General features: G+C 36.6%; 1 protein-coding gene across 1 annotated transcript; it reads right to left on the bottom strand.

The window, feature by feature from the left end:
* Positions 1–30,461: 30,461 nt before the first annotated feature.
* LOC134680093 (lachesin-like) lies at positions 30,462–140,895 on the bottom strand. Its single transcript, XM_063539133.1, has 9 exons — positions 140,379–140,895; positions 112,014–112,211; positions 75,429–75,562; positions 71,229–71,414; positions 70,854–71,046; positions 61,397–61,525; positions 51,101–51,220; positions 34,382–34,552; positions 30,462–31,940 (listed from the first exon to the last, which is right to left on the bottom strand). Exons 2-9 carry the CDS (start codon positions 112,090–112,092, stop codon positions 31,720–31,722), a joined length of 1,233 nt encoding a protein of 410 aa, XP_063395203.1. The 5' UTR covers positions 112,093–112,211; positions 140,379–140,895; the 3' UTR covers positions 30,462–31,719.
* Between the last annotated feature and the right edge of the window lie 3,284 nt (positions 140,896–144,179).

Below are 144,179 nucleotides of genomic sequence, written 5' to 3'. Positions count from 1 at the left end.
TACTCATATTAAGTCATAGCAATTACATTTGAACTTTAAATTCTTTTTATTACCTAATACAACTTGCAGCGCATCCTGCTCATACCAAAATATAAAATGGAGCGAGATGCACAGGCGAATTATTAAAATGAGATGAATTGGTCATCAGCTAGCCTTCGTTCAATCGTTCTCGTAAGTTCGAATTGACCTTCTACAATCTTATATGAGTCCTAATTTGATAAACTCAACTTAAATTTAAGGGCCTAACTGTCCAAGTCTTACTTTTAAGTATTCAACTAATTAAAATTGTCTGAAGCTTCAATTAGAATAAATAATCAGTCATCTATTACCGAGTCATTCTTTTTAAATTTTCGTAAATATAACTTTATAAATGAAAACTTAAAATTCCCGATTTCCCACCACCAGCAACGGGAGCCGAATGGAACAATTAAAAGGATATTTCGCGCCCTCTCGGCGTCAGCGTTGAACACGGCGTGATGTCTCTCATTCCCCGTGTAAGTGCGCCGCTCGTCACAGTCTCACGATTTATACCCGCCGTATTACACGCCATTCGACACGTTGCCACATCTCACGCGTTGAACAAAGAAGCAAATGTTGACTGTTGGATGGGACAGAAAACTTCATCATCATCATCATCATTTCAGCCTTTATACGTCCCACTGCTGAGCACAGGCCTCCTCTCATGCGCGAGAGGGCTTGGGCTATAGTCCCCACGCTGGCCACGCTAGCCCAATGCGGATTGGGGACTTCACATACACCTTTGAATTTCTTCGCAGATGTATGCAGGTTTCCTCACGATGTTTTTCCTTCACCGAAAAGCTAGTGGTAAATATCAAATGATATTTCGTACATAAGTTCCGAAAAACTCATTGGTACGAGCCAGGATTTGACCCGCAACCTCCGGATTGAAAGTCAGACGTTATATCCACTCGGCCACCACTGCGCCCGAAAACTTACCTAATGAAGACTAATACACTTCGGACCTGATTTTAATGTCAAGTCCTGAAACTGTTATGGCTCCTCTGCACTATCACCGATAGACGATGACTGACGTGGATGCTGACGTAGAGGGCATGCTCGGCAGTCTCCGCCAGTCATCGTCTATCATCGCTTGCGACCCGTGAGTTGTCGGTTTTGGCACACATCAAAGGGAATCGCCGGCCGGTTGCTACTACAGACGATAATGTGGATGCTTGTACGTTGAGCTTGCCGATGATAGATGATGATACTATCAACGATTATCGCTGATCGTGTAGAGGAGACATTATGAAATTGATCTGTCAGCTGTCAACAGTGATGTTTCTGATTTAAACTACGACACTGTCACGGTAAGTTTTTCGTATACCAATAAAAGTCTGCAGCGGATTTGATAGCCCACGCAGTGGGAGTGTTATTTATACGTCATAATTTCATAGAAGATTGACGTTTAAAATGACACTTGCACTGCGTGGGCTATCAAGATCGCTGCAGACTTTTTACGGTCTAACTCTAGCAGTGTTGTGTTGTGTGTAGGTATTCTTTACATCGGTAACTTACTGCTACGCGCTACGACTTTAGACCGATCGAGGTGTATTATGAATGGTCATGAATTTGATTCTGAATTTGGTATGGATATGATCTGTCAGTGTCAAAAGTAACGTTTCTTCAAGCAATATCCATAACAAATCTAGTCCAAATAACCAGAATACGCCTCCCGAATAGGCCAATGGTTCAATTCCTGGCAGAACTGGCGAAAACTACATTTTTAATTGTTATTAAAATTTCTAACAAATATCATTCAAAATTTATTTCTCAAATTCACTCGTAGAACGTTTGCATAAATATTTGTTTTTCCCTATTCAAGGGAAGTTTTGACCCAGGTGAACCCGTTTAAATGTTCTACGCTCAACTAAATGATAAATATGAAAACATAATCACCAATCAGAATCACATTTCTGGACCATATATATCACTTTGGCCACCTGACAGTTCTACTCCATAACAGTCTCGCAAGAAGAAATTAAAATCAGAATCGGGCTCAAGAAATATTCGGCAAGTAAAAACAAACAACGCAAGCAATAATATGATTTGTGAAGAGCATCTTATAAGTATCAAATAAGCATAAGCACAATACCGCATCCATCAAAATTAAAGCTCTTCTCAGCTCCGCCAAGATGATTGTACCCCAGTCTAATTGTTTCTTGCAGCGCGGCTATATTAAGCAGTGAGACGGCTTAAACTTTATGACTTCTTGAATGAGTCGTTAAGCTGTCGAATCAATTCCTCCCCAGCCTCAGAATTATTCAAATGGAATCGTGATACGGGAACAGTAAATAATTTGACAACAGACTCTTGCTGTTAAGTATTAAATTTCTGAACACTAATGAGACTGTTTTGGGCGACTTGGATAAAGCTTTAATGGATATTTTTTGACCAATGAAGTTTAATGCGGAAATAATTCTTTACAATGTTTTTGTTTTTAAGAAATCTGTGAAAATGATTAAGTATGTGAGGGTGTACCTACTTTTAAATTAAATTAACCTTTGTGCGGATAATTACAGTACGAGTAAATAAACTTTTGTCAATCACCCATAAATTTGTGACACTACATATATTAAACTAGTATTTTATACAATCGTGATATAATAGAGAGCTTTTCAGTCGAGTACCGTGTTTAGGCAACGAAGCTTGCTGAGTTGCCTAAGTTAGGTACGAGATTGAAAAGCTTGATTATATCACTATTGTATACAATACTTTATCTACGAGCCAAAAAAAATAATACTTTAAACTAGTAGAATCATACAAACAAATCAAACCAAAAGTATTCACAGCTAAGATACGCAAGCAGCCGCGATACCTTAATACTGGTACGCGCCCCCGGCGCTGCGCCCGGCGCGTTGGTCAACGACACCTTCTCGTAACTCATGAGGCCCTGGTACTTGCTCCGCGCTAAATTCAATTTTTAGACAGTTGTTTTCTCGATTTTGGCCACCGTAGCCTATGGAGACTAACAAGCAACACTAAGTGGTTTTCGTAGTCTATGGATGTTGCTATTTTAAGGGTGTCACATGCTCGTTTCTGACTTATGAACCAATTGTTTCTACTATACAACCTAAAATAAATAATTAATTTGAGCTATGCTTTTGTTTCGTCCTGTTGATCGCGGAGAGCTGTGATTGGTCAATTTTATTATAGTTGACTAAACTGTATCGTAATGAATATTATAGTTGAGTTGGGAGCCCACACATTAAAAATACCCAATTGAAGTTTGGTATATGAAATCTTAATTCAAGAATTATAGTCGACGAGTAGATAAATATATTTTCAGTATATCACGTTAGTGTACATTTAAAACAAAAGGCAAAAACGCATCGCAATAACCGTACATCGAACACCAATTTCAGTCCAATTTAAAAAAAAAACGGCCATGCACTTAAAATTTCAGACAGGATTATATGCATTTCGTTGAGGCGTCATCGCATAGAAAATATTGCAAATGGCTAATTGGATACAAGTTTGCCAATTTATTTGTATTTTCTTGTAGCTTTTATAGTACTGCCACAAGGTATATTACTGCTTAATTTATGTTTCAATTAAACTAGTACTTGAATAGTAGTGGTTCAATGATGACGGGCAACGAATAATGTGTCGTGTAATGAATGTGTGTATGCCTTTAATTTGAGTGCATATTCAAAATTTCAGTTTTATCACTTTCGATTTAGCATTACGCTGAAAAAGACTACGCTGTGTTTCTACGTCACCTCTTTATATATAGTGATGGCCACTCTGTCGTTTCATCTCAATCGGTGGTACTATTTACACACGAAAGAGGTCTTCCAACGTATAAAGGAAACTTTATTATACGCGCGAATCAGATTTTTCATAATCATAACACACCTACCAAGCTACCTACTTAGTGTTTTCATTGGTACGGTTTTCATCTGCCTCCTTCGTTAGTAATAAACACGAGCACCATAATGATAAGATTTCGAAACATTTAGCCGAGAGAATCTCGTAAACATGAACGCCCGGTCCACGTCGGGGGATCATTCGTCACCCGCACAATCCGTCTGCGCGGGACGTGAGTTCGTACTTTCGCTAAAAATGCAAATACGCGTCGAACTGACACCACGCCCCCCGCTATCGGATCAGTTGCTGAGTCGGCGAAGAATCCGAATTTGAAGTCCGTCGTTGGCTTAAACATGACTGAAAATACTAGAGAACTCAAATGTAAGCTAAGACTGACTTTATTTATAATATTCAGTTTTAATGTTATTAACGTTTTATATACGAGGCAAAACCTTCCTATACACAAAAATTAGCATATTAAGCAATTATTTAACTTTAAATAAAAGTGAGAAAATCACAAGATGTCGACAATATCCCCACCAAACCCACAAGAGCTTAACTTTTTGAATTCTCTTTCTTGAAATTTTTGAATCTCCTATGGTTACACTATAACACTTACAGCATGTAGGTCGCGGGGTTATCTGGTGTCGCCTCATCGTGGCTCGAGCCTTAGGGACCTCCACAGAAAAGGGCGGGAGACAGACAGCCAACAATTTTTCACTAAACGAAAATGAGCAAGACACACCCCTAGGACTCGTTGAGTTTGTTGCTCGTACTCTGCCAGTATTTCATTATACGCCGTGATTTTGGGACGGCCTTTGTTTGAAGATTTTGAGGGAACACAAACGGCGGTTAGGTTTTGGGAAAATTAAGTATTCTTTTGCGGCCGATTTGATTATATCAAAGTAGATTGACAGAGAAAACCCGTGGATTACGCTCATTGCCTGTAATCCTCTTGTGTTTATCACAGGGATTTTCGGTGAAATGCTAACATGTTCCAGAAATGCAAATAGGTATTTAGAGTATCTGCCTATTTTATGCCTCACAGGGAGGATGGTGACGCCCGATATAATTGGATCATTTTGTTTTTATAAATAAAAATCAATACTTCTTAGTTCCTGTCGCCGTGTTAGTACATATTAGGTACATCTATAGGTATAGGTAAGCATTTCTAACACAAAGAAACATTTGGGATTATTTTAATAATATATGTATTATTCAATCTCAGTGTATTTTTATGTTGTCTCAGACAAAAACATACATTTTATCGACATATCAGGGATTCAAGTGCATAAAACTTACCATTAATATAATAAGAGAAATATATCAATAAAGTTGTATGAAATTCGCAGAAGCAGATCCACCACAGTCGATTATTTACTCGTAAGCTCTTAATAGACGTTTGTGAATATGGGACCTTTATGGATTTATACTGTTTAGTAGTAGCATAAGTAGGTTTCTTTGCGACAAAATTGCGTTTACATTTCTATAGTCTCAAAGCGGTAATATTCTAAGCTATTAACACATTAGGAGTGTACAACGAACGCTATCGTAAATCAGAAGTGCAAACACTGTATTAATTACAAATGCAAACAGCGAGTGTGGTTCTCCGCCGCCGTCTCTATCCTGCTAATGATTTGCAGTGCGGCGGGACTGTACAGTATACATTACTTATCCTACTGAAGGAAATCATACCAGAAATGTTAAGAGCCAACAGGAGTGGTCATTTCTCCATACAAACGTACTCCTCGTTTTCCTCCGTGGTTTTTGAAGCTAGAGCAATGATTTTTTCAACACAGATTAATATTGTCAATATCTGTGTCGAACCGTTTTGCTTTTTTTGATATTTTTGTTTTTTAAGGCGCTAGAGCCCTTCGAAATGGCCAAAATGGCCTAATTGACTATGCCGCAATGAGAGGCGTGGCATTAAAAACTGATATCAATTAGCCAAAAAAGCAAAACGGTCCGACACAGATAATTTCATAATCATTTAGATTTCCAAATTTGGTTACGATTGGTTAAGTTTTGGAGGAGGAAACAGAGGAGCACGAAACCTCGATTTTTGAGATTTTTACGCAGGATTTTTCGCCTTGTCCTTATCGCACTACTTTCAGGTGCCGCTTCCGTTAGCGAGACGGGTATATTTACCTAAAATATTTAAAACTCAGCTCCTGTTTCGTCTTAAGATGAATCAGTACAATTACTAATACGATAATCCGCTTTGCGGCTGGAAGGTTGTAACATCGATTGAAGAAAATAATCATAAAGACGGTGAACATATTAACAATTTTTTTGGTCATAAACTGAACAAGACGTTACAGTTTAGATTCTGTTATGCTTTGTATTCATTGTTACATACACTTTAAAGGTGATGTTCGGATTGCGCCAGCAGCAGCATTACTGTTGTAACGTTACAGCTGCAACGTTTAAGGTGACTTGTGGATGGAAACTGTAGCTGCATTACTATAGCGACATTACTTGTTTAATTAATGTTCAGTCCGTCACAAATTTAACCAAGGAAAGCAGTATCGCAGCAATGGTAAAGCTGTTGGAGTCGCCATCCGAACATCGCCTGGAACTGCTACCTACCCGCAAGTGATTGGATAACTTTCGTCCAATATGAAGAATGGTAACCAAATTAGTCTTTAATATTCAACGAGTAAGCACAATATAACTTATTTCAATAGGATATTTTGGGAAATGTCCAATTCCAACAAACTATAAAAAATCAAAGTAATCTAGATAAGAGCAGACTTTACATATATTTAGGTACTAACTTTAATACAGACAATACGTAGAATTCAATGCGGTTTCTAATTTCATCAACGCAACTCAAGCGCGCGGCTCAAAAGATATGATTTTGCATGAAACCTGAAATAAAAAAGAGTACTCCGTCGTCAAAACAATATTGTACGATTGTAGTTCCCTGTACAATAGGAGTCGGAGGCGAGACATGCGGGCGGGGACGCCAGTCGACGTAAAGTGAAATCGGTCCTTTCAAAACATTTTACTGCGAGCTTGAAAAATAAAACTGAGCACCATTGAGCTACCCAGCGTCTGCCAGCGTATACCTGGGTTGCTCGCCGCAATGTGTTTCCGCCACTAAACGCTCTACAATGTTGCCTAGAAGCTGTACTAGATCGGTGACAACGGGATAATTGCCACAAGTGTTATGTAACCATAACGAGTATAAATTATAATTACCTTTGTCATGACAATGGGTATTATGGGTAATCCAAATTATATTACTTGATATTACTTGATGAAATATACGTCAATACGTTTGATTCTCAATTATCGAACAATAATCCAAAAAATACCAGCATTAGCTCATTACTCTAAAAATACAAGAGCGATTTGTAGTAATGGCACATTTTCGCCAGTCATAAATGGTATAAATATTATTAAATAAGTGGCTCTAGTTCTAAACTCACTTCTTGTATTTTTAGGGTAGGTACCTACTTAGTTACATTTATTCCATAGCTGCAATTGCCCTGGCTGCTGGCTGACCCTATGGTTATAATTGGTGCCATTTCCTTAAGGAAGTTATTATTTATTATATGACAAAATCATGATATTGCGCTGTGCTGAGCAGGTGCTACAACACATTTATTTTACCTACAAAAAATGTAATAATAACTGCTGTTGCTCTATGTTAATAATAATTAATAATATACCTGTCTAATTTAGCGCCTTTGCCTTAGGTGGTCATGATACTTCAAAGGACAATCTACCACACTGAACCGCCTCAAGCTGCACTGCAAATGGCGTCTCTTCGACTGGCCTTGCTTACATACAATAAATTCTCCAAAATAAGAACCTATAAAAGCCTATATTCACAATATTGATCTGAGTCGCATACGTGCTATCTTTCAATAAATTGTGGAGAATATTATACTCGATTGGCATTATGTATATATTTATTATTTGTATAATACTCAAATAATCATCATTAAGAATTTATAATGATCTAGTAGACAAACGAAATTAAGTAGATAAACATGTAATGTGGATCCAAAAAATATTTTTTTAATGAAGGGAATTAAAATCAGACAGACAGTTAAGTAACCGAGGTAATCCCAAATCTAAATTTAATTATAGAATTCATAAGACATTTTTTGTAAAGGATTGTTTTAATCCAGTTATTTATTTACGATTATACATATTCCGAACAAGAATATTGCCAGACCTTACATGATAAAATCTGTCGATCCGTTTAGGTTACAAAAAAACAGAAACAAAATTAACATTAGGTTTCAAAATCAGTAAGATCAATTCTCGCGAAGGTGCTCGTGTATTCTCAAGTCCCACTGCCGTATTCGAACTTCAAGATATATTTACAAGAGACGACACGTACCAGATCCATTCTAGATACGTTATAGTTTAGATGTCAACTAGTTCTCTTTTGCAGCGCAATTCGGGCAACTAATGTCACTTTTACGTTAGAAAGAGTAAGATATCTATTAGATGTGAATTGGATCTCTAAGTCATATCCTGTGGAAATCGTTCAAGAGTATCTCCAGAATCGCGCAAATGTCAAATTTGACAAGTTAGATCTTAAACATATCGTTATCGTATCTTGGTGATGTCTAAAAGATATCTAATAGATGTCTATTTCAAAATCCGAATCGGGCTCCCAAACGTTTGATTGAATCGGGCCCACCTCACCCTAAGTGCGAGGGAACTATTTTTGTAACTCGATGGGGACACAGAACGGCACAGAATAGGAAAACGTAAATGTTTACCTCGTGGTTGGAGGAAATAAAATCATCTCTAAGCCTTTCCCCAGTAACACAATACATTTTGAATTCGTTTTCTGGAATTCGGAACTTTTGTGAGATACCTCACTAATACAGTTAGGTACCTATTACACATACTGTAAATACTTTATACTACGAGTAAATAAACTAAAACTGAAAATCCCTGTGCAATTGTGCCGACGATGCTTCCAACATCCCCTTACGTAATCGTTAATTAATAGGAATGTAGGAGTAACAACTAATTTAAACGCCGAGAAGGAACCATATTTATAATATTACGAGTACCTATACATGACAATGATTAAAACTGAATCTGTATTATTTTCAAGTTATATTTCTGAACTCCTTTCTAATTTTTTTTACGATTACAGTTCACTAAAAATTTTATAGAAGTCCGGGTCACGTTCTTTTAAAAGCAATAAAAATGTAAAAAGTTAGTTTTGCAGGAAAAGTTCCAGCTTAGGCGGGTCGGGAACGCAGCGGGGCCCTACAAGGAATAGGCGTGTGCCGCATGCATAATAAAGCAGAAGATTAAAAACTACAAAACCTTGTCAATACCAGCGCTCTGGTGCCGACGTTTGAAGCCCCCGCTGATTGAAGGGCTTTACGTACTTTACGTCTAGGTATACTTTTTTGTATGTTTGACTCTAAGTATAATTTTATTAAATTATCAGCGGCGACTAAAATGAGGGCTATGTGTTTGAAGTTCTCTATCAACCCTTCTAGCTTCTCTCGTAACGGCTAAACCAATTGGGATGAAGGATGTGTTGTTAGTTTCGTTATTATGTTATTTTTATATAATATGTATGCTACTTTTAAGTTATTTATGTATGGGCCATTAGTCGCCTGAAATAGGGATATTCATTCATTCATTCATTATGTATTTTATTTTAATTTGTGAAACAATTATTAAAATGAACGTTATTAAAAGATTGAAAAAATATTTTTCACCACACCAGTTCGGAAAGGCTTACTTTGCACTTCAAAAACTGATAGCAAAGCAAAGTTGCATTTTATCCACATGTGAGCCAAAGTAAACAAATGCAAATTTTAAGTTGTTTGCTTATGTTTACTGGTAAAATTGACCTTTTAATTATGACTTTGGATGATAAATATTTAATAACATTAATTTGGATTTAATTTGGTGTGATTTTGTATGATATTTTACATTTAATATTTGCTTTGGGTTGGTGTGGTGAAAAATTTTGTATTTCACTCGGGGGCAAATTTTGTTTAACCCTCGTGCTTTGAAACCCTCGCAACGCTCAAGATTCAATTTTGGAATCTTTCGCTTGCTCGGGTATCAATATTAGCACGAGCGGTTAAACAACAACTTTGCCCCCTTGTAAAACAAATAACTATTTAATTTAATATATTTTATTCTGCTTTCTAAATTTCTAACCAAGACAAATTAAATATATACACTCGTTAAAAGATTTTTCCAAATAAATGCCACATCATTATTTAAATATTTTACGTCGTATCAGAGGAAACGTTTCTCTATGCAAATCGCAATATCAATTCCAACCTAAAAGCCGAGAAAGTAACAACAAACAAGCTTTCACATTCATCCCATTAATAAGGCAAGGATAACATACTTGTAATTTATATGGGTTGCTTCCCGCTCGAGATGGAATCGCTCAGTGGCTTTATTATATCAAGTGCTAATATCAGTTGTTAAGGACGCCGGGACAGGAGTCCCCAGGGAAAATAATTCCATATCGACCTCCAATAGCATATTATCTTTTATCACTGTCGTACCCCCAATAGGAATTGTGTTATTCATGGCATTGAATGTTTTGTTCGAATGAAATAAGATGGAATCAATGATTTAGGTGTCTATTTAAGGGATTTAATGGAGATGATTTTAAAGGAGTCATGAAGGTTACATTCTTTACACAAGGAACTGTATCTGATGTTGTTTTAGATTTCTGTATAAAGGCAAAGACATATATAACTTCGTATAAGAAGAATAAAATCTAAGAAAAAAACGTACCGTAAACGTACGAAAAAGTCATTCTCGGATAGATGGCGCACACACCTTTGGCCTATGGTCGGCTAGATGGCGTGACGACCCCGTTTCATATTTAACAATTTTAACACATAGATATCAGGGAATGAACAAAGGTAAAAATTATATAAAAATAATGAAATCATCTATCCATACATACACATTTTTTTGATAATTGTATACGTGTTTATTTTGAGTTTTAGTCGTGTGTCGATAGATGGCAGTCATTTTACGGTGACTACAAAATTTACTATGACAGGACCCCTCTATACTATCTATTCTCTTTGATAAAGGTAAACAACTGAACAGTACATACATGGTTACTGGAAAGAATATATTGACTTTTCCTGAGAGAAAGGCGCTTCTGGGAATTCGGATAAAATATCCGTGTCTGTCGTGTATATAGGCTATGTAAAGGGTCGAAAAGGATGTTAGAACTACAGAGGAGGTTAAGCAATACTTATTTTATAGACTATGTTAGGTCTCGAGTCAAGAGACTCGAGAGGAGAACCTGTGCATGGTTTGTGGTGTTACGGTGACTGATGATGATGATTCAGTATTAGTGGAACCTGTAATAAGAGGCTTTTCAAAGTCTAAATAAATGCTCCTACTTAATGTTGATAAAAAAGATCACAAGATCATTGAAGTGGCGCGTTAAAGTGTTATTACTCTTATAGTATCTCCGATCACTTGAATTTTAATCCCGGTAAAGCCAAAAAATAGAACACAAAAATAGTCTCACCAGTTTGGAATCCATTACTGTAAGTGCAGCGTTCGAGTATCAGCTCTCGTTGTCGCTGGCTCCAGACAATACGAATATAATTTGACGAAGTTTGACGGAGCGCCGGTTACACGTTGATTTGACGTCGGCTGTTGTTAAGTGCTGACATCTATTTGTGAAATATTTTCAGTTTAGAAATAATATTGCTTTATTAAAATTATATCTATTTAGGTAGATATCATTTTTTCGATGAGATAACTAGGTAGTTAAAGTATTGCAATATAAACTTCAAATTATTTGATGTAATGTACATACATTAAGTATGTATTTAAGTAGGTTGGAAGTAGGGTTGTCGAGTATATGAAAGGAAATATAAAAAAATATTAATATGGAATATGAAATAAATGATTTACATAAAAATATCAGTGTTTGCAATATCTGCGCACTTAGATTCTTAGGTACATATAAATGTGCTGTATTATAAATATACACATAATAAATAATTTCTATAAAATAAATAAAGCGTAACTTGATTAGGTCGTTAAAAGCATTATGTTGTCCCTCGGGTGAAATAGACAGCCTTTATTTATGTGAAAGCAATATTATTATATTTCAGTTTTGAGGCGGGCACGCCTCAGGTGTTGGCCCGCATCTGAATATTGAAACGAGTGTGATCAGAATCGAGATGCAGTTTTATTGTCACTCCGCCCGAGTGAAGCTATGAAATTTTATTGCTTTCCTTGAAATTTTCAAGGGAATTTGCTAACGTTACCTTACAGGTAAATGTTAATGCAACATAGAAATTGTTGCAGCGAATCTTTCAGTGCAACTGAAACGAAGTTGAACACGCTCGGTGGGTTTGAAGATAAGTACGTACGAATGTGTCTAGTTACATTTTACACTTGATTTTATATCGTAATGAGATGTTTTGTAGTAGTTACATTTAAAAATGTTGAGATATTTAAACTATATCACTCTTGTATAACACTTTCCCACACAATAATTTACTATTAATGAAACTTATTTTCACATTTTTTGTAAGAAAATAAAGTACTTACGTACATTCACAAAGTGCTGTTAGGCTCACTTTTTTGTGTTATCATTGAAAAAATTAAACTTATTGGATATTTCTGTATGATCTCTGTCGTACGTAGTTTATTTGTGTAACCGATATTATTTTGGTGTAACGCCGAAACAGCAGCAAAGGCTTTGGAAATAGCGTTACAAGTTCTACAATGTGGTGACACTAAAAGTATAAACCCATTTGCTAAGTATCAGGTGGGGTCTGCGATCGTTTATAATCGATAAGCGTAGGTTTGAAAATTGTTTTTGATGTGATCAATATTAAAATTTTGCTTACCAGTATTATACCTATGTTTCACAGTGTAAGTGCAATATTTTCAAGCTTTTACTACTAAAGGGCTACTTGATATTGTTTGAAAGCTCATAGGAGTTTAAAAGCTCAGCGGGTTACAAGTTTAAAACGTCGACTAAGTGCCCATCAGCCCATGAAAATCTCGACACAAAAAAGCCTTCATCGTTTATAACACAAGCAAATTAGGCATTTCACCTCGGAATGAGAGATAATAAGCAGGAAACTCGTATACACTATTATGGCGTTCAAAAGGTCTTCTGGCGTTCTCCCGCCATTCTCGAAAGTCACAGAAAATCTTATGTGCGCGTCGGATGTTGTGTAAGGTCAAAATATTATATACGTCGGTTTTTCACTGCTTAGCTCCAATCAAGCCTCAGAATAGTCGGAATGAGAGATAACCCCCTTTATACCCGTTTACTCCTTTTTCGCCTTAATTTTCCTGGGTTTTTGGGCGCCCCCTGGAATAGGTATTACTAGCTGTTGCCCGCGACTTCATCCGCGTGGAATCTTATCTTCAACATTTTACATCTTTAGTACCTATAATTTTCATATCCAAGCAATGTTGAAATTAAGAACTTTTCTTTTTTAGCAAGTTGTATGAAGTTTTAAGTCAAGTGGATTTTGATGTTGGTTGCTGAAATTACTTTTCTTGTATTCTCATAATAGGTACCTATGCCCTTATACAAAGATTCAAGTTCCGCATTCCGCACTCACAAAATATCTGATCTCCATACAACCTTTCAACCCCTTTCTCACCACCTTGGAGGATGATTTTCAAAAATGCTTGAATTAGTTTTCATGTTTTTTAATTTATTACCTTTTTTTCCAAAAAGTAAAAGTTCCTAGCTTAAAATTAAATTTACACCCCAAGACGAATTTTCATCCCCTTTTTAGCCCCCTTAGGGATTGAATTTCCAAAAACGTTGCAATTACTTTTTTTTGTGATAGGCTATTATGTCTTTCTAAGAAGTTTCAAAGCATTTGTAATGGATTCAAACTTTGAACCCCATTTTAACTCTGTTAGGGGATGAATTTTACAAAACGCTGAAATTACTTTTATTGTCTTCTAATAGTATCCCCAAATACAAAGATTCAAGTCCCGCGCTCGAAAAAATGTTTGATATCCATACAAACTTTCAACCCCTTTTTCACCACCTTAGGGGATGAATTTTTCAAAAACGCTGAATTGAGTTTTCTTGTATTTTAATTTAAAACGTTTTTACAAAGTTCCAAGTTCCTTGCTTAAAATAAAATTTGCACCCGCAGACGAACTTCCATCCCCTTTTTAACCCCCTTAGGGGTTGAAATTCCAAAACCGTTGCAATTACTTTTTTTTGTAATCGGCTATTATGCCTTTCTAAGAAGTTTCAAAACCATTTGTAATGGATTCAAACTTTCAACCCCTTTTTAACCCTGTTAGGGGATGAATTTTACAAAACGCTGAAATTACTTTTCCTGTCTTCTAATAATATCCCTAAATACAAAGATTCAAGTCCCACACTCGAAAAAATGTTTGATATCCATACAAACTTTCAACCCCTTTTTCACCACCTTAGGGGTTGAATTTTCAAAAACGCTGAAATAATATTTCTTGTATTTTAATAATATATCTTTTAACGAAGTTTCAAATTCGTAGCTCAAAAGAAAACTTTAACCCCATACAAACTCACATCCCCTTTTTAACCCTGTTAGGGGATGAATTTTACAAAACGCTGAAATTACTTTTATTGTCTTCTAATAATATCCCCAAATACAAAGATTCAAGTCTCGCGCACGAAAAATTTTTTGATATCCATACAAACTTTCAACCCCTTTTTCACCACCTTGGGGGATGAATTTTCTAAAACGCTGAAATTAGTTTTCTTGTATTTAAATTTGATACTTTTAGAAAGTTTCAAGTTCCTAACTTAAAATAAAATTTGCACCCGAAGACGAACTTTCATCCCCTTTTTAACCCCCTTAGGGGTTGAATTTCCAAAAACGTTGCAATCACTTTTTTTGTAATCGTCTATTATGCCTTTCTACGGAGTTTCAAAGCATTTGTAATGGATTAAAATTTTCAACCCCTTTTTAACCCTGTTAGGGGATGAATTTTACAAAACGCTGAAATTACTTTTCCTATCTTCTAATAATATCCCTAAATACAAAGATTCAAGTCCACCACTTGAAAAATTATTTGATATCCATACAAACTTTCAACCCCTTTTTCACCACCTTAGGGGATGAATTTTCAAAAACGCTGAAATTAGTTTTCTTGTATTTTAATAATATATCTTTTTACGAAGTTTCAAATTTTTAGCTTAAAAGAAAACTTTAACCCCATACAAACTTTCATCCCCTTTTTAACCCCCTTAGGGGTTGAATTTCTCAAAATCGCTTCTTATCTCTAGTACACTTTATAAATGCAATCTGGTGTGCAAATTTCAACTTTCTGGCTTTTGTAGTTTCGGCTCTGCGTTGATGAATCAGTCAGTCAGTCAGTCAGTCAGGACACTTGCATTTATATATGTATATAGATATACAGGGCGTCCCACAGCTATGCCACATGGAGGGTAAGTACCCTGAATATTGTAGATAGAACATTTTGCTGAAAGAAGACATTATTTTAATTTAAAAAACAATTTAAACTGCATTCATAGATTTTTAAATAATTACATGGTTGAACCGGGAATCGAACCCGCTACACGAGAAAAAAAAAACAACCTGTAGCTTTTTCATACCGATTGAAAGGCTTCATCATAAGGATTATTTTTTGCTACATAACATAGTGTCGGTAATAAAAATAAACCCATGAATTTTAACATTTTTAATTCAAATTAACCAATTTAATTTATCAAATGCTCAAAATGAGTGTCATTCTGTTGAATACAAAGCCGCTCTCTTTTGATTATTTCGCTAAATTTCACATCAAATGTTAAAATTCATGGTCTTCCTTTAGTTTCTGACACTATGACATTTAGCAAAAAATAATCCTTATGATGAAGCCTTTCGATCGGGATGAAAAAGCTACAGGCTGTTTTTTTTTCTCGTGTAGCGGGTTCGATTCCCGGTTCAACCATGTAATTATTTAAAAATCATGAATGCAGTTTAAATTGTTTTTAAAATTAAAATAATGTCTTCTTTCAGTAAAATGTTCCATCTACAATATTCAGGGTACTTTCCCTCCATGTGGCATAGCTGTGGGACGCCCTGTATATATTTTTACCATTGCGATAAATACACACGTGAATTATATTCTAACTATTTCGGTTTATTGGGCAGACAGACAGACAGACGGACCGATAACGGAAGCTTAATAGTATCGCGTTGGTACATACGGAAACCCAAGAGCACGACTAAATTAAAATTAGTTACACAGAATTTATATATAAATAACTGCTCTGACCATAAAAAATCCAGTAAGTTATTTTAATATAAAAACCGGGCAAGTGCGAGTCGGACTCGCGCACGAAGGGTTCCGTACCATAAATCAAAAAATAAAAAAAGGAAAAAAATGCAAAAAAAAAACGGTCACCCATCCAAGTACTGACCACGCCCGACGTTACTTAACTTTGGTCAAAAATCACGTTTGCTGTATGGGAGCCCCACTTAAATCTTTATTTTATTCTGTTTTTAGTATTTGTTGTTATAGCGGCAACAGAAATACATCATCTGTGAAAATTTCAACTGTCTAGCTATCACGGTTCGTGAGATACAGCCTGGTGACAGACAGACGGACAGACGGACGGACGGACGGACGGACGGACGGATGGACGGACGGACAGCGAAGTCTTAGTAATAGGGTCCCGTTTTACCCTTTGGGTACGGAACCCTAAAAATGTTTGCAGGAATCGTTTGTATTTTGTATGTTGCCTTTTTTTATATGTATATTCCTAGATTAATATTAATATTTCGTTATTACTCCGCTAACTCCGCTTATACAAAACTATATATGATTTTCAATTAGGACCCTCTTAAAAGTTTTACAAGCCATGCAGAGCATACCCCGAGTTAATATTTGATATTACCAAAGACAATTTGAAATAGAGGCGATTTGTCAAAGTAAATTATGTATGAACACACTAAATTTACTGCCAACTTTGGACGGAAGGTTAAAATAATGAGAACGCCATTTGACTTTAATCCTTATTCTTTCACTGATATGTGTTAATTTGTTAAATATTGAAATTAACGCCATCTACTCGACAGTGGGCCAAAGATTATGGTGCCTTTGCTTGAAAAGATTGCACCATACCTTTGGCCTACTGTCGAATAGACGTTAATTTCAATATTTAACAAATAGGATCAAATTCAAATGGTGTTCAGTTTTAATCTTCTGTCAAAAGATGGCAGTAAATTTACTGTGGCTACATAATTTACCATGACTGAACTCTCTATAAAATCTATTCTCTTTGATAATACGAAGGCGCGCCGTGTCGTAGTTGAACCCGCGACGGAGGAAATGAGCCGCTGTATCTTAGGATTCACACGCCAATGGGCCACGGCGCAGATTGTTAGGCAATGTGCCGTCATTAATGTAGCTAATGTCGTATGAAAGGGGCCTTAGCTTTATCTCAATCCTTCGTGTTGTGACCTGCTCGTAAATTATTTGCCATTAACACTTAGCGCGGGAGGCATTAACAGGTCAACATGCCAATTGGCCTGACAACAGTAACAAAGAATCATGGAAATAATGGATTCAAAGAAACATGTAAGTATATTGATGTGATTCTAAAAACTAGCCCAATATCTGTATAAACATTAGGATTATTCATGTTTTCATTAAAATAAAAGTGCAAAATCCTTTAATCGGTCATGAGCTCATGAGTTTGACGCGTCGTACCGCGTCGTATATTTAATGTACCTAACTCCAAATTTATTGAATCTTACGAATTACGAAATAATGTTATAATGTCACTTGAAAACTCACGAAACAAAACTAATTCGCAATTTGTGAAATTAGGATTCACCGCGCGAAGACTATACATAGGTATGCGTAGCCTGTTAAATATGTACCTGTAGGTAAATCTAATGCCGAAACTTTAGTCAGGTACATGAACAATTTAACGTAGTTAGATTGGGTATAGGGGCTATCCTCGCTCGCGGCTACACCCGATATTGTTTCTAACAAAACGGGCATTAATTGCCACAGTCCATGTACGGTCGGTGCCCCAACTTAAGTACCCACGTCGTCATACTAATTGTATAGAAAAGTGGATACTTACTTTAGGGAACTGACTGTACATACAATCTTTTCCATGTAAGCGGCAGGTATTAGGCCGAAACTTGTTTCAGATTGGGGTTGATTATTAACCCTTCTTGGAACGTGGATTAAATATACCACTATTTATAAACATAATATTTTATTAACGTTACTTTAACCCGAGGTGTCCTTTTTATGTTTTTAGGGTTTCGTAGTAAATTAGAAAGCCTCAAAGTTTCGCCATGCCCGCCTGTCTGTCCGTCCATACTACGTGGCATTACTCAGTGATAGTCAGTATTGAAAGGCTGATTTTGCATCAATCACGTCATTAAATTGTTATATTTAATGTATTAGTAAATAAATAAATTATATTATAGGACACTATTTTAGTTTACAAATGTACCAAGTAAACTCAAAGGCTTGTGTTGTGGGTACTTAGACAACGATATATATATAAATATTTATAAATTTTAAGAGAGGGCATTAAGATGAATGTACCGACTTTCCTTGTTACGAGTATCAACTCATATTTCCATTTTGGTTATAAAATCTGACCACATTTGTGGTGCTATAGGGTCAGAATCTTAGTCAAGTGTCTTAATTAAAGAGTGTTTTAAAGTGCAGTCGTTATGTTTGAATAATTGCATGGCCGGTGCATTATTTATTATGTAATGTTTGGCCGGCGGGCCGGCGCGGCGGACGGCCATACATCAATCAGCCTGTTGTCGGCGTGACGCGGCTCGCAATCAAATAAAATTTAACTCAAAAGCTCACGGGCGAGCGTTAATTGGTTATTGCTGGATTTGAATACACATGGCAACTATTGTAAGATTGAAAATGCTAAGGATTGGATATTACTTACTTGTGTGTTTTACCTACATGGAAAGTTAAATTCTTGCGACGGACCGGCCACTTCATATATCATGTGATGTACCAATCCTTGCCTTAAATAGTATCGAAACAATTTCCGATTAGTAATTAAATAGCAAGATATCACACAGTCCACAAAGATCAGTGTAAAATTAGTGTAAAAAAAACTGCGTCCCATCGCCGTTTATATATTGTATATGCAACCTGCATATTTGTTGTATTCGGCATCATCTGTCTTCTGGATCCACTATTCGGTTCTTCGGGAAGGAAGTATCAAAGTGCAAGAGCGTCTATAGGCTACTGTACTTGCTATCCGTGTTGTCCTCTAGTTTTTAAATAATTGAAGACAAACTTAGCTACATACATTTAAGTATTAAAGCTCCCGCCCATATTGTTACGAAATATATGTATATATGTACATATTTTTCGTAACAATATGAGCGGGAGATTTACCTGACAAGTCTCATTTACCTATAGTAAGATAAAATGAACTGTTTCATTCTTGCTTATACATATTTAATGACTAGTTTAATTTACATCTCATGTTCTGCGTGAGTGCGAGGCTCAATCGATGAAAATTTATTGCGTTTGCGATTAACATCAGCAATTAAATATTTTTCCTATATTAAATACCGTAAAATGGAGTGATTAGGGAGAAAACTGGCATTCAAACCTCGATAGCATTTTATTTTTACATATGTAAACTGAATGGCATATAGGTACACATTGAATTAAAACAATTTTATTAACAAGGATAATAAAATGTTACCTACCATATTATCTCGTGGCCTCCGGCATTAGATAAGCTTAAGTATATAATCCTAAGTACAGTATTTTAAAATTGTTATAAGAAACATATTTGAATATTGGCAGTTAAAAATCAAAGGCAAACTTACATAAAAAAATAAAAATACCGGGTGTGGCCTGTAATATGAGCAAAAAATTAAACTGTAGGCTGAACTTCTCATACTCGTTGATGTCATTGTGTTCACATGTTGATGACATTAGATCAGCGACTTTTAAATATAACTTGCATTTTGTTTTTTAATACACTTTAAAGTTTATTCTAAGACGTAATGTATTGCGAATTTTGTTATCTTTAAGGCGTGACAAGCAACGTCAATCACAATGATATTGATAATGGCGTCCATTGGAGATAATATTTATTTTGTATGAAAAATAGGAAGTCTAAAGACTTCATAATTTTTAAAAGTTGTTGAACAGAAGCATCACCGTTTGAGGAGTAAAATCTATGTTTTAATTATTTGCTCGTGTTACAGGCCACACATGGTATAACTGTAGATGAAACTTAACACACGACAAACAATGTTAGCACAATATCACATGAAAACTACACGTCTATCGTAAAACTGGCAACATCTGCTGCCGTCAAAACAGAATGGCATATCTCTCGCTTATTACCCCCATTGGCAATGGGACTATAATTGACAAAGTCGCGATTTTATCGAGCCGCTCTCGCATCATTGGTTTTAAATGTTCGTTTCATGTTATCGGCAGATGTCAGCGCCGTCGCTCACAACTCGACGACACTATTCGAGGCCTGACGATGATAAGTAGTGACGTGTCGTGGAGACATTGCCGCTCCCAGGATGTACTTTTAACATATGGCGCGATTCGGGAAATGAATTAGAGATGCACTAGATACGAAATAGTAAGGATATGTGACGGTCCACAGCAAACCGCCGCACCGCCGCACTCCTACAATTATTTCACTAAACTTAATCCAGTAATATAACTATATCAGTAAACTAAAGACGTATTATAGTTATATTCCTAGTAAGATAGTAATGAATCGCTTTCGTATAACTATGTTACGACATATAATTATATCCCTAGGGTTATAAGGTTATAACTATATAACGGCTTTATCTATCGTACTGCGACATATAAGTATATTAGGGTGGTTCAAAAAACATTTTTTTTTATTTCCCGACGGGCCACCCCCTTATTTTGTTACACTTATTATGCTGATAAAATACACCAAGTTTGGTAATTTTATCTCAACTGCAAGGGGGGGGGGGGGGTAATTTTCATATACTTTGAAAATTTTGTGTGTTGTATGAACACCAAAAAAGAACAAGTTTTTATTATTCAGAATTTTATTTAAGTAGGTATCTGTTTTCACATGTGATTTATAAGTTTTTAAGTAGAAAAACATTTTTATTTATAATTAAAAAAAAGTAAGATTATTAAAATTTCACCTAAAAACATAAAAAATAGAAATAAAAATGGTTTTTTACTAATAACTTTTAAATCACACTTTCAAATAATGTGAAAACTACTACTTACATAAAACTTAAAAAAATAATAACTTGATTTTTTTGGATTTCATCCAACTTTGAAAAATGTCAAAGTGTTTGAGCACCCCCTTGTAGTTGAGATAAGATTACAAAACTTGGCATATTTAGTCAACAGAACAAGTGTAACAAAATGAGAGGGTGCCGCTTCTTCTAGCTAGATTTTGAATTTTTCCCATACAAACGTGAACAACCCTAATATATATTATTATGTTAACAGTACACTTCGGGAACGAGTAGTCAAAATCTTTCCAAAATCCCAGATAGGTGATTTTCATGGTTCACGGGAACACGAATGCACGTCACTACGCACGATGACAAGTGACGTTAACTGCCACTAATGCGGGTACTCGCCGCTCTCACGCATTAATTGCATTAATTACCTGAGGTATTGTAATTTCGACCCTCTTACTTCTCTAGCAGTACTTAGTGATACCTACCCCTGAAAATCCCCATCGGCTTGACTAGGTAAAACCTGCTCAACAAATCAATTAACACATTAATTTATTTCTTCCTCAGACTTGATATCTGTATTTGTCCTTAAATGTTCTAATATTTTTGCAGGCATAACGTCTAGCTGATCATTATAGAATCGCGTTAAGGCGCATGCTTTTCTTATTTCAGAATCAATGCCTTAATTCTGCATTAAAAACATTGTTGTATCAAGTTACACGGAATAGACTGTAATAAAAGGTAGGTAAGTTCAAGAGAAATGTTATACAAAGTGAGCCTTTTCGATACTCTTGGGTGAAAATACTTACAGCGAAAAAATCACATAGCTTTTATACCTTGAGCCATTGACTGGTCTTGTCATGCGAACGTGTACGATATTAACGTTCAACTATTTCGCTCAAAAAAAGTTTGAGTTTAATGAAACTGAATATTTTAGTTTGTGATAAAGAACGAATCCATAAAAGTTCCTTGTTACAAACAATATAAATGAAAAACTTCAGACTTCACAGAAATCTTCATTAACATGCCCAAGCCGAGCGCGAAGTTTTTGCCAAAGTTCATTCCATTTTGACATCAAGCGTCACACGGTAAGCGAGCAGCAGTATGTTTAGATTGAATGGCTCGTATCCAATCCCAAGTACTCAGTAAGTGAGACCCAAATTCAACTGGCTGGTATCCGGTTCCACTCGATCGCATTCTCAGATAGCGGTATCGGTATCGGCTATACATCTCTAGGCCGTATAGGCCGAATCTGCGTCGGCCGCCCGCCTCACTTGGTCCTTCGTACACGCTTATTTGAATCTCCTTTCTAAGCGACTTCCTTTTCTGTGAGTGTCAGGTAATTATCTGTGTGGCATTCCAATTTTCCGATCGAACGGTTAATTCAGTTTAAATCTCTTCGTGTAATAGCTTTAGGACTACCTAATCCCAGTTCTCCGGAACCCCATAGTAGAGTAGCTAGAATAGGGTGCGGATAATATCGAGTTGGTTTCTCTCAATATCAAATTATCTTGACAGTGTTCTGTTCCCTTTGGATGACTAAACTTTATTTTAATGAATAACATACCTTAAACACAAGTGCCAAAATAGATAACCATGATAAATATTTTTTACGAGTAAATGAAATCAAAGTATGTATGTGAATGTATATTTAGATAATACATGTAGTCGTCTTTGTGTTGAACATAACCAGCAACCTAAGGTATAAGCGGTGAAAGTTTTTGCATAATTATGTAGTAATATGTAGGTATTTGACTGGCCATGTATGACCGGCTATGCTATGACGTAGTTTCGTAAACCTCGTTTCAATTAAATCTGTTTTAAATTAGGTAACGATGAGACCCCAATTCTATCTCCATTGAAACTGATCGTCGTTTCAGTAAATAAAGTTCGATGCCAACTCATCAGCGCAGGGGGCGGGATCAGATAAAAGTTGTCGGGAACTTTCTTTTGCGATTTCGCCACCTCCGCCATGTAAATTGGACAAGTTGCGGCGAAAGCTCATGCTTGTTTCATTGGTAAACATAGAGATTAGCTCTTAATCTGACCATTTTTTGTGCCAAATTATATTCGGATGAATAGAAGGTTTCGATTAATTTCGGGTCGGACCGGCTTGTTCAAACCACAACTTTCGAATCAGGAACTCAAATATTTGTATGTTATGTAGGTATAGTCCGTCCGTTTTTCTAAGATCAAGGACGCCATAGTAAATGTATGGTAAACTTGATCTCTTAGGACAGGCCATACTTATTTTATTTTCTATTTAGTTTTCATAATTTTAGCGGAGAAGCAAAGCTAATATTAAACAAACGTAATTGACGCTTGGACGTTTAATCCACCATTTCGAGCCAGTTTCTAAATCAGATATAAATGCTGAATTCAAAAGCTTTTAAAAGCAGGTTGGAAAGTTGACGAGTCAATCGTAGGTTCATTTCCATCTGTCCAAAGTTAAGAATGGGAATAGAGTGGAGTGATGCGCGTCAATAAATGTTTTGAGTTTGAAAGAGAACATCGATCTGGAAAGTAAACAACTGCGAATACTTTTATCCTTTCCAAACGGGCTAACCCGTAAACCATCTCAGTTTAAGGAGGCATTAAATCGCTACTCAAACAAGAACCGTTACAGTGAAGTTAACTCACATATTGCTTTGTGTCACGAACGTTTAAAGCGAACAGCAAGCAGTTGAGGAGATGCGATGGAGAGAGATGGGGGATCCGGGAAGGGAGAATGGGTGTGGAGGGCGTAAAAGGAGAAAAACTACATCGCTAAAAGTGAATGCGGTCGAAAGCCGCGCTTATTTCTGCGCTAAGTGCATGGATTTTTTTCAAGTGAAGGCATGAGTGTGCGGTGTACTGACTTGCGAGCTGCGACGCCGGCCGCGGCGCAGCGTCGTCGTCCACAAAGGATCGGGATTCAGAGGATATAGAGATACTCATATATTTAGTATGTGCTTTAATTTAGCGCCTAATGTGATTACATGACTGTTGACATTATTGTAGATAAGTATGATGTGTGAATGCTAACACTGTCAAACTATAACAGATTTTTAATTTTCGACAGGGATAGTAATACTAATATGCATAAGTTAATTAACCTATCAAATGAATAGTGAGTACCGGTCTATAGTAGTATATACGTACATAAATAAGAATACACTTACTCAACTCATATCATGTTTTTGTATAGTAAAAAACTGACACCCAGTTATTGTATAATTTATAACATAGAAAAGTGTATTTTCATCCAATAATGAAATTAGCTTCTATTATAATATGTATTTATTTTTTAAGTTGCTTTACTTTTTTTGCAAAGAGAAACTTCAAGTACCTACGAGCTCTATGTTTGAGTTAGTTCTTACTAAAAATAATGATGTAGTGTGTGAGCACTAGAAGAGTTTTTATCGATATCGATAGCTCATTGTCGAACTTATCGAGAATAAGGGTATTTTTGACATCGCCGTATTCAGAAGCACCTATCGTCCCACCTGTGCTGTTCTTCATATCGCCCATATGATATTTGCCTCAGTCTTTCGAGTATACATGTGATATCCGATGACGGACGCTTCATATGAATTTCAAGGTCACAATGATTGGTTCGCCTTTGGATCAGTGCTTGAAAAGCGATGGCAACATGCCTTGGGCCACACAATGGGCCCACACAATACGCGAAGTAAACTGAATAACTTTATTTAAGAACACAATAAACCACTTTTTACTAGAAAGGTCGGAATTGTGTAATGGACGGGATCGTGGAAAAACAGCGGATATTTCTCTATAGGTACTCGTACCTTCACTTACCTACTCTTGTAGCTACAGTTATATGTAGAGATCTAATTAATGTATGTTTTCCACTGAAGTGATATACCTACTGGTTACCACAGAGAATGTGATATGAAAGTAGGTAGCAAGTAGTCTGTTCGAGATCCTGAAAAAGGTGAAAAATAAAGATACTACTTCTAAAAATACGTGTGATACCTCATTTGATTGGAAATATCCTCCTCTTTTATAACATTAATTTTGGTGTCTTAAATATTAATACTTTTTGAGATATTGGGGAAATAAAAAATAATTACTTTTTCCTCCCTTTACTTATTTGTTTATAACTTTTGATATTTTTTGTGTGCTTCGAATACATGTTTCTAGACATCATGACGAATCTAATGAGGTATCACACGTATTTTTAGGAGTAGTATCTTTATTTTTCACCGTTTTGAGGATCTCGAACAGAAGGTAGTGGTTGGTATATTTCGGCGTCGTTTCTCATATCATTTTTAGGGTTCTGTATCTGTACCCAAAGGGTAAAACGGGACCCTATTACTAAGACTTCGCTGTCCGTCCGTCCGTCCGTCCGTCCGTCCGTCCGTCCGTCTGTCTGTCACCAGGCTGTATCTCACGAACCGTGATAGCTAGACAGTTGAAATTTTCACAGATGATGTATTTCTGTTGCCGCTATAACAACAAATACTAAAAACAGAATAAAATAAAGATTTAAGTGGGGCTCCCATACAGCAAACGTGATTTTTGACCAAAGTTAAGCAACGCCGGGCGTGGTCAGTACTTGGATGGGTGACCGTTTTTTTCTTGCATTTTTTTCCGGTTTTTTTTGCTTTATGGTACGGAACCCTTCGTGCGCGAGTCCGACTCGCACTTGCCCGGTTTTTAAGTACTTAATATTGCTAATTATGGCCAAGTCAAACCGGTGTATTTGCTAAAAACGAAGGTTTCGATTATTAAGTAACTTTATATGTCAATTATCTTTTGACGCACGTGTTTATATAGCGTTTCATGTGAAGATACCTCTGACTTTTCATGGCTAATAATACTTTGGTCCACCTTTTTGACTTCGGTTTCCAAGACTGCAAGACAGCAAGGCTTGATCGTCTGCGTTCGGACGTCCCAGGTATCGTTGAGGCGATGCTGTTGAAGCGGACTTGCACTATCTCCAAGCCGATAGCTGGTGGGAGATGGCACAGGACAGGATCGAGACAGCTGGCGTGTACGGTTGGTGCCACAACTTAAGTACCCATATCACCATACTTATTGTATAGAAAAGCGGATACCTATGTTAGGGTATTCGTGTCAGAGGCCAAGACTCATTTTGGATCGCTGCGCCATTGAGAATCCAATTTAAATAAATACTTTTTTTCAAACATTTGGTTGATCTAAGCTAAAATAATTACGATTACAAAAGTTGGATGCTACCGATCCTTATCATTGTCGTTGTTTCTGAAATAAACATGACTATTCAGAAATGGCTATGTATTTAAGACATTTTGAGCTCATAGTTGAGTTCGTCCACTTCATTAAGACATGAATTATGAATAGGAGGGCATTAGCATCCATCTGTAGAGAACAGGATGTCATTGTTATGCAGATTGTAACCGGACGTCCCCTACTCCCTGCCCGCAAGATATCATAAACAGTACCGTGACGTCGTGTAAACGTCAAAATCAGCATAATTGTAACACCAAAGCCCAATTAGGTGGAGAATATTGCTGGATTAATTCTTAAAGAATCTATATTAGGATTCAAACGCTGATAATAACTTAATATAAGCCGAAAGGCACTTTTATAAAATGCCCTCCCTGAGGTATCTCAACAACGATCGGTCGTACACTCCGCCCACATCCTGGCAACACTCATCTTTGTGGCGAAGACCTAAGTTTTCCTGGAGGTCTTTTTGTTTCTATTTGAAATCTATCGTGATCTTTTTTTTTTTAAGAATTAATTTACTATTTATTACAACACTATTAAGTAATTATAATTATCAGCGTTTATTTTAGTCATTATATGTGAAGACTCGTAATATAGTCCTCCTCATCGATTTTGATGACGGCGACCTCAAAAAAATTTACGGATTACGCCTGTTATGGGCCCGAATGTGGCTGGCCAGGCCGAACTTGGTCTTAAAGACTCTTCTGCAGGTGTTACAATAGAGTTGGCCAGACGCGTTGTATGTATACGTGTAATGTAAGAGGGCTTCGAAGAATTAAGTAACTGTAATTAAAACTAAAAATTCCTACATTTTAGAGAAGGTGAAAAGTAAGGCTGAGACTGTTTTTTGAATGGTCGTGCTTCGTGCAATTTTTTGAGCCATCACCCGCTTCTCGCCTATTACTTCGTTCCAAGAGTTCATCGGGAACTTACGATACTTGCAATCGGGATTACTTATGTACATATTATGCACAAGCTAAGTAAATCAAACGGCTGGGGTGTTTGAGCTGTTACAATGTTTGGCAAATATGGTGTCTCAAAGGTCCATTACAAGCACATAGTTTTTTAGTATATGATTTCTGAACATATTTATTGACCAAGTAACTAAAATAGGTACATTACCTTCGGTTGTTATTGTAGTTGATTACGCTGATATTGAAGGTTCTAGCGCGTCCAAGGGAGCGTATTTATAATCTTAAGTCAAAATGAAAGACTTAACTGAATTGAATTCCAAATTAGGGACGACTCACGTTAAACCGGGCCGTGTCCGGGCCGGAGCTTCCAGCGCATCTTTTCTATGGAAAGTATCACGTGATCGCCTGTCATGTCATAGAAAAGTATGCGCCGGAAGCTCCGGCCCGGTCTAACGTGAGTCATCCTTTAAGCAACTATTTACTAGGGACCCACCGTGGAGTTCACGACAAACGAGTTAAATATATTTATTCTAATTATACTTTTACTTATAGAAATGTTTTTTATCCTATCGTGTGCACGCACCGGGCTACCGTGACGTGACGTGATTTGCTATTTTGTTTCTTGGTTTAAGATAAAGTACTGAATTGTGTAACAGTCACTGTGTTATGTTCGCGCTATTGTAGCGAATATGATACCTACTCGTAAGTGTAGACAAATCGACATCCATGCAAATGTTTGTTTACACAATTCAATAATTACGTGTTATGTTGTTACCGGGGCGAGTTAATCAGCTCTAAACGTTCGCTTTAGCAATAACTGCTTTTAATGTACGCCGTAGCGCGTTGCAATTATTTTCTGTGTAGGTAAAATAATACGTACACACAGTATGAATGCAGATGCACAAAAATAACCACCCTATGGCGAGGCCCTTCGGGATCAAGGAATGGAGGGAAGGTTAAAGAAAAATGGCTTGACGAAATCGAGGCTACAGCCTGTCAAGTCTGGTCACAAAAGGCTAAGGACAGGCAAAACTGGCTGAATCTGGAGGAGGCCTTCACTCGAAGAGGGGTATTCCTAGTGACTTTGTTGACAAATCACCAAACTGTTAATATGTACCATGACATATTTAAACATTAGAGATGTTTGAGTCGTACAAAAAATATTAGAATTGGAAGAGCACCTTTTATCGCCGGTATATAAGTAATCAACACTTTTAAGATTTTTTATCTCCAGCCCTCTTCTATTCCAACCAAAACTATCTCAAGTCCATGCTACCGAGATTTTGAGTCCCAAAAGACCCACCACCTCATTGTATCGCAGCCACGCTACCACTTGTGATGCAAACCAGGACATGCAAACTGTAACACCCAAGGGATGCTCGGAAATGTACAAGCGCCTATATTGGGTTAGCGTGCCACTTTCAGCATTGAATGATGCCTGAATATACTTATCAGAGCCTTTGACAGGACGTGAGACGGCTGAGTAAGGCTTACATTATAATTTTGGTATGTACTCGTATATACCTACACTCTTTGAAGTTTAGGAAATTTTGGATACCAATCGCGTATTTTTTTATCTACTCGTATGCAACATGTGTGCACAATACACATACTCATTTTGATTTCCCAACTTATTCGAAAATCATTCCAGGTCCCATAAAATCCTGACATATATAGAGCGTTTTCAGACAAGAGATCCATCTACCTGCACGTATATATACTAGTATGTATAGTTCGTTTTTTTAGCATTAGAAAGAATTTCGCAAAAGTAAGCTTGTGGTTTGAAACCCGGCACTTTTAGCGGTAATAATTTGAAGTAAATTATATGTATTGACCATGCTACATTAGATAATTAAATAATTATTAATAATTAAAGAGCCCGATAAAAACTGTACGCTTACTTCTGTGGAGTTCTTTCTAATGATAAAAAAAAACGAACTGTAGGCTAGGCTTGAGTGGCATTCAAAGTTTAAAAACCCGTTATTGACATGATATTACTCGCACATAAAAGCACGAATGAGATGCATGAGAAAATTAAGTACAGGTGACGTCATATATATGTTTACACTTTTCGCCTTATTACAAAGGAGTAAGGTGCAAAAGTATAAATATATCTTTGACGTCGACTGTACAAAATGAGACGTATCTAATTGACATTATTTTGTATATTCGTATAATACCTAGTCTTCTCGTTTTATAACAGTCATAAGCTCAATTCGAATAATGACGCCAGAATAAGTGCATAATGCGTATGCGATTATTTGTAAGAGCTTATGTTTAAATAAGCTTGAGGGTTTTTCTATACAACTGGCCATGATGGATCATATACTCTGGGATTTTTACGAAGAATGACGCAGGTGTTTTATGGATGGCTTTATCCACGTTTATCCACGTGATAAAATAACTGTCACTTTTTAACACCGCGGGATGGAACGTGATGGATACCGTTTTATCACGCTGTCATGTAGACAAAAACGACGATCATATCCGTGCTGGACGAATTGAAACGTTGCTACATAGTTTCGGATTGTTAGCCAGTCTAAAATTACTTCTTGCTTTCGCAATCCAAATGTCACTTTATAAGTGATACGCAATAACTGAAAAACGAAAGTAGGTATATATTTTTAAGCCAAATGTTTAAAAAAATATACATAAATCAGGACATTGTCACATTTGATATCATTATCCAACCTAATTCATCTGGCAAGCTTAAATGGGGAGCCCACGAAATTCCCGGCTAGGGTTGTCGCAATGAAAATAATAAAGCCTCAGGTAATTTTGCTAATGCACGCGGTTACCCTATCTAGATCGCACTTACCCTCGGTTCCCCCGAAGGTTCGTATTAAGAGGGTCGGCATGTTGTGTTAGCCCTTCAATGGAGATGACTATTTTGGTGATTTTGACCGAGTGTTGTGTTAAGGAATGTCGACATTGGTAATTTTGACGAAGGCGCGAAGCGCATCCATTGCAGTGCGTATGTGTGTTCGTTTTTTGGCATTAGAAAGAAGGTAAGCGATCTTGATACGGCGTTTAAATGAAAAACGCTTTTTAAAAATCAGTAGCTATTACTTTTGAAAGCAAAAGAATATAAATGATCGTGTTAGATTCATAACCGTTACATAAATATTTTTAAAACGTGGTTTTCAATTAAAAGACACATCGATATTGTTTAACTTGTAACGGCGGAGTATGACCACACCTACGATCTTGATTTTCCTCATTAAATAGTTACCGATTAACTACCTTTGTTGTCCAATTACTCAGAAATAATAATAATACCTATATAATTTTCTTATATAAAATAAATAAAACTCTATCCGTTATATATTTTTATTTGGTTTTGCGGACAATATTATACATTCATTTCAGGCCACTAATTTTAAGGTCGGCGGCTTATGTTAGTTTTGATTAGGTACAACGTATAAAACAAATAAACTAATTTTGACAAGAGTATTTTAAATATTATATCCGTAAACTTAACTACTATGAGTACAAGTTTAAACAATAAGTATTCATAAAATTCAACAATTTAAAAACGTCAACAATTACAAAATCACCTTTTGTATCATAGGCCCGTAAATTTTACATCCATACAACTAATGCAATTTAATTGTCGACATTATGTTTTTAATTGTAAATATTTTATTATGCAACCTAATGCAAATTATATATTTATTGTTAAACAATACTAAGTATTTTCCTGCAAAGCTATTTACATACATTTTAACGTTTATAAATAATGCGACTTCACGACATGACTATAATTTTTTGTTATCGATTTTATTTGAAATTAGTGCCTATGTTTTAATTAAAATAAAATTGTGTTTCTTATTTTTATGTCGTAAACAAATAGTTCCAGGCTTGGGTTACATGTATTCACATATAATCATTAAGACAACCTTTAGGTACACATGCATTTGAATAATGTCTGAAGTCGTGGGAGTTAAAAGACTTGCAAGCATATTTTTCTAAGTTGAAGACTGAGAAACATAAATATTGAAACATTAAATTTTTTATTGAACATTGCGTTATTTTTATATTATCATAGTATAAAAGAAAGCATTTACATTTTATGTATAACAACATGATTTACATGATACACGTACCAGCAAAGAGTCATCATTTTACTCGACAAAAATTTACCTAGCCATTTACAGTTTACAGGTTTACAGTCAACCAAGCACTACTATTGCCAACTGTCACAACACAATCACGTAGTATGTTTTTGTTTAAACCCATTACCATACTTGATAAAACAGTGAGTTATTGATGTACAAATGTCGTTATAGACAACAGTTCTAAATAATATATTATTTACTCTAACTGTACATTTTAATAGCCATGTGCAAAGTACTATTGATAAAAATACGAAACCCAAAAGAAACAGGATCTCATAAAACGCCTTAAATCTTCAGTCAACCTTTAAACGCCCCCTGATTCGTTATTCAAAGGGATACCTTAAAAGCGAAAGACGAGAAAATCATGTTCAAACTCTCAAGTCCAATAATCTGATGAGATATCGTGCGTTTGTTTTAGTCAAGCCTTAACTTTGCACATGGCTTTACGGGGGAAGTTTACCACGCGACGTAAACTAGGGTTGATATTAAAAAGGTCGCGTACGAAGTAGATCGAGTCGCTGAGCCGGGAGGCGGCCGCCCGAGGAAGCCTGCGTCCTGCGTCCGCGGCCCGCCTTCCCAGCGGGAGCCTTGCAGGCTGGAGTGCACGTCGTTTGTTTCTTCCTTAACAGGGTCCACGTCATCGTCGTCACGGGACTTGTGGTGGGGTAACTCCATTTCTGACAAAAAGATGTTTACCATTTTATTCTCGTACAATATGTAATTAATTCCAGCTTATAAAACAAAGATAATAGGGCAAAAAGTGTTGTATGAAAAACTTTAATTTCGCTGTATGTATTTAACTATGGTATCTGAAGCCACCTAAATTAATTACAGGCATATATATAATACCTTAACCTATTGTAAGTACAACGTTGTCTGGCCACTTTTATAGACGTGGAGGGGGCATTTGACCGCACCACGTATCAGGCAATCAATATTGCAGCATCTAAACATGGCATAGAACCAACAATCTGTAGATGGATTGGTACTATGCTAAATAGCCGACTAATAAAATCCTCCCTTATGGGAGATGAAATATTAGCTACGGCTACGAAGGGTTGTCCACAGGGTGGGGTTCTCTCACCAACTCTCTGGAGTCTGGTAGTTAACTCACTGTTGGAAGAACTAAACAAAGGCCCAATACATACGGTAGGGTACGCAGATGATTTAGTGATTCTTGTAAACGGGAAATTCCCGGGAACAGTATCGGAAATCATGAATAAAGCACTGAAGCAAGTGGAAAGATGGTGCAACTGTCATCAACTCTCCATAAACCCAGGCAAAACAGTAGTAATACCGTTTACCAGGAAAAAGACCCTTAATGGCATGAAGCAGCTGAAGCTTTATGGAAGGGTACTGGAAATGTCCAATGAAGTGAAATATCTAGGCGTTACACTAGATAAAGAGCTGAACTGGAGAAAGCATGTCGAACTAACAACCACCAAGGCACTTAGAGTGTTTGGAATGTGTAGATCGGCTTATGGCAAAACGTGGGGTCTAAACCCAAAGGTACTAAGATGGATCTATACCATGATGGTAAGGCCTATCATCTTGTACGGATGCCTGGCATGGTGGCCAAGGACACTAAAGAGCACATGCAGGGATGCCCTTATGAAAATACAAAGAACGGCCTGCATGGCTATTACTGGTGCGTTTAGAACGACGCCAACAGCGGCGATGGAGGTACTGCTAGACCTCTCGCCGCTACACCTAGTGATACAATCTGAGGCGCGGAAATCGCTACACAGGTTGACCCTAACAGGACTCTGGAGCGATAGCAAGCCAAAGACCAAACACACAAACATGGAACGCGACAATTTCATGGAAAGGATTACGAACATGGGCTGCGATAAGATGCAACCCAAGTTTGTGTTCCATAAGAATTTTAACGTTAAAATTCCAACAAGGGCTGAGTGGACCGAAGGTCTTGAAGCACCAATCTCTGATGAAAACGACATTATATGGTACACAGATGGGTCTAAGACAGAATCTGGTACGGGGGCAGGCATTTATACAAATGACTTTAGTAGTAGCATAAGCATGGGCAATTACGCCACTGTCTTCCAAGCCGAGACATTCGCTATAATTGCCTGTGTTCATGAGAATATAGTTAGGCGAACCCAAGGGAAGAATATCTATATACTCAGCGACAGTCAGGCCGCTCTCAAAGCGCTCGAAGCTCCCAGAGTGGACTCTAGACTGGTATATAATGGCGTCCAAGCTCTGAACCAGCTTGGAAGGCAAAACAGGGTGCAACTGGTATGGATCCCAGGGCACGAGGGATTCATAGGCAATGAAAATGCAGATGAACTCGCCAGAGCCGGATCTGTAAGTAACCTTATAGGTCCGGAACCATTCGTGGGGCTCTCACAGGGAACCATCACAACGGCTATTAAAGACCATACCAAGACTAAACACCAGGAAGAATGGGATAGTCTGACGGGTCTAAAGCATGCAAAGCTCTTTATGCAAGGAATAGCCTCCGGCTGGAGCAAAAAGCTTTGGAAACTTAGCAAAAGACAACTCCAAATCATAACGGGGGTGTTTACTGGCCACTACGGGGTCAAAGGATTCCTGGCCAAGATGGGACACTCTGACAACACCGATTGTCGTTTGTGTGGCGAAGAGGAAGAGACAGTAAGACACTTAATGTGTGAATGTCACGCCCTCGCAAGACAAAGAATGAAGGACTTTGGAGCAGGATACCTGGAACCAAAGGACTTTAAAACGCTACCCATGAGCTCCATCATCCGACACATGGATATGGTGGGAAAAGCTCTTGAGTAGTTGACGGATCTCTTCTAGGGGGTAACTGCACAAAAGATCCCTATGGGTCGAAGTGTATCCGCAAGGGCCCCCGAAAACAATAAGATAAGATAAGATAAGTACAACGTTTCAAAACAATCTAGCTAGTCGTTTTAAAATTAGAGCATAACTACATTTTTCTCGAGAACCGATCTTGCTGCGGACTACACCCTATTTATACTTGAAAATTTTTAAACTGACTGTGTACTTAGGTCTATGAGTGCTCATAGTTCTAAAGTATAGAATCGAAACGGTCAGTTTAAAAATGTTCAACTAAAACCGAAAAAACTACCTTATAACTGTCGCGGCTTACCATACAACCTGATGTTGCCCTCAGCGTCCCCTATGGAATTTTTCGAGATACACTTGTAGCCGCCGAGGTCGCTGCGGTGGATATTCTTTATTATAAGCCGCATCTGCACGCTGTACGCCGAACTGTTGATCTCGCTCATCTGGTACTTGTCGTTTGATATTATCATTTCACCTGCCAGACAAGAATACAATAATTATTACTTTTTCGTCTAGATCTTAATCACTACACCCTATAAAACAAAGTCCCCCGTCGCGTCTGTCTCTTTATGTGTTTGTATGGTCGCGAAATCTCAAAAACTACTGAACGAATTTCCATGTGGTTTTCACCTATCGATAGAGGTCGCTAGTTTGGGATAAACGCAATTTTTTATGGGCACTAATAGTAAGTGTTGTATTAAGTATACATTCGTAATGACCGATAAGAATATTAAATTTCATCTTCCTGTTTTAAGGCCAAATTAACGATGAAGTACTGACTATTTTTAAGTCTTGACTAAAGCTGGCTGAACATGGATCTGTTCTTTGTGAGCTCAGAATAGCCACTTGGCTTTGCTTAATGACGCTGTGACTAATTCTACTATTTCCAGTCTAAATTATTTTCATTTTTAGTGTATCGCACAAAACTTTGTTCGCGGTACACTTGGATCACTTCGGTCTTGCAAATCAGTTTATTTTATTTTATTTGGTACCAAAGACATGCTACCTAAAATTTTAATACATATTATTACCGGAAGACCTATTCATAAAACTCAGACATAAAATATATGTCATATAATAAACTGTTCCTAATATAACACAGTGGCATATAATGACAATAATCTATCCATAAATCGAACTAAAACTAAGATCTTTATGCTATTCTTTCGCAGGTTTGGAACAAAGAATATACATCAGATACGTAAAATCATGTTATAGCAGAAAGTTATCTGATTATTAGAATCGACAGTAAATGCTCCTGGACTTTTCACTTTGGAGAAATATGTAACAAAATAAATCGTTTGCCTACTGAAGCATTAAAAAAAAATACTAGCGCATTAGTCTCGGAAGTTGTAAGCTTTTTGTATTTATTTTTTAATTTGAAACTGTTATGAGCAAAAATGTGTTTTGTTATTATGTTATTGTATTTTGTGTGATTTATCTCAATACATTATAATGATTTTAATGTTACGCGTATTTTAGTTAACAGAAGTAAAATCAGCAGCTACTTATATTAAGTTTTATTAGAGTTTGACCTATCTTTGTTGTCTTTATTTGGCACCTGACTCTGTTATCTGTGTGACTCACTTCGCTCACTTTTGTTTTATGTATGTTGAACAAACGTGCAGAGTTCATTTTAGTTGGTTGGTGCCTGTGTATGTTGTCCTTTTTGTTCCCAGGCTAGGAGCTTGTTACTTGATGTTGGCAAATATGTGCCAACCACTCAGAAGTAAGGATTACAAATGAAGTATCAGGAGATCAGCAGATACAAACCCTTAATATATAATGTGTATTTAGAACTATTATCTATAAAGTATATGTTAAACAGACTTTATTACCAAGCTCATGAATATTTATAATAAAAATACTCTACTATTATGCTTACACGACACTTAATCTAATTGTTAGTGGTAAATGTATAAGTTTGCTGTGTGATAATTAATGTTGATGAACGGAAACGGTTATGTTTTGTTGTGTTGTTTGTTCTTGCCGTTTTGAATAAACAATCGAGAACACCTAATACACTGCTAAGTAATAATTTGTAAAACATATTGTTAAGACATATATTCCACCCACGTAGGACCGAAAAGGGAGTTGATATTAGTAGTTACTAGGTTTACTGGCAGTTTTATGGAAATGTTGTCCCAATCGGGTCTCAGCCTGGAGCTAACTAATAGTTAATAACAATGGTATTAACTTCATTAAACAATCATTGTTATTATGTTAGTTAGTTAGATAGCTTGACCATACCTTCCCTGTGTATTGAATACATATATCCATTATTATAGATAGCACTCGCTTTCAGACTAATTTATATTCCGACGCTTCCGACCATTGTCCCCCGGTATCGAATTGAAATATGTTGTTTCGCATAAACGAATAATATGCGTATTTCCAGAGTGTGGACATTTGCATTGGATAGTTTGGTTTAATTTAACATGAACAATTAAAAAAGTAATTGGTAATAGCTGCCTTGAGATTAAAATAATAATATCAGAAAAATTGAGGATAGCGTCCATTTGCTCAACGACATTCATGGGACATAAAATTATGAAAGGTTTCTGACTTGTGGATGTGATTATGTTATAAAACTATAACTAAATCAGGATATTTTTTCAGAATATTTTTGGCTGTATTTTTATTTACCTACCACAATGTTATACCAAAGAATGTTAAAGTAATAACACAATGTCTATTTAATTTTCTGTTAAGTCACCCAATTAAACAGATGAGGGTAGAAATTATAAAGGGGCATTAGACGACTTCAAGTTGCTGTAATATTTAAGTATCCTGGTAATACAGGGTATCAACAAATGTTTCAATAAACCTACATTAAGAAGGAACCACTTTTTTATGTTAAAACGTCTAAAGGATAAGTTGGGCTTGAGCGATTCGGTTGAATTTTCGTCGTTAGCTACATTATTACCGCGACCGAGGGTCACGTAGCTTTCTACTCGTTCTATATTAAAAATTGCTTGCATTCTTCTTCCTCCGCTTTATTTTGCGGTGGAGTTTTATTTTTTTTTATTCCAAACATAGCTCTTCGCGTAACAAAGATATTAATTGAAATTTTTGATACTTTTTGCAGGAATATTTTTAGTTAAATTAGACACAGTCCAGTTCTCCTATGTATAGTTTTTTATTTATTTATTAAAAATGTGTATGTTGATAGTCAGACCATTATTGCGTAAATTATCTTAGTATTTAGTATTCATCCAGCAGCCTCCGCCTCAGCATTAAGGATGACTCACGCTAGACCGGGCCGTGCCCGGACCGGGGCGGGCCGGAGCGAGCCGACGCAGGAGCTGTCAGGAGCGCCACCGTGACCGGGCCGTTCCGGGGCCGAGGCGTCAGGGCCACCCGTTTATTACATTAACACTAGTGTTGTCCGAGCAATGTCCGAGCCTCAAGTGTTTACATGTAGGAACTCGAGTCCTTCGAGTCTGAATTTGATGGAGGCACAGCTCGTTTTTACAAGACTCTGCGCTTAAAAAACTTCTCCCGACTTCTGTCCTTTGTAGTCCTTTTTAAGAGCAACTCAAAAGGACTCGAGCCTCCAAATAAAGACTCCGTGAAAAAAATTATGGGTTATTCCTATATAACAGTAACGAAATTAAGCGTTATTTTATGATTTATGTACGTATCTAATCTACAAATTATACATAAAGACAATGCATTTCGATTTTTTTTTTGTAAAAAAACGAGAGTGTCTGAAAAGTACTCAAGTCTCTACAAGAGACTTTGGTCTCTATCTAGTTGAAAAGAACTCGAGTTTAAACTTAATTATAAGAGTCAGAAAATTGAGTAGTCTTCAAGCAGAGGATTCAAAGGATTCGAGTCCTACCCAGCCCTATCCGAGCCGACCGGGACGTCCGAGCTGACTGTTCATGACAAATGTCATAATAAATGTCAATCAGATTGAAAACAATGGTTCGATCGGAAGCAAGCGGATATGGAAGGAAATAATATAATCAAAATATTGGCCCTAACTGCCTTAATGACTGATTAAGAGGCTACTGCATACTCTAGGGCGTACATCCACGTCGACACGTTCGGAAAAATAAGAATAGGTACATACAACATGATGTAAAGAGCTTTATTTACATATGACTCAAGATTCTTTCGAAGCCGTCCACACGGCAGAATTAAACAACGTTTGGTAAAACAAAAACAAGATTTCAGAAACCAATATCCAGCATTCACCGTCTGGCTCTCTGCTTAAGGTAAGATATGGAAATACAGTGCATGTACCTATTAATAAATATGTATAATCATGTGCCGAAGTATATTAAGCTATTAAGAGGAAAGGGAATGACCGGTTCTCCATACAAACATAGTTCCCGTTTTCCTCACTGGATATTGATATTATGGAATATTTAGGTAGTCGTCAGCAAACTGTAGTGGTACCCAATGCATTTAGTTACATTCTACAAATGTAGATTTTTCAGCTTATCTGGTTCTGACATTATTTTCTCCCATCAATGCCACGTTCTTCAGTGTTCATGTGTTCAGTTCAGATATGTTCAATTTCAGGAACCCATGCATGAAAAACGAGTTTAAAAGAGGAGAAATTTCCAATGGCTGCGACAAAGTAACAAAAATTTAAAAAGTATCGGTATAAGATAATTATCTACAAGCTGTTTTCGGCCACAGCGAATACAGACCACCACTAAGAATGTCGGTGGTGCGCTCTCAATAAAATAAGTAAGTAAATAAAAACTATTAAGCTCGTTACACTAAGATAGAATTGTGTCGCTTACAAAAACTAAACTATCTACTTACTTACTTTCCTCTGGTGAGAAAGAAGCCAAGATGGCAAAAACGGAACCCTTACAGTTTCGTCATGTCCGTCCGTCTGTCTGCCTGTCTGTCTGTCTCTGTCTGTCTGCCTGTCCATATGTCACAGCTATTTTACTCAAAAAGTATAAGATAACGATTTGGAAATTAGGTATATTTTGTAAGTCGTGCAGAAGAAGATAATAATATAATTGATTTTAAATATGGGTTGCTAGTTTATATTTATTCATTAGCTTGCATTGCAATGGCACTTTAGGCTTAGCCTATAAGTACTAAGATTCTAATGCTTAGATCTAATATTTAAAAAAGTCCTTCTTTGGTCCGACTCTTAAATAATATGTTTGGACTCTTTTCTTATGCCTTTTTACATTTTACGACTTTTAAATATTTGACGCTGTCATGTTTTTCGAATAGTATAATAAACATGTCAAAAGAAAAAATAGTGATATTAAATTTGTAGAAAGATACTAAATGTATTTGAATATGCAAGAACACGTTGAATGCAGGTAATGTATCGTGTTACCCCGTGCGTCAAGGTATTGGCAAAAATAGGTATGATTATGGTGTAGTGCCGTTTGAATCTGCATAGGAACCCGCTTTCGCCTTTGTAATACCTATATATTAGTATGCATTGATACTGTTCTCTCCCCCAGGGTGTTTGTCTGTCTGTATTTTAGGATTTCTTTAGCTATCCAAAACATCATCATCATCATCATTAACTTAAGAGTTATTCTCTTGTCGGTGGAGTATCTTCCAGCTTTCCCTATCTTGCGCCAAAACATACGAACCCAAATTATTTCTCTGTTTTAAGGGTGAAACCCTGGTCGTGTGAAAAGATTTTATTTTCTTTGACAAATACAGCATTTGCATTAACTACACATAGATGAGGTGTTCCACGATTATGTGGCTTTCGAAATGCTTTTGTCTTGTAGGTATGACAACTTCCTGAATTAACTGCGTAAAGCTCGAGAAAATACTACCAATAGGCTAGGCTAGATGATAAGTTTTTTGTAAAGGATCAAATGTATATATCATATGGGACCCATGCAGGCATGCACCCATGATATTGAAGTAGGAGGATTGTTTTTAAAATATTTGTAAGTATATTGTATGTACGTAGGTTTGTCTGTAAGTATATTTTTTGGTTCTAGAAGTAATACCTAGTAACCTTAACAGTGATGTCATTCACGTTTTTTTTTTCAAGTAGGTACGTACTACTTGCATACGTGAGAAATAAGAAGACGAGTAAAATAAATTTAATATTACTGTACACATACGTATGTCCAAAGAAAGAGCGCTATGATAAGCAAAAGTTATTTTTTAGGGTTCCGTATCTCAAAAGGAAAACACGGAACCCTTAAAGGATCACTTCCGTCCATCTGTCTGCCCGTCTGCCCGTCTGTCCGTCCGTCCGTCCGTCCGTCCGTCCGTCCGTCCGTCCGTCTGTCCGTCCGTCCGTCTGTCCGTCTGCCCGTCCGGCCGTCTGTCTGTCGATACCCTTTATTTCGGGAACGGGTCCGTATTGAGTTGAAACCTTTTATATACTCCTAGACTTCGTAGCGTAGACCTACGGTCCTGTGAAGATAAATCAAATAGTAATAATTATTATGTATGTATGTATGTAATGTACCTACAGTATTTCCAAAAAACAGCGCTGTGTAAGGTTTCGGTGCTTAGGTACAGTCGCCATCAGATATATCGGAGCGGCCAAGGTGTTCACAATATCTGAACACGCACTCTAACGCCTTGACAATAAAGGCGTGCTCAGATATTTGTAAGCACCTTGGCCGCTCCGATATATTTGATGGCGACTGTATTATAATTTTATTGTTATGACATGAAGTATGGTAAATAATTTTGATGGTATATGTTTTGATTATTTTTACTTTTACTTATAGAGAGGAAGGAAGAGAAACTGCTCAAATTCCACACGGGCTAAGCCTTGGCCACAGCGAGTATAATCACTAGGTACACCTAGCTTATAAAAAAAAGTACCAAAGAGTGTATATATGCTCGCGATAGAATCAAAATAGGTATTGTGATACAATTAATTGTATTATGAACGATTTTTTTTTCATGTATGTAGGTACCATGGACATTCCTCGATGGCACCAAGTTGCAACCGGAAAGCGATGATCACTCGGCAAATCAAGACTATAGCAGCCACATCTAAGGAGATCATGAATACCTATTCAATAAATTTTTATTCTTTGCTGTTTGATATGTAATAATAAGTTTTTGGCAAAAATTTCATTTTTGGTACAAGCTTTTATCGTCGACTGTACTTTTCAGACAATTCTAAAAACCCCAAACACAATTAGGTTTCGTTGTTTTATCACAGAGTTCCTATGGCCACCTCCGGTCTCCATCATCAGATCAGCTCGATGACACCATAATATTGCATAGTCACCCGACTTATAATCGGAAATCGGAAAGTGGATCAAATTTAACTTGCAAGATTTGATTACAGACAGACAGACAGACAACGGTCAGGTGAAACTAAATAAAAGCTTGTAAAAATGCGGTATAATCCACGATTTCACAAGTCCACCCGCCATCCTGACGTCAGAATAGCGGGTGGACCTTTTTTGTTAAATATCTCGTTTCCGGGAGAAGTACACTGGATTCTATTAAAAGTACACTAAAGTACACCGAAGGTACAATATGGTTATAAATATTTCGTTCAAATTCGCTGAGGTCCACCCGCCATCCTGACGCTCACGGAATGGCCGTCCCTAGCAGAATTGTAATTTAAATTGTTGCACACGCAGTATACCCTGGTTTGATTCTTATACAGTCAGGGTTATAACCGCGAACCTCTTCATTAATTAATATATTTGCCTCTCTATCACTCTTATGATTATTTGCGCGAAAGAGAGGCACTTATATGATTATTTGGCATGGTTAGCGGTCCCCCTGACGCGTTCCACGTCTTTTACGATGGTATTCCATCTATCCAATTTCTTTGCCCAGTGTGTAAAGTCGGACCAAAAAAAGTCTGCAGCGGATTTGATAGCCCACGCAGTGCAAGTGTCATTTGTACGGCATAATTTCAAAGAAGTTTGACGTTTAAAATAAAACTTTAAGGCACTGGTCCCACCGCGAGCTAGTAAGCTATGAGCTATCGGCTATAAACACGAATAAAAGATAAGCACTCCCGTGTAAATAAAAGAGACACGGCGATATTTATAGTTACTCGCCCAGCGGTGAGCTATAAATATCGCCGTGTCTCTTTTATTTACACGGGAGTGCTTATCATTTGTTCGTGTTTATAGCCGATAGCTCATAGCTTACTAGCTCGCTGTGGGACCAGTGCCTCACTGCGTGGGCTATCAAATATGCTGCAGACTATTATTCTTGGTCTGACTTTCTATTAAGTCTCACATCAGAGAGTGAGACGCAATGACATTGGACAAATAAATTGGATAGGACGGTGGAATACCACCCTTAGTCATTGTCATTTATATAAGAACAATAAAATATACGAAGAGTTGTATTGTATTATTTCAGTAGTTAGTGCCTTTGGGTAATTTTAGGCAGGAAATAAGGAATATTACGGAACATTCTGCGTATGGGGCGTTACTCTCACTAACCCCAGGACCTACTGCGAAACACGAAAACCAACATTTCGGTTTCTGCCTCTCTATCACTCGATATCTGCTTCTCTTCATATCGATAGAGGCAATCACTCGATATCTGCTTCCCTGCATATCGACAGGCAATCACTCGATATCTGCTGCTCTTATCGACAGAGGCAGATAACGAAATTTTGATTATCGCGTTTTGCGGTAAGCCATTTGTAAACAAGTCACCTGGATGCAAAGAGTAAAGTAAGTATGAGGTAAGTATGCATCAATATCATGGTGAAAAGTTGACATTAAAACTGTTTAGCCCGCTCCACACTTGTGTGCGAATCGCAGCGCGAAGCCAAGATTCGCGCACGAGTGTGGAGTGGGCTTTTAAGGCATAGTTATGATGTAAATTTGTACTCTGTGCAGGCAGAGAAGATCAGTTGAACTCTAAATGAATGAATAAAAATGGTTATTATAGTTTGTCAAAGGACTGTCTCATTTCAAACATAGATAGAGAGAATCATGCTATCTTGGTCTTACACTAGTACTAACACCCAAAAGAAAAGGATGAGTATAGTTTTTTTGTTCTTATTTACTGACAAATTTGGTTTGACCAGCTATAAATACGGTATTGTCATATATATATTTCTATGAACTTCGTACGATATAAAAAAGTATCTAAGTAATAAGTTACTTCTACACTCCATATAATAAGTGGTAATGTGAGAAAAAACTATATAGTATCTTAATATTCATTATAAACCTACATGCTCATTATTGAATCATTTTTACAAGCAGTAACATCAATAGATGTCTCATTTAATATAATCCGACTAAATTACATTTCAGCAACACTTCCATATTTCACAAAATAAATCAAGACATTATCCAACCTATATAATCTTGACGTATATTATATCAAAGACGGCTGTACCTAATATAAACCGACCAAGTAACGAATTAGCTATACCATCATATTTAACAAACAAATTTATGACGTTTTGCAACCTTCTTATTTTGGCAAATATATTCCGACACAGGGGTGGTATTCCATCTGTCCAATCTTGGTCCAATGTGTATTTGCGTCTCACATTTTGCTTAATGAGAGAGTCAGACGCAATGCATATTGGACAAAGATCTTAAACAAGTAGAATACCACCCGAAGAGAAAAATAGGTTGTCAGGAGGCTCCGGGACGTGACCGGGCCGGGCCCGCACCGTGCCACGCCCGAGCCCCGGTGATCACGTGATGCTTTCCATAGAAAACGACGCTCCGGAAGCTCCGGCCCGGCCACGGCCCGGTCTAGCGTGAGTCATCCTTTAAACTCCGCGAATCTAAATAATTATCATTTAATACTTTTCTGAAGTTTATTCAATTGAAAAGACTGTCTACTAAAGATAAGTAATTTATTTCATGTAAGCACAAAAGAAATGTGTCTTGGTACCTATCAGCTTTTAATACGTGTCCTACTTGTGATAAATAGTACCATACGTAGTCGATATTACCATTAACGACTACAAAGTTTGGATCATAAAGATAACATTCAAAGTGTATAAATCTCAGTACAAAAGCTATTAGCAGACTTTAAAGTACTTTGCGTTTAAAACGACAACAAAAAATTATCGGAGGCTGCGGCCGGACAGAGGGACACACCCATTCCATGTCCGCGCGGTCGCCCCGTCGCTTGTCAGTCCTGTATTACCTAATTTAATTTGTTCTCGCCACAATTTATAGCCGCAGAAGAGCAGGGCCCCCGCCGCTGGTTAGTAATGTCTGCCAACGTTTTATGTCGCGAGTCTGATTGAAACAGTTATGTTTACGTCCTATTTTCAGATCATTCAGATCATTTACTCTTTTGACAAACAGATCAAACATTGAACAACATGCTTATTTTCCGTTTCCGACCAGAGATTTTCAAATTGCCCTGAATTACGAATGACAGCCGAATGACTTATGCCTAAAAAATACAAAGAGTTATATTTTCATAAACTAGAGGCCGGAACCTATATTCCGGTGTTACCTTATCATCATGATTCATGACAATAATCGTCTATCCAACCTAACGTTAGATTGCTCGCAATTTATCACGTACATAACATACCTTGACTCTCGACTCGACTCGGGAAATGATTTCGAGATTCACTAGCTATGTGACGTTCCACGGCAAAAGGTACCTTATGGCGGCTGGCGCTGCGATTCGGGAAATGAATTAGAGATTCAATAGATATAAAATCGTAAAAATATTCTATCTTTACTATATCGTATTCTCTAATTCATTTTCCAAGCTCCGTCTATCATGACGCAGCTTGGCTATGATATAGTAAGCCGTGGCTGTAGCTTCTCAATATCTGTACCTATGCCCCTTATGCCCGGCTAAGGTTAAGTTTGCACTTGCCTCGTGCGTACTGTCAGATCTGACCACGGAAGCTGCTCGGACAGGATACGGCCTTACACCACATTATATCTCATATATTTTATTGCTATTAGTTTGACTCGAGAACTTTATGAATACCCGATGCAGGCAACTGTTGCAGGCGAAGTGCAAACTTGTAATCCGCGTCGGAAGTTATTGCTTAATCGTTTCTCCCTATTCGAGCCGAAACTATTTAAGTGATATTTAACATTACGGATAATACATTTTGTTTTTTGTTACTTTGATGTAGTAAGTAGAATGTATATAAATGATAATGTATGTCATCAATAATAAATAGCCAATAAATCGCTTTTTGTACGATAAGTTTTTCTTTTGTGCAATAAAGTATGCAATAAAGATTTGAAATTAAATCTTAATAAATACTTACCATGATAATTATTTTCTAAGGGATCAACAAGGAAGGAAGGTATAAGGGGGGGACTTTAATGAGTTAAAAAAACTTATCATCTAAATACACAGGTACGCTCTTTTGCTTGTTTGCCTCTTTGTATTGTATAAAACCTAAGCAAGATGTTATGTTGAATATGTTGATATATTATTATTATTGCGAGTTGGACCACGCACTTGGCCAGTTTTTTATTTCCTTGCAAATTGAATTCTACATAATATAATTGACGTTGCCAAACGATCGTTTCAATTAATAAAGTTGTCAGGCAATAAACAAAAGAGGGCGGCACCGGCGCCGGGCGGACAGAGGTGTCAGTTGCACCGTTCGGCCACAGATTTGTGGTCAATTCACAAACACGGCCGGCCTCATCTTGCTTGTGATCTAGACATCTTCGGCAACACGATGGTTATTAATGGCTTTGTTGAACCAGCGTTCTATTTGAAGCTACAGTTATAAACATTTTTTAATTAAGGACTTCAACAAAGGAGATTATCGACTCTGCTATTTCCCAAGTCATTTAGACAAAGGGTTTTTTTCTCTAAAGGAGCAATATACTTAAAAACCTAAATAGGTAATTAATTATAGGCGTTCCTAAAATTTTCTCCTTTTTTCTGTAGGAATATCCTCATCTCTATAGTATCTCAGCACCAGATCCATCCATTGTATCAAATTTTATGACAATGGGGTACTCTTTCAAACAAAACCATAATTTTTCTAATCAGTATAACCATGTTGATGGAGTAATCGTGGAACATACACGATAATCGTGTAATGATAAAACAATGGATGGATCTGGTGCTGAGATAATATAGAGATGAGGGTATTCCTACTGAAAAAAGGAGAAAATTGTAGGAACGCCTATAATTAATTACCTATTTAGATTTTTAGGTATACTTATAGTGACTCGTGCATTTGCTTATAACTATTAGCATCTTAAGGTGCTTTAAAATTTTATATTTCATTTTGAATTTAATATCATGCTGGTCTGACATTAGTCGATGGACAAAAAGTATTCATTAGCAATTCAGTATGTAAGGCAAGCAAGGCCTTGATACGAGTATAGTTATGGGCAATCTGGCATACACAATTGAGATGAATTCCTGTTATCCCTCATAAACAATTGTACCTAAATGTTTGTCTGTTTAGTAAAGGTCATTCTTAGCCAGCACAGTGGATGGTATTGTTGATTTACGAACTAGAGTCTCGTATATACAGCAAAAAACCTCAATTATGCAGAGTTCCGTCTATGTCTTTGAGCAAACGACAATGAGAGTTCTGACAAAAGAATAAACAGAATAAAACCATTGTTATCATCAATTTTGATTCGTACGAATGTTTTAGCCTGCGAGTAAATATTGTCAGCGTAGCCTAAAGCAATTTGAAGCGGGCGAGCCAGCGGTCTTTGTTGCATATCCGCGGTAATAGAATTTGGTCCGCTTTTTGCGCGGTGTCGCTAGCTGTAGCTAGGTATTGCTTTGTAATGCCGGCTCGGTTGCGTCCATAACTGCATCTAAATTTGCCAACGTTCTGTATCTGGTTGGTTATAAAATAGCCAATTATTGTGTAAACCTTGACGTCACTTCTGTTTATAATTTTAATTTTTTTTTTATGATCATGATTCAACAATAGGTGCTCACTATTAAGTAACATACATGACATGTGGTCGCATAGATGGTATTGTTTGGTAAATTAGAAAATAATGGTTCCATTTCAATTAAAAATACGAAACATTATGGTATTTCATGCTTATTTACTGTCGACTCGTACGGTCATCTCAACAAAACCAAGCTCGTTTACTGATCTATCTTAGGACTGGGTGCAAATGTTTAATTTGGCTTCCAAGACTAGACCCACATATTTTAACTAACATGGCAAGTTAAATAAAAGGTAATAATAGTTTTTAACCAAACAAATTCCGCTAAATCTCTAGTAGTGCACGTTAAGAGCTTCTCAAACATTGTTAGCCCACCATTTACCAGTGCAGGTGGTGTGGCGCTGATTGCTTTTTTTAAATTGCACCGCTAAAGTTCACCCAAAATACGATCAGGATAAAAACAGCTTGGTCATATATTTTTTTAATACTTACTACTTATCCTAAGATCATGCGAAATAACAGATATAATTAGGTACTACTTAAATAGCTCGTCAGTCATGACAATAATTTTCCTATTTTCCTGAACTTATCGAAAGATGGTATAGTATTATAATCGCAAGTAAATTATTTCAGGGGTTTGTTAGTGTGCAAAGTTGTTATAAATAATATTTACTTTATACATAGTACGGCTACCACCAGTTTGGCACTTACATATTCGCTAGCGCGTGTGTAATTAACTTTCTATGGATCTCACACACAAATATGTATATTATGTACACACAAATATGCGAGTACGAGCGAGATGTATAGAAAGTATGTTACGCAAAAGTTAGCGAATATATAAGTTTGACACTGCTAAGACAGTCGTGCTAATCACCAGTCGTGCTCCTCCGTTTACGTGACTACTTAACAAGATAGTTATTTTTAATAGCCTCATTGCACTGACTTAATCCAGCGATACAGGCATAAACTGCATGATTAGCTCGCTGGAAAAATGTGCTTAAAGACCGCATTGCGAAAAAGTTTTGTTCGTTTTGTCGGGATTTGGTCGGCCGGCGGGCAGCTGTGGCCGCGCCGCCCGTTCACACATGTCGCGGTGCGGCCGGCAACAAGCGTCGTAAATCCATTCCTAACTCGACTTTAGTGGCCACTTGGTCAGAGGTCTCCTGCACTCGCTAGTCGCTGCAAACGCATTTTGCTGCCGCGGAATATTGGCCGCTTTCATATAGGTATGCCAGTCCGTGTAGGTGTTATATTGATTTGCAGGTTTCATTTGTTTCTTTACTACAACACCGTGTAATCCGTGTGAATTCAAATAGCTCCCGTGTTCGGTCTAATTGTGTTTTGAAAAACAAATTATAGCATTTAATGAATGTAGTATGATATCTTTGGTTATGGTGTTTGACGCACACTAGTGTCCCATCCCCTCCCCCTGACGTAACCCCCCCTTTAAGTATACCATACTAAATACATTCATTGAATGAAGGCTATAATTTGTTTGTCTTTCCCATACATTAGAACATAACTTGACCGAATCATGTCGATTGGAATTTCTTTAACAAGAAAATGCCACCTTATAATTTAAACTTGTCCGCCTTATTATAGTAACATTCCATTTCTGACCGCAGCTGTACTACTGTTACAAACGCGTCGGTGTTATTGTCAATTTCCATAGTAAAATGAGCAGTAGTGCAGCTGTCGTTGGAAATGGACTGTCACCTTTATTATCCTTCACTCCGCGTCACAAGTGCTTTTGTTCATCTGTCACCCGAGCACTAAATAAGCAACTTTTATCCTCGGAGCGCCACTTTAATGAAAAATAATGAAGTTTCCTACCCCAGTTGGTTCTGTGAGTTTAAGTATGCTTATTTGTATTACTTAGCACGTGTTTTTATTCGCTTAACTAATTATTTTTCACTCGTATCCATTGTCATTTCGTTCGCGTTGACAGGAATGCTCTCATGAATGTTTGATAAAATATGTGTAAATTGAGTAACTCAAAGCAGTAATTAATAGGCCAAAAACTCTGAGTCTGTTTTATATTCAGATCAGCTTGTTAGTTTGTCAATATGCCAACACATGTTTAATGATGTAATGTAATTCTTTTTAAAATTAAAATCAAAGGTAGGTAACAGTAGAGGCTTAGGGATATTGACAGCCGTCGTGATCAGTACGAGATACAAATAAGTCCCACATTATGGACTCAAATCATCAATGAATAAAGTACATTAAACTGTCAAAACTTTAAGAAATGCAAAGCTTAATTTAAAATGTCACAACTTCTCAGCGAAGAGTGCAGCGATAAACCGATGAAGGGGCGATAGGCGGTCACTTCCGCCGACCCTTACGTACAGATCACTTACACACTGGAAGGACCATGTTAGATACAACTTGCGGTTACCACGTGTTGGCACGTTTATTGTAATTTGGTGTTAAAGCGACTGCTCATTTTATAGTCTATAACTTTAGGTATTTAAATAAAACTAAACAAACAATTATATTAAATATATTAAGAACGGGTCACTCACGTATTTTAAGTCGAAAAACGCTCGACATGTTTCACTCCGTACCGAGGAGTGTCGTGAGTGACCCGTTCTTAATATATTTAATATGTCTGTGTCTCACGGAAGTTTTGTTATTAAACAAACAATTTGTAAATTTTCGGTTAGTTATAACATTTATTAGTTAACCGACCACCAAATACCAAACTGCCTGGATCAGCCACTGAACGACCTAACTTTAACCTACATTATTTAATCATGTAATGTTTTCATTTACCCTCAACTGGCTTAAGAAGCAATTTAAGGGTAGTTTTTGTTTACTTTTATTTAAATACCTAAAGATAGAGTTTTTTATAGTTGTGTCCACATTTAGGAACTGCAGCTCAAGTAAAAAATTTGAACAAAAATCAGGGATCAACACAGATAACTTGAAAGGTGTGACATGCAACTGTATGGCCCGGCTCGCGGGGTGCTTATTTGTTACTCCATATTTAATTGTTTTATAACGCTGAGTCTTTGGGGGGCAGTCTTTGCCGTTACACCATCGCGCGGCCATATTTAACGCTGTCATCTTGTCGGAGCATTAATGGGCCTCTTAATAAGCGCCAACATCGGCGCCGTATAATCAAAGTCGCGATAAATCGCGTCGAAATGAAAAACGGTCATGAAATAATCGCATATTTTTCCCTTTAAATACAACCATAAAAACGCCATAACTTGTAAGCAAGCACTAGCCCCTGCGGCCTGTCAAACAAGATAGTAGGAGCGTGAATAACGGGCCTTTTAATGAGTACTTTAACGCTTTCAATGTGCTTTATGAATAATGAAATTAGTTGGTTATTCCGCTCTTGAGTTTCGTGTCTGGGACTAAATTAATAAGGATTATTAAGAGTTACGCGGAGCTCGTAAACATATAGTTGCGCTGTGATGACGTCGAGTTTGATATAAGTGGCTTATAAATTAATAGATGGAGTTAGTGCGTCCCCAGTGCTTAGCATCGTCATACCGCGATGTCGCTAAACGACTTGATTCTGGGTTTCTGTGGAACCGACTAAATAATTTAAAGCTAATCTTGTATTCGTACCGTGTTTCATAAAGGTGAAAATATTATTTGCCTTATATTAGCTGCTTTCAAAACACGCACTACATATTTCTGGCCATAATTCCAAATATTATTTGTTACATAAAGCTATATTAGTAATCTTTAGCTCGAGAAATAACAATCGCTTCCAATAAACTCAAAAACAATAAAAAGGAAGTACATTTAGTTTGTACAAAAGTTGAATACTGCTCAGCTGCCAACATAATAAAGTAAAAAGCTGTTTTAAGTTAAACGCCTTTTTTCCTAGTTAAACTTGTTCTGCTAAATGCCTCGCCTCAAAAGCGTTTTTGCTGGTTGAAATTAGTTTCCCTAAACACCTACCTTGCATCATTTGATTTTTCCTGGTTAACCTTCTTACTCCCAGAAGCAATTGTTCTGTTTTCGAGTTTGGAGCCTCTTTTTTATTCATTTTTTCAAAAACTTTCATTTTATTTATTAATTTATATGAGCCAAGAGTGTCCCACTGCTGGGCAAAGTCTTCTCCCTCCCTTTCCACGTATCCCGGTTTTGACGCTTTCATAAGTTAAAAATATCCTAAAATGGTTAAACGCATTTTTACTACAACCAGTTTTGACTGAAGTATAACCTAGTAACTTGGCGAAAAACTGCAATCCGCATTGTTATAAAAACATTACCGTTCTCTCTGGTCCAGTAGTTGATGGCTTTAGGAGACGCTTCCACGTGACATTGGAGAGTGACGTCTGTGCTGGACGGCGCACCGACCAACTGGTTTGGCACTTGCACCAGCGGGTGAACTGAGAACAAACATAACACATGCCAATCAATGCACAAGACATCACACGTGCAAAAACTTGTGTTTCTCTAATGAACATATGCTAAAAATAATTATGGTACCGACACAGACGTAGGCAAATCAATGGTGGAAGATACTATTCCTTTATATCAATATTTTGTAGAAAAAAAGTTAGAGTCAAATTACTAAAGCACGAATCATTATTGTAGATATTGGTATGTACTAACTGTGTAAGGTAAGTACTATAATTACTATGAACAGCAAGCTACAACTTTTGCAACTGTGTGTACTTTTCAGAATATGTTATGTGGGTAAGAATGTAGCTGTGTAGCTTAAAAATTATTAAATATTATATAAAATTAAAAAGTAAAAAAATAAGACCATAAAATATAAAATGGCTGACGAAATTCCAGTACCTAAGCCGATCGAGTAACTCACTCGTCTAGCCCAATTTCGACAACAAACTACTAACGAATCCGCAGTCCACAGGCGCGTTTGAGCTGCTCTCTAATTTGACTTGTTTTTACTGCATGGGAATTGCATATAAATACAGTTCTCCTTGTACTTCTATGTATTTTACTTATAATTCATAACATCACTCACAGCTGAGCAAAACTCGTCATGAAATCTTATTAAAGTGACATTAAAATAAACACTTAAGCGTTTTAGCCTTGTTCAAAATTTAAACAGTGGTCAACGCTAAAAAACTATAAGTACGCAGATTTAGGGAAATAAGCACTGAAACCAAAAGTCGTCAATAGTAACCAGCACGGCATGCACATCACATTAGCTGCTCGCAATGTTTGCTATATCCAAACTACCCGCGTTCCACCACTTTGGCGCTAAAACTCCGCAACTGTCAGATGTTGACTCTGAATATTATCCAGCTACTCTGCTACTTGTATTTGCTAAGCAAACCGAACTAAGTTACTTGCTGCTCGCAATTAAAATTATGTTGGTGACGATTACCGGTGGATTACCGGTTTTGTTTATAGAATTATGGCTTTATGGCCATTAAAGTTACATAATAAAATATGATTAAATTAATCAATTAAAGTTAATTACCAAAAACACACTTAAAAAAATATTAATTTTACACTTAACCTAAAATAATCCCCCTGCATCGTACCTGGCTCAAAGGTCCCCATAATGCCTGCAGCATTCTCCCGGTGAACTGCTATGGAGACCTCAAGTACGACCCATAACGAGGATCACCACCCCCATTATGGCCGATTATACCGGCCATTATGGCCGATTATATCAATATTTAAAATTGAAAGCTTTAATATTAAATTGAATTGAGTGTCTATGAGTTACTATTAGAGTTATAGAAACTACAAAAAAAAAAAACAAAAAACATGTGTTACAACGCGGAAATAGTTTGACAAATGATAATAAAAGTTTTCTTAAACTTTTACGATTGTTCGTAGCACTTCAAGTTTAAAAGTTGGCATGATCAAAGAAAGCGCCGCTAAATGCCGACAAAAGAAAAACGTTGCTCTCGAAAGAGAACGGATTATTTCACAAACTGTAAACAAACGTACAAAAAACATTCACAAAAGTCCGCTGTGGGGGTAAATTAAGGAAAACGGAATTTTCTTCCGCCTCCAGATCGGAGCTTATTTGCGGTTATGCTCTTTGACCGTCGTTAAGTTCCTTTGGACGGCTTTTACGAGTTTAAGTGGCCAATTTAGCGAACAAAATCTGAACGATCGGAATTTTTGTTCTAATTAATAACTTAAAGAGGCAACAAGGGCAGCCTTTTGCTTATTAAACGAAGCGGAATAATGACTCGTAGAGATGTTAATGTAATTGATACTGCTAAACTCCTCCAGCGAGCTATACGGTTGTGGATTAGTGTCAGTGATTAAGCAATATCCGAGCCTTAATATGTATAGGAATCCTCGGCAGCAATCAAAAGTTGTACGAAGTTTTCTGGGGAAGGATTTCGCGCGGAATTCTTGAAGTGACAGTTTGATTAGCTGGGCGGCGTGGCGTACAAGCCTCTAGCTGGATCGCGATTTCTTAGTCCAGGTATCCTGTTTTTGTAATTCTCGGTATTCACTCTGTTCGCTTTAAGAAAAAGAAATTAAAACCAAATTTAATCTCTGTCACTTTTTATTATTTATTAATTAAAAACTTACACATAAGTTAACAGTATAGCACCAAAGCACTTACGCGGTATATACATTTAAGATTCAAAATTGGAAGAACAAACATTGCAACATTTAGCCGTCTAGTCACTTTCCTTATCAATTGTGAAATTATATCATTTAGCAACGAATAATATAGGTTATAAGTCTTCGAAGCTAAGATACTTACTCCAAGAAATGATTTGATCTCATTTCGTCACCGAACGCAGTGCATTTCGCTCGCACCAAAATATTAATAAGTATGAGAAAGATGTGGTCTGATTAATGTAAACAATAGATTTTATTGTCATTTTTTTGTATCTCAGCTTTTTTGAAACCGATTGCGTAATTGAGTGCGATTTGTGCCGGTTTATTTGTTTGTTTTAACTCGATTTACCTTCTGTCAGTGCCAGTGAGACAAGTGAAAGATACTCGTCGCATTACGAGGCACTTGTTACAAATGAATTGCATCACTCTTGCCTTTTCTGTGAAACTTCCCGCTCAACCACAATTTAGAAAGGTTTTTACTTTACTTTTGCTAGGAAAGATAAAAGCATGCATTTTTTTTAATTAAACTTGCTGGCTCATTTTGACTTTTTCGCTGATTTGTGTAGGTATACCTGTAATATATAATATTTATAGCAAAATCAGCTTCCCAGATTTAAACGACTGAAGAGGAAGATCAGCAGTGTACGAGAACATCAACATCGAGACGAAGTTGACTCGAAAGAACATGTACGATAAAATTATTCAGATTTATTAAGTGTTTAAAAAACCAAAGTTCTCACGTAAAAGTAGGTATGTCTTGAAAATTACATTATGCAAGGCCCTAATGTTTGAGAGTCTTATCTCAATAGTTTAAAAACTTTAGTAGTAGCGTAGTAGGTACAAGATGGCAACGTTTACATGGAATATTTATGTTCTTGGATTTTTACATATTGTTATATAATTAATTAACTACCTGATAAGTACATGAAAACTTATGGGTTAGAAAGAAGGATTTATTAGGTTAGGTACCTATATCAAATTATATTTTTTATACCACGCCGGTGGCAAACAAGCCTACCGCCCGCCTGATGGTAGTCAGCCACCGTAGTCTATGAGCTCTTGCAATTCCAGGAGGTGTTACATGCGCGTTGCCGACCGTAAAATTCCGCACCCTCGTTGAGCTTTGGCAACAACCTTACTCACCGGCAGGACCACAACACAATGAGTAAAATTACTTTGGGTCAAACTGCGAATTAATGAGCTGAAATATACATTAGAAAATTTAGAAACTTTGAATAAGGATGGAAGAGATTGCGTAGGCGTAGCTAAGCAGTAGCTGTAGCCACACCGGCGTATCAACTCCGCAGTAGCACAGAATGAATAATAGCACTAGGTATACAGAAGATTCACTCTCTAACAAAACGCATCTATTACGACAGATATGACCGCTAGGTGGCGCAAGCGCGAGTAGGCGTCCGTCCCATAGCGGTACGCGGCAACTACTATGGCTAGACACCAAAATTAGTGTGCGCTGCAGCGACGCGACGAAGACGCGGAGTGAGCCATGCCTGGCAGTAGTAACACCGCAACAGTAACGCTCTTGCAGTCGTAAACCGAATGTCAGCTCAAGTCTAGGTAATATGTTTGAATACATTTACATACATAAATATCTATCATAGATCTCGTCTCAAGTAGCCGGTTTAATATACTATAAAGGGAAAATAATAATACCTATTGTAATGCAATCTGACGTAACGTATCAACACCAGAGATGTGAAATATGCTCCGTGTATTATTATCAGCATGTGATACCAATATTATATAAACGCACTATGGATGTAGATGTAAATCTTCAGACAGAGAGAGTCATAGCAGACACCAGTGACGGTACTTTCTTTGATTTACATAATAACTATGGGTTATCAGAGATAGAATTAGACCAAGAAAAGCCTGCAGTGACTTTGATAGCACACGCAGTGCAAGTGTTATTTTAAGACGAAACAGGAGCTGAGTTTTAAATATTTTAGGTAATTATACCCGTCTCGCTCGTAAGGCGAAAAATCCTGCGTTAAAAATCTCAAAAATCGAGCTTTCGTACTCGACTGTTTCCTCCTCCAAAACTTAACCAATCGTAACCAAATTTAGAAATCTAAATGATTATGAAATTATCTGTGTCGGACCGTTTTGTTTTATTGGCTAATTGATACCAGTTTTGAATACTACGCCTCTCATTGCGGCATAGTCAATGAGGTCATTTTGCCAATTTTTGAAGGGCTCTAGAGCGCCTTAACCCTTATCTTGGCATCGTAACACCCGTGATACATGGAACTTTAAAAAATCTAGCAGGTTCACTTTATTACCTAACAAAATAATTCTGCCATCAATATGTCGAGCTACCCTCCTTTCATATAGAAAAAAATAATGGACACAGGTGTCATTGTAAATTAATTAGTAATAATCAACATGGCGCCACGGAAACAACAGATTTCGCTTCGCACTGGAAGTTTTGCATTTATTTCTCAGATAAGTATATATTTTTCCATAATCTACAGTTTGATGCATTTACTATCTGTCAGTGCATACATATTTACAATGCGTTCGAATTTAAAAACATTTAATACACAGAACCTTAAATGAAACTGTTATGTATTATATTTGATACATTGCCAAGAACTCAGAAATGTACATATAGAAAGGATTGTATTACATTTAATACATTGCCAAGTTGTCTTCATAATTGTTTTACACGTTTTTTTAATTATTTTATATTTGTGGGGTTACAAAACATGTTTCAAGTATTTAATGTTAGTTGTCATATTATTTAATTGTTGAACTTTGATTTTTTTAAAGTACTAAATGTTATTTAACTGTATAATTCGTACGCTGTAGCATTATTGCTACGCCGTAGCCCGTAGCACGGAAAAATATATGTATGGGAAAAATGCCCCCAAAGTAAAAAAATATATATTATTTTTGACTTATAATTATTTGTTTACTTTTCATATTTCACTCAACTTTTTGCTGACGACTTTTTTGAAACTTTACGGGATCAAATTTTCCGCCCATGTGATCAGGTATTCGTAGATATAATTCATTTTTACATGTGTAATAGTCATCTGATGCTTTAGATTGCGTTTAATTGGCAATAAATGATAATTTATGTTGCATTACATGTTTTATTTTGATTAAAATACACATTTTTCTTCTAAAAAGTAGGCAACTATTTTGTCGAGGGATTGGCATTGTATCAAATATGATACATATGATTTTCCGAAAATGGAAAAACCTGGATTTTTTCCCTTATTTTTTAATAGTCTAGTATGCTCAATAGGTGACGAAAAACTAAAAAAATGTTTATATTTAAGATATTTTGAGCCTTGCCAAGATAAGGGTTAAAAACAAAAATATCAAAAAAAGCAAAACGGTCCGACTCTGACACAGATATTGACAATATTAATCTGTGTTGAAAAAATCATTGCTTTAGCATCAAAACCCACGGAGGAAACAGTCGAGTACGTTTGTATGGAGAAATGACCACTCCTGTTGGCTTTTAAACGTCAAACTTCTATATGATGACGTATAAATGACATTTGCACTGCGAGTGCGTATGGTGTGCGTGTGGAGTGGTATGGAGTAGTATGGAGTGGTATGGTACTGTATCTAGAACCGTAACACTTGGAACGCTTTTAGTAGTGATGATTTTGCGTCTGTAGGTAATAAAGCTTGTTAGGGTTCCGTACCCAAAGGGTAAAACGGGACCCTATTACTAAGACTTCGCTGTCCGTCCGTCTGTCTGTCACCAGGCTGTATCTCACGAACCGTGATAGCTAGACAGTTGAAATTTTCACAGATGATGTATTTCTGTTGCCGCTATAACAACAAATACTAAAAACAGAATAAAATAAAGATTTAAGTGGGACTCCCATACAGCAAACGTGATTTTTGACCAAAGTTAAGCAACGTCGGGCGTGGTCAGTACTTGGATGGGTGACCGTTTTCTTTTTCCATTTTTTTCCATTTTTTTTTGCTTTATGGTACGGAACCCTTCGTGCGCGAGTCCGACTCGCACTTGTTTTTCTACACCTCAGTGAATGAGACGTCGAGTTGAAATATTTCTATACCTACTGGTTCGCCAGAGTCAATTGCTTGATAAGCAATGGCAATAAAAATTCAGGTCTGTGAATTCCCGCTGTTATTATTCGTTTCGGGGGAGGAAATTTAAATTAAATATTTGAGAGCGTTAATTTTGTCTCCTCATCGAGGCTTGCGACGCATTCTTTGTGAAGTAATTAAACTGAGTGGAAGGGTTCCAGCAGTAGTTTGTTTGTTCACTTGAAATTGCGTTTCCTATGAAGTGTTCTGGGTTGGCTTCAAGTCGTTACATTGTCTGTCGTCATAGAATTTGCGAAGTTAGTTATGAGAGTATAACTGCGCTTTTGGTGCTGGTGTTATGGTGACCTTTGTGTGTGCATTTCAGTAGTGGAAACGCAATAAACTAGTATATATTAACTACAAATTATGTGGCCATCTCTACTAGTACGTCAGAATAGTATTTTATGGTTCAAATACATAAGTATAATAAATAAACGTGTGTGTATAGAATAATTTACTACGTGTTTTGCCCACGCATCGCATGGAACATACACTTAAATCTCACTCATGTTTTTTTTTTACTTTTATGAGACATGAAATAATACGTAACTAACTCGTATTATATTACTTATACAATGTTCTCAATAAATAAGATATTCTAACTAAATGCAACATTGTTTTCTAAAATGCCAGCAAACCCGCAAGATATACAAAATTACAAATCTAAAAATCTCAATTATGAATTCCAGCCGGCTTTAGGTTTTAGTATAAAAGTTTTACTAGCCAGCCGGACACTCGAGCGCGGTTGTTCGCACTGTATTTGCATTCTGTTATTGGCAGTCCCGGTGTAAACACTCGTCTGATTGGACACTATTTATATGTAAGCACGTATAGATCCACCAGCATATTCCACGTGTGGGTTAAGCGATAATAAACTTTTTGTCAACAGGGTAAGTGCTCTCATATGTCACATTTAAGTTGGCGGGTCAGTATGGCCGTAGTGATATGTCAAACGCACATGTTTTAGTCGCCGTGGATTTATAACGCGTCGACGCCATAAAACGGGACGTAGCGAAAGTAATTTAAGCCTCTATAATTTAACGTAGCACTTGCTACAGTTTAGTGCTACGCTGTAGCACCGATCTCGTAGCGGATCTTTAGAATATTTTGATCACATCACATGAAATTTAATTATAATGGAACATGGAAGATGGTAAGTACTAATAAAAATACTTAATTAAAGTGACAACTACGCGACAATCAAGTTATTGGACAGTTGTTATCCGCACAAATACATTACCAGAACTAGTCCCACGAGCTTAGCGTTGTCATTGCTTTTAATGCACCACCACGCACTTTGCTCATATAAATTTGCCGTACAAGTACTGCGAGAAGCGGTTTTGTTCAAAAGTTTATCTTGTCTTCCTACTATAAGTATGTAAATATAATAAATATAAGATTGTTTTATTTTATACAGTTCTATTGTCTATATGTGCATGCGTCTTTGGGTCTGGGCTTGCTTTCCATAAGCTATAAACACCAGAGTATGCTTGTTAAAGCTCCGAAAGAAGTCTCAATGTTAAAGGAAAATCATTATTCACAGATTAAAGACTTGTTTCGTAAAAAAAAAAACTGTTTCTTTTGTTTGTCTACCGTCAATGCAAAAACTAGTTTACCCCTTTAATGATAACAAATTTCAACTCACACGTCCCTGCTCACGATGGATGGGCGGCGCGATACCGGCGATCCTATCTCCTACGCTCGCGATGGGCACTCACGCAAATTAGGCCCTATCTTCAGTGGGGATCAATTAGTGGGGTTCGGTACATGCGTGCGGAATTCCAAGCGAGCACTACGCACGTGTACCTATTTATTAGGCGTTCACTGAGTGGAGTGCGGCGTGAGTTATTTTAATGCCCCGTAAATTGTAGTCAATTGCTGATTATTACAGACTTTAGTTACAGTTTTGAATGATTCACGGTTAGTTTCACTATGCTTATATCGACCGGGATACCCGTGAACAAGATGCATGTAACTGCGCCGAAATACCGGGAGCTTGAAAACAACACAAAAGGTAATCACGGTCAATAGACTCGTCGGTATAAGTCTAGTGAGACTTTAGTTAAATGCAATGCCGAGAGGTTTTTAACTTTTTATTTGTTAATTATGTAACTGCGCTCAAAATGGCCAAGGGATTGAAAAAAAGTAAGTACCTCACTTTATTTTAGCTTGGGACACAGGTAAAGTAATATGTAACGACAAAGTTAAAATGGCAAACATGATCGATGTGCACAATGAATGAATAATCGAATAACAATGGAGATTACATAAAATAGTTATTTAAACTTAGAAAATATAACTAAATTCCAAAGTTAATTTAATTCAATAAATGTAATCTTCAACTGTTATTTTGCTGTCACAACTCCGCGATGCTTAGAACTCAGTGTTTGACTAATGGTAACATTCCATTTCTAACCGCAGCTGCACTATCGGTACTGAAAGCGTCGATGTCATTGTCAATTTCCATAGTAAAATGAACAGTAGTGCAGCTGTCGTTGGAAATGGACTATCACCTTTAAGGTCAATGTTTAAGGTAAGGACAATAACACCGACGCGTTCAGTGCCGGTAGTGCAGCTGCGGTTAGAAATGGAATGTTACTATAGGCCAGAGTCGGATTCAACCGGAACGCTGCCGGAGCCACCCGAACGCAACAATTTCTCATGCAAGCCACGCTTCCCAGATGATACGTGATAACACGAAAATCTCCCAATTGCTTACGTGTCTGGTCGTTCAAGACTAACCGAGCATTGAATAGCTCCTGGTTATAAATTAGCTTCTCTGATAGCCCGATAAGTGTCAGTAGGTACGCGTTTTGGTGCCCGTATTTTACCGCGTTATCCTTTATCTGTAGGCGAATTAATTTAGTAGGCAGTAACATTGTCTATTTCAATTTTGAGTTTATTGGCTGATCAACTATTCTGCTAACAAAAGGGATCCCTTATATAATATTATGTCCTTTTTCATACCTTTTCGTAAGAAATACAAAATATTTAATGACCAAAAGCCATCCCTTTAGGGGGCGAAAAAGGGGTGGAAGTTAATATGTATGGAGAATTAATAAAAAGCCGATTGGATAAAAACTAAGCCTAGATAATACCTAAATTAAATCTAGTACCTAACTGATATCTATAACATGGCTTCTTGAGCATGGGCTCTATGAATTGCTTGTGCCACACGAATATACCTTTCGTTACTAAATATATACTCTTTATCTTTATGTACTTAAATAAGAGTAAACAAATAATTTGTACATTTTCGGGTACCTAGTTATAAAATTTATTAATTAACCAACCAAATACAAAACCACCTGGATTCGTCACTGAATGACCTGACTTCAACCTACATTTTTATTTGCACACAGATTTTGTTTACTCTTTTTTAAATACCTAAAGATACAGGTCAAAAATACTGCTACAGGCCACGAAGTAGCGCACGTAGTTGCTACACGCTCAATGACGTTCTTCTATTTCAGTCATAGGATTCTATGAGGCAGAATTTATTGACAGCTAAGGAGTTCCTATATCGATAAACTCAACTATCGATGTTTCTCTCAGGTACTAGTAATCGCTCCAAATTTTGTTTGTAAAAATAAATTTTTATTCAAAGTATTAACATGAAACGAAATAATAACTACATTCCCGTTTTCTTCATTTTGAAGGGATTGTTTAAACTTCACTTTTCGTATTTTTTTAAATCTAGCGGTCATGTAAAATAGGCTTTGTGTAAACTTTATCATCGACCCCGAAATAATACTACAAATAATAACTATACATTTACAAACTAAACCGGAGGCGGTCACTAGTATTAGGGAAAAGTATCGATAATTGAGTGTATCGATATAGGAACTCCTTAGCTGTCAATAAATTTTGCCCCACAGAATCCTATGTCTGAATATTATACTTACAATGTACGTGTAGCATTATCCTTTTGCTCACGGAGGGCGGCACGCCGTTGGCCGCTATGCACAGATACGCGCCCATTTCGGAACGCGTCACCTTTGTCAGGTTCACCACGTCGCCCTCTAAAGAAGTCACTGTGAAAAAGAAATACCAGATCAACATTTATGCATTTATATACAGGGTCATTTTTGGACCGTTAGTCATATCGTGCGAGGTGATTACGTAGGCCATACTGAACAACTTTTTCTATGGGACCAACGCCGAAATCACGTAATTTTTTTTGGCCGTTTCATACATTCAGGTCGAGTGGATGTCAACGTTTTCTATGGGAAGGCCTAATTTTTTTGGGATTTCGGGGTTGGTCCCATAGAAAAAGTTGTTCAGTATGACCTACGTGATCACCTCGCACAATAGTTATGTATGGCTAACGGTCCAAAAATGACCCTTTTCTACTTTACACCATATATTCTACTTTTACATAAAATACTGTGATTTAAACCCAAGACCGTGAGGTTCATAGTTAAGTTGATCATCACTACCAAGTAAGGGCTTGGCTAAGGTAAGGTAGGATTGATTGAACTCTAAAAATATTAGATTTGCATTGTTGATAAGGAGTAAGTAAGAGCCTACTCAAGTTTTCGTAGAGTGTATCTCAAGTATGTGCACACCGCTTAACTCTAGCGTCTTCAACTAACATTCGCGCACTATTGGTTATTCGGTAGTGCTTACTTTACATTTTGCGCTGAGTGTTGGAAAACATTTCATCCAGAAGTTGACGGGTTTCGTAAACAAATGCCGTTAGCGGTTTGAACTCGAGCTGTTTTCCTAACACCTTGGAGAAGTACGTTTACAGTCATTATTCAAACAAGAGGATAAAAAACAGGGGCAATATTTTCCGAAGGTGGTGAGGGGAGCTGATGGTTAAAAGTGTAGCTCTAGAGCGGTCTCTCGACGGTTCGTTAGCAAACAATGCGGTCACAGCGCCAGCTATGGAGTGCTCACGTGTTTATATTATTTTGCGATAGGAAATTAATTAGTATTAAGCTGTAGTGTTTAACATAAACCCATAACTTCTGAAATTATGTTTATATTTTTAAAATGTGACGTATCCAAATACATATTAACTTTGAAAAATAAACACGTAAAATAAGGCAGATATTTATATCATAAATATCATAAAAGCTTTCTCCAAAAATATCTGCAACGACCGACAAAGATAGAGATCAAGAACGATGTTACTCGTATATAGAGATTAGTGCATATATCAGCATATGATAAAAAAAACATTACTTTAATTAAAATAGTTGGCAATGTTGGCATTAAGATAATTCTTACTAATCCGTAAACGTCTTCAAAGAGTTTGGCATCAATTTATGTGTATCAATTTGATCTGTATTTTTCATTATTATTATGAAAACAAATCTCATGGTCTTATTTCCAATTATAAATAAGTAGGTTAGTATTTTTAGTAAAGCGGGTATCAAATGAAACATTCATTCAATTCAATTAATAATTCAGTATATTACATTCAGCAGTTAATAAAGCTGAGACTCAATTATCGCCGATATCTGAAAATTAATGCAAATAATTTATCCCGATCGAACGCGAAAGTTTCCCGAGTGCGACTCCACGACTCCGCAAGTCTCCTTGAAGGCGGGCCGTTGAATAAACTTGCCCTGTCGATGTGTCATAAGTCAAGTGACGCTCGAGCCACAGGACCCTAGTGGTTTTGCCATAGACGTACAAACTTTCTTGAGACAGGAAGAGCGTTCGGAAACTAAGAAACTCCAAAATTATATTTTAAGATTTTTAAGTAATTTTTTTCTTTAATTTTATTAATTTGTAACTGCTATAAAGTGTAATGTTATTCATAGCATCATTGTAATTAAGTATTCCTAACAGGCTGGCCCACCGTATTGGTGCCAAACAGTGAGTTTTATTTGCTGTCTTTGTTGGTAAATTTACACAAATACAGTAGAGTCCGGTTATAACGACGCCCAAGGGACCGATGATATTACGTCGTACTAACCGGACGTCGTACAAAACAAACTGCCAATTTTAATATATTTTTTCAATCAAAATAATTACATCATTTTGTATTTATTAATATTTATGCGACAATTAAAGAAAAAATAAAACATTTCTTTTAAAATATTTTTTACGTTAGTATTACGACACCTTGTCAAAATGAAGAGTTGTGTGTTTAGAAGAAGCCACTTTTCAATGTACGCGTACTCACTCGTCATCCGCAAATTACTCGAATCCCGTAAAATAAAAAGTATTTTAATGCTTGGAGATCTAATCAAGATGACGTTGTTTTATCACATAGTTTCTATGGCCACCTCCTGTGTCCATCATCAGATCAGCTCGAAGGTACCTACCAAAATATTGCATTGATACCCAACTTACATAACTATGTATTTATGTAAAGTTTAAGCTGAATTGAATAATGGGAATTGGGTTTTATTTAGTTTACGAAAGTAAGAAGAGCAAGTTTACGAAAAGTCACATGACTATTTCATCTTGCTCCATATAGACAAAAGGGGAGTTGGGTGCGTGGGACGGAGTAAGCTTCTTACCAACAATTTATTTGTAAAAACTACGTCGCTCGTCGTTGTAACCGGACTTGACGGACGGATTTTGTGTCAATTTCCGTCGTTAAAAGCGGTCGGTCGTTATAAACGGAGTCGTAATAAACGGTCGTTCTTTCATAGTAGCTTGTACTAAAACCAAACAAGTGCCTATACTTACGTCGCTATAAGCGGTTGGTTGTTATAAGCGAAGTCGTACTAACCGGATTCCACTGTATACCACAAACGTGGAATAATTACCTACCACTAACTTTTCGCAAAATGAAAAGGCTGGCCATCCCCCGGCGAGGAATCGTTTAGCTATCGACTGTTTTCTCGCTCAAGACACGAACAAAAGATCATGAACCTCAGTAAAAGAGACACAATTAATATAGTCTTCTCCGTCAGTTCTAGTCAGTCTTCTCCGAGACCACGGGGACAACGCCGTCCTCGAAACGTCGGAGGTAAATCTTAAAACTTAAATACGCGATTAAGTCCCGTTGTGCAGTTTGATAATGTTTAATAATCGTGAAAGTTTAAAACAATTAATATAAATAGTTGATCGCTGGCTGTTCTCATTGCTGGTAAGAACTCACTAGTTTGTCGCAGCGAAGAGACAACTCGCTCAACAGTACTCACTTAGCCATGCTCGCTTGGCGGTCAGAGTCTGAACTCACGCTGTGAGAAGCCAGCCAGCGCAGACTGCACGCTTTTGTTATGCATTTTACGAGGATATTTTATTGAACTCTGATCTTTGAGCGTACCTATATAATATACTTAATATATAATCACATTTTTGAATCACTTGCCTTGTATGTGGTCGTGTGCAGTTATCAACTATCACCACTTGCTCATACGTTAGCGCGCAGTTCAGTTGAAATTTTTAGTGTGGATAATTTTCAGAGCTGAATTTCTGTATAATAAATACCATTTAGTTCTATATCCATTTTGTGTTAAGCCCGTAAAAGTTTGTGTCGATAGCCGTCCCGCCCGAGCGAGTGGCAAGTACTTGTTGTTACATTCAAACATTCAAAACTATCGGAACTACACATTCGGTTCTCGCTGAGCGCCGACTCGTAACTAGTTACTAGCTCTAATCGCTTATCGCTCATCGACGTTAGTGGCACAAGTGCCTAAAAGCCCAATAGATAGTTACCACTAGATATTTAACAGTTCGTGCCCGGAATCGGTGATCCAGTCCAAAGTTTAACTGGAATTTAAATTTCCATCAACGCTGTTTTAATTAGATATGCATAATCCGCTTTAATTGTTAAAATATTTACCCCATACAGGTCGCAAAGTTTCCAAAGTCTACGTTAAGCTAACCAAAGTCCATGAGCCGGTACTTTCCCAAAGAGTCCTCGAATTAAATGAAAGAGCAATATTTTCCTTACAGCGCATTGTTTTCAAGTTATCATTTTAATTAAGAACTTGAAACGTGTCGCCTCAAGTTGCTAATCATTATTAGGACGATTGAAGGAACAAGTACAATGTAACTTAGGAAAATTTGTAGCAAGAATTTGGAGGTTCATGTACTTTGTAAGATAACTAGATGGCAGTGACAATGTTATAATAATAACTTGATTTGTTAGCGAACGGACTTATTACCTATGTTATTAGTGAACAAATAATAATGGGCCTTTATCATCTGTGTCAGATGTTTTAAGCAGCATCCCGGTTACGACACTTGCGTTCGAGAGTATAAAAAAATATATTTCTGGTAAAGATGACTATTATTTTTAGGTATCCCATAAATAAATAAATAGCATTCTTGCGATTCGTTGTATCCAGAGTTTTTTTTTACGCTTTGTCAAACCGTGTTTGGATTGGATTACTGTGATATTTTTTTTATATGTAAAGTTCACTTAAGGCAGTTATTGGAATTGACACCCATATTCGGGAAATATTATAATGATAATCTCGAGTTCTGTACAGGAAAAAATAAGATAGGTGTCATCGACAAGGTCGATCAGTCCGATCAGTCGGTCTTTTCAATCGTGTAGCAAATATACATATGTACTATACATATTAAAATGAACTTCATTACTTGCCGTCATTCCTTCATGACAATCCCTACACTATCACTAAAAACTTCATTCCTTCAAAGTAATGTCAGTATTCATGATAGTGTCGGGGCCGTATAATAAGAGATATTATAAATATCTGCTCTAAGCTCTGCAGAGATGAAATCGTCAAATAGAAGGATGCTGGAGTTAATTTGCATCAGTCTCGGAGTAAGTTCCCGCCATTCATTCGCTTATCTGCATAATTTGCTGTACAACATGAAACAAATAGGCACGCGACACGCCGCCGTTTTCACCAGAACATGTTTTATGAGAAACAATAAAGGGCAGATTTTGAATAATACCCCTTTGTTGGGCACCACTGTTTACTGTCCTCATTATTGTTATATTCCGCTTATTATTCGCCGAGGATTCGTGAAAGGTGTCTTTGTATTACTTTTTGTCAACGAGGGAATAATTATCAAGCGGAGCGAAGGATTTTTGTTTCAAGTTAGTCTTGCTCATTTCGATTTTATAAATTGAGGATGATGTTCAATGACATGCTATTTAAGAAAGTATAGGTTAGTCTAACCTTTTCACTCTTCGGGGCTTTTTAAACAAAAAACTGCAATAAAACTAGTTCACAAAAATTGTTATAGCTACAGCGACAATGTAAATTATCCGGTTTATGTAAAACAATAGTGAAAACCTATAAACTTATACAGACTTGCAATATTCCAAGATAATATTTTTCCTCCAAACTGATTTATTAACAGGAAGTTTCCTATAAGTTTACTGTAACAAATTTGAAAATGCCCGGCGCCATCATTGAAAAACTATATTTCTCGAGTCCGACGTCCTCGAACTTTCCTCATTGGAATATTCTCTGAAGAAACATCGCCTACGTAATGGATAGCCTGTATTGTTTCACTTCAGATTTATGGAGGTAACTTGTAACGGCTTCTTTAATTAGACTTCTTCAGTCAAATTGATGATTGTTATTGATGCCAGTTAATTTGGTATAGGTTAGGGCGAGGTTTCACCTTAATACCTTTTCAATTATTTAGAAAGTTTTCGATTTTTGACGAGCGGTTTGTTAATTTGATGAAGAAATGAATAGCGGTAGCTCATTGAGCACTTGAACTGCGTGGAAGTAAAGATGAATTGACGTAGTGCACTTTGTCTTAACAGGTTTGTATGGAGCGCCCGCTCCGTCGTGAAAGTCATTATGGGTGGCGCTATGTTTCCTTTAATGAATTGACTGATGGCAAGTGAAGGCTTGAACAGAGGGTTAAGTGGGACCAATTGATTAATCACCTTGACACTAGTTTACGATTGCTTCTACACATAAATAGGAACCTACGCCTTTTGGTCATGTTTGCATATACGTATTTGATAAAAAAAAACAACACAAACTGGGCCGCTACATTTATGTAATAATTATTTATTTCTACATCTTAATATATTTATGCAATATGTTTCATATGTTTGTAGGTAGGTACATTGATTCTTTTAGTTAGTTGGGCTCACAGCTCTAGAATTCTAGCATTCGTTTTATTGTCAATCACTATTTTAACAATGTGAAAAAAGCAATGATTACTTACATTTTTGTAAACAAACAAGTCGCACATAGTGCCGAGCAAACAGTTAAAATGCGCGCGAATATTGTTTCAATTGTGAAAACAGGGACAATAAAATTTAGCAATACAAATGACTGCGTTGTTTAATTTGTCAATTCAATAACCCTTTTAGGTATCTCGGCCGAATGTGGAGGGAAGTAAGTAATTATTCCCGGGCCGTCTAGTGGTAATCCGGTGGGATTAGAAAGGGCGTTGAATGGTAATAGGAATTCACGAGACGCTGTGCCGCGATTTACTACTAAGATTCAATAGTGAATATTTTAAGCTGTGATTTATTTGGGCCTCTTGCCATTATTAAAAATGGGTAGCGCGGTGTAATATAATGCGGGGAGTTTCATGTTCGAATATGTGAAGTATCGTGATAGCAGCCTTGCAGTGTCAATATTTTCAAAACGTTTGAGAAGAATTTTAACCGGCCACTGTTTTCAAAAAGTTAGGAAAATATTTTGGTCGCTTGCGTTATTTTATAACTACGCTACGCGTCGTTTGATACCAAAACCACAAAATCTGGTCAGTAACTTTGACGTTACGGCGGAACACACGTCATAAATGTACCAATATACCTACACTAATATTGGTACCTAGGTATAATAAAATTATGGACTTCTATAAATTGGGCTTCTAAGATTGTCCAATATTATTTAATAAAACTTCACAGACGTGACGTAGGTACAAAAATAGTTCTTGGATTTAAGTATATTCCTAGATTCATTACTAAATACCTTCTTTGCTATTTTTAAATACCCTTGATAAATGAGTGGCGAAATTGTTGGGCGGGTTTGTCATGGTACAATACATAATAATGAATGCGAATGCGTTATAAGAAAAGAAACGTAACACTTACAGAGGGTTCAATCGTTATTGAAGTGAGGAGAGAACTCAATATTTGCAGTTTTAGTAAATAGAAACGTTGGGTGCACGCTTCATTAAATTTAATGGATACGGCCGGCAAACACTTCGAGCACGTGAAACGTGGCTAATTTGAGTGAAGCGAGCAATCGCTATATGGTGACCACTTTTTTATTATTATAATATTTTTTGTTTTTTCTAAACTTGACGAACCCTATAGTTAGTGATATGTGATATGTTTATTCCCGCATCAGTCATTAAACACCTACCGGTGGGCGATAACTGAAAGCAATATTGCGATTTGAAATAAACGACCACAATGCAGTTTATCGTGACGTACGTACTCGTAATAGTCCTTAGCCAAGCATTTTCCTGTGAAAACGTATTAGGTACTCCATACAATTTTACGTGACGATTTCAGTCCGGCATTTCGTGATGTAGTTACGATATGCCCTAGTTAAAATGCCATATTCTAAAAATTTACACGATATAAAGAAAATATGGCGAATTCATACATGGCAATTAGGATTGTTCATTTTTTTTCAAATGTTCTATTTCGAAAACCATTTCGAGATATAAGGTTTTTAAACAGTTTCCGACATTTGCTGCGATATAATAATTGAGGATTGAAGATATTTCAACAAATATCCTTATGACCTTAGTTTGACCTTCTCCTGGGCTGAATGTAAAGTCATTGCATAATAAAAGTTATCGAACCATAGTAAATAAATCCGTCACTCACGTATTGTCAAAGTTATCATTGTCATCGATTGTCATAACAAAATTTTTCAGTTAAACCGCTGCGCTTGTTTGTTACAATTTGATTTATAATTAATACCTAAACAGTAGATTTCATTGCTTAATAATATATCGAAAACCTTGTTCCTATGTGTGGGAATGATTCACAAAAATAATAGTTCGAATCCACGAAGACCTACGACGTGAAAGATGGTGCCGTGAATTAAACTTGGAATACCTACCTACTTCACGTGTTACACACAGTATTGCTGTGAGAATCACGTTGATGTAAGTATAAAATTAATATTAATTTACTACAATTAAGTATTTAAAAGCTCAATTTATTGGTAGGGTCGTGGTATCTATTTATTTTCTGTGGTAATGTAGCCAGAGTATCTAAAGGCAAACCGTTAAACAGAGATGGTGCCTACTAGAAAGAAGGAATATACAAGAATACATAGCCATACTCAAAATTCAGCCTGAAACTGCTTTAAAAAGATATAATTTCTAATTTCCAGGTACATGTTGCAGTTCAAGCTGCTGATATCATGGTGGACAAGACTTAATAAAGAGTTGTGAATAATAAAACATGTTTTTGTTTACCTACTTTTTTATTAATTTGGGAAATATGTTATATGTTTCCAAAAAAAATAGTAACTTTACATTAAATGTATGTTTATCATGTTCTGCACGAGCATCTGACAATGATGGCTTCTTGTTGACCATCCAGAAGAGAAGTGTATGGTTTGTTATTTACTCTGTTCCCAGGCATTATTTACGGTCGTAAAGTATTACGACGATTAATAATTAATATGACGTTCGTTTCAATACAAAATGCTCAACTTTGTTCTGGGCCCAAGTGCAGTTACATATCTCACAGCTGTATCTAAATAGGAATCACGATGACCTGAAATAATAGGATATAATTAGCAAAATTGGCATGTTCCTAATATAGTAGTATAAGTATGTAGTACAATATCCAAACAATGGTGACAAGCCGGCAGAAAGCACCCACTGGGTGCTAAGCTACCTACCTTTAGCAATGGACGCTTGTAACGATTTTATGAATCCAATCTTCTTACAAATCGAATCAGTTAAAATATATATGATGTAGGTAACTTACATTTGTATTTTTGCTCCCTTGATTTCAGCCAAGTTATGGTTGGAGTTGGATGCTATATGGATACATACTCCAATAAAACTAAGTTATATTATATAACTTAGGCAGATTTCTGGAATCAGCTTTCTCAAATTTATAGCGTAGGTATTTTGAAATTAATGATTCAAAATAAACGAGTTTTTCATTCCAGACGATTGTTATTTATAGAAACTCGTGACACTGACATTGTTGACAGGTGGCATTACAATCAATTGACAATGACAACTATTTTTTTAATGCTTGTTGTTGCTTGTGCATTATCCTAATCAGCCGACGACATGTAATTTACGAGAAGTCGTATCTCATATTTTCAATAAATTATAAATATTCAACCGAGCCACAAATTACTAAATCATTCAAATGGGTATCTTAAATTAACCTATATTTTCAGAAAATAAAATAAAAATGAGAGTCTAAAAAAAATGAACAATCCTAATTAATTATGATACTCGTAATTAGAATGAGAATACGAAAAAAAACATCATCAATAAATGCTAAGTTACCTTTTGTCTTCCCCTGTGGTCCTCCTCTGGAAATGATGTCTCCGCCATCCTCCCTACGCCAAAGAATCTTCGGCGGCGGGAAGCCCCTGGCCTTGCAGACCAGCTTAGCCGATCCACCTTCGGGCACCATCATGTCACCCGATGTCTCTTCATAGATTATGTCCGGTGGTATTACCACCTCCAAAAATGCTGTCTATATGACAAAAACATTTTAGGGTTGAACAGAAAGTAGAGATATAATACACAATCCAGTTATAGAAATAATTTAGCAAGTTTAGTATTTTTTGCAAGTTAATTTGGTACCAAATTTTATATTACTAAATAAAAGGTGATTTGATGAAAAATATGAAACATATATTTAGGAGGTATTATTACCTGCATTTTCATGGGATCTGTGTTTACTTGGCACATATATTGTCCTCTGTCTTCTCGTTTAACGCCTCTTATATTAAGTGTCCACGTATTGTAATCATTATGTGTGACACTTAATCGTGCGTTGTTTGTAATTACATGCTCGTGAATCGCTAGAATCGCCTTTGTATCCGCCTTTATCCATGCGACCTGATCCGCCAAAACGCCAGCCAGAAATCCGAATGTAACCATGGAATGCGTAAATTAAAAAAAAAGATGTAATTACTCGTACCTATGTGGAAGTAACAGTCAATGAATGCCACGTTTCCGTTTTATTTCATCCATTAGTAAGCCAAGGCTTTAGCCGCAATAAAAATACAAGCAATGAAGACTTTCAGAGGGAACGACTCTAATTACAAGCGAATAGTTCCCAAGAGGTAGTCACGACAACGATCCTCCGGCACCAGCACTATCTTGTTGCGAGCGCCGCGCAAAATACTCTCGGAATTTTTAATTACATTTTCGTCTGGTGGCCGCTATGAGGCTGCGGGCGCGCTGTGAAAACGCCCCTCGTTCTCCCACTTTACCAAAAGCGTCGACATCGCAATAGAAGCTAATTTCCTGCATAGCGCTTGGCGAAAAAATGAACAAATTGTCCACAGAAATATGGCATTTAGTTATGAACTTTTACTACAATGGATTAAACTGTAATTTAAACTTTAATATATTTTTATCAAAATGTCGTGTAAACAGTTTTTATTGTTAAATTATTATCTCACAAAAGAACTTTCCACTATTATTTGATTAAAGTTAGAATTTAAACTAATGTGAAACAAGTAAAGATTGTGCAAGGAATAAGTGCTTGGAAGAGGTGCTATTGAACACGCTAAAATAATCAATCATAAACAATTTCATCATAAGTGCTTGTGCATAAGATACTAAATGGGTGCCTAAAATTAGACATAAACTATTTATTATATTACAAACAAAGAAAACAGAAGCATTACAACAAACGTTATGCTGTAATGTTTACATTAAAAACCTAATTACGGAGTCTAACAATCTTTTAATCGCATTGTGAATTTCAGTGAGCCCATTCTCTGTTGATTTAAATTGTTTAATTAACGAATTAAAAGATTGTTTCGTTGCCGCTTGATATTGTGATTATTAGTTGATATAGATGTCTAAATCACAATGTCAAGATTTGACATGAAACAACCAAATAACTTGTCTGTTTGCCTTTTATTATTATCAACATAGTATTAAGAAGTGTTGTATTTAGTTGTTTCGTAAAAAAAAAAAAATGTTATATTTTACCACCTTCGGAACTCCAAATCCATCCATACCAGCGGTGCATATCCAAACTAGTGTGATTATATATCGCCTTGTGTAATTTGTAATGATACAGACGATAAACCCTAACGTAATTTAATTATTTGATCGACTCTCAAATTGATGAGGTTCTCTAAGCAAATTGCTTTAGAGAGATGTAGTTACAAAGATATTCATGTCGACCTTGTATGCACGAGGGAGCTCAATAGAAGTCCAGACGGTGTCTTGTGAGTAGTAATTACTTACGGAGAAGCTAGTCGAGCAAGTATATATTGATACGAGGAGTTCCTGAGGATATCGCTAAGCTTGTTGCTCCCTGGTCCCTTAAAGCTAGGCACCTATTTTCATAACAACGAATAAACTAGGTGCTTTGTAAAAATAATTAGTTTGGGTAAATGGTATTATAGTAATTCTAATGCCGGTTTTTTTTTCCAACAAAGAAAACTTGAAATTTCGATCCATTATTAATATTTTGCATATCATTAAAAAGATTATGGTTTACTGGTAGAAAAGATATTGCTAGTATTTTTATTAGTATAGAAAATATCTGTTATGTATAATAATAATATATCGACCGCTCTGAGAATAAGGACAGGCACTTGGGATATCTAGTCTGCGAGAGCTTCTCGAAATGATTGAATAGGGACCAAGGAGGTTTATATCCATTTTAATTTGCTTAAGTGAGACTGTTTTAATATGTAAATCCCGTAGATAAACAAAGTTTGGGTAAACCTTAATTATTTTTTTGCAGTTGTTTGAAGTTGATGGGGCACGGACCCAATGTAGTAATAACTAGTAATAAGTTATCATAAAAAGTGTCCAGTTTAAATTAAAAAACACAAAAAAGAAAAAGTGCAGTGAGATTCATAGCATGCTCCCATAACTTTCTTTAGTCAACAAAACACGTTTAATATGGTGCAAGTTAAATTGATACCCAAGAATACAGCAGACGTTGAAAATGTTTTCGTATTTAGTCATCACAAAAGAATAAGTGATTATGATGATTTGTTTTTGTTGTTGTATGTGTATTAAACCATCTTATTTTGTGAAGTTGATTTTGGCGTGCAATGAAGGCTAACGTTTCTGTAAGCCAACAATTTACTGTGTTACAATAAATTGCATCGTGTCCATTTTATATACAATCGGAAAACTAAATATTTCACTTGTTTATTTTTAAATCAACTGGATTTCTTATAAAGTATCGTTATAAGCTATAATATTTTAGTTTATAACTGCGTCTCCTTACTTTGACTTATTTGACTAATAAAGTGACATTCCATTTCCAACTGCAGCTGCAATACTGTTCATTTTACTATGTAAATTGACAATGACAGCGACGCGTTTCCATAGTAAAATGAACAGTATTGCAGCTGCAGTTGGAAATGGAATGTCACTCTTACTCGTGAGCTTTATTTCATTACCGTTGTCATTGAATATCAATAATTGACTATTCTATGAAACACTTCGAGAAAATATCCCCCAGAATAGTTATTTACAACGGTTTTCCAATCGTATATCCTAAATCGCAAAACTTTAAATTTCGAATAAGAGCAGAAGCAGTCGCGCTGTCACTTGAGAAAGTTTAAAATTTGCTTCTGCTGTTTTCTTGGGTTGGTTCTATGTGCAATTGTCAAGTGTCTAGTGCAAGTAGTGCTTTGTGTGTTCTAACTCTAAGCTATTTCGGACAAAATTACAATTGATTGTGCAATTAGAGTTTTAGTGTTGCTCTATTCTAGGATAGAGATAGGTCTAGAGAGTGGTGCGAATGGGTAACGTTCGACAGGGAACAAAAATTGTATGGAGATATTTTGCTCTGGGATTTTTAAGGATAAATATCATATAAGTTTCTTATTTCTTATTCTCGTAACTATTGACTAAATTGAATAAGTTATTGCAATTTTCATAACATCATATTTCCTTTCAGTAACTTTTAATTGCTTATTAAAGTTAGATCTAAGCTTCGAGACCAATTTTATCGTGTATCGACTGTTTATTTTTGAGAGCTGTCTGTTACCTACTAAATCAGATTACCTACTCGCGAAAACTGGAGGCACAGTCGTAAATATATATATTATTTACGTAATTTTAGATTTATAATTTATTGTATGCATTATATTATCAGAGTAGATAATTTGTTAACAAATACTAAATTTAGCTTTATAATCTAGTGAATGGAGAGACTATGTATGTTGGAAGAAAGTAACTTTCTCATAAAAAGATCTTCTCTCATTTTCAGTTCGGTGTCAAACGTTACTTAGTGCTGAAGAAGTGCATAGAAGGTTGTGTGCTAAAGAACTGTGCAAGAGGTGTAGGAGTCAGTGCAAAATACTATTTGGCGAGATCCATAATTCAATTGTAAATAGTAATAATAAGTGTGTGAAAAATGTAAATCCAATTCATGTTAGTCCAATCAACGAGTGGAATAAATTATTTAAAAAACCCAATTTCATGCATTGTTGTTGAAACGTTGTTAAAAGAATTATTAAAATATACGTGCAATTTTGTTTTGCTTTAGGAATTTCAAAATTATATTTATGCTTTTGTGCGCATATTAGGTACATACCTACTAGAAATAGCACAACGAGTAAGTAGCGTTTCATTTGTCCTTTTACCTTTAATGAAGACAAGAAACGTAAATACCCTCTCGTAGTTTTTAAATAATATCAATTTTTAATTTAAGTGTAATTCAAAATGTAATTCTATAAATTACATAATTGTAAATAAGAAATATAATCGTTGATGGGGCTATAAAACTACTCGAAGGTAGTTGAATCATAGGTTTTAATTTGACCAAAGTATACAGGGTGTAAGGTTATTATAGATCTCAAACCAAAGGTGCTGAGGTGCTCCTCTATGAAGTGGCTAGCTGGACTGATTCGGTTTGATACACACCCTGGCAGTGGCGGAGTCGCCACTCACCCTATAACCGCCTAGGTTATTCACAACGCAGGTGAACATCGCGTCTCGGCCTTGGGCGATCGTCACGTTCTCAAGGGGAAACATGAAATCCGGTTCCAGACCTAGAGCTGAAACAAAAAAAAGCATTTAAACATACAGCAGGCCTATTATAGATAGCTTTATCCACGTGACAAAATATCCGTCACTTTTTAACAGAGTGCGATTTAAAGTGACCGATACCGTTTTATCACGCAGTCACGTAGACAAGCACGACCAGGGGGCCGACCTTTGAATTTCGATCGCTCGATTTCGTCACTCGAAATTCGGTGGAAAACGGCGAATGCTAATTTTTGAAATACGAGCGATCGAAATTTGGAATCTAGTGCTATTGATCACTCGATTTCAGTTCTATTAATATAATTTAAACGCCTAGTAGTGGAGATATCATTTAACGAAATACACGAAATCGAGTGGTCGAATTTCAATAATCGGGCCCCTGTACCCGTACCGAAGTTTATTTATGAGAAAAACTATCAAAACAGTATAGCACAAAATAGCAGTCTATTTTCATTTCAGTAGCATTCAGAATAAAAGAGAATGTTCGGTCATATTCAGTGTAGGGTTTCGTATATGGAAGGTTCCATCATAATACGAGTATCACAGTAGAACTATTTGTGTTACCTAGTGTAAGAGCGGTGGTGGCCGAGTGTATATGACGCCCGACTTTTAATCCGGAGGTCGCGGGTTCAATTCCTGGCTCGTACCAATGAGTTTTTCGGAACTTATCTACGAAATATCATTTGATATTCACCACTAGCTTGTCGGTGAAGGAAAACATCGTGAGGAAACCTGCATACATCCGCGAAGAAATTCAAAGGTGTATGTGAAGTCCCCAATTCGCATTGGGCTAGCGTGGGGACTATAGCCCAAACCCTCTCGTGATTAAGAGGAGGCCTGTGCCCAGCAGTGGGACGTATATAGGCTAAATTATTAAGTTAAAGTAAAACAATTTTTGAATTACCTTTCATTGATACAGGCTAAATTAAATAAATAAATAAATATTATAGGACATTCTTACACAGATTGACTAAGTCCCACAGTAAGCTCAAGAAGGCTTGTGTTGTGGGTACTCAGACAACGATATATATAATATACAAATACTTAAATACATAGAAAACACCCATGACTCAGGAACAAATATCTGTATCATCATACAAATAAATGCCCTTACTGGGATTCGAACCCAGGACCATCGGCTTCGCAGGCAGGGTCACTACCCGCTAGGCCAGACCGGTCGTCAAATTACAGGGCTTTTAAACTAAAGTCTCAATCCACGTCATACTAAATATGTGGGAGCGTTTAAACATAATATTTTGGATAATTCTAAATAATATTATGTAATTATTCAAGAAGTTATTGATGTAATTTTACTCATGGGGCAACGTGCCTATGTACTTTCGATTTTAATTAATCGCTTTTTGTTATCTTTTATATTTACGAAATAATCGCCCGTAAGCACTTAACGATTACACCCTGTATATCGTACTAACTACATCCGAGTACAATATTACTGGCTCAAAATTTCAACAAAGTTTATATTATAAGTACATGTATTTGCAAGTCAGCTTTCTAATATTCATAGCCGAATTTACCATAGCATAGTCCAATTTGACTAAATCACATATCAATGTTCGCATCATTGCTCGTTGATTTAATTAATTAGTTAAATAGAACTGCTATGGATTGGTTCCTGAAATAGAGGCATTGTGAATCGTTTCGGGTCGTTGATGCGAAACTGATTTAGTCAGCGATATCATCATTTGCCTAAATACATAAATTGTATGTACGTGAGTTGCTTAGTAAAGCTAGTCTACATACTGAGGTGTGCCGTTTATGAATAATTAATGAAACGGTATGTTAAGGATTCTAGTTTGGAGTAATATTTAGTGGAAAATCCTCAATTAGAAATTTAATTCAATACGAAATTAACTTTTCTAATTGACGTGATGGAAACTGATCGTGAATTAACATTCCTGGTTATGAATTGGATTTTTACCGCGTGGTGAAAAACTAGCCTATCATTGATAAGTAGTTATCGTATTCTATGGACGCTTGGAGCTGCTAGTGTACCTACTACTGAATACTGCGTTATTTTAGTTGAACATGCCAGAATAGGTTGGATCCCAAAAATGATCCGATCGGACGTTCATCCGAATCACAATTTAAGGAATTATTTCTATGAATAAAGTTTGCATGATATATGCCTGTAATTTTGAAAAACTGGATGTACAATCAAAACATTTAATTTCCTATCCATTTTGTACTCGTACTTTGTCACAGTGACAATAGTATGAGGTCTATATCGACTCTCATATTGATTACCACTGTGACAAGGTACGAAATGGGTCGGAAATTAAATTGTTTGACTATAGGTACTAAGCTAATGTTGATATCAGTTTTACCTACATTGCTACTACACATGTTCCATGAGATAAGGTGTACCTTATTCAACGAACATGTCGGACAGGCAGCGTTCGATTGAAATGACCCGTATAATTGTGACCTTAAAAACCATAAGAACTGCGCTTTATAGAAGACAATTTTTATATTGGTTGGTCTCAGCGTCCCGCCCGCGGTCGGTACGCTATAAAAATGACAACCCAGAAGACGGTGTCGCCGGCTTATTGAACCGGTAAGTGATTTTTGCTCCCGACGGCTCCGCTGCGCCGTTACCGATTTGCATAAATGGAGAACCAGCAACTTTGGCGACGAATCGACTATATTTTCCGGTAACGTGATAAGCATTGGCTTTTATTTCGCTAACGGCCAAATTGGAATGCGAATTAAAGAAAACTTTACTAACTCGCATAATATAATTTGGAACTTTGACTGTGCATTCATTGGGAAAAAGTAGTTCTATTTCAAGACCTATAACGTACGTAACAGTTCTTTATATTCCATACCTATAAAATTAAGTCAGTAAAGTTACAAAACAAGGGTAGAGGTAAAACAATGGGCACCTTACTTATATGCCAGACGCTTTTTATTTGCTACATATTTAATTATTTAAAAGTTAATGGCTATAATACGAAACTTTTACCTAGAGCAACGTCTCGAAGCAGATTAGGTAAGCATTTAGTCTTTACTTTTTCGTGAGATACCGTTCTCCAAAAACAAAAAGAAAAAAAAATATAGATGGATAGAGTATAAAAGAGCTAAAAGTGTTTTTCAGCGTAAAAATATCTTACAAAGCGGCACCTACATAATATGCTGTAAATTGGGTGACTGTAGGTTACCGGCGAATGGATAGCTCGAGGCGTCAATATTCTACGTGACCAGTTCCCTGCGTCGCGCCAGGAAACATGTGTCGGAAGTGACGACTATCTATTTGCCCATAGAATGGCGATCATGCCTCTGATGGCTCCTCTACACGATGGGCCAATGCCAGCCACTCAAAGGGACGCAGCCATGCGGTAGAATGAGATAGCAATATCACTTGCTCCCTCTAACGCATAAATGCGTCCCTTGGAGTGGCCGGCGTTGGCCCATCGTGTAGAGGAGCCATGAATTGTTTGCGTGGACACGTGCGTGGTGGTTAGTAGCTCAATCGCATCTACATTTACAAGTAGATTGTGTGATGTTATTCATGGAATTAGGAATTAACTTGAGCTGAATGGTACTTAATCTCGTATTACGTTAAAAGGTGTTTCAAAAACCCTGAGTCGGCGTCTTATCTTGCTACGAGAAAGAAGATGATGCCTACATACCTTATCTTTTGACGTTTTAGACATGGTATTACGCCTGTGGTCTCCAGAATAATCAAGAGCCAGTTAATATCGAGCCATATAATGACCATTATTTGGATTAGGTAACCAAGCTGACTTGAACTCCTTGATAACAAGCACATGAGCAATGTGGGAAAATCATAAAGCATTATTTTTTGTTATTATTTAACAAGTAACGGTGGGTACCTACTCGCTTACCACCAGGCAGGCGATTCGCATGCTTGTTTGCCTTCTACATAATAAAAATACACACTATTATTATTTTCACGAGTTTAAACGCATAGCCAAATGTTGTGTATTAAAAAAAACCGGGCAAGTGCGAGTCGGACTCGCGCACGAAGGGTTCCGTACCATAATGCAAAAAAAAAAGCAAAAAAAAAAACGGTCACCCATCCAAGTACTGACCACTCCCGACGTTGCTTAACTTTGGTCAAAAATCACGTTTGTTGTATGGGAGCCCCATTTAAATCTTTATTTTATTCTGTTTTTAGTATTTGTTGTTATAGCGGCAACAGAAATACATCATCTGTGAAAATTTCAACTGTCTAGCTATCACGGTTCGTGAGATACAGCCTGGTGACAGACGGACGGACGGACGGACGGACGGACGGACGGACAGCGAAGTCTTAGTAATAGGGTCCCGTTTTACCCTTTGGGTACGGAACCCTAAAAAATAGATACATACATAACTTTGTTGCATAAAACTTGGTTTTAAATCGAGAAAAATCTATCAAGTGTACTAAGCAAACACCAAGAAACGTATACTTTCCAGTGAAGTCTAGGGTATCAAGAATCAAAACAACACAGCGCATTTCACAAAAGAACAAAAAGGCACGTAACGTAACGAATAGAACTTTCGTTCATCGATTGGCCGCACTAGCCTCCACACCGAAATGGTTCGTCGAATAAAAATAAATTGTAAACACAATTCACTTCGGTGTAGATACTTGGGAGCAGTAGTGTGTGGCTAGCCGAATCGGTCAATTGAAACACCAGTGCAAATGTCGCCAAAGCGGGCTAGATAAAAATACAGTAGGTCAATTAATGGCCGCGTGTCTTAAATCATAGATTATTTATTGTTATTTTAGCCTTTTAAGATATCGCCATTAAAGCAATATACCTATTGACCCCATGAAAGCGATAGCGGACTAACCCTTGATGGTTAAAGCATAAAACATTTTATCAATGAGATTGACAGTGATGTCCACCGGCCGCATCAACGTTGCAGCAGTACCTAACAACTACGATGCTACAGGCGCCACGGGGATGAGGACACTCGTAACTACTTCATGAATTAACTTCTTTATCATTATTATTCTTACGGCTCGATTCTGAAAATGTATTCATCATCTCCTCCTAGCCGTTTTCGGCTACAGCGACTGCTATGCTACAGCTGAGAGCGTCGCTGGTGCGCTCTCAGGTGACTGACGTAGCCAATCCTTGCAGCAAATGTGCGGCCACATTCGCTGCATGTCAGCACCCCTCCGACGTAATTGTACGTGATGGCCACAGGTGGTCTGGCCTTTAGCTTGTCACGCTTAACGTCGAGCTCTGTGCGTCGCCTGGCTTCAAACTCACGCACCTGCGTCTGCACAATATGCCTCCACTGTGGACGGTCACCAGCTAGTGTCTCCCATGTTGATGGGTCTATATGAGCTCTCTTCATATGCCGCTTCAACACATCTTTGAACCGCAGAAACTGTCCGCCTTGCTTTCGCTTACCAGTTTGCAGTTCGCTATAGAAGATGCGTTTCGCGACTCGATCTTGGGACATGCGGGAGACGTGACCGCTCCATCGTAGCTGTCGCCTCATTAGGCTCTATTCCGGCGACATCAGCACGTCCAAGGATCTCCGTGTTCCGAACACGGTCGGACCAGTGGACGCCCATAATGTCGCGGAGGCATCTTAGGTGGAAGCTGTCCAATGAGCGAATATGCTTCCGATATACGCACCACGTTTCTGAGGCATAAAGGAGATTTGGCAGGACAATAGCCATGTATACAGCAACCTTTGTAGAGAGCTTTATGTCGTGGGACCGAAACACCTTGGAACGAAGTTTCCCGAACGCTGCTGCAGCGGCTCCTATTCTGCAGTTTATTTCGTTGTCAAGGTGGCACTTGGCTGTAATAGTGCTACCCAGGTATTTAAATTGCTCTACATGCTTAAGCGAGTCCCGGCCGAGTTTAATGTCAATCTGGGAATTGGCAATTATGTCAAGTGCCAGAACTTCAGTCTTTTTGACATTTATTTTTAGGCCAAATCTTTGACATGACTCATCTAGACTCGACATAAGCTGTTGTAGAGCACCTGGAGATTCGGCCACAAAACACAAGTCATCTGCATACATCATCTCCGTTATGACTGCGTGAGACACCTTGGTGTGCGCTCTTAGCCGGGCTAGGTTAAATATGTCACCATCGGTGCGATAGCGAATACGAATGCCATCAGAAGAAGTTTGCAGTGCCTCCCGAACTACTACGGCGAAGTACAAGGCGAATAGAGTGGGCGCAAGCACACAGCCCTGCTTCACGCCACAGCTAACAGAGAAAAACTCCGATTGTTCGCCCTTGACACTTACGCAGCATTGCATGTTGTCATGCAATAGCCGGACCATTCTAACAAACTTTTCTGTACATCCCAGTTTCGCCAAAACCACCCATAAAGCTTCGCGAGGCACACTGTCGAAGGCTTTTTCTAGGTCAACAAAACACAGATACATTGGTTGACCTTGCTCTCTACATTTCTCTTGCAGTTGCCGTATAGAGAAAATAGCCTCGCAGGTGCCTCTATCTGGCCGGAAGCCAAATTGGGTCTCAGGAAGAATGCTTTCCGATAGCGGCATCAGGCGGTTTAGTAGGATACGGGCAAAAACCTTCCCCGGAGAAGTTAGAAGGGATATACCTCTGTAGGAGTTACAGTCAGCGCGGTCTCCTTTGTTCTTGTATAAGGAACAGATGCGAGAGACTCGAAAGTCAGCAGGTACTCGCTCTTCGTCCCACATTTTAGAGAACAGCTTCCAGACCGCCTCATGAAGCTCTGTCCCTCCGTACTTTAATAGCTCTCCAGGTACATTGTCGACGCCCACCGCTTTCTTGTTTTGTTGTTGTTGTATGGCAGTGACAACCTCACGCAATAACAAAGGCTCATCCAGTTTTTGTTCTGTAGGCAGAGCTGGTATCGAGTCAATATGCTGCATATCTGCAGCACGGTCAATATTTAACAAGCTGTTAAAATGTTCTGCCCACCTCTTGAGCACGTCAAGCTTATTGGTAACAAGTTGAGTTCCGTCGGAGGCCTTTAACGGCACAGAACTTCGCTTTATCGGACCAATAAGCTGGCGGATCTCATTATGAAACGCACCCAACTGGTTCGTGTCAGAAAGCCATTGTATGCGCGCGGCTTTGTCATGCCACCACTTGTCCTTTACTTCCCTGATTTTTCTCCGAAGAAGAGTTCCATTCTGCTTGACTGCGTCTGCTTGGTCACTACGATTCAAACGCAACAGGGCCCGGTGTTTCCTAAGTGCTTCAGTCAGAGTTTCGTCGTTATCGTCAAACCAGTCCTCACGTCTACAAGATTTAACACCAAGTATCTGAGAGGCGGCGTCGACTACTCTGGACGAAACCAAATTCCAGGTATCAATGGGGTCACCACTGTCATAATCTAGAGTTTGAATCGCATTAGTGACTGCCTGAGCATAGATCTTTTTACTTTCTAGAACTTCTAATTTCCCTACATCTAGGCGCTCAGGTTTCACTCCTTGAGATCTACGAGGTAAGTGAAGACGCAGTCTTAACTTAGTAACTACAAGCCGATGGTCACTCCAACAATGAGCTCCTCGCATGACGCGAGTGATACGGACTTGGGAAGTATTATTCTGCCTCACAATTACGAAGTCTATTAAGTGCCAGTGCTTGGACCTAGGGTGCATCCATGTTGTTTTATATTTAGCGGGTAATCTAAACATAGTGTTAGTGATAGCTAGATCAAATTTGGCACAGAGTGACAGTAAAAGCAAGCCATTACTGTTCATATTTCCAACACCATGCCTTCCCAACACCCCAGGCCAAGCCTGACAGTCACGGCCGACCCTTGCGTTAAAATCGCCCAGCAGCAAAATCTGTTCCCTGGGTTGGATCTTAGAAAGTGTTTGAGTGAGCTCTTCGTAAAACTTATCTTTGACGTCATCGCTCCTTTGCAAGGTCGGTGCATAGACGCCGATAATATTGAGGTAATTTTTATTTTCTAAGTGCATACGCAGGGTTGTCACACGGTCAGAGATGTGAATAGGACATTCCTCCAATTTGTTGACTATACTGTTTTTGACCGCGAAGCCAACACCTGATCGCCTAGGTTCTGTAGATGGTGTGCCTTTCCAAAAGAATGTGTAACCACCACCGTGTTCCACCAATTCACCCTCGTCAGCTAAGTGAGTTTCACTGAGTGCAGCAACATCAATATTGTAGCGACGGAGTTCACGGGCCACGATGGCGGTTTTGCGCTCAGGACATTGGTTACCTTCGCGGTCAAGGAGGGTGCGGACATTCCATGCGCCAAAGGTCATATCACGGGATTTAGGTTTAACTTTATTATTATTTTTCTGTTTTCGACCACGTATAAGGTGATGCAGAAGCAGCCGCGGTTACTACCTCCGTTGTTAGTGGGTTAAGCCTTTTTTGGGACACCTTTTCTAGTCCCTTCCCCGGCTGAGCGAGGGAAGCAGGGCCTCCCTAAATAGGGCTGCTTCGTCACTCAGGGTGCTGCCGAATTCGCACTGTTAACCCATTGCAGTGCAAAAGCGACCACTCTCCCTGAGCCGCCCATGTGCAGACATCATCCACAGCCTAGTTAGCATCATAAACAGACCGCTCTGACTCTGTCCATCGCCACAGGTCTTACAAGTAAATCGGAGTTCTTTGTGAGAAAGCAGTCAGATTGCGCAGGACATATTAAAGTGCATAAGTCTTCGCGCAGACACAAATGCACTCTCTCGTCCTTACCCCTCTAATTCTGATGGAACGGAAGACCGCTACGATCAGAGAGAGACTCGGATGCAGACATCTACGGAGATGTCATTCCGGTTTTTTGTTCGAAGTTTGCCTTCTTCTAGGTGCTATTTTAAGAGCCGAAGCTGGGAAGCCCACCAAGCAAAGATAGGGAAATAGGGCAGGTGAAAGGGGGAGAAGAAAGAAAATAAGGATACTGTCGTCGCGGAGAGAAAAGAGGTAAACAACGACAGCAGCTTGAGTAGGCCGGGGTCGCGTACCCGTATACCCATTTACTTCTGCCGGGCAAGCAAAAGTAGTGGATACCTCTGACCTAATAATATGGAATATACAAGATATTCCACCAATTCGCACGAAGCGCTTTGCTTCTACTTTCCTTATGCGCACTGCCAAGGAATGGAATTCCTTGCCGGCGTCTATATTTCCGTGTTCTTATAACCCGGCAACCTTCAAATCAAGAGTGAACAGGCACCTTCTGGGCGAGCTCGCTCCATCGTAGGCCACGTCTACGCCTCGGCTAGTCTGTGGCCATGAGTAAGCCCATTCATAATAAAAAAAAAAGTCAAACATTTACTAAGTAGATACAATACAATTCAAAATTAACACAATATTTCGGCCTATTGATTGTCTAGTACTGATGGATTTGAATATTTGGCATTAAAGTTTATGTATGTGTTTTATGAACCTGTATATATCGTCATCTAGTACACTTTATTGAGCTTATGGATGGCCTACTATTACTAGGCCTATTTACGTAAGACTGTCTCTACATACATAATATATATTGAAAGCAACACTATAAAATGTGAAAGGATACAATCCTGTTATTGCACCAAAAATTGAGGTTGACAATAATTATATAGCGGCATAGAAATAAATGTACGGATAAATTCTAGATAATCTCGTGTCCATACCTCAACCCTTTTTCGCCACTTTAATTAATCATGTATTAGATCTCTACTAGACCTCAACAAGTTACGATATGGATAATTTAAAGATATTTGTGAGATAGATATGTCAAATTTGACGTTTCTGCGATTCTGGAGGCCCTCTTGAACGATTTCGACAAATTATGACTTAGATATCCAGGTCACATCTAGTCGATATCTAATGTAAATCTAGTTGATCTCTATATCGTTTCTAGATCTTGTGATTATCTCGTTTCCCGAATACGCGTGTTAATTAAGCTGTCTAATAAACAGCTACAATGATAGTTGAAAATTATGTAGTAGATTTATAAAAGTCCTACTGTTTGTGGTCCACTGGGCAATTCCCAGCCTGATGCTGTCGATACACACATGTCCCGCGTCCTATATTGGGAAGCTACTAGCACACTGCATGTGGTAACTTGTTTTTGTAAAAGAAAATACTCTTTTTCCAGACGTCCGCTTTTCCGTTTCTAAATGGCACTTCTCGTTTTTATCAGAACTATGGCGCACATACAATTTCGGAATTAAGAAGAGTGTAATTAATAAGTTATTAGGTAGATGCTGTCGATACACACATGTCCCGCGTCCTATATTGGGAAGCTACTAGCACACTGCATGTGGTAACTTGTTTTTGTAAAAGAAAATACTCTTTTTCCAGACGTCCGCTTTTCCGTTTCTAAATGGCACTTCTCGTTTTTATCAGAACTATGGCGCACATACAATTTCGGAATTAAGAAGAGTGTAATTAATAAGTTATTAGGTACCTAAGTACTTGCAGCGCATCTCGCTCACACTTACTATATAACAAGTACACACAACTAAATGACCTTACTAGGATTCGAATTTGGGACCTCCTGCTTCATAGGCAGTGTCACTCCTGCCTAGGCTTGGAGGCCGTAAAACATAAGGTTAAGGATTTAAATTTTAACATCGCAAAGCCGTCTAAAGAAGGCTACGAAAAAACATTTTTGTAAATAAAATATCTAAGTATATTCGAAGCGTTCCATAATACACTCCGGAACCAGCCTAAAACGAGTACGTTGCTTACATTCAGATTTCAGATACGATTTTGTAAGCGAACCGATATCCGCGTCCGTTTTGAGCTGCAAGTGTCCAGGCCCCAGTGGATAATTTAGAAAAGGCTTAAGTGCTTTGAGTTGTTAGAGGAACATATGCCTTTATCGATTAACAAGATGAAGTTAGACGTTATGAAAGTAAATAGGACCGAATTTGTATAGCAAGCGATCGGACTGCCAATAACCGGATAACTGGCGACGCGGCCGCGTTCAGTGGAGCAAAGTCGGCCTTGTGTTTACATTTTACATCGTTATGATTACGTACGTTACCTAGTTACCTACGTCGGGAGGATGGTCTTTTTTTTACTGTCCGCTATGCTATTTCATAACTTTAGTAAGTTTTAAAATATGAAATAGCTCTTTTACTTTAATGCCTATGTTTAATCATATTTCTATATCACAAGTAAATTTGTAAAGGAATGGAATTAATAGGTAAATTCTTACTTCTTATTACTCGTAAATAATAGGGCACTTCTAACTTAGTTCGAAAAAAAAGAACGGTGTGCTACAACAACCTAGATGTCTGTAAGAACAATGGCGGGAAACAACTTGTAACTGCACAATTTTATTAGTCATAATTTTCACGTTTTACAAAAGCTGGCGTGGCTTCTATATAGATACGGAAACTTGTATTGCTATTATAAAAAACTATTTGTTTAACCCACCGTTTTTGTGTTACATTTATGTAGGTATATATTTGAATTTTACAACCGTTGCCACAAAACGCATATCGGCCATAAAAAAATCACGAAGTAGGCTTGTATCCATTGGATCGGAACAACAATAGAGCATAATTCACTTCGAGCAGAGTCGGTCGCCGGCCGCTCTGTCGAGAGGCCGAACGAAATCACTGAACCAAATTGCAAATGAAGCCGCGTAATGGCGCTATATCTGATCTTCGGCGGTACACCGCGCACCGTCCCACCACGTCAATAAGTGCCGCTGGTTCGCTGTAACTAGTGCTCTGTAAACTCGGCATTATGTTTACATCCGACAAAGTGAATCACACGAGTACAGCATGAACGATTCTCATATCAGACACATCGTCTGCGCAGCTTGGTAATTCATTAACTACAAGCATGATTTGAAGACATTAATTTAATCGATTCTACTCCCCGTGAGATTCGTGTTTATAAAAAGAAACTGCTATTCACGCCAACTGCAACGTCGGCGTGCAATTTCCATACAAGGTGCAGTCGGGTCAGGCCGTCTATATCGGCCTTTACGCTTTCAAGCAAAAGCCAGATTCACTGAATTATCATATGTAAATACAGTTTATTACCGAGGCGAGTGATATCAATTGCCTCCAATTACATGCATTTTGTCATCAATGCCGATAAAATCATCGTGAAAATGGAGTATGCTGCATAACTAAATGCTCTCGATGGATCGGACCGTATCGTGTACCTATATAATACTTTTTAGGGTTCCGTACCCAAAGGGTAAAACGGGACCCTATTACTAAGACTTCGCTGTCCGTCCGCCCGTCCGTCCGTCCGTATGTCTGTCACCAGGCTGTATCTTACGAACCGTGATAGCTAGACAGTTGACATTTTCACAGATGATGTATTTCTGTTGCCGCTATAACAACAAATACTAAAAACAGAATAAAATAAAGATTTAAGTGGGGCTCCCATACAGCAAACGTGATTTTTGACCAAAGTTAAGCAACGTCGGGCGTGGTCAGTACTTGGATGGGTGACCGTTTTCTTTTTGCATTTTTTTCCGTTTTTTTTTGCTTTATGGTATGGTACGACTCGCACTTGCCCGGTTTTTAATCATACTTCAGATGTTAAGTGCACAAGGCTTCGATCATAAACGTACCTAATCCATTTATCCCAAAAAATACATATAAAGAGTGATTAAAGAGACTGACTTTTAATAATGTTAGAAGAATAAAATTGTATATAAATAATGTAAAGTGGAGTTCAATGAAAAGGGCAGATAATGTAAAAATGTACTGGTAACCATGGTAACTCCAGGTTTAACGAGTTAACCCTGGGTTAGTGAATGGTTCAAGTGGCCCTGTAACATACTGTTCAGACAGCTACTGTAGAGAATTTAATGAAAAATATATTGTTAGTGGCAGTTTTTTGCAACTTTAATCATTTTTCAAATATCAATGAATGACTGCAAAATGGGACACGTGGGAAATACCCACTTGAGAAGTTGCTTTTCATTATATTTTTCTTACCTACATAAGCTTCACGCATGCCAAGTTTTATGGTTTCTTCCGTATGTACTGTACTTTAAGCTTGCGAGACAAACTATTTCATAAACAATCGTTGTATTGTACTTTCCAAGACACAAGTCCAATCTAATTTGCAGTCTAACTTGTAAAATATTTTCGTAGATGTTTTTGGAGTCGCTACGGGCAAGTTTGTTTAACGGGACGGTCCAACCCGGGCGTAGTTCGCGTCACTAGAGTCGCACTCCGGATTTGTTTGTTCCAACTAGTTAAATGTTGGTCCAAACTTTATTTCGGATGTCAAACTCCAAGTCTTCGAGATGTTGTAGCCTTGTTATTGTTGTTCGAGTCTATTTTAGAAGGAGCCAAGCATGTTAAACGGCAGCAAATTCTATTTTAATATCCAAATACGAAGTTTATAAAAAAATGGAACCAATAAACTGCTTCCAGATTCTGTAACTAAGATTGCATTCAAGAAACATTCTGAAACATAACCAAGAATTCTGACAACGGTTTTGAGAGAGCTCGCTCTGAGTAGGGAAATTCTTGTAAGACATTGTTTCTAAATTAAAACAATCTTATAATTGCACATTCTCTAACTTCATTGATGCAGCGTATCTTCCAAAGAGGGGCGCGGGCAAGGCTTGCGAGGGAAGAGGAAGATGGCACGGGGTAAGTTTTGAGGCGAAGTTAAGCCGATTAAGTGTCATTTCCGGCGCGAAACTAGCACTGTTCATTAAATATTTCGTGCGACTTAATTGCTGAGGTCGGTCGTCTGCCCAGTTTTAATATGCGAACAGATTCTTACCTTTATTCAACGAATTCACATTCTTTTTATGCAGTTTTGCGGGTTTAAACGGACTTGCTCTATATTAACCCCAACGAGTTATTTTAACCCCAACTTTTACAATTTCTTATTTTAACCCCAATTTGTATACTCATACTCATATTTTATTGATAATATAAATTATAGGTCAGGCTTACATGACTAAACTACATTAAAGGTAGATTTATAAATATACAAGATTCTTACATTTGAGACAAGAAATAACTTATGAACTAAATACATCTATAAATAATACTAAATTAAAACTAACAACCCTAAATATATCTAAAATAAAACAAAGAATATAAAAACTACTCAAAGAGACCTCCCCGCGCTACCCCCGGCGCAAAGGTGCCCATCACACTCGCTGCGTTACCGCGTTGAATTGCGACATTATTAACTGCTATTATTATTTTACTATGTCTTGGAAAACATTTATTTACATACAATATATATACAGTGGTACAACTAAACGAAATTAATAACTAGCTTAAATCTAAAATAGGCCCCTGAGGCATTGTACCAAGGATGCTGGCGGCATTTCCCCGCTGTATCGCAATACTGATACGTTGTGCGAGGTAGCCGCCAGCTCTTCGGTCACCAGTTACGTCAACCAGACGCTTCGCGATTTCTGCGAACAAATACTATTAACATTGTAATTTCTTATTTCAGACCTGAAGATGATCACTCAGTGTTTCCGGTTTGTGGGCAAATCGAACAGAATAAATATTTCCTTCTTAGGTTAAACACACGGAAAGCGGGCCGCATTCGTGCGGGCGCAAAGTCCATTACAGTCAATTCGTCTAGACGCAGGCACGTGTTGAAACTATTCTCACGGGTAAACGAATTACCTGCGCCAGATAAATAAAAGAAACTGCCGAGCTCTCAGCCAAACTGAATAACAATTATAGTAGGGTGGATGAAGTGATGTGAAGCTTCATTATTTAGATGCTTCATTATGTACTTACTCGAATTAGCCTCATTCAGGAACAGGATTTCATTAGTTACGATTTTATATCTGTGAGTGGAAAGCAAGGTCACTTTTTTTCTATAGGTATGTAAAGTACGGGATTGACAAGGAAAAAATAGACTGCGATGCCTTTGAAACTAGGCTTTTAATTGTGCCCATCTTTTGGCTGCCACATACTTACCTATCAAACAAAGAACACCAACATTAAAAAAAAAAATCTTTTTATAAAACCCGTACCAAACCAGGCGTGGCTCATTCCGCGATTTCGTCGCTTTGCTACAGGTAGCTAAAAGTACATCCGTTCCACCCCAATTTTGGGGAAAGCCATAAGCCGCGCGTGGCGCTGTCGCCACCTAGCGGCCATATCTGTGCTGATCGTAACAGACGTGGTAGAGAGTGAGTCTTCTGTACCTAGTACTATTATTTATTCTGTGACCAAACTTTATAAAGTTAAACTCTTACATCAACTCAAGAAACATTACGTCAGCACCTTAATACCTATGCAATACTCGTATTACCCGAGTCATGATGGTAACATTGGACTAAACTTACCCTATCTATCCCTCTGGGCATCTAAGGCGGCTGTGACCTGCATCGCAAGTTGTTCCATCTACGTGATTTGTGCTTGCTACATGTTTGCCGATATCAACCAATTTGCGCCCGATTATTGCATTAGCCGATTATTGGTTATAACCGTCTTATTATAGAAAGATGATATTGATGGACTGTGGAGTGTGTTGTATTTATTATTGTAGGTAGGTATTCTATTTTTTCAATTCATGGTCAAAGAAATACGAAACAATATTAAAATTATGGTTAAGACTACATCTGGGCCGGCCGTGTTGCATAATAAGCTACAACTAATATTACAAGCAGAACTTCAGTCATCCTATACGGACGCGGATAACTATCTACATATGTACATGGCTATCTGTTTGGCGACCGGTCCAGCGGCTCACTTTTTCAATATCCCGAACCTAATGGCCGCCAGATGGCAAGTTGGGTAAAGTGATGCTATCAAAAAGCGATAGGCTGCGGCTTCGTCGGTTATCGGGGCACTTTGCGCCGCCACCGTGACATGGGTTGACTTATACAGCGTGTACACGAATTTACACGATGCGAATCCGATATTCTTAGTAGTTTTTGCAAAGGATTTTTACATGCGAATGTGATATGAATTTCCGATTGACATTGGCGTTACGTTTTAGAGAAATAACATTTTTCTTTGAATTTAAAATGTCGGAAAAATGTCCAAGGTTAAAATTTTAAATGAATGTGAAAAATATATTCGAATTTTAAATTAACTAGTAATTCGTCCCAAAACTGAAAGCACTCGATTCGCAGAAAACTATTTAGAATGCATTCATAGACATCCATTTAATATTCAACGCGATTAAATAAAAAAATTGAAATTCAGGCTGGCTACCATGTTTTACAATTTCATTCGTCAGATAATGACACGGACGAGAATAAAAAAAAATCTAAGTTAGGTCTATTTATTAGTTTTGTTAGCGTCAAATTAACGTAAACACAACCCATCCATTTCCTTAAAGACCGTGAGAGATATTTTTATTTGTAAAAAAAATTAAATTAGTAAACAATTAAACTATTGTCTGCCGAAAACACTAAAGCGATAATGCACAGATAAAAAAGTCACGGTTGGTTGACATCTCTTACTGAACTAAACAGGCCAATTAAACCGTACACTGTCACCAGAATGATACCTAAATGACGTCACTTCTGATGTCAGTACGTACGAATTGGCCCGTAAGCTAAGCCTACTTTTTATAAGGACGTTACAATTTATAAAAAGTAAGACCGCGCCATAAAATGGTATTTCTATGCAACAAGTGCTGTCCCAAAATGAAATTTAGATTGCAATGTTTTTATATTTTTGTAAACCCACTATTGACAAATAAATGATCATTCATTCATTCATTCATTCATTCATTCATACATTCATTCATTCATTCATTCATTTATATTCTTGACTGACCATATACTGTGCACTGCGCTTCCTAATTTTAAGAGTCAACTTTACCGTCCACATTAAAAAAAAAATTTTGCAGATTATATCATGTGACATTTCAAATGAATTGAAAGGGCTTGTTGTGAGATCCATAAATGTATGTAGTTACAACCATTGGGCCTTAAAACTATTTAGTTTTGAGGTTATTTAAGAAAGTTATCAGATTATATATAGGGCCTTTTTCTGACTGTAGGTACTTGATAATATTTCCTTACTTACCTACTTATTTTTTGTTATATTGACTATTATATGTTTATCATATTGTTGTACTTATTATTGTTTATAACAACCCATACAAAAAGCAATCGAAGGGCTCGTATTATATGTAGAATTAACTTTTATGAAACGGAAAAAATATGGTTAAACAGCTAAACGGGTGTGCATTTTAAACTTGCTATTATATTTATTCAGTACATTGCCATGCGCGGTAAACTCTCGCCGTCCGTAATAAAAATTCATGCTAAAGAGAAAATTAAATTTACAAGTATCCGGCTAAAACAGCTCGTCGTCTTTCTCGGTAAGTAGCTGCTAATTTTCCGCTAAGTCTGGCACCGGTCTACTTTTCTACTTTTTTCCGCAGAGAACTCTTTTAAACGTATATAATCCCATTACACGTCAGAGTTCCGTCATAGTTAAATTTAGGAAGTCTGAACAATAAAATGCTGCTGTTAGTCGGAGGTAGGCTGAAATGTAGAAGTTTTTTCGTGCTTCAACTTATAAAAGGTGAGGTTTATATGAGACTGAGCGGCATTTTAGCAGCCCGCCTGCATTGTTATTCAGTCGGCGAAGTCGGCGGCGCGCACGCCCCGCAGCTTATCGCCGGCCCCCAGTCGTTGTAAATTAAATAAATATACACCTAATGAGCGGAAATACAATGCATGACTAAGCTAAATAATTGCTTCATCTCCTTATTCGCATAACGTTCTCTTTATTCACACGCTTTGGTGTAATGTAAACTGTGTTATTTGAATGCCTGAAGGGAAATTATAATACTAGAATAGTTTGCTCGGCGCGAGAATTACCGCAACGCTAGTGTTTACACTGTGGCAGATATTATATAGTATACACCATAGATATCTAAGTCTTACTTGATTGTTTTTTTTTAAACAAACAGTTCTACAACATAAATCAAACAATTGAGAGTTAAGTCGGTAGTAAACTAAATTTTAACATCACGATTTTAAAATATTACGCGGAAACGTAGTTATTATTTATTGCCAACTTCCTTAATGTTTATTCAAAGGCAAGAGACAAGTTGAAAAATGTTGGGGTTCGAATCTACTTGTGTTCAGACGCAAAGTTATGATCGGGGGTGACTTTATGTGATCTGACTGGTTAGTAGGAAGTTTGTTCTCTGGACGGATTACTCGACCGTGTCCCATCCAGTTGATCCCTACTCGCCTTGAAACATTTATCACGGGAGATGAATTGTGATTTTATTAGGTTTGGCGCCATTGAAACTGCTAAAAATATATTTTAGCGTGTAAACGAATTCAGATTTTTTGGTTGCGCAATATGAACAGGGGATGTTAGTGTTTGTATTAAGGGGTGCTTGTACTGTTTTTATTGTCTTCCACAAATATTTTAAAAATATAATGATTAGTCTTGGGAGCAATATTTTATTTGTTAATTTAGTTTTACTCATTTTTAGGTTTATATTAGTTTATAATTTGTATGTTTAATCTATTGTAATCTAACTGATGCAATTGACAGAAATAAAGTTAATAGCCAAAATGATTAGTCTTAGATTATAATCTTCAGTCCAAGTCTAACTATAAGAAATAAAAATCACTGTAATATTGCAACTATATCTACAGTAAATTTAATGAAATATTTAAACGATTTAAGAAATTTAAAAACAGATATTATTCATGTAAATTTTAAGTTAAAAGAATCAGACGTAAATTACGTTGTATGTGAAATACATATAACGTAAACGCATTTTTGCTCCAAAATGATAAGATAATAATAGGTAAGTAATCCTTTTATTCATAATGAATATGCTGCTTCTTGTGCACTAAGATACATGTTTAGAATGTTTCGTTAGCGTTTAATGTTATTAACATTGTCTGCAAATGGCACCGCATATGTCAGGAAATGTAGACGTGGGAATTAACACATTCAATTCCAAGTTGCAGTCTAAAATATTTCATTATTTTAAGCGTCGAAAAGCGTAATTTCATTGCTGAGAACCATTGTCATCATCTCATCATAGAGTAATAATGTATACAGATCTAAACCTACAAAATAATTATAGTTATTGTGCTAAATTAACTACGAAGTAAGAGACCACTTACTTTTCTCATTTTAATCTAGCTACTGTGATAACTGATAAGATCCAAATCGTCTTTAGATATGTATTCTAAAATAAGTTTTTGGCAAAAATTACATTTTTGGTACCTACAAGCTTTTATCGCTGACTATACTTTTCTTTCCACAGGCAACGAATATTTATCAAGACAATTCTAAATACCCCAATCATAATTAGGTTTCGTTGTTTTATCAGAGTTCCTATTGCAACCTCCGATCTCCATCATCAGATCAGCTCGATGACACCATAATATTGCATTGTCACCCGACTTACGTATGTATGCAAAATTTCAGCTCAATCGGAAACCAAGTGGATCAAATTTAACTTGCAAGATTTGATTACAGACAACAGTCAGGTGAAACTAAATAAAAACTTGTATAAACAAGTTGTCTGCGTTGAAAAGATCATCAAATTTATTTTGGCATGAGAAGGGACCTTAAATAAAAGGGAACAGGTAAGTACGCGAAGAAAATGCTGTTTTAGACATTACATTATGTTACTAGTATTTATGTAGACTTTTAGATTAGAACCTTATTCTTATGATTTTTTTAACGTCATTTTCTTTTGTACATAATAATATTAATAATTTCAGAATAATATTGTGTGCTATAATATAAATTGAGAAAGCATAGCTGGCTACAGACCTTGTCGAGTCAGCGTCTAAAGACGTCCGATAGACTCTAACTAGTGAAGGATAAGAAACGATACATTTTACTCCGAGTGTTCATAAAAGTAGAGGAAACACGATCTCTTACACCATTGTAGGTATATTGATCTGGGAACGTACGGCTTGTTTCGTACGAGTAGATCCTTTGAGGCGCACTGGCGGACGGCCTTTGAACAGAGCTCGAGCGCATTTTGATAGCGGTATAGATTCCAGCATTGAATAGATTTTTACTCTATTTCTCATTTATTCGCAGCATGAGTAAACACGGATGTTTCAGTTGAGAATTAGATTTTAACAGACAAACTACTACTGTAATTCTGGGGTTACTTTGATTCGTGGGGTAACTTTGATTCGTGGGGTAACTTTGATTATCCATTTTTGAGGAGTAGGAGATCAACTGATCTTTGAACGTGAACTTAAGAATTTTATGACGTGGTTGGCGACCACAACAAAAATACATGATAAAAGTGTTCAGAAACCAGGTCCATCAAAGTAACCCCAGTTTACGGTACTTACTTATATTTTAATTGTGATGCTCCATACCTAAACGGTCCTTATGCACAATAATGAGATAAGGATAGGTACCATTTTTGATTTTTGGTAGAAAGAGAGAGAGGGATACATACAATTAGAAAAATGTAAAAAAGAAAACTATTAGCCGAAGTTGTATTTTAAATAATTGTGGTATTTAAGGCACGAATCACCTTAGTAGGTATCGATGTTACCTTAAATCCATTTGAAGTGTTTTTATTACTATACTTAATACATTACAACGGACATAATGCCTCAAGGCATTCTTTATTTATCAGCCTATGCGCTTTATACACATACAATGTGTAAATACAATACGAGCAATAAATTAAACCAGATACACAATTTGTCCGTGTTGTAATCATTATTTAAAAAAATGTTTTTAAGTTACAGTTAATTATGACCCACTTAATACCACTGTATATATTTTGTTTGTAAATAAATCATGACACAGATGATTGTTTGTGTTCGATGACACAGTAATAAATTTTTGAAAATTTACCAAGCAGCAATGTACTGCAGACATTACATGACATGGCTACCAGCACGCGTTGACAGTTACTTTAAAAAGCTCATATCTTGTAACTTAGTTTTGCCACAGAATAAATAATAGTACTAGGTAGTTTTGCTTTACATTGCAAACCGAATTATTTTGTATGGTTAATATTTTCGTTGTATTTGTAAGAAAAAAAATATAAGTCAATTATTCTTCGCTAGCGTTGCTTCTTAGGTCTACCACCGTTTCATTATTCGCCCATATTGGATTGACACACTGTATAAACAGTTTATAGTATAATACATATACATACATCAAACATTATCAGCATGTATTGTAGGTACGTCATGTAAAAGACCAGTGAATAAGGCCAATGGACCAGACGGTATACCTGCACGTGTACTAAAGCAGTGTGCGCCTGAGTTGTCTCCTGTACTGACACGCCTGTACCGCCTCTCTCTCCAAACAAGAACGGTGCCGAAATCCTGGAAGCTTGCAAACGTGCAGCCAGTACCCAAGAAGGGTAGTCGTGCTGATCCCTGCAATTACCGACCAATCGCCATTACCTCCATGCTCTGTAAAGTCATGGAAAGGGTACTTAACGGCAAACTGCTGGCATACCTCGAAGCAATTGATCTGCTCAGTGACCGTCAATATGGCTTTCGCCGAGGTCGGTCTACTGGGGATCTTTTAGCGTATGTCACGCACTGCTGCGGCGAGGCCATCGAGAGGAACGGTGAAGCGCTTGCTGTTTCACTGGACATCTCGAAGGCCTTTGACAGGGTTTGGCACGCAAGTCTCCTTAGCAAGCTTCCTGCTTACGGCATCCCTGCTGATTTTTGTAGCTGGCTATCTGATTTCTTGAGTGAACGGTCGATCAGAGTAGTTATTGATGGCTGCTCTTCGGACCTCATGGCCATTGACGCCGGTGTTCCTCAGGGGTCTGTTCTCTCCGCAACCCTTTTCCTGCTCCACATTAACGACATGCTGCAACCCAGCATTGTAGGTTATGCAGATGACAGTACGGTTGTTGAGAGATATTTGGCTAGTGCAAGGGACAGCAGGGAGGATATACGTTCACAGAGAGAGGCCATGGTTGAGCGAATGAACTTGACCCTTAGTCTCGTTTCCCAGTGGGGTGATGACAATCTGGTCACGTTCAATGCCTCCAAAACGCAGGCGTGTCTATTTTCCGCTAAACGGAGTCCATTCGACCTGACTCCTTCTTTCCGGGGTGCATCTGTACCTATTACCGACAGCCTGGAACTCCTCGGCATGGAGCTGAGTTCAGTCCTCGGCTTCGGCAGCTTCATTGAGTCTAAAGCACAAACTGCGGCCAGAAAGCTGGGCGTCCTAAATAAGGTGAAGCGATACTTCACACCTGGACAGCTTCTAACACTTTACAAAGCTCAAGTCCGGTCGTGTATGGAGTATTGCAGCCACCTGTGGGATGGCTCAGCTAAATACCAACTCGCCGCTTTGGACTCAGTGGAGCGCAGAGCCAGGAGGATGATTGGCGACAAGAAGCTAACGGCTAAGCTTCAGACTTTGGCCCATCGGCGGAAAGTCGCCAGCCTGTCGGTATTCTACAGGTTGCACTTCGGGGAGTGTGCCCAAGAGCTACACGAGCTCATTCCACCGTCCCCATTCTACCATCGAACTTTTAGACGCACGGCCGGTTTCCATCCTTACTTGGTAGATATTCCGCCAATTCGCACTAAGCGCTTTGCTTCTACTTTCCTTATGCGCACTGCCAAGGAATGGAATTCCTTGCCGGCGTCTATATTTCCGTGCTCTTATAACCCGGCAACCTTCAAATCAAGAGTGAACAGGCACCTTCTGGGCGAGCTCGCTCCATCGTAGGCCACGTCTACGCCTCGGCTAGTCTGTGGCCATGAGTAAACCCATGCATAATAAAAAAAAAAAAAAAAACATAATGCACAATAATTAAACACGCATGAGTGCTTGCATGTGGCCATTGGAAACAGGCTCATATTCCGCTCAAGGCATCGGTCATTTTGGCTTTTAATTGGTAAGTACATATTATATTAGTTAATTATAATTTTAGTTTTTAATTTTAAATTTAATTTTAGTTTTTAATTTTAGATACTGTACCCTAATATGTAGTTTACATTAACCGTTTCTTTGAAATAAATATGTTAGTTAATGGACTAAAAATAAAGGGTGGAAAAGTATTATACCTCAGAGCTAATCTTAGTGAAAATTGTTTATAGAAATGTAATCTATGGAAATGATCAGGTCTCCTTTCGTTGTAGGTATATGTCGTCTTAATGGGTTAGGAACTTTTTAGATTCCGTTGATTCAGACATTACAGCACATAAAATATCAAGATATATGTTTGCCTATGCGTGTCTTCAAAATGTGTTTAAAATAACGAGCCATGGTTTCCTTCAAGGAAAAATAATATTTGATCACATTAATCGAAAATTCTATTTGTCTTTTGACTCCTGACCCCATCCCGGCAGCGAGGAGCGTTCGAGAATTTCAATTTAGGAGAAGAATGTGCCGACATAACGTGTGGACCGAGATATTTTGATAGCACATGTTCCTCGTGAATAAATTTCTTCTACGCTTTAAAACTTTTAAACGATTTTTTATTCTACCAATATGTTAAGAAACTGGGAAAGTGTTTAGGTGCTCTTGACGTCTACTGTTAGTCGACAAATGGTAACGTGAGTTGGGAGAAATCAATGCAATAAAAATTAGAGCTGTAGTTATTGTGATATTTTAGTAGGGTTCGGACTTAAGAATAAATTTCAAATGAGTATTACCTATAGAAATTGTCTACTTTTATTTGAATAAATATATGTATATCAGGCGCTTTATTCCCTGAAAAAGATCTGAGATCCATTAGATGATTAGACGAATAATTTTCTTGGCAATGTTCTGTTCATAATTATTACTTCAACTAACAAAGCTTTATTTTCTGGATGTGATACCCACATACCCCAAAACCGGTACGGTGTAATTTTGAGTTGTAAGAAAATAGTGGCCATTTGTTTCGCCAATTTAAGGCAAATAATAACCTAAAAATATTGGTATATCCTACATAAAATAATTAACCAACACAATTTATTATGTTGATATCTATATTTATCGTAATTTGTATAAAAGTGAGCTAGTGTGTAGAACTTATTACCGGTTGGAATTTTCAATTTGTACGCGGAATGCGGCCGAGGAAGGCTAAGATCTGCATGTGGGGGGTTTTCAATCGGTTCTCGATTTATAACAGTCATCTTTTATCTTTGTTTCTATTAGATGTTGCCTGCTTTTAGCTAATCATCGTCAGATTTCAATAGAAACGTTAATTGATAGAAGTTAATCTATAATCACTAAATACCTTTAACATAGGTATGCGATATGCAGGCAGCTATTTACTGCGTTTTTACTTTATTAAGTACAGAGGTTTTTTTTGGAAAGCTTCTCTCGGACTGCGACCATGCTAACTGTGTATCGAATATCTTCTCATTCTCTTGGTACAGTCAAGTTTAAAAATATGGATGCATATAACTTACTCAAAAATTTAACCTATAGTTCTTAATTCGCTGATATAAGAGCTATGGGATATATTTTTAAGTATGATGCGTGACCCCAAAGAAGAAACAGTTTTTAGAAAGGCACATTTGGGGAAAGATAGAGGGAGACAACAGGGCCACCTGTTCGCTAAAACGCAATCTTTTCCAGACCACCTATGGGTAGCGGAATCAAAGAATATTGATAGGTACAGTCGACGTCAAAGATAGGTTTCCATTTTTCGCCTTATTACAAAGGCGTAAGGTCCAAAAGTGTTAACATATCTTTGACGTCGACTGTACGATTAAAAAAATACGTGTTGTAAAATCGTTCATTTGCTTCTTTAGCAGCATATTATTAGCAATTTAGAGTGTAAGGTATACGACTAAGATTATTACAAGAGATGCTCTAAGCCGTATCAAATTCATTACGACTATAAACCCCCAAATGTATTTACGAGGGATCATACCATGAATAAATTTCCTCGACGAAATTTTGATGCGTGAAATAGCGGTGGCGACTGTGACAAAGCTTCAAATAACTTTTCCATCCCAGCTTTTCAACAACCTTCTATTCTTGCCTAATTAGACCACACCCGGTATAGGGAAACTAATTTCAGTTCACAGAAATGATTGTAAATAGTTTTTAGTATTCTCATCATCTTCATCTATTAATTACAGTAAAAAAATGCAACATTGGTATATCATCAATATCAATCATCTTCCTAGCGTCGTCTCGGCTTTTTGCTACCTGAGAGAGAGCCTAGACGCCGGTTTGGCAACTAATCCCAAGAATTGGCGTTATTACGAAAGCGACTGCCATCGGGCCTTCCTACCCAGAGGGGAATCTAGGTCTTACTGAGAATAAGGACACTAGACTGTCCTCGCTTTTTTGTTCACCGCAAAGTGACTGGTAATTATTAATTCATATATCGTTGATGAATTCCGAAAGAACTCATTGGTACGAGCCAGGTTTTGAATTACTTTCCGCATTGATAGCCGCACGCTCTGACCCCTAGACTACCGCCAACACTTGTAGGTACCTATAATTTACAGTATTTTTTTCTCAAAAGCAATGAAATATTGATATTATGTTCTCCATATTAGGCTGGGAATAGCATATAGCATTGTTGTAACACGGACACGTACATTTATCATCCGAGTTATAGTAATGGTGTTAAGTAGCAAATGTACATATAAACTCATACTAAACACTAATCAATATGTAAATAAGCGCTGAAGCAAGTTCAAAAGTATTTAAATTATTGATTATCTCCAGAATAAATTCGAATAGCGGTGTCTTTGAGAAAGTAGCTTAATTCAGGAATGCACACCTTTCAAATTAACGGAGTTTAAAAAAACACGGTGTACGTTTACTAGTATTCACGACTGGCACCGTAAAACGGGGTGGAAATACACGATTTTCAACTTTTTTACTAGTAATCGTAATGAGAAAAAAATACATCATTATAATGCAAAGACAAATAAAGAGATCAAATAATCAGTCTAATGGATGGTAAGATATCAATTATGATTAATAGGTTACTTGAAGGTTTGGTTAACAATTTAGATGCACAGATAGATTTAATAAAGATACTAAGAGAGATAATTTTATTTTTAGGTTTAAAAATTTGAGTAATATGTTAAAATTGTTGATAAACTCATTTAATTCAGAGCTGCATACGTCTCCTATTAATTGAGTAGCCAGCAAACATAAAAGTTAGCCTCTAATAAACAAGGGTGCGGGTGCGCCAAGTAGATAAACCCTTACGAACGCTCAAGACAAGTGACGACGGTCACGTTTTTAATTACCCGCTCGCCATCCGTAATGTGTCACTGGGGGCGTTTGCACTCTGTACGTGGAACGCGATTTTTTAAAGCATTCATTGATGGATCCATATAAAAACGAGAGTAAAGTTATTTTCTTTTTATAAATTGCGTACAGTGTATTCTTCTAAATTTAATAGTTGCAATACTTAAAGGATGAATCGCGTTAGACCTGGCCCGGCCCGGGCCGAGGCGTCTGACATGTAATTTCAATGACGGCTGATAGGTGGTGCTTTCCATAGAAAACGAAGCGCCCGAAGCTCCGACCTAGCCCCTAACCGGTCTAGCGCGAGTCATCCTTAAATTGTCTCGCAATTTCACATAAAATATTGTATGAATGAATTAAGTTGGAAACATGTTACTGGGCACTCACTTGCGCTCATGATCCAACGTTAAGCTGCGTGATATCGACAATGTAAATTTAAAGCTGAAAAGCAAAGTTGGGTAAGAGATAGGAGACAAGAAACTGAATGGCGGCGGGCTCTAAAATCTTTTGTTTATTGACCGAGTGTTAGCAAAGGTATCCGTTTCAGCTTAGCCAAAAATGCTTACGAATATCCGGATGTTCTCCTCTACAGATCGCAATTCTCAACCGATTCTCGTGAAATTTTGTGATCAGTTTCGATGATTAATAACTTTTTTGAGGATTCAGTTTTTTTGTAAATTTTCAAAATGGCGGAACCGTATATTTATTTAGTATGCTCGTAATAATTATGGTCTATAGGTATAGCTTACAGAGCCACTAGTACATTAATATAAACTAGTTCAGACGTTCCGTAGAATAGACTTTAGTTCTATGCAATTTCTACATTAGAATAATTACGAACGATCCCTACAATAAAATGGCTAACGCAAACCTACGCATACTTCAAAAAGTATTTTCTTAAAAACGGAATTAAATACCTACCCTTCTTGAGAAATTTTGAGGCACCCTTTTTATTTAATATTCATAAATACAGGTCAAACAGTACTTGAGAAAGCCGGCTTTAAAACGTTTAGGCTCCAGCGATAAAGAAAAACACTCTTAAATAGACTTCTTAGCGAGTTCGCGGAATAAAACATTAAAAGCAACAAAATGGAGCTAAATGTGTTGTTATGAGGCGGCACGGTGGAAAACTATTTCCCGGATTATTTGTGTAACTTCTCCAGTCTGCCCAACGAGTTGTTATGAAAGAAGTTATCGCGCTTGAAAATTTTTAAAGCTTTTGCATTTCTTAGATATAAGGTAGTGAAGTTGAATAGTTCCTTTGCTGTGTTTTAATTTTTTCACAAGGTGCAACATCTTGGGTGTAAAGGAAAACTTTACTTTAGAAGTACGATTACCTACCTACTTATTTCTACAGACAACCATTATCTGCTTACAAAGCTTAGAACTACATTTTGAATATTTAATAAACAAGTCCCTGTCGTTTCGGCAGATGACATAAATTGTATTTCCAATAAATAAAACAGACCCTTCAAGCTGTGTCGGACAGCATCAATAAAAGTCTTATTTCGATTCGGCGTGAAGGGGACGACCGCTTAAATATCCTTTGTTTTCGAGATGAATCACGAAGTGGAAAATACGATCAGATGACTATTCAATATTTCGTTATTCGTAAGTCAATAACTTTTTTAGAACCGTGGAAGTGTCGACATTTGTTGGAATAAATGTGGATACTCTACCGTAGTTTTTTATTCCACTTGTTCTGGTCATTTTGAAATACTAGATTTCAAGGTATCAACTTCAACAACATTTAACCACTTTCTTAGATACGTGCTTAAGTTAAAATGGTGTAATCGACAACTAGAACGTCTGTTAACACAATTTCTCTTGCAATCCTCCACAAAAACGTGTTCACCTCGTCTTTGGGAGCTGGGCAGTGAGCACAAACTTGTAGTTAGTCAGCAAGCCAAGTCAGACCAAGTCCCAAGTGATTTAATACTATTTAGCCGATCGTTTCGTCGATCAACTACTGACGCCGGTGCGGTACTTCTAAAACACATCTTTGATGCTTGGGAAAAAGCTCAAGATGCTGTTGGAATTTTCTGTGATCTGTCAAAGGCATTTGATTGCGTTGATCACGAAAATTTAAAGAGAAAATTAAGCCGCTATGGGATAAAAGCTAGTGCCCTTGACCTGGTCTCATCGTACCTTTCGGATAGAACTCAGCGAGTAGTTATTAATGGAACTCAATCGGCGGGGTCCCCGGTAGCCCTCGGAGTGCCTCAAGGTTCAATTCTTGGTCCCTTCCTGTTCTTGGTATACATTAATGACTTACCAAAAGTTGTGCAAGATAGACATGATATAGTGTTATTTGCAGATGACACTTCCCTTATATTTAAAGTGGACAGAAAGGAAAATAGCTTCGAGAGCATTAATGACGCGCTATCTACCATTGTAAACTGGTTTACGGCAAACAATTTGCTTTTGAACGCCAAGAAAACCAAATGCATCAAGTTTACGCTACCTAACGTCAAGCAGGTAAATAACAGCAAGATTAAAATAAAAGGTGATACGCTGGAATTTGAGGACCGAACTGTTTTCCTGGGAGTCACTCTAGACTCCAAACTGCAATGGCATGCACATATAGGCACTCTAGCCGGAAAACTTAGTTCAGCAGCCTATGCAGTGAGGAGAATCAAACAGCTGACAAACGTAGAGACGGCCAGGCTGGTATACTTTAGTTACTTCCATAGTGTTATGTCTTATGGAATTCTGTTGTGGGGAAAAGCGGCAGATATTCAGACAATATTTGTGCTGCAAAAACGAGCTGTACGTTCCATCTATGGACTGGGCGCTCGAGTATCCCTAAGAGAGAAATTCAAAGAAGTTAACATTCTTACCGTTGCATCTCAATACATACTAGAGAATATTATGTATGTTCGGAAAAACATCCACGAATTCAAGGTTAACAGTGATATCCATAACTATAACACTAGAAACAAACATAAACTTGCTGTGCCCGCCCACCGCCTCCGTAAGGTTAGTACGTCTTTCGTCGGGAACTGTACACGTTTTTATAACAAAGTCCCCACTGATGTAGTGAATTTACCACTTCATAAATTTAAGTCGCACATTAAGCACTCCTTGTTACGTAAGGCGTACTACACTGTAAATGATTTTATAAACGATAGAGATGCTTTTAAGCCGGTAGCTTGATTTCATTAGTATAATAAGAATTAAATAAATATTGTTTTTTTTTTTACATTGTGAATTAAATATGCTAGTGTCCAGTAGAATTGACACATGAGACAATGATGTTCTCGCTTGATTATATTGTTTAATTTAATTTTAGTTTTGGACACTTGGAGACCTTATACATCTCTAAGTACATATTTATTTATTTGATTTTTATTTTTGATTGTACATACTTACCTATATTTTTAATGTTTCTGACACTTAGAGACCTTTACATCTCTAAGTCAACTTAGGCTAGTAATTATGTGAAGCTATATTACTGTCTTTTTATGTAACATATGAGCACAAAATGCCGTGTCTTACAGCTACATGTTATTACTATTTTAATATTAATATAGGCCGGTAGCTTGAACATGTCATGCTCGCTTAAAAGTCTTTGCTTACGGTGGCGTTGTTGATCGGGTCGCCACTTTCCCGAATGAAGGTTGAGGGAGGCGATGGCTGAGATACGCGTCATACTCGTGAACGGGTGCTGTTTGTGGAGACTGGTATGTTAAGCTAACACGAGCTATTAGCTATATATACTATACTTAGTAACTTTTATTAATTAATTACAGTGAGACGCCTCATTCTGTTCTCGTATGTTTCTTTTCTTTTAATGAATGTATTAATTATACAGGATATTGACTCTTGGAGACCTTATACATCTCTAAGGATAACTTGATAAACTATATAATCTTATAGTTCTGACACCTAGAGACATTTACACCTCTAAATATTATAGATTTTTTTGTGTGTGTTTTTTTATCTGTATTTTGTATGTAATTCGACATTAAGAGACCATATACATCTCTTAGTAATTGTAATACGTTAGATTGAATTGTTAGTTTTATTTTATAAAATTGTTGATGTTATTATTTTTGCTTTTATGTAAATTCAATGTTGACGTGTAAAAGTGCCCTTGTGGCCTATTTGCTGAATAAATGTTGATGTTTGATGTTTGATCTTTGAGCCACTGCAAACCAGCAAAGTTTTATCTTTTGATTTTATCTAACACAGAATTAACTGCATTCGTGAAAAGGGCTGAGCTTTGAAGGGAAACTAGTAATAGGGGCTTTACTTTCATTTTGTAAGGTAGGTAATCATGATAATATTATGTATCGTAGTATGTACATACCTGTTATTCTAAGGTTCAACTCTTAATGAAGATAATGGTTAATGAAAATTGAATTGAGTGCTATTTAATATTTTATGACAAACAATACAATACACTTAAAGTAACTTGAGTGAAAATTATACAATAGAGAAATCAGTAAGCGTAGAGTGTTCACTCCATACATCAGGTATGTCACCAAAACGACTATTATTTTCGTAGTTGACATCTAGCGTCAAGTAGCGGATTATCAGTACTGCTACTCGACACTAGATATCTCGTGTGTCGCGACTGACGAAGAGTGTATTGGTTAACAATTTACAACGAATATTACAAGCAGAAGGAGTTGAAAATAGAGTTCCGGAAAAAAATTGAATTAGCTGAAAATTGTTGAGCATTGGACTTTTCGTTCGTCACGACATCTATTGTTAAATAGCAGTTCTGATAATTCCGCTATTGGACTATAGATGTGGACTACGAAAATAACAGTCATTTTGGTAACGAAACTGATGTGTGGAGTGGGCACTCTACTCTATACTTACTTATTTCTCTATGGTTATACAGAATTTTATTAGCAAGTTTAATTTTCTAACATATGGGAAGCAATCTTTGTCCGTCAACAGCGGAAGTCAAGAGGGTGATAAATAAAATGGCTTCCCCTTTCCCCAATTTTATATAAACACGCGTCCCATCCGCAATCTGCATGTTTATGAGCAAATATTCTATAAACAAGTCGGAAGGCAGAGGGGTAAACGCAAGTGACACGAATCGAGTCTGTTTTAGCCACTTAAAATTATTTACGAAGTTTTACGTTTTACTAAATTAATAGAAGGTTTGTTTAATTATTCCACTTTACGTTTTCTTTTATGAAAATGCAATGAATGTAAACATTTCTTAAAATTATGTGTTTGTGATTACAATTATTTGACCTTGCATTCGTTTTAACACTTACTTACTTACTTGGTTGGCGCGATGACCCAAAATGAGTCTTGGCCTCCAACACAAGAGCACGCCACTTTGATCGGTCAGGAGCGGTATCCCGCCAGCTTTCGCCGACTCCGAGCTCACGGAGATCTGCCTCCACTCCATCTGCCCAACGGTATTTAACACGAGTAGCTAAATATCTAACTAGTTTGCATATTGTAGCGACTACATAATATAACTAATTTATATTACGGTTGCCAGACAAATAAAATAACGAAATAATATTTGAAATACGCATATCCCGAGCTTTATTGTAGGAGGTATACAGACAGCAATTCAGAAAATTGCATGCAAATAAGCCAAGAGTGGGCCATAAATACCCCCGTTGTTTCGTGGTACATATTTAGTCTCGACTCGATTTCCTTATTGTCAAAAATATTTTATGAGTTCGTTGGCTGCAGTTTTTTTGACTTTGACTTAATGCCGGGGCCCACACTAACGGGAAACGTCGGGAAACGCCGTTGACTACCGCGGTAATCCCAGTGTGGCCGTATGAAAAGTGTCAAGTGTGGCCCCGGCATAATAAAGATTCGTTGATTGTTGGTAGGTAGATGTGCAAAGAGTAAAAAAAATTCGTTCTTCAAAGTTGACAGATCAGATACTGAATATGACACTACCGCTCCGCAGCTCCGTTGGTACAGTACTGTACAGGAACTCTGGTTCTGATTGAGTTGACGTTTGGCAATTCAGTTACCACAATACGTATGGCTTTGTTTTTTTCAGTTGCCACAAAACCCAAAACCTCCCTGGCATCGTATACCTACAGTAAAATGATGAATACCGTCCGCCCTTTCTAAGGGGCAGAAAATCGCCGGCATGCGCCTACGACAAAAAATTTGGGAAAATATTAAAGTATTTTAAAAGTTACCTATTGATTGATTATATTTTCACTTGTTTAGATTTTCTCTACACAATTACTGGCCAGGGTATGTCTAACCTTGTGTACCTATAGTGCATAATTGTTAAGGATCGTATATGCTCGGAAACGTTCGTATTTCCCATGCTACTTCAGTCAACCTCAGTACTTTTTGTACCGAGACTGACTAAAATAGCAAGACACATTCGTACGTTTCCGTGAAAATAGAAGGAAAATAATTATGCACTACAACTGTAGGTACTATATTTATATGCTAACAAAATAAATCTTCCCAATTTACTCTGTTTATAGTCAACTAAAAAGAACCCTAAAAATGTTTTTAGTAAGAGAATCCATTAACATTCAGAATGTCTGTCCCTTCGTGGAAGAAAGTCGTAAGCATTTTATGCACAGAATTCTGTCTCGGTTTGATAAGATAGTTTATGTAGTTTGTAATAGGCAGTTGTTTTTTTACCGTTTATCAACCAAGTATATCAAATTTAGCAACATTGTAATTTTAGGGGTTGGCTTCATGTTTAACTATATGTACCTACCTGTATACATATACTAAGTTAAGATACTAACGATAACGGTCTTACAGAAATGATAGGAATCGTAGATCGTTCGAAGGTTGCCCTGGTAAATGAAAAAAAATAAGATAAGATAATATAATTTATTGACCATGTAATATACATTACATTTAGCACGTCATACATTACATTAGATTTAAAAATTATATTAAAATTATATGTATTAATAATATGTCAGACACTTCTTTTTCAAAATGAATTCACTAAACTCTTTTATAGAGTACACAGGGTTTTGTTCCAATAATCTCTTAATTTTTTCTTAAAGTCCTCCTCTGGTAAAGCAGTTATATCTGTAGGTAGTATGTTGTTTAGATAAATTTTGATAGAATTTCCTTGCTTGTATAATCTCTTAGTTCTCGATTTAGGCATACATAACTGTTCTTTATTCCTTGTATTGTATCTATGAATATCTTTCTTTTGTTTAAAGAAAGATAATTTAAGATAATAAGTGCGTAAAATGGTGTAAACCTAGACCAATTTAAGCTAAAAAACGAATTATTGTATCAACAATATACATTCATTATTTTTACCTTAAATTCCGACGTTTCAGCTGAGTTGCGCTAAAAATAATGAAAGTATATCGCGGTAGACCGGTTAGTGTAATTAAATATGTGTACAAATCACAAGAGTTTATAAAGTGTTATATAATATAACATATCTAAAATAAAACACTCAATCATATCAAGAAATCGCCTGATAATCTGATGATGCACATTCTGACTTGCTACTATATACTGGTGCAAATTGCGGAAATTTGCCAAAAGCTTGGAATAGTTGTCGGAATTTCAGAAGAACGAAATTTTAATTAATTTAATTTTGGAAATAGAATATTTCGATTCCCTTACAAAAATATGAGAAGTAGGTATACGAAATTTTATCATGTGTAACTTTCGCATTTCGTAAACCAGACGGCACAACACTCGCAACGTGATATTTTGTGAATAACCCGGTGGCCAGCAACCACTCTCAATTAACTTAAATAAGCTGAAAATATTAATGCTTGACAGTAAATCACTGGGGAAGGCTTCTTCATCAGGCTATGTCCAAACAAAACGGCTCATTGCGTTCCTGATTAATTGCAGAGAGAGCCGCGGCGACATTACGATGTGGAAAAATAATATCTATACATAAAAATATATATCGTTTACACAATTAGCCGTAACGGTACCGGCATTATAAGAAGTACGCTACGCTAAAGGGTGACATAGCTATAGCATATTTTTCTACTTTTAATAATATTCTGAAGTAATGTGTAAAAACTAATTGACAACATGACTAAAACAAGTAAGTAATTTAATATGTAAATAAGTACTCGTACTAGTAGGTATTTGAGTATTGCGATACAACGACGAAATGCCGCCAGCATCCTTGGTAGAATCCCTCAAGGGCCTATTTTAGATTTAAAGCTAGTTATTAATTTATTTTAGTATTTGTACTATATTACCTCTGTATATTTCATTATGTAAATAAATGGCATTTTGAGTAGGTATTTCTGCTTAAAATAGTAACAAATATAACTAGGTAGCAACTCTTTAAAATGGGCAAGTACTTGTCGCTTAAGCTACATGAGCCTGTCATGTTTCACACAAGTAGGGATTTGGCAAAAAGGTGGTAATAAGGTATGCAAGCCCTCTTTCCTTTGTCGGCCACTCGCTCGCAACGTGAGTGGAATCTCCACGTGCCGGTGAGATTTGCTAACTCCGCGTTAAGAAGTCGGCACATGAATCGTAGGCGCACCCATGAAAGTGTTCAGTCATTCATACTTTATGTGTTGCCTTTTTACACATTGCCCGTATTAACGCGATACACAAAATTGCGGGCTGAATACATTTGTGTTATTTAATATACGAGTGTGCGTCCTCATTTATTATAGAAACTCAAATTTGTATCAGAGCATAAAGGTAAGGTCGGGTGTACACGGGCGGGGTCGAACGGCCGCATCATTGTGCGGGCGGGCCGCGGGCGCGCGACTACAATGCCGTCGCACTGACATTTTCGCTAATGGTTCCAGGGTAGGCACAATAAAACGACAATACGACGCGAGATAAGGTGGCAAGTGAAAATTTTAGAACGAGATTAATTTAATTCTTGCGCCGGTTTATAGATACTCGCTGCGCCACGCTCTGTTCCGAGGGCTCCTGAGGATATAAATTATCTTGAGGTATTTCGACAAGAATTTTTCATATCAGGGCCTAACCTTCATTTTGAGGCCTTATAATCTGAAACTCATTAGGCAGGATTAAGGAGGATTAATATAAAACATTTGTTTATATTTAAGGGTTAGATATGTTTATCTACAAATAAATAATCATGAAAAAGACCATAAACGCGTAATCCGTTTAGAAAATTTCCGCTATGACAGCCCGAAGCGTAACCTAAATTGTATGCTAAAAAAATATTCGAGGCCCATTTCCGCATTCTGCCGAACATTGTGACATTTTGACCCGCACACCGTTTTTCAATGAGGATTTTGCAACCAACGCTTTTCAGCCCTGGAAAGGGTTGTCCACGTTATTCATGCTTTTATATTTTTATTATCGTCGGCGATGAATGCTTTAAAGTGACTGCCGAATATCCATTTGCAAATGTCTCACCGAGGTTGTTTTCGGGGAATATATTTAGAATTTTACAAAAGAATATAATTTTGATAAAGGTTTTAGGGTAACAAGTTGTTAGAACGCACTTTTTAAAAATATCTTGTCTCTATCACGTTTAAAACCAATTTAAGGAATATGAAAAGTGACTTACATACATACCTAGTACTAAAACCTCGCAATAGACGCTATGTATGTAAGTTGGACTTGTTGGTCGATATCGAGTGTAAAGCCAGACGGCCATGCAAATGTGCCCCAGAACGTTAACGTGGTCGTTACGGGCCTCGGAGTGCTGACTTTACCCGCGTATCCTAGCTAAACAGATATCTTAGATGCGGCTATTTATTTAACGTGCTTCGTGTAATTTAATTACGAGTGGTTCTGGATTAATTTTGTAGCAGCCTTGCCTGTAGGTACTACAGGATAAAAAAAAAATAAGGACAAGATTACTAGAGAGGAACAATTAATTATCCGGTATTGTTTGCCTTGCATTGTTTCCAATCGATAATTTGGGTTTTTAGTTTAACATAGCCGTAACTTTACTTTTGGCATACGGGAAACAATTATAGCAAACAATATTGCAACCTGTGCGGATATGATGGTCGTTCTTATCTACGTGGCAGCGTGATAAAACGGTGTCCGGCACTTTCTATCCCACGGTGTTAAAAAGTGACAGTTATTTTATCACGTGGATAAAGATGGGCAAAGCCATCCATAATACGGCGGCTGTATCCCTATTGTAAATTTCAGTCGGAAGCGTGACGTGACGTTCGCGTTTGCGTTAAGTGTCATTTAGTATGGGTACAAAAATAAGTCTATTTTGACATAACGCAAACGTAAACGCTCGTCACGCTTTCGAATGAAATTTACACTGGGGGTTCAAAGTCATCTTGGCAATCTGATGCCGCACTTTGCGTTTTATCTGTAGTACTTAATGTCAGCAAACGTATTCTTGTAATGCTGCAAGCTCCATGACGTTAGTTTACACGTATGCGTCCTAATTACGCGTGAAGAAAAAGCGCGTTTGCGTGTCCCAATAGTTTTTTGGACAGCAATATTTCTGTAATTGTTTTGTATTTATCTATATCATAGTGGCAGTGACTTACCTATAAAATTAACATGCAAAACGGCTAACACAAGAAGGCGTGCGAGGGGTCGGCCGCCTCGCGTATGCTCGCCTGCCATCTCTCAGCGCGCTCGCCTGTGCTGCCATCTACTACCCTCCGACTGCAAATTCCGCATGATGAATCGATAAAATTACTGCCTTCGTGATATCCTCATTGTTTGGTCTCCATATTTTGCATCTGAAACAAAACGAAACATATTATTTAAGATGAAAATTTTGTCCTTACCTTTTTAGTCACATGAGTCACATGACTGTAATATGATGCTCGCAATCAGTAGGTACTCTACTGTGAACTTTCACAACCTTAAATATCCAGCGTTTTGATTCAGTGACACTTAAAGTGACATTCCATTTCCAACTGCAGCTGCAATACTGTTCATTTTACTATGGAAACGCGTCGCTGTCATTGTCAATTTCCATAGTAAAATGAACAGTATTGCAGCTGCAATACTGTTCATTTCACTATGGAAACGCGTCGCTGTCATTGTCAATTTCCATAGTAAAATGAACAGTATTGCAGCTGCAGTTGAAAATGGAATGTCACTCTTATATTTTTCATTAATATATTATTAGTTCTGACATAAAATCTTAAATTTATTCGAATGAAAGATTCAGCGCTCCAAGTTCGTAAAATTAAAACGACGTTTTGCTGATAGTGTGCCGTAAGGTGTTCATAGGACGGTAAAATATTCGAATTTTTATTCGTATTCATAGACCTGCGGTCGAGAAACAGTCGAATGCTATCTAAAATATGAGAGCGGGTTACGTGCGGTGTGCTCTAAAAGAATTTTATATGAAAGATTCGCCCGTGGTGCGGCGCGGCGGCGCCACAAAACACGCTTCCCGATGCGATGTAAAGATAGACTGGAAGAGATAAGAATATAGTCTCTTGGTAGATACGGTCAAGGGAAGCCATGCTCATGAGAAATTGCCCTATTTTGCTTATTCAGACAAAAAGATATGAAAACTTGCTATTTTCTCTAAGGTTATTGTACATTTGATGTTTGTCGCGTCTAGGTGATTTATACGATCATGATTATATAAGCAAGTATTGAAATTTTATGCATTAAACAAAGTGAATCTCACTCACAGTTAAAATACACCACTTAAAGTAATATGAGAAGATTTATAACAACCCAGTTTAAAAAAAATACTTAAACGCTGCTTTCTCGCATAGTGAGAATAAAAAAAGATTGCCTATTTCTCAGATAACCAAGCCAAGGCACTCCCAAACCATATACCATTGTATAGACGCGCACGTTACATTGACCCTTACCTCAATGTGTAGGGATATAGCACATTGTATTATGCATAATGGAATCAATGGATCTAACAGGTTTTTCCTTTTGTATACATTTTTGCGAAATCTGTTTTAGGAATCTCTTCCAGAGGTCTTATATTTATTATGATATCTACGTATCTCAAATACAGCTGTCTTGCCCCTCTCGTTAGGTAAGTAATGGGTATTACATTTTTTCTATTTAGTTAATGGGTGTTTTTCATGAGCTTTACTTTTGTAGTTTCTGATCTAATAATAGAAAAGAATATTATCATGGAAAGTAGGAAAATATTATGCTGTGTGTTATATGTACATATAATAACTAGTATTTTATTATGTCGTTTCTTCAAACAAAAACGTCACTTTTGACTTTGACATATTCGATCCATATCGTATTCTTAGCAAATTTTTGACGTATCTTAAAGTTCGAATCACGCCAAGCGAACTTGCCAAGCGAATTAGCGATCGAAACGCAACTGTCACTGTCACACTAATAATTATGGCAGAGTGATAGACGTCCCTCTATCACTTGTCCACTTGCCTTGTTTGCGTCCACAAAGCGTTTCGTTGTCGTAGCGATAGCGATTGTCACCTTGGCTAGGCCAGCAGGCCGTATGACGTTTACCTGGATAGTTATCCGGACATGGATTGGCAATAATAAACGTAACGATAAACAGAGCTTAGAGATGACAAATCGTCCCTGAGCGGTTGCCGCATAAAGTCCCAATCGCCAACGGGAAAGGACGTCGTAATAAATGGCAACCTACTACTAGAAACATCGCTTGAATTTAAAAGATAACTTTATTTTATAATATTACTCGCGACATATTTCACTCTGGCTTGTTGCGCGTGAGATACGCGGCGAGTACATACTGTCAAATAAATATCAAGTCAAGATTTCCACCGGCTCGCCCATGGCTCGCCTTTCATAAGATCAAGGAACACGTTCATCTTAACCTCACGAAGAATCTCCGGCTTCCATTTGACGGTTTGTTGCAACTGTGTTGTTATACAGGATGTGTTTGACCATCGGGCTTTAAATCCAGGGCTCGATTCTACTCGCTAAACTGAGCTACTTTTATTATGGCACCAACCCAGAAAACCCGAATTTTTTTTTCACGTTTTCATACATTTTGTCTGATCAGATGACGTTTTCTATGGAAAAGCAAAAAAAATTTTCCCGGATTTTAGGGTTGGTCCCATAGTGAAAGTAGCTCAGTTTAGGGAGTAAAATCAAGCCCTGGATTTAAAGCCCCATGGTCAGACACAGACTGTATTACAGAAATAGCGATATGGTAACATACTCGTATTATTGTGGCCAAATCACTTGTGACTTTCTGGAGTCAAATTGAAATCCTGTTCCTTTGCGTGAGCCCCAAACGATATTATCGCGGCACGGCGCCTCTTTGTAACCGCTCGTAAGTTGAGCCGGAGTTACACTGCGCACGCTTAATATATGCAAAATAGTTTTCATGTTGTGAAGTTTTTAGTAGGTGAATAGGTTAAATAAGATTTAGCTAGAATGACTAGATTAAAGCGATTTAGTTGTACCAAATGCAAATATGTAATTTTTTGTGGTCCTATGTTCCATTTCACTTTTTAATAATATTATATCATTGATAGTAAAAATAAAACTATGCGATCTTATGAATTAAGTATTCGATCTGCTATTAGTTCATAATATTAAATAAGTGGGCGATAAGTATATCGAAAAAAAAAAATGTAAACAGGACCTCTATTTCTACACCTACCCCTATCGACCTTACATTTATATAAAAAAAAATGCTTAATCTTTAAAAGTGTATTGTTGCTTAATTTATTTTTCCGGTCATGCAATATAAAACTGTGTTTATTGGTTCTATTTCCAAAATGCATAATATGTCTTAGCTTCTTCACGTCACATTTCAAACTAACTAAAAGTAGCATTTTTCACTCTTACAAAATGCAGAGCGATTGTCAACAAAGCAAAGTGTTTCCATTTTAAGGTTTTGTCATATCAAGCTGCATGGATGCTAGAAACATTTTCGTAATACGCTTTTGCATAGCTTCTCTCGTATTCATTATTCGCCATGTGCACACGCTCCACTTTTGGCGTCCAATCATTCGCTGGTGCATCCTTCGTAAGATAATATTAAGGTTCTTTAGTTTAAACTTCACAACGCAGTCTTCATCATCTTCAGACTGAATGTCATACGGAAACAATGCTATCAATGTTACCACACGGGATGTTATGCCATTGAGGGTTCTTGCTAAATTGGAAATTTTATAGAGTAAGTATTGAACAACCAATTTAGCTAGGGCCCTAAATGGCGCAACAATCACGCTTATCATTTATAAAATGTAGTAGACAAAACATTAAAAGTTAGATTTTATTTAAAATTAAGCTACGATTATTTAAAATCTAGAGTATTAAAAATAAAAAATACATATACCTTCATATAATTATAAAGTCAGCTCATTTCCGGAAAAACTTTTTCATAGGCTGCCAAATATAAGAAGTTTAATTGGATAGTATTTCGCTTATGTTGAAAGGAAGATCAAGGGCGAGTAACTAAATACGAGTTGCTTCGTAATTTTACTTTATTCTTTTGATTATCACAATTATCCTTATTTTAAGACTTAATTAACTTATTCGTTGTACGAGCCCTAGCCAGCACCTCCGCTCTGAGGTGCGAACTGTAACAGAATGCCTCCCTGCCTTCCAGATCCGATGGTGCCACTGATGTTCACAATAGTGGGGGTGACATAGTGGCGCCACCGGAACTAGTCAAAATAACGATCATTAGTTTAAGGTTTTAAGTTAAATTACAAATAAATGTTCTCATAATTCCTGAAATATTCTGTTTATGTTTATGGAATAATGAATTACTGCTTACACTTATTATATTAAAATAGCTTTTAATCCAAATTATCTTATGGAATTTTCTTACTATTACTTAGTTAAATACTATGTAGGTACCTGTACATATATAGTACTCGTATACAAACCTACAATCTACATGTAAAGCTGTAGTTGTTATAGGTAGTTTTTCCGTGTTATGCTTTTCCAAAATAGTAACTTACCTACTCATAAAGGTTGAACACGCCAAAACTGGGGCACACAAAATGTAGTACAAAATTATAATAAAAGTGAAAAAGTATATTATGTTTTACACATTTAATAGCATATTTAACGCTGTTTAAAATAACATTCCATATTTTAGATTTGGTCTACACAGTAAGCCATTTTTCTAACTTTCCTACGTACACGGCTCATAAGACTTTGCACCATGTTAATAGAACACTGTCTTGACGCCCATGTCCACATCTTTTGTAGTTCAGGGACCGATTTTACTCCGCCGCCTTTCTTTTTTAAAATTCCCTTCATAATACTCCAGTACTCTTCAACGGGCCGCAGTTCCGGACTATTTGGGGGGTTGCACACTTTTGGTACCACCACGATCCCATTTGCAGCATACCATTCCATCACTGGTTTTGAGTAGTGGCAACTGGCTAAATCTGGCCAAAACAAAGGTGGTGAGTCATGCTTTCTTATGAAAGGTAGCAAACGTTTCTGCAAACACTCTTTTCTATAAATATCGCCGTTTATTGTCCCGGTAGTAATAAACGGCCGACTTCTTTTCCCACAGTTACATATTGCTTGCCAAAGCAGGTACTTTTTTGGAAATTTCGAACGTTTTTTTAATTTACACTCTTCAGGGGCGTCTACTCTACTTAGGCTGGTATAGAACTCTTGCCCAGGAATTTGTTTAAAGTCACCTTTTATGTATGTTTCGTCGTCCACGACGACGCATGCAAATTTGGTTATGAAATTCTCATAAAGTTTTCGAGACCGTTTCTTCGCGGATGAGTTCTGTTTCGAGTCTCGATCTGGTGCTGCCTGGGCCTTATAACTCCTTAGGCCAGCCCTACGTTTCACTTTTTGAACATAGGACTGAGACATTTTAACTTTTTTAGCAACATCGCGAGACGAAATCTTAGGATTTGAGGCAAACATGTTCACCACCTTCTCGTCCTTTTTTTTATTCTTGACACCCTGCAAGCCTCCACTTCCTGGCTTCCGATCTATTGTTAGGTGCTTACGGAACTTCTTTAATACGCGACAAACCGTAGATTGAGGACATTTCAGTCGTTTCGCGATATCTCTGTAGCTCAGTAATGAATTTTCTACGTATTCGTGCAAAATTCGCTCGCGTTGTTGATGTTGTTTGCTCGACATTTTGACAACGAATAAACATAATTTAAAAAAACTTGATAACATTATAGGCCAGTGTCTTGTGACCAAGTAGGTGCCATAAAAGTTTGTATATCTCTATTATTTGCATAGCAATAGTCGATTGTACATGCCCCAGTTTTGGCGTGTTCAACCTTTAAGGAGAAAAACGGTTCAAATATCTCCACATATTCGACCTAGTGTTCATTACAAAGGGACTCGCTAGAAGATCTAATGCCTTGGCATACCTTGGTACGCATATAAATCTGCTTGACAAGATGCAAATTTCGATTAAAATCGGCCGTTACCGCGCATCGTACTTGCTCGCTAATTGCCAATTCCTTTAATTATACCCAAAATTCGAATACTAAACTCCGATACAAATCAGCGGAACTCCATTTTACCAGACAAATGGGCTGATTAACACAATACACACAAATTAATGAACGATCAACTGAAAACATTTTCGTATCGACGATTTGGCAATTCGGTGATTCCGGACTCGTTTGTGATGTGACGGCAATTATAAACGCGTAATCAGGGCGTAGGCACGGCATGGTCCGGACCCTGCGTTGCCCAATAAACTGATTTCTGACTGCGACTGGATTGGGGTACTGTAACATGTCAGCGGCTTCCTTCCATGTTAACATTATATGTCAACATAGTATTGTTCTATTTTTAAGTCGGTTAAATTTCAATATTGTGTCCCACGGTAATATTTCTTCTCATATCTCAAGTAGGCCATTTCTTCTGAAATTCTAGATATAGTTTTGGAGAGCTTGGTGATTAATAGTAAACCAAAATATTAAGATACTTATTCATAAAATGATTTGAACTTTATTTCAGTGTCATAAAGCTTTTGTAGTATAAGATTCTGTTAAAAATTAGTTCGGTTTCTTAAGTTTCAAGTGTTTAGACTCCGATTACAGACGTCATCGTAAAATTGAATGAATAATGTTTGTTGTGGATAAAATATTCTATGCAAATTTGAACCATATTATAAAGAATTAACAAAAGGGCGGGGCTCTACAATATGTGTCATATAGAAAAACAAAGGTGGTTAGAATAAAAAACTGTAGTGTCAATCCCATAGGCGTAAAGAAATAGTTTAAACCACACCCAAAAGTAGGTCAATTTGGACCTTATTTTAATTAGGAAATAAGGTGTAATTAGTGAAAGGATTGTACGAAATTATGAAATTCAGTATTGGTTATGGAAAATACCAATCAGGAGCAAGGAAGTGGGATTTCAGGATCATAGTAGGGATCCAGAAAAACCCATGGGATTCATTCTTGGTCGCCTTCCGCGGACCGTCGGACGTGGTTCTCTAGCTTAGGGAGCTAGGTCTATCTAGGTTGCCTATATTGTGTCCTAGTCTGAACTTTGCTAGTTTCTCATGATGCTGGTAGAGTTTGGATTGGAGCATAATATAGTGTAATTTGTTGTGGGGTTTTACTTGAATAATTTTAGAGAAGTAAATTTAAATTGTGTTAATTTTAGTGGGTTTAATTCTTTTTGTGTTGTTTATTGATTTGTGGTTCAGACAAGTGCTAGTATTTAATATTGTACTAGTAAAGTTTAAATTATAAATCAATAGACTTCTTAATATTGTAAAGTTAATTTTGTTCATAGAGTTTTCTTAATTATTTATTGATTTGTGCTCAGACAAGCGCTAGTGTGTTACAATATACTAAGTGAAGTCTAGGTTACAAATCAATAGAGTCTTAAATATTGTATAGTCTTGAGTTGTTTCCAGTGAACATTAATTAGTTTGTGTTTTAATTGTGTTTAATATGTGTAGTGTTTTGGCCTGGTTTATTTTAGTGATATTAAGCATTGAAGTGAACTTGGTTGGAATACTCTATATATTAATTTTAATTTAGTTTAGTGAGTTATTTCGTTCATACTTATGGGATAGAGAGAACTAGTTCCGATCCAACATAGTGTTGGGGGGTTAGTAAGTTGTGCAGGTAACCTAACGGTGGCAACTACAGTGCAGATTACTAACTTGCGGTGTTTTGGATAAAAACCAGGTGGGGGCCTGGCAGTTCCTGCTTTTATTAAGACAGGTTCACCCCCTAGGATCTGGAAGATTTGGGTTGTCATTTAGACTTCTTAAAGAAGCCAGGTTCTAGTCCAATTATCCCGTATCTATATACTTATATATTCACTTTTATATTACCCCTTTCCGGCCTTACTTTCGCTGTCCTAATCCACTGTGTGAAAGTATGGCTAGCACACGGAGAAATAGGTTTTTTAGGTCTAAAACGAGGTGTCTCCACTCGTCTTAGTTAGCTATAGCATAGAAATTACTCATTGCACATCGAGTAATTGCGCGAGTAAATTAAATGTGCATCCCGGGATGCTAGTTTGCAAACATTTCGGTAGAATAGTTGGATAGTATAGCTGTTAGGGCTAGGTTTTTATTTGTTTGGTCTAGGGTTTTGTAGAATTGATCTAGATTTATAAATTTAATATATCAAAGCCATTAGATATTTACAGTAGATAGCTAGGTTCCCTTTCGATACAATTATGGCTATATTATTGCATTTGTTGTTCATTTTTATGGGTTTTTGGGTTAGATTCAGTTAGAGTTAACTAGGATGTAGTTTGGGGTTAGGGATTGTTAGGACTTTATTACATATACTTATTTATGACTTATTGACAAACTTGACTTACTTATGACATGACTGTATATATTTGTACCCTTGCAACGCTACTGGTAGAAATATATTGTGGGAAAAACTAAAGTTAATAACCACAATATAATGTAGTATTGTAGAATCAATTTGCTTACAAAGAAATATTTGTTTTGCCTGTCCCTTAGCAGTTTGTATGACGATTACATTCTGTTTTCTGCAGATTATCTGTGATTTTTCCACTTGACCTTAAAAATACAGGGTCATATATATTATTGAAATTATATCAGTGAGTGATTTATCCAGGCTAGATCGAGGCAGATGCAAGATCCGTGGTTTATTTTGGTCCGAAAGTGTGATTCAAAATGACTACAATTATAGTTTGGTTAATATTACTTCATTGATTACTAAAATGTATTACAAAATTGCAGAGTTCTGGAGAATTAGAGTGGATCAAATACTGCTGCTCTACTACCAGTATTTTGTTATGTTAAATTGTCCCTTTGATATCCTCTCATTGTTGACGAAAAATGTCACAAAATAATGATATGGTCGAATGATGGTGATGGCCTGTCATTATTAAAAGATGTCCCTTCTGGACCACAATATAGTTCCTTCAGAACTGGGGCGGGGATTCTGTCCTGCAACTGGATGATGATCACGGGTGTCGCGGAGGCGGGGCGACATCTATACCCCAAAAACAAAATATTGTGACATTTATGAGTAATTGTACTTTGACCAACTGACTATTACATTTGACGGACTTTACTTACATTGACATACTTTACAGACAATTTGACTATGACATACTACAGACTTATTTGATTATGACATACTTACTATTGATTTATTGATTACATTTTATTACAGACTTAATTTAATTAAGTCAAACATTACTATAACTTTAATTTGCAATGATATTTCTTAATACTCTGACATATTTTACTCTGACGTAATTCACGGTTTAATAATTATTTAACATTATTAGGATTTATAGGCGTATATATTATAATATTATACATAACTCTTTTCTATTATGCGAAAAGGATTTTGGTTACTATTAACGGTTACGACGAAGGGTTCTACATAAACATTAGACGATCATTTGGCCAATCTACTGATCCAATTCAAGATATTAACTTATTTAATTAGAATTTATTTAGGTTATTTTCATTATTTCATAATAACTACTAAAGGTAATGACGGTTTACGGTATTTTTAAGAATTTTAGATTTTTAGATTTTCTTATTGGAATTTTTAGTACTTTAGGCAGGTCTAGGTCTAGCTGAGTAGGGGTAGTTAGGGTTAGTTGAGGAGAGAGGGGGGAGAATGTTACAATTGGTGCCGTAGTGACCAGGATAAAATTATTATAATATATATTTTATAATAATTCATATTTTTGTACTATTGGTTCGCATGACCAGGATTAAGTTTATTATTTTATAATAATTCATATATTTATTCAAATTGTTGCCTGAGTCCAGGATAAAGTTTAATTTATTATGTATATTTTATAATAATTCATATTTTTCTGTAATTGTGCCGCGAGTCTATTTAATTTGGTTTTTATTATTTTGATTAATGTTACTAGTTTCATTGTGAGTTACATGTCTTGTTTTGGATCAAAGCTGTTGTTATAGTTGATATGTGTAAACGGTCGATTATAGCAACACAATTGTTGTCGTGAAAATGGATAGCATATTTTGGAATAGAGTTATTGAGTTAATTAAGAACGGTTTTATGATTTTTATGTTTAGAACAATTTTTATGCGTATGCCATGTTAGTCATAGCTTTTACCAGTTTTTTATGTAATTAAATACTTGAGTTTATAAAAAATATATTTTGTAATATTTAAAGAATTGTTGTTTAAAGTTAGCTAAAATTATTAAAGTTATATACATGGGGAGGCGTACATAGTAATGTTCTTAATGTAATTTCATACTGATTAGCTAAAATTATTTAAGTTGTATACATGGGGAGGCGTACGTGGTTATGCTTAATATGGTCTAAAATTGTAATTTTGTTGGTTTTAGATTTCGATTTGAACTCTACTATGTAGATTTTAGAAATTAGAGACACAAGTCTGTATACTTATTTATATATTATTTTATTTTGTCTAACATAAATTAGTTCATCAAATTGTAATAAAACTAATTTCACAATACGTTTTTACGTTCGTTTATATTACATATATGTCTAAGTTTGTATTGAAGTCGGTTGTGTAATTACAATAAGTAAAATCTGGGTTCGACTCCTAGATGCCGTAGCTTAAAATAGGGATAATCAAAATTAGAAACGTTTTAGTACGTATATTTTAGTATAATTAACTAATCACAAAACATTATCATTTTCAACTGGTAAGGCTAGTTGAGTATTGTAGTTTTCGGCATATGTGTTCAATATTTCAGTTTCATTAGGACAATATTGACATCTTTATAGTTTCAGTCAGTTAATAAAAGTTGAAAAAAAATACGGGTACATTTTATTACGATAGTGTTCCGATTGAACATATATGTAGATAATATGAATTACCTGGTTTTGTAGAAAATTTTTAAATGTCATCATTTTATCATTTTATTTGTTTTCATAAATAAAAGTTAATTACTGTTAAAATTCGGTCATATTTTATAGGTACATAATATTATGAATTATCTAACAAAATTATACATAACAGATTATCATTCAGGGATAAGTTCATTTTGTTGCATTAATTAACTTTGTATCTCGTATTTCTGTTTCTATAAATCATAAACATACATACACTATTAGTACATTTTCATTAATGCGTTGTTTGGCATAAATACTCGATGAAAGTATAGTATTATTAAAGCTTTAAAAATTATACTGCTGTTACTCATTCAAAGGTATTACTAGTTTACCTAGTATCATACAGTTAATTTTTGCTTATTAGGAGACCAAAGTTTAAGTTAATACATTATTTTAACTCTGTTTGTTTACGGTTAATTTGTTATCAGCGTCACTCGACACATTATTAAAAGTTATCGAGAATAGTTAGACTGTTAACAAAAACACGTCGCGCCGGCCACTTGACTGAAATTTGAGTTTAAAGTTTAAGTCATTCGAAGAAATTACAAAAAGTGTTGTGCCAACCACTTGAGTGCTATATGATAGGAGTGTGCTTTGTCGCTCAAAGTTAAAGTTTGAATGCTTTTATTGTTTATAAATAGCGTTTGGTATGAATTCAAATAAATTTTATAATTTACATATTTATGGGATGGTTTTATGCTTAGTGCTTTAGGTTAACATTATTTTAATAGATTCACTACATTTGGTTACAATAACAGTCTAATTCATCAAGGTATATTAATTAATTCTATATTTACATGATTGGGCATTAACGTCAATTATTTATTTCATAGTCACAGTTATTTCAATTGTGTTAACACTGCGTTATTAAACAAACTTTTTTGTACAAAGTCCATAGGATAGGTATATTGATTTATAGATTACTTCATACAAATGGGCTTTACGAACATAACGAAATGGGCTTATGGGATTATTGGTACGCAATGGAGTTTGTGCACATTACATTATGGTGCATATTCGCTCGGCATTATATGAGTGGGTCTATCTATTTATTTTCGAAATCTTTAAGTAGGTATAGGAATGCGTGAGTTACTTGGTCGCGATTAATCTATTGCTTTATTTTATATATTAGTGTTTATTGAAGTGGCTTATAACTTTTGTTATTATTGTTCTTATGTGTAACCATAGGTTGTTAATAGTATTATAATTTCTGAGCTATAATTGATATCGAATAAATTAAAATATAAAATGACAATAAGTATTTTGAAGTTTAACTGTTTTACGGTACCTATATAAGAAACGGGTTACATTGTATTTATACGTTCAATTACTTTGAGACTTTAATTTTTCAGGTTACATAATTTATATATTCATGTATATATTCAGAATTATTATGAGTAGGTAAATAATACAGTAAAATATTTTTCTATAAGCCACAATTTTGCGTTTGACTTAAATAGTTTTATTTCCATGACTTTTAAGCAAACAGGTAATTTGTTGTAGCTTATGACACATATTAATAGGGTCGATTTTTGCAGTGATTGACAAGTTTTGGTTTAGGTAACTTGGTTTTGCATTTTGATCTAAATACATGTGAATTAATAAATATAGACTAAAATAAACATAAATACTAAAATTTCAATGTGTACTTTATATTGGTCAATAAGTAGGTTAGGTTAAAATAGAAATATTAATAATGTATTATCTACATATTACATTGCAAACATATTAGTTATTCTTTATTTACGTTTTGAATTTTTAGTAATTTCTAAATATAGTTTAAAGTTTATTTATTTTTATATTTGGTTATCCCATTGGTTCTTTTCAGAAATATTTTAAATAAATAATTTTAAATCAATTCAAAGCTTAATATGTTTATTATTATTTTGCTTGGCTCTCCATAGTTATATTTTATAGCAAGTAGATGTAGTTTAGTTTTTTTTTTTCACAAGATGGTATAAACTTTGACTATGTAGTATATTGCTTTAGTATTTTCAAATGAGTAATAGAGAAAAAAAAAACCTTTTTATGGATGTATTGATTGTATGTTTGCTAACAGTGAATTTTCATAAAAAATACATATTATTAACATTTCTTTGATTTTAATTATTTTACTAGCGAAAGTTTTGTTAGATTTTCAGGGGCGTGTGAAAGTGAGAATGTTGAAGCATAAATATGACGAATGTTTGGTGAAACAAAAAAAAAATGTATGCAGGGCCCTGAGAAAATAGCAAGACTAAAATCAAAATACTTTCTTTTGACATTCTGACTGGAACACTACACTATACAAGGGAGGTAACACGGTAGTTTGGAGTTAGGTTAGGCTCGCTAAAAAAAAAAAGAGCATACTTGCAGATTTTAAACTGCCTCCGTGTTATCTCTACACTACACACAACATCAGATCTAGAACTCACTCACCCATCATTAATGTGACGTCATAGTGCTTTCTTCATGGAAAAGCATAATGCGAAGTGAGCTTAGATTCTATTTAACGACGATATGTATTATTATTTAGCTCATTTCGAATCAGTTTAATGATTAGTTGTGCTTTTTTATTGGTCAGTACTATATAGGAATTTTAACAATTATAATAATTCAATTAATTTAGAGCTTCATTGTAGAAGCGAAAGGTTAAACAATAGTTTAATCTTTTATTTTAACGTCCCGTTAATGATGAACATGCGCCCGACTAGGAAAGGCTTTTTGAAGATTTAAGTCATAAGTTACGGTGTTGGAATTAAATCTTTTAAAGAAAATGTGTGGCATAGAATGCCCTAAAAACCCCTCGAGTGGCAAAGTGTGCTCCTTGGTAAAAGGTTCAATCTTGTCTTAAAAAGAGATACGTCTGTTCCTCTCTTGGTCGCTAAAATATAGACATAAAGTCGGAAACGACGTATGTATCATTAGGATCGATAGAAGGTTAGGACAAATGTCCTACAAGCACAACTTCTATTTTCTTGTTGAGGCAAGCTGAACTGGTTGCTTTTTTTAATTGTTTATTTCTAACATGTCTGAACTTAGAAACTTATTCTTTCAGAAATGTCCATTCTTTAGTTTGGTTTAAACACACACCACACACAGCCGCAACAAAAAAAAAAGGCACACACAGAAGGGAAGAATGTTAAAAGGGTTCTTATTATATTCAAATTGCATCATTTTTTAATTTATATTATTTTTATTGTTTTGTTTTGTTTCGAAAATTTACTTTCGCAAATATATAGTTAATATATTTAAGCTACAGCAAATTTTGGGAGGCGATTGTAACATGTCAGCGGCTTCCTTCCATGTTAACATTATATGTCAACATAGTATTGTTCTATTTTTAAGTCGGTTAAATTTCAATATTGTGTCCCACGGTAATATTTCTTCTCATATCTCAAGTAGGCCATTTCTTCTGAAATTCTAGATATAGTTTTGGAGAGCTTGGTGATTAATAGTAAACCAAAATATTAAGATACTTATTCATAAAATGATTTGAACTTTATTTCAGTGTCATAAAGCTTTTGTAGTATAAGATTCTGTTAAAAATTAGTTCGGTTTCTTAAGTTTCAAGTGTTTAGACTCCGATTACAGACGTCATCGTAAAATTGAATGAATAATGTTTGTTGTGGATAAAATATTCTATGCAAATTTGAACCATATTATAAAGAATTAACAAAAGGGCGGGGCTCTACAATATGTGTCATATAGAAAAACAAAGGTGGTTAGAATAAAAAACTGTAGTGTCAATCCCATAGGCGTAAAGAAATAGTTTAAACCACACCCAAAAGTAGGTCAATTTGGACCTTATTTTAATTAGGAAATAAGGTGTAATTAGTGAAAGGATTGTACGAAATTATGAAATTCAGTATTGGTTATGGAAAATACCAATCAGGAGCAAGGAAGTGGGATTTCAGGATCATAGTAGGGATCCAGAAAAACCCATGGGATTCATTCTTGGTCGCCTTCCGCGGACCGTCGGACGTGGTTCTCTAGCTTAGGGAGCTAGGTCTATCTAGGTTGCCTATATTGTGTCCTAGTCTGAACTTTGCTAGTTTCTCATGATGCTGGTAGAGTTTGGATTGGAGCATAATATAGTGTAATTTGTTGTGGGGTTTTACTTGAATAATTTTAGAGAAGTAAATTTAAATTGTGTTAATTTTAGTGGGTTTAATTCTTTTTGTGTTGTTTATTGATTTGTGGTTCAGACAAGTGCTAGTATTTAATATTGTACTAGTAAAGTTTAAATTATAAATCAATAGACTTCTTAATATTGTAAAGTTAATTTTGTTCATAGAGTTTTCTTAATTATTTATTGATTTGTGCTCAGACAAGCGCTAGTGTGTTACAATATACTAAGTGAAGTCTAGGTTACAAATCAATAGAGTCTTAAATATTGTATAGTCTTGAGTTGTTTCCAGTGAACATTAATTAGTTTGTGTTTTAATTGTGTTTAATATGTGTAGTGTTTTGGCCTGGTTTATTTTAGTGATATTAAGCATTGAAGTGAACTTGGTTGGAATACTCTATATATTAATTTTAATTTAGTTTAGTGAGTTATTTCGTTCATACTTATGGGATAGAGAGAACTAGTTCCGATCCAACATAGTGTTGGGGGGTTAGTAAGTTGTGCAGGTAACCTAACGGTGGCAACTACAGTGCAGATTACTAACTTGCGGTGTTTTGGATAAAAACCAGGTGGGGGCCTGGCAGTTCCTGCTTTTATTAAGACAGGTTCACCCCCTAGGATCTGGAAGATTTGGGTTGTCATTTAGACTTCTTAAAGAAGCCAGGTTCTAGTCCAATTATCCCGTATCTATATACTTATATATTCACTTTTATATTACCCCTTTCCGGCCTTACTTTCGCTGTCCTAATCCACTGTGTGAAAGTATGGCTAGCACACGGAGAAATAGGTTTTTTAGGTCTAAAACGAGGTGTCTCCACTCGTCTTAGTTAGCTATAGCATAGAAATTACTCATTGCACATCGAGTAATTGCGCGAGTAAATTAAATGTGCATCCCGGGATGCTAGTTTGCAAACATTTCGGTAGAATAGTTGGATAGTATAGCTGTTAGGGCTAGGTTTTTATTTGTTTGGTCTAGGGTTTTGTAGAATTGATCTAGATTTATAAATTTAATATATCAAAGCCATTAGATATTTACAGTAGATAGCTAGGTTCCCTTTCGATACAATTATGGCTATATTATTGCATTTGTTGTTCATTTTTATGGGTTTTTGGGTTAGATTCAGTTAGAGTTAACTAGGATGTAGTTTGGGGTTAGGGATTGTTAGGACTTTATTACATATACTTATTTATGACTTATTGACAAACTTGACTTACTTATGACATGACTGTATATATTTGTACCCTTGCAACGCTACTGGTAGAAATATATTGTGGGAAAAACTAAAGTTAATAACCACAATATAATGTAGTATTGTAGAATCAATTTGCTTACAAAGAAATATTTGTTTTGCCTGTCCCTTAGCAGTTTGTATGACGATTACATTCTGTTTTCTGCAGATTATCTGTGATTTTTCCACTTGACCTTAAAAATACAGGGTCATATATATTATTGAAATTATATCAGTGAGTGATTTATCCAGGCTAGATCGAGGCAGATGCAAGATCCGTGGTTTATTTTGGTCCGAAAGTGTGATTCAAAATGACTACAATTATAGTTTGGTTAATATTACTTCATTGATTACTAAAATGTATTACAAAATTGCAGAGTTCTGGAGAATTAGAGTGGATCAAATACTGCTGCTCTACTACCAGTATTTTGTTATGTTAAATTGTCCCTTTGATATCCTCTCATTGTTGACGAAAAATGTCACAAAATAATGATATGGTCGAATGATGGTGATGGCCTGTCATTATTAAAAGATGTCCCTTCTGGACCACAATATAGTTCCTTCAGAACTGGGGCGGGGATTCTGTCCTGCAACTGGATGATGATCACGGGTGTCGCGGAGGCGGGGCGACATCTATACCCCAAAAACAAAATATTGTGACATTTATGAGTAATTGTACTTTGACCAACTGACTATTACATTTGACGGACTTTACTTACATTGACATACTTTACAGACAATTTGACTATGACATACTACAGACTTATTTGATTATGACATACTTACTATTGATTTATTGATTACATTTTATTACAGACTTAATTTAATTAAGTCAAACATTACTATAACTTTAATTTGCAATGATATTTCTTAATACTCTGACATATTTTACTCTGACGTAATTCACGGTTTAATAATTATTTAACATTATTAGGATTTATAGGCGTATATATTATAATATTATACATAACTCTTTTCTATTATGCGAAAAGGATTTTGGTTACTATTAACGGTTACGACGAAGGGTTCTACATAAACATTAGACGATCATTTGGCCAATCTACTGATCCAATTCAAGATATTAACTTATTTAATTAGAATTTATTTAGGTTATTTTCATTATTTCATAATAACTACTAAAGGTAATGACGGTTTACGGTATTTTTAAGAATTTTAGATTTTTAGATTTTCTTATTGGAATTTTTAGTACTTTAGGCAGGTCTAGGTCTAGCTGAGTAGGGGTAGTTAGGGTTAGTTGAGGAGAGAGGGGGGAGAATGTTACAGTACTTGCTTTCGATTTGGCATAATCCTAATCCTGTACTAAGAAGGATTTTTCATGCATGAAATGTGACTTAATTATATATATGCCTATTCAACAAAAAAACATGCATATTAATGAATTTTTGTATAGTAATTAAAAATAGTTAAGGTAATTTAAAATAATTGAAAATTGATGTAAGTATATAACACTTTAAACTCTCGCGATATGTAGGTACACATATTTACATAATCACACAAACGGGTCTACGGGTTGGAATTTAAGGTAAAAACATTGAAATTATAACGCGGTAGACCCGTTTGTGTAATTAAATATTGATGTATTTTCTGTTAGTTATTCAGCGTCCTTATCTTAATATTATAAGATTATCACCATCGAATGTTAACCTTTCACCGTCACCTTTACAATCTTATACCATCAAAGCAATGCCTACCAAACCTTCATTAAAGCGGTTCCAAGAAAGTTTACATCGTTAGCTAACTTTCTAACTATTGACGGTTTTAGATATCAACTTCCAACAACAAGTGATTTCGAATTGTACCATGAGAGACCACTAGACATAAATAAAGTTTTAAACTTGAAGTGCAATTGTCAGCTTTTGATTATTGATTTTTGGATTTTGAGTAACGTTGTTTATTTTAGAGATTTACGGCGTACTTATGGCAATCAGCACGTAATATTTTCGACGCGATCAGCGTAATACGAACATTATTATTATTTTGAGTTGAATGAACAATATAATTTTTCATTATAATTCTGTGACGCATATTAAGTAAACACACTGACATGTTTAGTGCACTACTTGATTGCAGGGGTCGTAGTAATTAATTTAAAACTGCCTATGTAGTCTGTTAATTGCGCGGTCAGAATAATTACCTATTGTTACTGATGGATGACTGTTCAATTGTTAATCACAATAAATCCGAATTACGCAACCACTGATGCTAAATATCGGAAATGTGGTAGCAACCCAGTATTAGAACAGAAGTGCATCGAAAATTTGGTGCATTTTAGAAGTAGAGAAGACAATTTTTATCTAGACCAGGTACTCCTGACTAAAGCGCTATTCCGGATGTAGGAGCCCGGGATCTACTTTTGGAAACTTTAGCTAGGAATTGGGGCAGGCACTATTAGCTTTTTAATAAAGCGACTGCCATATTATTTTACGAATCTGTGGATGTAATGCCTTTCTGGGAATTATCGACATAAATGTAGATATGATACTATTTTGAAAACGTAATCTTGTAATAATTCAATTACTGTCAGAGTTCTATTTCGACATGACTGACATGAAAATATTATGAAGTACTTCGTAAAAAGTGTGTGTTTATACTATTAACCTACTAGTAATGTTTACATTTTTTCGATCATTTCAAGTGCCTGCATAAATAATTCGTTAGCGTTATTTTACAACTCCACTACTCGTACATAAAAATAGGCTACAAAAAGCGAGGACGCTAAGGAAATCCGACCCGTTCACGTAGGTATTGCGCTTTTAAATTCGGAATATTCGTATGGCGTTTGTTAGGCTGTAATTAATGCGGGCACGGACACTAGAGAGGGCCTAATGAATAGGGGTGTGTGATGCAAAAACTGGCCCGTCACACAACACGGCGAAAACCCAACCAAAACATAACCCTATTGGTATAAGCCAGGAAGCTCTAGATGGCGGAATGATAGCGCATATTGGCTATTGATTTCCAACGGACAGTGACTGACGCTGCGAATAAATTTTTTAGCGAGAGAAGCTTAAAATGGACACCTCTTGTGACATCCAGTCTTGGTCTGATATTTTAAATTTAGATATGCCTGTATACAGGAAGTATAACTAAATATAACAGTGGGTAATATAGTTACTTATGTAACATCCATAATCCCGTTGGACTTGGCAAAACATTTACTTTCCTAAACATATAATCTCATACTATGTAGGTATTAAAATATTTTTAAAATATCGCACAACTTTTGTACTTTACAGCCGCCATATAGGTACTACTGTCGTGTAGATAGCCAATATCTACTAAAACTTATTGCTAACCAACATTTCAAAACACTCCTAGTCCATTAATAATTTGTACAACGACCCCTGCCCTTCCTTTACAGTTAGATAAAATCTTAAAATGTTGTACTCAACTGCTCAAATAGTCATCTGTTTGATGATCCAGTAACTTTGTCGAATTTTGTAACCTGGCTCTTTTGCGTCAAATCCGGTAGTTCTGATTTTTTGCAAGCTTGTTTATGATGTTGGCCCAATGAATAATCCAAGTTTGTGACCTCGAGCGCCGAACGCAACTTTGTCAAAAATCGAATAAACCGCAATTTTTTTTAGATTTGGGCGGTTATAACCCTAAAGTACTAGTTTTTGATAGTAACTTCCTAGAGACTAAATTTGCTACAATAAGACACTAGAATTGTCTCTGTACATCTGATATTTTCCGAGATAAAGCCTTTCAAAATTTTATAATTTTACATCAGTTCTTAGGTATAATATAAGGGTTAGGTAGGTAATTTATATGGAATTCATCACCGCCACGTTCTACAAAATATTTATTTTCCATAAAAAAAATGTTTTTTCAAAATAGGCACTCATACATTTTTTTATCGTAAATAAATATTTTGTAGAACGTGGCGGTGAGGAATTCCATATAAATTACCTACCTAACCCTTATATTATACCTAAGAACTGATGTAAAATTATAACGCAAAATGTATAATTTTACTGTATTATGAGCCGTTGAGTACAAAATTTTAAGCGAGTAAGTGTTCCGCTATATAATTTATACCTTCCCCCTCCCCGCTAGTGGGACGTAATGGATGCGTCCGCAGATATCAGTGGTTGCCGTCTTTAAATTACTCACTGTTCAGGAAATATAGCCTCACTCGCGACTCGAAATCCACTTAACGGTATTCTTCGCACTATTAAGATAAGAGTCGAATTAAAAGTAAGTTTATCACCTCGCCGAGGTGTAATTGATTTTTATTACGTCCGGCCAGTAAGGTGGGAGTGCTAAACATTATTGTGTAAGGAGATAAGGGTTGAGCTACGACGGTAACCCTGATGAAAGTTTCCGGTGTTAGTCCGCATTGCACTAGGAACTGTAGTAAAACGGTAAGGACGGTAGTTTTAGAAACACAATTTTATTTTTGACGTGCAAGCGTCACCACTGGAGTTTTAGGTTCCATAGACAAGACAATGAATTATACTCAGCAAATAGGCCACAACAACACTTGTATACGTCAAGTTCGAGTAAGACCCTATTAAGCCCTATTTCGTATTAATTGAGTCACAACCAAATACATATTATATGAAAACCGTACGTACTACTATTATCTCTACCAACAATACAAAATAACTACTTATTTACTTTAAGAAATTCATTAAAAATAGCTAACAAAATGTATCAAAGGCACAGTCTGACCGGTACGCGTGTATTTTTCGCAGCCATACCACACACGTCAATTAATATAGAATTTGATTTGTTTCGCACTGCACACACTGCGTGAATGCCGCTGGTAGAATTCCGGTTCGATAATTATTGTTTATGGTTCCGTTTTTCCTAGGTCTACAACAGTTGCAATTCACAATTCCAGTAAAAAACATGATAGATAAAAATACTATGAAAAATACCTAAGTTTTTCGGTTTTGTATGCCAAGGTAATAAAACATTACTTACACAAATAAATAAATATTGGGGACATCTTACATAGATCAACCTAGCCCTAAACTAAGCAAAGCTTGTACTATGGGTGCTTATAAGAATTTGTTAACACATTTAAAATAAAATTGACTAAATAAATTGAAAGAAAATAAGTATTTCCCAATTTACATCGAGCGTATCTTAAGGTGGCCACTGACGAGCCTTTCAACAGTCCAAATAGCGTGGCTGCAATCCAAAATCGGTCCGTGAATGTCAAAAACGTACAATGTTTAATATTAGGATGCCTTCCATTTGGATGAATCCATTGTAACGGCATCCATTTGGAAGGTTCGTCAGTGGCCTGCTTTACAAATGCTCGGTAGGTCAGTCAGCCTATTAATTTGTAAAAGTTTTCCTTTAAGGAACATGAGTTTAGGGGAGTACTAAGTGAAAAAGTTTTACTTTGGTAGTAACTTTACTTAATTATCTTGTTAACGAACAAGCCATTTTCTATTTAGAAATTTTGACATTGTTAGGTATTTATTTGCATCATGAAGTTTGGAACGCATATAATTTATTTTAAGGGGTTCCTGATCCGGGTTACTTTGTTAAGATACACCCAGTGACAGGTTGTCCCGTCTCGTGGCAGATTTTTGGTTGCAAAATCAAATAATTGACGCGTTTTCGGGTTTAGTTACGTGAGTGTTGCGTATTGATTAGAGACAATGGATAGCTGGCCAGCAGAGCAGCGTTCATGTGCATAGGTTTATGCTATTGAGGTGTATCAAACCAACGGCTTTTCACTTATTACTGCAAGAGTTCGATTCTGATTATAATTTTTTGTTCTGAAACTATTATGCATTTGATCTGTCAGCTGTCAATTGTGGCATTTCTGGCCCAGATATTAAAGTCAGATTCGGGCTCCAAGGCGTAAGCTTTGCATTAATTTCAATATTATTCGTTATGCACCTTCAATGTAACTTTAAAAATATATAAACCGAGTTCATATTCCTTTTATATAAATAAATACATACCTACAAAATACAAAACACAACACAAAATACAAAAAAAAAACACAAAGTAAAGTAAGTAACACAAAATAGATACATATAGATTTTGACGACCCGTCTGGCCGAGTGGGTAGTGACCCTGCCTGTGAAGCCGATGGTCCTGGGTTCGAATCCCAGTAAGGGCATTTATTTGTATGATGATATAGATATTTGTTCCTGAGTCATGGTTGTTTTCTATGTATTTAAGTATTTATATATTATATATGTCGTTGTCTGAGTACCCACAACACAAACCTTCTTGAGCTTACTGTGGGACTTAGTCAATCTGTGTAAGAATGTCCTATAATATTTATTAAATATTATTATTTATAGATATTTAATTTATATCATAACGTAAAATGGTAACATATTTAGCGAAAAGGCAATAGGGCAGATGCCCCGGGTTTTGGTCACCTTGGAACCCTTTTTGGCCAGATGAAATCGTAATAAATAGATTGTAACGAATTGAGTTTGTAATGATATATAACGAATTAATTTATGTATTAAGATTATACAATAGGTGCTTAAATGTCCAAAACGGGGCCAGTGGCCTCAATCGGGGCCCCTACCTAATGTGATTATTTTTTGTCAATACGACAAACCTTTTATGAAAAGTAAAACAAATTTATTTATTTCACCAGTTTAGAGTGTAAGTATATTCATTTAAAGTAATATTATTTTCACTTATAATTTGATTAGGTCCCGTTTTCAAATTAAATTAAGTGCAATGTGTGCGTAAAATTTGACGCTGTGTTAGCGCTTAATCCGTTAGGTAACCCAGTGTCAAATACTGGTAACTATGGTAACTCCAGGTTTAACCATGTGTCCTTAAATATTTATAGAACTTTATTACATTATGAGGTCTCGGAATTAATTTTTAGGGTCCGGTAGTTACTCAAAGGGTGAAATGAAAGCCCATTGCCGTCACTCTGCTGTCCGTCTAGCTGTCCGTATGTCACGGGTCTTCGGCTTGTAAACGGAATTCGTTACTTGCAGCCTAATTACGAAACGTGCTCACCAACATCTGCTACATCAGTTCATCTGATATCACGATCTAATGGCTCGTCTACACAATGGCCCAGCGCCGGCCACTCCAAAGGACCCATTTATGCGTTAGAGGGAGCAAGTGATATTGATATCTCATTCTACCGCATGACTGCGTCCCTTGGAGTGGTCGGCGCTGGTCCATCGTGTAGAGGAGCCAAAATACCATGCGTAAACACCACCACCATCAGGTAAACAAAACTTTACCTTTCATCCCTTTGTTACTAAAAAAGTTATGTACGGAATTAATGCAAACTTTCAGACATAATACCTACTTCACATAACTGGGGACATTTGTTAAGGGGCTACCCGAGGTTTTCATCGATTTTTGACAAGTTTTGAATTGTATCTCCTACTTTTGCTCTTCAGATAGAATTATAAGGCAAACGGCTATCTGTTCTTCAATCTTTTATCTCAATTTTTGTCTAACGGTTTTTGAAAGAAATTAATACTTATTTGTTATGATATTTTTAAACGTTGTCTAGAAAAACACTTTTTTATATCTAGAATTCTACGAGTAGATTGCTGTGAAAGAACTAACATATACGAAATCTACATATTTGGGTCCGTCTTTGATATCTCTAACGTGTTTAATATTATTTAATAATTTAGGTTTTAATTTTAAAGTAATTTTACTCACTCTCGCGACATACCGTAATTTTTGAATTAAGTTAGTATGACTCAAGATAGTTCATATAGTTGTAATTCAATAAGGGACACTTTGTAAATTTTGATTTCCCCTGTCACTTTTGGTTACGGAAGTATGGCGAATTGGAAATAATTTATATGTAAACAATGTTTTAGTTTAACCGATATGTCATGCGTCTCTCCTTACGAGCGTATTACCTATTCGAAAACCTCCTGCGAGTATTTTACCTACTTATTAGTATAAGAAGTACACAGTCTTCTACTATAGTTCGTTTTTTTTAGCATTAGAAAGAACTTGCAAGAAGGTAAGCGATCTTGATAAGGCTTTTAATTGAAAAACGATTTTTAAAAATCAGTAACTATTACTTATGAAAGCAGAAGAATATAAATGATCGTATTAGATTCATAATTGTTACATATTTGCCGTAACTTATTTTTAAAATGTGTTTTTCAATTAAAAGACACATCAAGATTGTTTACCTTATTTCTAATGCTAAAAAAAACGAACTATATATATTTACAATACCCAATACCTAAAATACCATTTAACTTAGTAGCAATATGGGTATATGTCAGTAAGCTTGATGTCGATTTAAAAGGATGACTCAAGTTAGACCGGGCCGACCGGGCCGTGGCCGGGCCGGAACTTCCGGCGCTTACTTTTCTATGACAGATGTTCACGTGATGTTTTTATAGAAAACGAAGCTCTAGAAGCTTCGGCCCGGACACGGCCCGGTCTAACGTGAGTCATCCTTAAAACAGCGTTTAACGATTTTTTTTTCTCTCGGAGCTTTTAAAAATCATCCGTTATATAGGAATTCGTACAGAAATGAATTGAATATTAAATTATGTTCGTCCGCGTTTTCTAAAACTGACGAGGCTTCTTGTTAAGCTTTCAAGAAGCTTTTAAGTTAATGAACAACTTAGAGAAAATTCTATTGACTTTTGTATAGAGTGTTTTATACAAATTAATATTATTATGATAACTGCCGCACGTTCCAAAATTATGCACTTAATGGATTTGTTATTTGATGAAAGTAGACTGTAATAACACTAACATCAACATTGTTATGGATTATTAAAAACATGACTTGTCTTTTAGTAAACATTTTGTAGTTGCCTATATAGGTTTGTATAGGCAACTTGTCATGTGTGGTCAAGATCATACTCTGAGGGGCGAATATGTAGGTCATAATTAACAAGTTTTACTATGAAGCCAAACCCTAAAATCGCGAAACAAAAATATGCTGTGTTCGATATATCGGCATATGTTGAGTGGTATCCATTTTGGTGTTATGTTATAATTTTGTTTAATTCTAATGAATAAGATGTTTTTATTAGGTAATAGGTTAAGTTTTATTTTGACACCAAATCAATTTTAAAGGGTGCAGCCAGACCGAAAAGGCGATAGCAGGACGATTTGGTTGCATTTTACCCGGAATGGTGGGAAATACAAAGGACAGGATCGAGTGGACAAAACGAAGGGAGGGCTTTACCCCGCAGCGGGGCACTAAATTAGACTAATAGAAATAAAAATAGTATGGGACTCTAAAAATTTGCAGAGCACTAAGTACCCATTACCAGGCGTGGCTCATTCGCGATTTCGTCGCTTTGCTACAGGTAGCTAAAATTACATCCGTACCGCCACAATTTTGGCGAAAGCCATAAGCCGCGCGTGGCGCTGTCGCCACCTAGCGGCCATATCTGTGCTGATCGTAACAAACGCGATTTGTTAGAGAGTGAGTCTTCTGTACCTAGTACTGTTATTTATTCTGTGCCATTACACCTTCAAACAGTGTAAAACAGAAGTGCGGCTGTAAGCCTTAAGACGAAACAGGAGCTGAGCCCGTCCTCAAATTTGAGATTTCATGGTGAATATAAATAATATACTAAAGCAGACCACTGACTAACAGGCCGCCGTACGGTATCGGCCTGTCAGTTAGAACAAAAATTTGACAGTTCCAAACAACTGACCGGCCGATATCGTCCGGCGGACTGTTAGTCAGTGGTCAGCTTTAAGGACAGCGCATCAATTTTCTGCAAATGAGAAACTGGGGTCGATTTATAGGTAAGTTTGGCATCTAGTTTCAGAAAAAAATATGTCAAAAGTGGAGGAGGTAAGTGCAATGGGGTGATTTCTGGTGGGAAATTATTTCCCCTTGTTCGATGACTACATTTTGTAAAACTAAATTTTTTTTGTTGTGGTGTTCTTATTTTTCATTATATTTTATATGGAGTTAAAAATAATACGGAAACATTCATAAAAAAGGAAAATAATAGTAATATAGAAACAAAACGTTCACTTTCGTATAATTTTCTTACTATTTAATTGTTAAGTACAGTAACAGTCCCTTATTAGTATTTACAAGGGGATATTATTTCCCACTTCGTCTGTTAGTATAAAATCAAAGTAGTTTTTTTCAATGACTTCGCTTAATAAAGTTTACTACTACTACTATTTACTATATTAGATCAATTTTCCTGGCAACACAATCTTTATCGGTCAACAAACGTCAATGTCAACGTCAAACGTACTTATTGAAAATATTTGACAGAAAAAATGCGGTAAAAGTTATGATCTCTTACTAATCTTTAAAAAATAATATCAATAGATGGTTTATTTTTTTAGTGGGCGTGAAAATATAAAATCGTGTTGTATTATTTACTAAAAATACATACGGGAAATTTAAAACCGAATTTTATAAAGTCATGATTAGTATATTATAAGTATTATTAACAACGAGAATTATTTTCTCTTTTGAACCAGTTGGACCCTACAAATTCAAAGGACATTTATTGAGTTTAAAGCAACAGTTCTACAAACAGTATTTTTGTATGCTAAATAATAAACAATATACTTAATTTTACATAACTGCAAGCAAAATCATCTTACCTGATTCTTATATTATAAATCCGGACAAACATCGCCTACAAACACCGTTTTTTACAACATTTTCACCACTGGTGACTTTGACATTGACGTTTATTGACAGATGAAGTTTAAGTAAGAAGTGTTGCCAGTAAAATAAATCGAATATTTACCAAGAGTCTAAAACTGTATGGTAAGCTTTTTTGATTGTTGCCATTTAAATTACATCGATTTTATACGAATAGACCAAGTGGGAAATAATATCCCGTTGTACTAATAAGGGATAAAGAGCGAAATGTAGGTGAAGTTAGGCAGTGGTGTCGCTAGAAAAACGAGTAGTCATAATCGATATTGCTGCAAGGTTGGTTACAAATAGCATTAGTAGAAAGATAAATGATATATTGAAACCGTGAAAAAAATTAGCTGAATAGATTTAATGAATAGAAAAATTGAGACCGCCATTGATATGAACACTGTTTAAAATAAATCTGTTACCCACATATCAAAACGTAACCTATGTAAGTACCTATATTTAAAAACATATCTGTCTTTCGGCAGTTGGGTAAAAATATAGAATTAAAATCAGTCTGGTAAAAATATAGAATAAAATTTGTCTTTGTTGATAAAAAAAGTTCTGAATAAAACTCTGTTGGCATTATTTATAATAATAGCACGTTACTTATTTTATTTATAATGTTCAAATACTACTTTTTTCGATCTCTCCTTGGTAGGATGTAACCTATCCCAAAGGCAAACTATTATAATTAAAATCATTAGGTACAGAAATCTGACCTACGTAAACTAAGCCCGGGTATTACGTTTTGGTAAATTTAACGCACACTAGATTTGGCCTTCGCCGCCCTCACGTATTTTCCTTTTGACCCTTTTAGGGATTGGACTCAAAAAACCGTCTTTACTGAGCGTTAACGTTATTAAGGGTGAGCACTTCTAGTTTTACACTTCATTTTTTTTTTTGGTGCTTCATTAAATTTGGTGATTTTTATGGTTTCCTTTAAAAAAATCATTGTATTAGAAAAAACCGGGCAAGTGCGAGTCGGACTCGCGCACGAAGGGTTCCGTACCATAATGCAAAAAAAAAAAACAAAAAAAAGCAAAAAAAACAACGGTCACCCATCCAAGTACTGACCCCTCCCGACGTTACTTAACTTTGATCAAAAATCACGTTTGTTGTATGGGAGCCCCATTTAAATCTTTATTTTATTCTGTTTTTAGTATTTGTTGTTATAGCGGCAACAGAAATACATCATCTGTGAAAATTTCAACTGTCTAGCTATCACGGTTCGTGAGATACAGCCTGGTGACAGACGGACGGACAGCGAAGTCTTAGTAATAGGGTCCCGTTTTACCCTTTGGGTACGGAACCCTAAAAAAACGTGAAGTTTATATTTAAATTACTTACACGCGAAAACTTAAGTAAAATCAGGTAGGTACCTACTTATTTATTACACACTTCACACGAGGGATGACTATTGTAATATATATGTTTCTATAGTTGTTCAACGCTTGTAAGTATTGTGTAATAGATTTATAACCTTCGCATAACAGGGTTTGCTTTATATATGTTTGCATTTATTTAATATTGCTAATAAAATTATGTCTATATTTTTGCTTTTCCCAGTTCTATTGCCGCATTATATCATTGTAAGACGTGTTGAGGTTCTTTTATGACCTATGATTCTATGAACCTGTATGATAAAGGTAAGTCTTCCAATAGATTTCCTGTTTTCCAGTAGGTATTTGATTAAATTATCATAATGGAGCCGACGGAAGGAGTAATATACCTTTTGCAGTAATCTTGTCTGAACATCACCATCTGCTATTTACATCCTCTTCAAACACACAAGTTTCACACTTTAAGACTGTTGTTTTAATTAACAAAATATTTATTTGTTTTCATTACTTTCCTTCATCTCACAACCCGAGCTCGTCCGACGAAGTTATATTAAATTTCGCCCAAGTCAAACACTCGAAAGTTTGTGTATTCGCGTCGGGAGTGGAGAAGCGAGAACTACTCTCGTCGCGGTGGAGTGGCAAAGTTGCGAAGGAGCGCGACACAGACCGGCCGCACGGCTCACTTCACACTGACTTCACGCGCGCGACTCGCCTGCGACGACGCTGCGATTCATGCGCGGATCACTGGGTAGGAGGAGTCTTAAACCAAACCACGCCTACCAAGGAGCTACACATTTCTTTTTCAATATGTGTAATTCAATTTCGCTTATGTCTTCGCTGGGAAAGTTGATGCCCCGTTGTCGTTCAACGCGATGTTTTTATGTAAAGTGTAACGTAGACCGCGAACCGAGTCGGCCCGTGATGCTTGTTTCGTTTTTTTCTATTATCATGTATATCCCCAATTTCGTAAGCTGTTTTTTTAATTCATTTCTTGTTTCTTAAATATAAAGAATCAGTACAAACTGTGAGACATCTTTAAACATCCCAAAAAACAGGCTAAGTTCTAGAACATTGCTACTGAGCTGAAGCGAAGCCCCAACCCCAAGCTATGTCGCTAGTAAGGGTCTCCGCGGTTGCGGCTACGTAGTAAGCGTAGCACTTTGGACCGTAAAGGAATTTAGTAAATTATAACAGTAAATTAAACGCTAGTTTCATTTGCGTTACAAAGTGAATTATGAGTCGGTGTCTTAGTTCTGTCACCGACAAAATTACTACGGTTCAAAATTAATACAGTGCCATAAGCCAACGTTAATTCCTCTACACCCTTGACTCTACAGGCCGTATCAAATTTAACGAAACGTTCAAATTATTTTGAGTCGTATTCTCAAGCGAATAAAGCCTAGTTCATTTTGAAGCTTCAGACAGGTTACGTCATTATGAATACCTGTAATCATAATTAAGTGTACACCTATTTGTTTCTGTCGTATACATGTAACAAAATCCTAATGACGAGTGATGTTTATTAATTGTTTTATGCAGAACATCTTCAGAGTTAGGTAGGTATTCTAAGTAACTAATTACTTAAATTGCATCTGTCAGTTTGCAAAAACAATACTCAGATGTTAATGGACACAGACATATAAATTTGACGAACGAAGCCATGAATAAATAATAACCTTTTACGCTATTGCATAAAAAATCATATTATCGATTCTAGTCTCGGAGTAATTAACAATGGAGCCGCCATTAACAGGCGTTCCCCTCTGTCGAAAATAGGCGGCCAATGGTCAACCTCATGTCAACCATATGTATGGACTGACGTTTATCTGACATGACATACCTATACATTTGATGTGCCCCTCCCCCGCAAAAAACGGCAGACTATTTTGTACCGAAAATTTTAGACATGGCGTCTCCGTTGGTTATATCCTCCAAGATTCTAGTCATGTGGGACAAAGGTTCGCATGCAGTAAAACTACACATACACATCGATTTTCCAGTATTTGTAAGGTTTTCAAGGTAAGTATTAAGTTTTTAAATTCAAATTGACGCTACATTAAGTTTAGTCTATTTAGATTTTTTGAAACTAACCCGTTTGACATGAAGTGATATAAAAAAGTGTGTTTATGTCAAATAAAGTGCTCTCTATAGGTACCTACCTATTTAAATTAGGTAATGAAAATATCTCGCCAATAATATCAATCATCAAATATTGTACTTGATTAACAGTAAAATTAATCTATCGTCAAAACAGAATCACTAACCAGTGTTACAATGAAATAAAATTCTCGTATACTTACCTAATTTATTTACACACCCCGTCGTTTCGGATTCTTTATATACAACGTTTAAGGTAAAAAAAATCTCTGTCAAAATTACAATGTACAAATTCCACATATCCCCACTGGGGGGGATATCGCGGTAGGGATAGGTGGAATAGGCGAAAAATACCACATGCTTATACATGTATAACATTACAACTATTTAAAGTAACTGTATTATACTATATTATTCATACCATACTATTCAATAAGATGGTCTCATAGTTCTTCACTTCAGTTAACATATCTCACTAGTTATTTTATCTGATGGACTGGATCCCAAGCTGGTAGTGGAAAAAAGCCGACTTCTCAATTAGCAGAAAATCATAATTAATAAATTCGGGGTCTAATCAAGTGACAATCATTTGTATACCTGTGTTTTAAGTATTATACAGAAAACGTCAATCCATACTGCATGTATATTTTGTATTTATTGTTAATTTCAAGTAAGAATCAATATAAATGTCGTATAAAAACTTACTAACTAAACTAAACTAAAACTAAAAAACTAACTAAAATTATACTAAATTAATAAAAATAAAACCTAAACTACAATAAAAAATCGCCGCTCGGCAAGGTACCGTAGACGCTGGCAGCATTACCTCGCTGAATTGCAATGCTTATGCGTTGTGCGAGGAAGCTGCCAGCCCTACGGTCCCCAGTTACATCCACCAGCCTCTTTGCTAATGCGCTGAAAAATTTCAGAGAACCGGGACCCCACGGGCCGAGTGTTTCTACACCAAAAGGGGTAAATACTTAAATAATGTATTGAAATGATGGCGTAACTTTTTATTTTTCGATTGGCATTTGTCGATAAATGTTTATCATCTTGGCTAAGACACTTGTCTTGCACCGACCACATTAGACATTCACTTTGATTTATACGAAAGACTGAATTTAATTGTTGTTTTGAATTGTTGGGAAACAGAAGTTCATATCACATAATGGGATAATGTATATCCAGTACCACACATTTTCCTCTGGACTGTTTAAAGTCGTTCTTTAACCGGCTAGCCACTCGCATCGCTGCATAATGTAGGGGTCTCATTCCTTTCGCCCACCGAGTATGATTCGATGCCTAAAACCAGTATAAGCGCTTTCTCAAAATACTCATACACTCATACCTGCTTGTAACAAACCATGATGTTACTTTACTCTGGTGACCTAAGAACTTGAATCACTTCTGCATGCTCAACTAACCCAACACTTTTATGGCTAGAGTTTTACGCTAGTGTTTACGATCTTGCAGACTGTTACGTGATGACCACGGTTAAACTAAACAATGTTTGTTAAAAAACAAAGCAGGATTGTTTCAACAGAATAAAATTAAGTATAGTTACCTTTTAGTTGTTGCAATCAACTTTCAGTGAGGTATTAACTTTTTCACCAACTGCGAGGAATCAACGGTTACCTACAGGTATAATGAGAGGTATAATATGTCGAATATATCCGTGAATCTTTGCCTTACTAAACCATACTTTTAGGAATAAAAAAGTCCAATCGATTTAAACAATCGCGTAATGCCCTAGGAGATCTGTGTAATTCACGGCAAGTTTGCAACGCGATCAAAGCGGGAAAAAGCAGAGGCCGATCGCTCGCCTCCCCCGGGCCTCGTTTCAGGCGGAGCGATTTTCGCGGTCGTTCTTATGATTAAGTCAAGTCTAGCGGGATTCGATCCGACTCCGCCTAACGCTTGCTTCGACAATTTTTAGCCTCGTTCAATATAATAAATTGCTTCGGTAAATGAGATATCGAGTTTGATGATAATTGGAATTTGTGATTGAGGCTAAATAATAATATATACAGTTGCTGGCTCATTATTAGGTATAGGTATTCTTAATGCATACATATTTGTGTTACAAATTGTAG

Source organism: Cydia fagiglandana, chromosome 3 (assembly GCF_963556715.1).
Source record: "Cydia fagiglandana chromosome 3, ilCydFagi1.1, whole genome shotgun sequence".
Lineage (NCBI taxonomy): Eukaryota > Metazoa > Arthropoda > Insecta > Lepidoptera > Tortricidae > Cydia > Cydia fagiglandana.
Note: the sequence above shows the minus strand (reverse complement) of the source record. Positions and strands in the feature narration are given on the sequence as shown.

What these genes read in the sequence shown, in the direction of transcription:
- LOC134680093 (XM_063539133.1), bottom strand. Translation starts at nt 112,092, where the DNA reads ATGGCAGGCGAGCATACGCGAGGCGGCCGACCCCTCGCACGCCTTCTT. An exon ending in CAGATCCCATGAAAATGCAG is followed by an intron (nt 71,047 to 71,228) that starts GTAATAATACCT and finishes TTTGTCATATAG; the next exon opens with ACAGCATTTTTGGAGGTGGT. An exon ending in GGGCAACATCAGGTTGTATG is followed by an intron (nt 31,941 to 34,381) that starts GTAAGCCGCGAC and finishes TCTTTTTGTCAG; the next exon opens with AAATGGAGTTACCCCACCAC.